At 55.6% G+C, this 128010-nt stretch overlaps 3 protein-coding genes across 7 annotated transcripts in view; 2 read left to right on the forward strand and 1 right to left on the reverse strand.

The window, feature by feature from the left end:
- The first annotated feature begins 28189 nt into the window (after window positions 1–28189).
- On the forward strand, window positions 28190–35545 carry ARSI (arylsulfatase family member I). The gene is made up of 2 exons (XM_002918145.4): window positions 28190–29110; window positions 32772–35545. The coding sequence occupies exons 1-2, from the start codon at window positions 28791–28793 to the stop codon at window positions 34177–34179; spliced, it is 1728 nt and encodes a 575-aa protein (XP_002918191.2). The 5' UTR covers window positions 28190–28790; the 3' UTR covers window positions 34180–35545.
- Window positions 35546–41668: 6123 nt separating this feature from the next.
- CAMK2A (calcium/calmodulin dependent protein kinase II alpha) lies at window positions 41669–103562 on the forward strand. Of its 5 annotated transcripts, none has more exons than XM_034656874.1 (19): window positions 41669–41900; window positions 56591–56685; window positions 63370–63429; window positions 69223–69277; window positions 70116–70181; window positions 70301–70373; window positions 73424–73526; window positions 74835–74918; window positions 75046–75140; window positions 76124–76279; window positions 76697–76780; window positions 78205–78247; window positions 80681–80721; window positions 85372–85404; window positions 86384–86432; window positions 93072–93147; window positions 95745–95839; window positions 99847–100075; window positions 100326–103562. In XM_034656874.1, the coding sequence occupies exons 1-19, from the start codon at window positions 41839–41841 to the stop codon at window positions 100327–100329; spliced, it is 1503 nt and encodes a 500-aa protein (XP_034512765.1). In that variant the 5' UTR covers window positions 41669–41838; the 3' UTR covers window positions 100330–103562. The 5 variants fall into 5 exon arrangements, with proteins under 5 accessions (XP_034512765.1, XP_002918206.3, XP_034512766.1 ...); XM_002918160.4 differs by having other exon boundaries at window positions 76157–76279; XM_034656875.1 differs by lacking the exon at window positions 85372–85404.
- Window positions 103563–110543: 6981 nt separating this feature from the next.
- The window catches only part of SLC6A7 (solute carrier family 6 member 7), a 22253-nt gene continuing 4786 nt past the window's right edge, over window positions 110544–128010 (reverse strand). Inside the window, exons 3-15 of the mRNA XM_019798481.2 lie at window positions 123254–123529; window positions 121529–121660; window positions 121114–121348; window positions 120523–120661; window positions 119673–119807; window positions 118524–118627; window positions 118269–118393; window positions 117474–117586; window positions 117147–117278; window positions 116586–116685; window positions 116297–116397; window positions 115607–115774; window positions 110544–112245 (exon numbers count right to left, since the gene is read on the reverse strand). Coding sequence (XP_019654040.2) covers window positions 112036–112245; window positions 115607–115774; window positions 116297–116397; window positions 116586–116685; window positions 117147–117278; window positions 117474–117586; window positions 118269–118393; window positions 118524–118627; window positions 119673–119807; window positions 120523–120661; window positions 121114–121348; window positions 121529–121660; window positions 123254–123529 — 1970 coding nt within the window. The 3' untranslated portion in view covers window positions 110544–112035. The remainder of the gene's footprint in view (window positions 112246–115606; window positions 115775–116296; window positions 116398–116585; window positions 116686–117146; window positions 117279–117473; window positions 117587–118268; window positions 118394–118523; window positions 118628–119672; window positions 119808–120522; window positions 120662–121113; window positions 121349–121528; window positions 121661–123253; window positions 123530–128010) is intronic.

Raw genomic sequence — 128010 nt, forward strand, 5'->3', positions numbered from 1 at the left:
GTTTTGAAATAAACAAATGAACATTGGGTGGGGTAAGGATGACTATAGTTGTCAAGTTTTCTCTAGTTAGTTAAAATAAGTTGATGGGATCTTGTTTTGTCCCCCCACCCCCACCCCCATAGATGTGAACAGACCAGGCTGATGCAGGTGTTAGAGCCTAAAGGAAAACACAAAGGTGGGGGGTCAGGGGGCCTCTCTCTTTGAAGCTTGAGGTTAAGGAGCCCTAGCTTGATTGTATCTGACTCCAACCTCAGCTTTACTAATAATATTTACCATACTGCTTTTCAAACATACATGCAACCATTTGCTAATTATTTATTGAGCAGCTTTGGCATTGAGCTCTGTGCTGGGCTGAGGATGTGAGGGCCAGGAAATGCAGGCCCAGCCCCGTCCTCTGATTGCCTGCAGTTTCTATGGTGATGGCTTTAAACCTTCACAGGCCATAGAGCCAGTTGTCCCCGCTCTCCTGACTGCAAGTCTGACAGGTCTTCAATGCGCCAAGGGAGGCCGAGTAGCCAGGATCACATCCTTCTTGCCGTGGGCACCACAGCATCTGCCATTTCCAATGCCAGGACTGGAAGGAACTTGGAGGACATGCGGTTCAATGCTTTATTTCCTATGGAAACTAAGGCCTGGAGCAGCCAGGGGACTTACCCAAAGTAACAAGAGAACCAGGGGTCCGGCCTGGACCGTCAGCTGGGTCTCAGAGGCTGGTCCTCAGGGGTGGCTCAGACAAGGCAGGGAGAGAAGGGCATCCCAGTGGAGGGCAAGAGCAAGGATAGAGGCCGAGAGGTGAGAACGCACATAAGGTGAAGGGAACACGGAGCGAGATGGCTCTGGCTTTTCATAAATTGCTCTGGAGTCAGACAGACAGAGGCTGCCTTGGATGTGGGGTCAAGGTCACTATCATGGAGAAGTCGTCATGTGGACAGCTCCAGAAAGTGACTTCAGTCTAGGGACCGATGCTGCTCTTAGGCCCCCGGCGGCCCGGCGGGAGGGAAATAGAATTGTTATCAAATTGATGAAGCATTTCTGTGACCAAAATGCTTAGATGTATTGACCCTGTCAATGAGAAAATTACTGCCCACCCTACCCTTCCCTGAAAAATCAGGAGGCTCAAATAATAATTATTACTGTTTTAACTTTAATAACAACAGCCATTTACTTGAGTGCAAACACATGCTTGAGATAGAGTGTGACCCAATAAGTACTCTGGTGTGAGAGAGCCAAGTATCCATCCCCATCTCACAGTGAGGAAGTGGCTGTGCAGAGGAAAAGGGATTTGCTCAGGGTCCCACACTGGGCCGGCAGTGGGAAGGGGCATTAGGACTTGGGTCTTCCTGCCCACGGGTCAGTGCCTATCCTGATGCCGCCCTAGCTCTGTAGCCAGCCCCAAAGAGGGCGAGCATGGCCTTGAACCTGCAGGGGTGTGCTGGGCCACACGAGATTCTTCCCACTGCCCCCACCCTCCCTAACCCTGGGGGTGCGGCATGGCCTGGGCCGTGCCTGCTCTTTCTGACCTGCAGGCAAAGGCATCACCTCAGGCCCAACTGTCACCAGATGGGCACTGAGTCCTGCTGGTGGCTCTGGAGACACTGTCTCCAACACTCTCCAAGTGGGAGGCTTCAAGGGTCACTCTAGCCAGAGGGAGATGAGCAGAGGAAAGCCTCAGGCCTGAATTCCAGAGCCTGATTTTGCAATAATGCAAAGAGGACCTGGCCCAAAGCTCAGAAGAGAAGAAACCAATTGGACAAAGTGTGGACAATTGTCTCTGGACAATGTGTGTGTGGCCTGGAAGGCAAGAACTCTAGGTTCCTTTACCTACGCGTAGTAGAGCGAGGTGATTTGCATGGTGAAGGGACGTACTTGGCAATGAACACAGGTGGTGTCCAGGGACAGCACCAAACACACCAACACCTAAGGAGAAGGAAATGAAAAGTTCAGTGATATTTTCAGCCCTTCTCACTATCCTGTTTTTAATTTGATGCTAACATGTCTTTAATACCTCTCCAAGCCTTGCCAGTGTGTGTGTGTGTCTGTATGTGTGTGTGTGCATGTGTGCTAAAAAAAAAAAGATTTTTTTTTAAGAGCAGGCCTTGGGCTCTGAGCCTTTGGCAGGCAACAGTATCTAGTTAGAATTTAATAACATTGTTTTTATTGTATTTATTTTTACTTTTAGGTCCTATTTATGGCAGGTGAGACTGGTTTTCCATTTGCCGTAGTGATATAAAGTTTCCATTTTAAAGACATTTATTTAAGTTAAAAAGAGTCTATTTAAAGAAAAATACTAAATGAATACTAATACAGGTGGTATGCAGACATAGCCTAGGTGGTAAAGGTGGTGCGGGGACGATAGAAACTTGGGCAACACTGACATATGCCATCATGGAACAAAAAAGTCATATATTCTCAGAACCAAAGGCCATTGAATTTTAGAAGCCAAAGAGTCTAGATCCCAGAATGTAGACTCTTAGCATCATAAATCCTAAAAAAACAATAAAATATATCAGATACCAGAAAACATAGTCTCTCACAAAATATTAGCATGGTGGGGGGAGAATGCTTTGAAGGTCCAATCCTCTCATTTCGATGGGAGGAAACTGAGGCCCCAAGGGATTCAGGGTAGAATGAAGTAACATACGTGGAAGAGCCTTGTCACACGTAATGGGTTCTTCAAATATTAGGGATATTTGAAAAAGCACCCCCTCAAAGTCACACAGCTTTCTAGCAAAGAAGTGGGACTGAAATCAGCTTTCTTGACTCCTGTCCCTGCATCTTTTGCTTTCCTACTTGTGAGCCCCACCCCAGAGCTCTGATGAGGTCCTTGAGACTCCCCTGACTCAAGCCCAGCCTCTGCTGGGAGCTGAGGGGCTCTGCACAGGCATGGCCTGCCGGGCCCTCTCCAGAGATGGGAGCAGAGGAAGGGAAGGTAAGGCCATGTTCGGGGGTCCTGGGCAGAAGGAATCATGCAGCACGGTGGTGTGGCAGGGGTCAGATGACCTCCAAAGGAAAATCCACTTTATGACTCCAATTCAGCTTTTTTCTGGGGCCTCAGGTTCTTCCTTCCCTAGTCAGAAACCTAAGCAACGCTTTTCCTGACCCCCAGGGCTTCACACTTAATTTCCAGGGTCTTATCTGTGTAGAGGAGGGCTCCATCCCACGGGGGTGTTGGAGACTATCAGTGGAACACAGGGCCTTAGGCAGGGCTAAGTCTTAAGACCTATCGATCTTCCCTATGATGAAGGGAAAAGAAATCCACCACTCTCTTGGGAAAGACCCTATCCCCCAGCTCCTACGATAGTGACCTTCATTTCTCCATGAACCTGGAATTTATAGGATCTCCATAGCCCAGGGCCAATTGCCCTGAAAACTGAAGCTCCAAGGTACAGTGACAGGCTGGGCCAGTGGGGTGGTCAGGTATGCTGCTCTGCTTGGTACTTCTGCGTATTGACTTTTAGAATTGCCCACTAGCCACAGGTGCAAAGCATGGTCCTGTCGGCACAGTGTAGGGAGAGAGGACCTCTGGCAGGGGTGCGGTGGTGCAGCACTTTCCTTCTGCCCCACAGCCGGGGTGCCCTTTCTCCCAGTGACCAGACCGAAGGGGACTCCTTCAGACTAGTCTCCAAGGCCACCGAGTTGCCCCCTTGTCATGGATGGTACTTCATCTACCAGGCTCAAATTTTCACACCCACTTCTTAAGTGTGTTCTCTCCCGTTCCCCAGGGGAAATGTTTCATGCAGCTTGTGGGAGGGGAAATACCACGGGCTTCCCTGTAGTTGCCGGGCTGGGGGCCGCAGCAGCCCCCCCTTCCTGAGGGAGCCAGGGCTGGGGGGGTGGCTGGGTGTTCAATGATGCAGATTCCTGAGCGAGTTCCAGGAGACCCCGCCGCAGACCCCACCAACACGGCTGACCCTTCCCAGCCCACCACCCTCCAGACCGACGCCGGAGGAGGAGGGAAAAAAGGACCACTTCTCCTCACCGCCGGCCCTCTAAAGCGTCTAAGCCATTCTCTCCACATTAATCATGGAAAAGCCAGCACGCCGAGCCTGGGAGGGAGAAAGCGCCTTTCTCATCTGTCTGGCTACATGGCTCTCAACTCACAAGTTCAGCCCTGGCTAAGCTCCTGCTCTTGACAGCTGTCCTGACCCATCTCAGCCTCTTCTGCCCACACCCGCAAAGGGTAACAGGATTAAGTCAATTTCACTTTTCTGAGAAAACGCTGCAGAGCCTGTCTTATCCACTGTGCCCTGGAGGCCGGCTCATGGCTCCTTGGCGCCCATCTGCGGGCTTCCCGCCCTCCCTGGCCGTTACCCTGGGCTGGGACTGTTAAGTATTTCCTCATTAAAGCCCTGGCAGCCCAGCTCAGGTCTGTGAGCCAACACCAATAGTTACAACCGCCCCGGAATGTTTGGACAGATTTCTGCAGTTACGAGTTTATGAAGTTGAAAGGTTTTATAGATGGGGACTATGTTGGTGTTAAGGGAGACCATTTCTCCAGGGGGCCTGAGTTTGCTATCTTAAGATCCCAGCGGCAGGAAGAGGAGGGGACAGGGCCAGGAGGAACCAGGGTGGCCAACCAAGGAGCAAGAATAATGGGCCCAGACTGCAAAGGGTCTGGGGAATTAGGGACAGGAGTAAGAGAGGGCACCGAGAGGCACCTTCGCCTCCAAATGAGGAAATGTGAAGTCCATGAAAGGGGAGTGTCAAATCCTGAGCACATTTTGCAGCCAAAGGAACAGCCCCTCGATCTCATTGTTTTCTGTTCCTAAATCTGAAAACCTCAGAGCAAGATCAGGGAGTCTGGGGTAGGCTTCAAAGGGGCTGGGGACGCCCTCTCCAAACTTGACATACAATGTTGTGTGTCTGGGGCGCCTAGGTGGTTCAGTTGTTTGAGGAGCCAACTCTTGATTTCGGCTCAGGTCATGATCTAGGGCCCGGGGATAGAGCCCTGCATCAGGCTCTGTGCTCAGTGGGGAGTGTCCTTGGGGATCCCCTCTCTCCCTCTGCCCCCACCCCAATCAATCAATCAATCAATCAATCTTTAAGAAAAATATCGTGTGTCTGTGCTTTCTCAGGGAGGGGATCCCTAAACTGTGTTATATTTGAAAAGGCATCTATGACCAGAGCTGAGTAACACCTACACTCCCACTGCATTGATAGGCAAACTGAGGTCCATGCTGGCCATTCATCCACACATTCATCAAATATGAATGTCTAAGCATTGCGGTCACAGTAGGGAACCAGGCAGAAGGTCCCTGCTGGTATGAATGCTGACTGTCACAGGGAGGGACAGGGCAGACACACAGAGACAATAAAACACACAAACAGGAAATGTTCAGGTGATTGAGAAGACCGTGGAGATGCAGACATGAGCTCACCGGATGGTTCTGGGGCTGGGGAAACCTCTCTGAGGAGTGACATTGTTGCTGGGGCTCCAAATGCAAGAAGGAGGCAGCTATGTGAAGGTTTGGGGAAGAGAGTTCTAGGCAGCGGGAACAGCCAGTGCAAAGGTCCTGAGGGCGAATGAGCTTGGAGGGAAGGCAGAAGGCTAGCATGGCAGGAGGAGTGTGAGCAAGAGGGAGAGATGGGAGCAGATGAGGCTGGCAAGATGGGTCATGTAGGGCCATGCTAAGGAGTTTGGGATTTATTTTGGGGGCAGTTGGAAGCCATGGAGAGTTTGGAACAGAGAAGACAGAGGTCCTAAGAGGGGCAGATACTACCCACCTAGAGTATGTCCAACTTAGAATTCCTGATGGCAGCTCAGTGCTCTGCCCACTATACTATACTGCCTCTTCCCCAGGCTGCCCTGCTTCACCCCCTCTCTGCTCTTTGTGGAAAAGGAGGACACTTAGAAAGGATCTTGGTGGCTGGGGTTGCCTCCTTGACCAAGACAGTAACTGAACTCTGTATGAAAGGGCTCTACGATAACGTCAGGCCCAGAGAGGGTAAGTGGCTTATCTAAGGCCACACAGTACATTTGTGGCAGAGCAGGAAGTAGACCTAGTTTCTCTCCAGGCCATGGTCTCTCCACATGCTCTGGTTTATCACAGCATACTCTGGTCCTGAGAGCTAGCCATAGGCCAGGGCCAGGCTGGGATCCTGACAGGGGTTGGGTAGGGGTCTAGAATCACAGGGGATCACAGAGAAGAACCAAGTGACCCTGAAAAGGAAGCTCAGAGGATGACCAGGAAACTCTGTATTTCTTCCTGTTCTACAGGTAAAACCACTAACATGACAAGGCAAGGCACCTCTTCATTTCTATTGTAACGAAATTCATACTGGTTTTTCAAAATTAATTATATCGAAAAGTAGAAAAAAATCCACCTATTGTCTTAACCCCGCACACATAGCCGTGGAGGAACAATGTGGTACAGTGTCGATTTGGGTTCCACTTAACTTAACTCTTCCATCTCATGGAAAACAGCAGCATATAAAGAGCTAGACTTCCGGGCCAGCTGGCCAGGCTCATGTCCTGGGTGTATGACCTATGCAGTCACACCGGGCCCTGCACCTAGGAGGGCCCTGTGCTTGGGTGAATGCCCTACTGCCACCATCTTGAAATTCTTAACAATGTTTGAACTCGCGGCCCCATGTTTTCACTATGTGCTGGGCTTGCAAATTCCGTAGCTGGTCAGCCAGGTGGCCGAGGTGAGAACCTAGCTCCGCCTCTGCTTGCTGTGTGACGCTGCCCGTGGCTTTGTTTCCTAGTGTGTCACGGGGATAACTGGGGTAGCTTCCTTGCAGGGTTGTCGTGGGAAGTACATGAGAGCAGCTTGAGGGGAGCTGTGGGCAAGTGTCCCCCTAGGGCCATCCTGCTTCTTCTCTGTGGCTTTGTCCATCTCCTTCCCTGTCCCTGGAGCTCCACCTTGGCCCCGGGGGCGGGGGTTGGGGGGGAGCAGGGATCCCTGCCCTTCCTGGCCTAATCTAGCGCCCCTTCCTCCGAGAATCCTTTCCCAGGATCTGTGTCTGGAGAGACCTTCCCTGACCCCTTGGGCGCTCGGGCGGAGTGTTAGGAGGCCCCTGTTTCTACTTCGGATTATGAGAACTTGGGTCCAGCCAGCTCTTCCTCCCCAACTGTGCTCTCAGACCTGAGATTTCGTAGACCAGATACATTCCAAAAAAATGAAAAATTAAAAACTGGGAAACCAAAACAGAATTGGCAACTATATTCTTTTGCTAAAGACACTTGAAGAAGGCTATCGTTGAACAGAGCCATGATTGCCTTAAAGAGAGTGCTTTTTGACATCAAGCAAACCAGGAAGGGCATAACCTCTGAGTGAAAGACAGTCCTTTAAACTGAGTGAATGGGGCTTTAGGAACAACTCGGTTGTTCTCACTCTCACTGCTACAGTCTATGGACTCTCCCCCTCGGAGCACACTTGGGGCTGTTCCTCAGAAGTCTCTGCCTGGCTCTGCTTATGGAGGCCCTTGGCACGCCTTCCCGCCCTCGCGGGCTTCTCCCCCCTAGACCCCGACAGCTGTGATTTTCAGGGGGTTATTTTTTTCACCTTGAAAAAGCAGCAGGGTCGGTGGATTCCAAAAAGTGTTATTAATCCTTAAAAAAAATTCCACGTTCCGACCAAAATGTGGACATGCTTTGAAATGTTTGTAGGGCCTCCCTTCCCTCTCAGCTTTCAAGAAGTGAGGACTTCAAAGGCCATTTCCTTGCCGAAATAAACACTGGGGCTAGAGGTAGGGGAGAGAAACATGGGCTTGTTGAGTGGAAAAGAAAATTGTATTTTTCTTCTAAAAGGCATCCAGACCCATCACTGTGCACGTGGCCTCTGGTCTGGAGGGCAAGGGCCAGGGGAGGATGTGGGCTGTGATGACGGGTCCCTTTGTCCTTGTGTGTTCCACGGGGGGGTGGGGGTGAGCCCGGGCGAGTCTGTGTGCAAGGGCCACGTCAGTAATCCTGAGTTGCTTTATCAGTTGAACTTAAGGGCTTGACTCCGGAGCCTACTGGCTTCCACCAAAGCACGGTCGCTCAGTAGCTGTGCGGGCGTCACTTCCTGCCTCGGTGTGCTCATCTGGAAAGTGGGGATAACAGTTTTTGTGAAGCTCGGCTACGAACGCATGTTTGCTTGTGTACAATAGCGCCCGGCGCGGGATGGTAAGCGCTTGCTAAAGGTAGCCATTGTAATTATGATCATTTATGGAAGTGCCCAGAGGGCAGGATGGCCATCTGATTCCCTTCTCCAAGGTTCTGCCCAACGTTGAAAAGATCCATGATTCTGACTGCCTCCCAACCTTATACCACCACTCACGAGGGAACACCGCTGGAGTTCCTGGAAAAAGAGCAGGCCCTTGGCTCACTCGCCGGCCCCAGCTAGCCCGGCCACGGGGGTGTAGATCGGACAGGCCCTGCTGTTCGGCAAGGCACAGAGGGCTTCGGTGTTGCAGCCCTGTGGCTGATCTCCTGCTCAACCACCTACTGAGACAAGTGTCAGAGGGAGGCACTTTATGATTGCTGTCCTTCCTGCTATTATTGTTGTGGTTATTATTGTTGTTACTATTATTGTTGTTGTTGTTGTTGCTGTTAAATGGAGCCTGCCTGACACTGGCCTTCTTGGACGTCTTCCAACACCACCTGGGGTCAGCCAGGTCCTAACTCAGCGGAGAAACGTGGGGTTGCGCCCCAGCCACAGGGGAAGGAGAGTCAGAGAGCCACAGCTGCAGGGGTAAGGCGAGAGAGAAGAGGGAGGCCGCTGCAAGCTGCGGCAGGGTAGAGATCAGGGAATACGTCCAGGGCCTGCCCCCTGTCAAAGGGAGACAGCAAGGGGGTGCCCTGTGGAGAGGTCAGGCAGCTGAGCCCACCACAAGGCAGGGACGGCTCGGAGAGCGAGCATCTGCCATTTCAGGGTGCAGAGAGCGGAGGGAGGTCCCGGCTTGGCTGGAGGAGGGTGTACAGCTGGGTTCTTGGAAAAGCAGGCCAGATCCTGGGGGCTGCCACGGTCCACACCAGGGAGCCAGTCTTCCCACCATGCCCCCAGACTGACCACTCGGGTCCCATCTCACTTCCTCAGAGAAGCCTTCCCTAACTCCTCCCCGCCCCCCAGCCTGTGACCTGTTCCAGGGTCACACAGTGTCCTGCTCTCCTTCACTGTACTGACCACAAGCCTGGTTTACCGTTTGGGTCAAATGTTAAATTGTCTCTTCCTTGGAGGATATAAGACCCAGAGGAGATGACCTCCCTATCCCTTGGGCTCAGCTCCATGCCTGGGGCAGAGCCAGCTGGCAATAAATATTGGTTGAGCAGATAAATACAAAAAGACATCACTTAGCAACAGCAGTGGTGAGAAAGAAAAGGCATTTTAGGTGATCTTGGCTAAATTCACAAATGTAGGTAATGTTTCCTTCTCTTCCTTCCTTCCTTCTTTCCTTCCTTCCTTCCTTCCTTCCTTCCTTCCTTCCTTCCTTCCTTCCTTTTCTTCTCCTTCTCTCCCTTCCACAATATATCTCAAGCACCTACTATGTGCCCAGTCCTATTTTGGGCACCGGAGTGCTGTGTTGAACAAGACAGAGAAGCCCTCTGATTAGAGGGCTTATATTCTAGTGGGGGAGGCTGGGAAAAAGTAAGCTACAAAGAAGTGTGCAGTATGATATCAGGTAATAAATGTTTTAAGGAGAAGCCGTCCCAGGGCTGCATGTATGTGTGTGGTTTCAGGTAGGCTGGAAAGGGGAGGCTTCTCTGAAAGCTAAAGAACAGAGTGAGGTAGACAAGAGCACTGTGTGGACAGGGGAGCGGGGACATGGGAGACGATGCTTCTGGAGGAGGGCACAGTAGACAGTAAGGCCAGGTGGTGAGGATGACTTTGACTTGTTCCAAAGGAGTGTTGGTTGTTGAACTATAGACAAGCAGACCGGAAGAGCTTTCATCCCGGCCAGCCTCTTTTGTGATGGAGAGAAGAGCCTGGAAGAGGGAAAGGAATTTCCCAGGCATGTCAGTAGCAGAGCAGGAAGGAGAACCAGGAGTCCTGGCCTTTGTCTGAACTCCTGGCGCCTTGCTCAGCTCCTCCAGGCCTGGGGCCCAAACTGCCCTAAAGGGCCCCTGCAGGCTAGAATCATACAGCAGGAAAGCTGCTGGGGCCCGCCAGAGATTGCCTGGGCTAATACCCTCATTGTACAGAGGAGGAGACTAAGGACTCAAGAGACAGGGGCCATTCCCAAGCCACACTGAGCAGAACCAGTGGGATCTCCCAACAAACCAGGCCCATGCTTTCTGAAGCCTGGCAGGGCACGAAGGAAGGGCTGAATCTAAGGCTGCGGGATGAAGGCATGAATGAAGGCCCACGAGCTAAGGGGAGACACAATGGCCGCAATGCATTGTATATCTATATGTTGTGGGGGCTATTTCCTTATGGCGATGATCAAATCAATATTAATGAATGTTTATTCAAGTTTACCGTGTGTCAGGCACTGTGCTGACTTAACTGCATTGCCTCTAAATTTAATCCTTGTAACGACCATATGTGGTGGCAACCTTGTCCCCACTCTAGAGGGAAGGAAGCAGACTTTCAGAGCCAAGTAACCGAACTGAGGAACAGGAGAAAGGATGGGTTCATGAGAAACACTGGGACAGGAGAGGGTGGGGGGCCTCAGGCCCAGCCTCGTGCATGTCTAATTAGCAGGGCTGGTGGAAAAACTACCATTTCAGTAACGTTGCCCAGCTCAGGTGAGAGGATGAGAGGGAAGTCAAAGGCCGAGGGCTAGTCTTCTCATCCGTGTATGGGTTTCCAGGCTGCAAAGCCCCTTCCCACCCTCTGCCTTATTTGGGTCTCATGAGAACCCAGTTGGGAGTGGGGCTTGCTTTTCCCCATCTTACCAAGAATAATATGGCCTAGAAAAGGGGAGTATCGGAAGTCACCCTGGAAGCTGCTGGCAGAGTCCAGAGGTCCCAGTACCTGGATCAGAGCTCCTGCCCATCTTCTCCCTCCCAGTTTCTATGCCCCCTTCCACCCACCAGGGAAAACCAGAGGCCAAAGGACCATGCCTTCTGACTCCTGGTGTTATGGTTGAATTGCGTTCCCTGCAAAAGGTATGTTGCAGTCCTAACACCAATACCTGTGAATGTGATCTTATTTGGAAATAGAGTCTTGCAGATGAACTTATTGCGGATTGGGGGTGGGCTGCTAATCCGGTATGACCGACCCGCAAGGAGAAGACCATGCGACGCGAGAGAGGCAGAGATTCGACACCTGTGTCTGCACGCCAAGGAACATCGAGGATGGATGGCCACTACCAGAAGCTAGGAAGAGGCAAGAAAGATTCTACCCAGTATCTCAGAAGGAGCACGGCCCTGACGACACCTGATTTTAGACATCTGACCTCCAGAACTGTGAGAGAATAAATTTCTGTTGTTTCAACCCACCCAGTTTTTGGTGCTTTGTTATGGAGCCCCTGGCAAACTAGTATGCTTGGTTTCCAATCTTTCCAGCCAGTATGCAAAGTGACCCTCAGAATCAGGGGAAGGGTCCCTGGTCTTCAATGCTCAGGCCAGGAGTAAGGCCAAGGCAGGATTTCAGGAAGCAAGGATCATGCTGATAGTTAAATGCTTATAAACATCTTACTATATGCCAGACACTGTTCTGTTGCTTTACAGATAGTAAGCCATTGAATCTTCCAAGGGCTCTGTGAGTCCTGTTGCTATCTCCACTTGAGTGCATTAATACTCCTATAAGTCCATTCCAGAGAGGCGAAGTGACTAACCTTGGATCACACAGCTAGTAATAAGCAGAGTCCAGATCCAAATCCAGGCAATAGGTCTCTACCACAACGTTGGTTTTGACCAATATGGAGGTGAGTGCCATTCCTGCCAGAGAGAAATGCATGAGCAAAGCCCCAGGAGGGGGCGAGTCAAGGGCAACTTTGGGGAAATGGCTCATTTTCCAAGGTAGTGAACTCAGGGAAGGAGACATGGCTTCTCCTTGTCTGGATAAGGAGTGGGCTCTGCAAAGGGGAATAAGGCTGTGGGCTCTGCGAAGGGGGCTGTATCTTCAGCATGATTCCGGGTGGTATGCCATGTTAGTCAGAATACTGTTACATATCCACTATAGCTCCTTCTCTCTGGGACCCTCACTCAGGAAAAGAGAGCTTTGGAGGGCCTCCCCCCAGCAGTGCAATGCCCCAGCTCATAATATGGTACGATTCGGAACCAGCACTGGTCATATGGTCCCACCCCGCCACCAAGGAACCGGGTGGCATCATCCTTCCTCATGCCTGGGAGGCAGAAACCCAGAAATGCACGGTGGACGGCACGTGTGAGGACCACACGACTAATGACAGGGAAGCACACAGTGGAGAGCTGTCTCCTTCAATCCCATTTTAGTTTTGAGATTCTTTCAAGGAGGAACCCTCCTTCGGTGCTAGCCTATCACTGACCCCTTGCTGACACGTGTTGGTCTCTCTCATGGATTGAGTGAGCCTCTCAGGTTCAGGTCTTTGAACAGCAACAGTATTTTTAGACTTTAGTTAGAATTTACTAACAGTACTTGGTTTTTGTTGCATTTATTTTTACCTTTGCCCAACATGGGTTTTTCATTAGTAGTAGTAATAACAGGTTTCCTTTGAGAACAAAATTTATTTAAATAAATAAAACACAACAAAAAATATTAGAGTGAGCTTTGGAGTCACCCAGAAGGCCTGGGTTCAAATCAGGATTCTTCCTCTTAGTAGTTCCTTGATCTTGGGCCTGTAAGTGAACTTCTCTCTGAGCCTCAGTTTCCCCAACTGGAAAATGGCAGTAACATGAGTGGCCACATCACAGGATTGCCGTGAAATGTTGGTCGAGCTCTTACCACACTCCTGACTCATGACAAGTTCTCAATGTTCAGGTATTTTCTAGCTGGGTGGCCCCTTCCCCTTCCTGGCCTCAGTTTCCCTGTCTCTGAAGTGGGTTCAGGATGTGATCTATGGTATGGCAGGCTGTCATCCTTGCTTAGAATAGGCAAGGAAGATGCCGGTCCTTGAATGCCAGTGTGAGTGAACTTTGGGAGATGGGGAGGCACCCAGCAAGCCTGGCAGCCCCCTCCCCTCTCCCGTCCAGATCCTTCCCTGCAGGTGTTGTGCTGGGCCTCTGGCTGACAGCTGTGTTTTCTCTGCTCAGCATAGGCCTTCACCATGAACAGCAGAAGTCGAGTGACCCCAGGGGCCTGGGTGGGAAAAAGCTCCTTGTGTCTCGGGTAGAGGTGGACTTTACATTCCTCAGGACCATCTATGGAGGCAGATTTGCTCCCGGAATGCAGCTGGAGGGCTCGGCCCCCCACCAGAAGTAGCCTCCAGGTGTGGTCTCCCTGCTCGAGGAGGGGCTTCCCTCCAAGGGCCCCGCAGGTGCTGGGAAGGCTGAGAGGAGCAGCAGCGGGGACAGAACACAGGCTGCCCCCTGGGGAAAATGGCAAAACTCTTGCCAGCTTTAGTCCTGGTTTAGGCATTGGGGGGATCTTGCCCTCCAGGGAACCCCAGCCTAAGAGGCATGGAATCGCATTTCAGAGAAAATGAACATGTTTTTACATGGCTTGAGGCCGTGACACTCCCTGTCCTCATCTCTAGCCGCTCCCCTTCTCAGGGCAGCGCCACGCACCTCCTTGCCGTGCCTTCCCCAGCAGACTGTCTCCTGGCACGGGTCCTCACCGTTGCTCTCGCCCTGGCCTGGAGGCCCTCCTCCTGCCTCCTCACAAGGCTGGCTTCTTCTCACAGTTCTGCCCTCACGTCTCAGCATAAACATCGCCCTCCCCAGAGAGGCCGCCTGGCCACTCCATCTACGTGGGCTCCCCCGGCCACCCTCAACCACGTATGTGTAGTTTTCTTCCTTATTAGCTATTTAACTTTGTGCGGTCTCTCTTCTCCCCACTAGAATGTAAGTTCCATGATGCAGAGACCGTGACGGTCAACATCTGTGTTTTCTCGGCTCAGCAGAGGCCTTGGCCGTGAACATCAGCGAGCGGGTGACCTCCGCTCCCCGGAAAGCCCCGTTCCCAGCTCTGTCCCCCGCTGGAGGTGCTCAGTAAATCCTGGTTAAATGAATGAATGAGTGACTGGGTGAATGCATGTAAGGGGAACGCCAGCAAAGACCGTGGATTATATTTACCCCCTTAATGATAGCTCCCCATTCTTGAGCGTCCTCTCTGTGTCCTGCCCTGTGCTAAGTGCATGACATACATCCTCTCACTTTGTCCTGCTGCGGCCTTGTGGGGTTTAGAAAATGGCCATGGTCACGTGTCATAGGAGGCCGAGTTGGGGCTCCCATCCCCGACCCAAGCTTGTCTCATGGCAAAGCCTATGCTCTTAACATCCCCCCCTCCCCCCCGCACACAGAAGTGGGGAGTGACTTGCCCAAATCGGGGCAGAGAGGGTATCAGAGAATCTTCTCCCTGCCTCCCCACAACCTCTCCCAGCCAGGACCCCGGCTGGTACCTCCCACCCCAGATTCCTTCCGAGAGAGCATGTGGGGTCCGTGTCCGGCTCCCGGGCTGCACAGAGGCAGCCAGGGTTTCTCTGAATCATCCGAATCCCCGAGGCCCCCACAGGTCAGTTCCCAGGCTGTCGGGCCATGACCCGAGGCCACTCATCTGGCTGACTCTCTCACATCTCGCCTCTCTGGAGAATGTGCCAGGCTCACAGAAGTACAAGGCAGGGCCTGCGGCTACGCTGCAGCGCTGTCAGCCCCCAAGAATGCTGCTGACTCACAGCAGGCAGGCTGGCCGACTGTGACTCACGGTGGTGCAGGCATGGCCCGCGGGAGGGGAGGAGAGGGTCCCCAGGTGGAATGCAAGCCAGGCCCCAGCTCATGGCCTGCCATGCGTCAGGGCTCTCTCCATGAGAGTGATGGTTAGCCTCTAGCTGGGTGACCCAGACAACTCTTCCCTCCGCGGGCCTCGATTTCCCGGTCGCTGCATGGAGCGGAAGCACAGCATGATTTGCGATGGGCTGTCATCTGCCATTAAGCCAATGAAAGGGAACAAGAACCAGGTGGTACAGGCCTCAGGTGCCTGTGGGGGCCTCTGGGCTTGACTTTGTGGGGGCTGATGCCCTGGATGAAGGATTGGGGTCCTGGGCTCAAGTCTCACCCTTAACGCCAACTCTCGTGTGAGCTCGTAGAATTACCTCCTGCCTCTGGCCCTCAATCCCCTCATCTACCGATGGCCAGCTTGGTGGACAGAGTGGACTGTCGCTGACTTGACTTTTGTCTACACTGCCCCCTCTGAGGATGCCCTGGCCACCGTCCACCCCCTGATCCTTCAAGGGCCTGGTCAGATGCCTCTTCACCAAGGAGCCTTGCAGAACCTTCTATTCAAAATTCAATTCTCACAGATGTTAAAATGATGACATGAATCTACATTTGATTACATTTTAAAAAATGTACAAAATATATTAAGCAAAAAAAGCAGGAGACAGAATCAAGTGTATAAAATGCATTTCGATCCATATATATGTGTCTATAATTGGAAATGCAGAGAAAAAAAAAAGGCCTAGAAGGATATATATAAAAACGTTAACCATGACAATCTCTGAGTCATGAAGATTATGGTGATATTTATTTTTCCTTAATATTTTGCGAAGCTTTCTAAGTTGCATGCAACGAGCATGTTGCTTTTATAAACAGAAAAACATTAGAGCCTCTTTCCAATTAAGAACTTCATCTCCACTTTCCCTACGTCCGTGTAGCCTTCCGCCAATCATCTTCTCCGCGGCTTACGCTGCTTTTCCCGGCGTGGCTGGGGGCTTGCCCCCCACCCCCAGCCTCTCAAGACTATCAGTAAGCAGAATCGAAGGGGCTGCCCTGTCGTTTCTTGTGGGCATGTCTCCTCTCCCATGAAACTGGAGCCCCCTGAGGAGGGACGGCACCCTACCGTGTGTGCACTGTGGGGAAAGCACATCATCTGAATAGAGGAGTCAAGGAGCCCAAGTACCGGTTCTGGCTATGGCCCTGTCATGCTGTGTGTATTTATGTAAGTTTCCTCCTCCTCCAGGTCTCATTTCCCTCACGTCCAAAATGAAGGGGTTGGGCGCTCCAATCACTAAATTAGTGCTATCCAATAGAACCTTCTGCAATGATGGAAAAGTTCTAGATCTCCGTTGTCCAATATGGTGGCCACTAGCTCTTGAAAGGTTCTCATGCCATTTAGAAACTGAATTAATTTAAATCTAAATGGCCACACTTGGGGTGCCTGGGTGGCTCAGTGGGTTAAGCATCTGCCTTCGACTCAGTCATGATCCCAGGGTCCTGGGATGGAGCTCCGGGATGGGCTCCTGGCTCAGCTGGGAGTCTGCTTCTCCCTCTGCCTTTCCCTCTGCCTCCCCCCCACCACGCTCATGCTCCTTCTCTCTGTTTCAAATGAATAAATAAAATATTTTTAAAAATAAATAAATGGCCATATTTAGCTAGTAGCCACCAAACAGATGGTGTAGTTCCAGATTCTCTTTTAGCCCTGTCGTTTGGCGATTCTTTTATTTATTAAAGTTTCATTGTCTCAGAGGAGTGCCCTGTCTCTCACCTCCTCGGGCACTGTAACCTCCCCCAACTGCAACCATGTGACTCCAAGGAGAGCTGCCATGTCTTTGTAGATCCCACCCCCAATCCCTGTGGATTGGCCGGGGTGGGCACGTGACCCGAGCTAGGCCAACCAGAGCTCTTCTCTGGGGCTTTTCCATTTTACTGTAGTGAAATGACCATAACCTAAAATTAACTTTCTAAACGTGAGTGAACAATTCAATTCAATGTTGGACAGCCACCACCTCGCGTTCGAAAACTTCTTCATCACCTCCAGAGGAAACACCACACCAATTAAGCAGTTGCTCTGCCTTTCCTCTTTCCAATTCCTCTGACAACCACCCATCTGCATTCTACGGACTTTCCTCTTCTAGCTCTTTCCCACAGATGGAATCATGCAACATGTGACCTTTGGTGTCTGGGGTCTCTCACTTAGCATACTGGTTTTGAGGCGCAGCCGCACTATAGCACGAATCGGTACTCCATTCCTTTTTATGGCGGAGTAATACTCCACTGCATGCGTTTACCCACGCATCCACTGAAAGACCTTTGGGCTATTTCCACCTTTTGGCTGTTGTGAATAGCGCTGTATGAATATTTGTGTTCAAGAATATGTTTGAGTCCTTGTTTTCAAGTCTTTGGGACATACTGTCAGAAGTGGAATTGCTGGGTCTTAAAGTAATTCTGTGTTGACTTTTCTTTCTCATGGTGGCTCCACCATTTTGAACATTCCCATCAGTAATGTGTGAGCCCTCTGGGACTTTTTAACTTGGGCCAAGAATGTGCCTCTGAGCATCTTCCTGGTGAGCCTGGAAGAATGAAAGTGACACCCACAGAGGGGCAAAGGTGAAAAATGGAAGAGTGTGAGTCATTCCAGCAGCCCTGCTCTTTCCCATCTCCTTCCTCATGGCTTCACCAGTCAAAAAACTCCCCCTTCTTGCCTTAAGCTGGCAAGGGTCTGTCACTCCAAGGGTCCTGATCAATCCCCTCTTCTCAGTGCTGAGCCCAGAATCTTGATGACTCAAGGTGTGTTCGAGGGTGCTCTAGATGGAACCCTGTGCGTTGTGAGCCAATCCCCGCCTGGCCCCTGCAGCCGAAACACCCTGTAGTTCCCTCTGCTTCTGCCCACATTCTTAGCCAGGAGCCTCACACAGACGCCTAAGAAAAACCACCGTGGCTAGTCATCTGATAAGAGAGAGGAGGCTGGTAGTAAGGGTGGGTGGAAGGTGGGTTGCAGGGGAAGAGAGGGCCGGGTTCCCCAGAGGACACTATGGGGCAGGGAATATGGAAGAGAGGTGGGAGGCCAGGCCAGGGGAAGGAGGAGGAAAAGGTGGAAAGAAAACCCCAGCAGAATCGCCAATGTTTAGACGGCCTTTCCAGCGTAATTGAGAATGCTCGCCTGGGGCCAAACACGAAGGCAACATTCCTTCAGGGTCTGAGAGGAAAGAACTCGGATTTGGATTTCTGGGCTGGGGGAAGGAATGGAAAGTGATGAGGAAGCGTGGTTTGGGGGATAGGGTTCAGGCCACTCTACCCTTTAAATCTCTAGAATCTCAAATCTGGGATCTGGGCCCATAGGAGCAGAGCCCAGCCGGTCGTTTGCTAAATAGGACATGGGGAGCACACACAGGTAACAGGAGGAGGCCCTGGAGGGTGGAGGTAGGGAAGTCTTAGCTGCGGACAATGAGAGAAAGTTCTAGATGGTGGGAGCTGTGTAGGTCTTGGAGGATGGGGGGAGGCCACAGGTATACTCTTGGAAAGAAAATGGAAAGATAATTGACTCTTCCTTCTTGCATGGTTAACTGGATTTTTCCTTTTGATTTGTGCTAGTTGGAATGCATGAAACATGGGACTTCACACATGGGTGTACTCACTGCGTGTGGTATTGCCCCAGCTTCATGGCCTACAGACACAGGTCTTCTGACAACTTCTATTTCCCGTGTGTATTTGTTTACTGGGACCACCATAACCAAGTGCCATGCTGGGTGGCTTAAGCCACAGCAATGTATTGTCTCCCAGTTTTAGAAGCTAGAAGTCTGCGATCAAGGTGTTGGCAGTATTGGTTCCTTCTGGGGGCTGTGAGAAAGAATCTGGTCCAGGCCCCTCGCATAGCTTCTGGGGGTTTGCTGGTAGTCTTTGGTGTTCTTTGCCTTGTAGAAGCATCACCCTGATTTTTGCCTTCATCTCTATCTGGGATTTCCCTGTGCGTCTGTCTCTGCGTCCAAACTTTCCTCCTTTACCAGTTATATGGGATTGGGGCCTGTTCAAAGGGTCTTGTTTTAATTTGATTACCTCCATAAAGACCCAATTTCCAACTAAGGTCCCATTCTGAGGTACCGGGAATTAGGACAACAACAGACCTTTTCAGAGGGACACAGTTCAACCATAAGCAACAAAAAAAGAAAGGAAGGGTTATCTGCTTACAATCGTAGAGACCTGATCATTGGAAGAACTGTCTACAGCCTAGCTTCCAGCTTCCTAGATTTCAAACGATCCCTCCTCTCCAGCACACACAAGTCTGTTGCCAGGTCCTGGAGGACATGTTCACGGCGCCGTGCAGCTCAGAGCCTTCATCTCTGTGTCTTTATCCCAGATGAGTGGGCTCAGGAGACAACAAGGGGGTCCTTCCAGATGTTTCTCTCCTGAAACAGCTGACTTAACTATGTACAAAACCTAGACAGCCACCAAATGCAAACTAAAGGTATCACTAATTCCACTTCCCCTTAGCCAGATCCCCAAAATGCCACGGCCATTCTAAAGCCATCTGACATTCGGAAGATCTGACAGTAAGGAGGACAGAATGGGAAAGTGAGTGATCTCAACTGATTACAGTTAAAATGACTTGCACAATTTTTAGAGAAGCACATGACCATGTGAACACATTGCTAGGGCCCCTCCCAGGGCTTAGAGAGCGGCCTGTGCCAGGGAAGGGTCCTGAAGCTTAAACTGTACTAGTTTCAAGGTCAGTTTGCCTCAGGAGTGGCACACTCTTTCCCTCTGAAAACCCCCCACAAGTGAAAAAATGAACAAACAAAAACCCACAAACATGCATTTGAGAACAACTTATTCATCTGCTCTGTGTCAGACTCTGTGCTTTATCCGGATGAGGCAGAGACAAACAAAGCAAGCCGAGGGCAAATCCAACTTCTAGACATCACAACCTCCCCCAGGGGCCCAGCCCTGGAGAGACTGGGCTCTCCCAGGGCATGAGTCATCAGATGCAGGAGAAAGACTCGCCTCAGCTTGGGCTGGAAAGTGGGCCTTTCCCTTTGAGAAGTGTAGTGAAAGATCTCAGGAGAAGAAGCCTCCTCCTAGGATAATCTTGATGCTGGAGAGCCTTTAATAATCAGAGTTATAGCCCAAGAGGAGAGCCTCTCCATTCAGCCAGGAGCATGGACTCAAATCCCCCCAATCAGACCTCAGAGCCACACAGTTCCCAGGGAAATGTCCCCAGTTGGGAGTCCTAGATCTGGGGGACTACAGCCTCTCTTGCTTTGGTCCAAAACCTTCCTGCTTTGACCTGGGATGAGCAGAAACTCATGAATGCCTCAACCAGTTCTTCCCGCCAGTGACTGACCAGTCCCAGCTGCCTGCCCCAGCTCCTGCCCAGCCTCATTCTGGACCATGGCACCCTGGATCATTTGAAGGACACGTACTTTGGGGGTGTCCCTCTCTCTGAGTCTCGGTCTCTTCCTATGTCAAGTGGGATGACAATAGACCATCAGCTCACGCAGAGGGCTGGGTGGTTTGTCTTGTCCATCCCTGCAGTCTCAGCCCGGGGAAGTAGATGGCACATAGTAAGTGCTCAGTTAAGTGTTTGTTGCGTGAGTGAATGGAATAGAGATCCTTGACCTCGGTGTGGAGGAGATAGTTTTTGCAATAGCTGGTACTTGTTCAGTTGCAGGGGGCAGACACCAACACAACCTGGCACGAGATGGAAAGACTATCCGTTCCCATTGCAAAGTCCATGGGTAGTTGTATGTTCGGGGTTCCTCGGCTCAACTGACAACATGATGAATCTGTCTTCACCTCTGCACTTGGCTTTCCTCTCTGTTAGAGTGAGCCCCTACAGTCAGCCTAGAGTTAGGCTTATGGTCCAGCAGCAAAGAGACATTCTTGTTCTCAGAAATTCAAACAAAAATCTCAGAAGTCAGTCTCATTGGATAGACTTGGATCCCCCTGCCCATCCCTGAACTAATCACCATGGTCAGGGACATCTGATGCTCTGATTAGCCAAGCCTGCCACGGAGTGGACCCACCAGGAGGAAGGAGTAGTTCTGCACAGGGAAATGCAGCTTGCATCACCAGGAAAGGGGAGACGGCTCCACGGCCGACAACAAGTGCCCACTGTAGCACTCGACTAAGGTCTGAACATTTCGGCCAACCTTCCCCTCTCCGAGCCTCAGCCTTCTTGGTGATAAGAACGACACTGACAAAAGCCCTGCCCTTCTTCTCATCCTAGAGCTTTGGTGGGGTCCAAATGAGACCATGAGTTATAATAACGACTAACATTTCACTGAGGCATCGCAAGCATCTGGCCCTGTGCTAAGCAAACTCTTTACACATTTATTTTAATATTTACAACAATCCATTTTACCGACGAGAAGCAAGCTGAGAGCAGTAGCAGGGCTCGTACACTGTCACAGAGCTAGCAAGGGTGGAGCTGGGGTTTAAAGCAGTGCCCTCAAGCATGAAGCTATATATAAACTGTAAATAATTTTACAAGCATAGGGATTATTAGTAATGGTCTGTACTGTTAATAATAGTAATTTTTTAAAACCCTGAAAGGGAAATTCAAATAAATTCAAACAAATGTTTGTTTAGCACCTACTATGGGCTGATCACTCACCAGGGGCTCAGAGGGAGACACGTAAATAACTGTGAAACAGGCAGACTGTGATCTAAGAGAGCCATAAACATGCCCCAGGGGAGTGTGGGAAGCAAGAGATTGACCTGGGGAGGAGTAAGGGAAGGGGATCCTGAAAGGTCTCTTAGAAGAGGTGGGATTTGAGCTGAGCTTTCAAGATAAAGGGACCTCGACAAAGGGGGGAAGAGAAAATCAACTTTATAAGCAATCTGGAAGGATCTAAAGACCCAGCGCAGAGTTCCTGGGTAAGAGTTAAGCATGTCTATGCAAAATAACTCTCACACCAGCAGGAGCTTCAAAAAGTGATTGACTAAGTGGAGCGCAGCAGTTGCCATAGGAACGGAGGCAAGCCTCTTCCCTGTCATTAGTGAGCATCCCTGGCTTGGAGCTGTCTAGCCAGGGCCAGGAGGCAGTGGGGGCTGGGCTGCACTGTCCCTCAGAAGAAAAGCCCGCAAGACTACTGCTGCCCTTGGAGACGGGCTCTTGTTTCACAGGGAGGCAGAACTGACAGGTGACATCTGTTTCCGAGGAGTCAGGCAGCCGGGGAAGCCTCTGCCTCAAAGGGCTTCGGGACCTCCCCAAGCTACTGGAGCAGGCCCTGGGATCTCAGGGAGGGAATGCAAAGGGCAGGGAGCAGGCCCGAGAGCCAGGGGTGGCCAAGGGGTGGAGCTCTACACAGGCTGCCTCCCAGGACCCCCGGGGAGTGCCAGGGGATTCCAATGCACTGAGAGAGTTGGCATCTAACCCCCAAGAGCACAGGGGGAACTGTAAGTGAAGACCCCAGTGACAGGCTGGGGTTCTCTAACAGGAGAGTGCATAGTGGCATGATCAATACGACAGACGTTCAATCCCAGACCTCCGTTCAAATCCTGGCTCTGATACTTTCTAGTGGTGTGAGCTTGGGCAAATTGCTTACCCTTCCTCTGCTTCTCAGTGTCTTTATCTGGAAGATGCAGATGATGGTAATAATTTTACCTGCATCCTAGGCCTGCGTGAGAATTCAGTGAGATAACGTAGTCACGCATGGCACGTGGCACATAGTGGGTGTTCACTAAATGCAAGCTATCATAGTACTATTATGACCTCCATGTTTCAGTTTGGTATTGAGTCAGCTTCTTCCTCCCCCAGGCAGGGTTGCCTGCTTCTATTGGTGCTAAAAGCCAGGTTCTCCAAATACAGTAGATGAGGAAAGTGACAACTGTGATGGTAGTGAGAGGACCCATGTACCTTCCACATTTCCGGTGACTGTTACCATGAAGGCAGGAGTCAAGGTTCTGTCCCCTGAGAGCCAAGCCAAAGAGCTTGAGCCCTTTACTACAGACAGGGGGTAGCTAGCCATTGAAATTTTGGGAGAGAAAAAGGACTTGATCAGGGGAATGCAGATGTTTGTCCCTGAGGCTATGCACTTGTAGGAACAGACTCTAAGTACAAGGGCAATAGAATCTAAATATAGTAACAATAATAACAACAGCTAGCATTTCACGAGAGCTTATCACGCACCAGGCTCCGTGCTAAGATCGTCACATGCCTTGTCTGTTGTAATCCTTATAACAACCTTATGAGGTAGCTACTGTAATTATTCCCGTTTTACAAACAAGAAAACCGGGGCACCGAGAGGTCGACGCAGGGAGCTAAGTCACACAGCTAGCAAATGGCAGAGCCGGGCCAGAACTCAGCCATTGGCTCCCGGGGTCTCACGGGGTGCTCTTTCCTTCCCCGAGCCTGGGAGGGGATGCTAGCAGGCAGCCTGGCAGCCTCACTTTCTGGAGCGCCTCTACTTATCTGGACCTCAGGGCCCCCCACTCTCGGTCTGACTCTCTGGGACTTCATCTCCTTCTCTGAAAGTCCCACCTGGTGTGTGTGTGCGTGAGAGACAGAAACCAGCTGACCAGTGAGGACGGAAACCTACGGACATCAAAGTGGGCAGAGCCCCGGATGGATGGGCTGGAGGCAGGCCTGGGTCCCGTTCGGCTAATTCCTCCCAAGGCTGGCAGAGGCCACGGCGCGGGAACTTCTGAGAAGGTGGAGAACAACTCCTTTCATACGGCCTCCCTTTGAGCCGGACTCGAGGTGGGGCCGGGGTCGGGTGGGTGGAGGGTGGGGAGTGTGCGGAGAGGCGAGGCCGCAGTCGAGCTGGGCAAACAGATTGGGCAGCGGCTGTGAGCACAGAGCGCCCATTGTGGACCCAGAGCTCTGCTTTCAATAATCTCCTCGGAAGAATGTTTCATTGAGCGCCAGAGAAAGGAGCCATTGACATGCCCAGCACTGGGGCCCCGTGAAGGGTTAAAGGCAAGGGACTACGGTGCCCTGGCTCTGGCCACTTGCGGTTCAGATGTCTGATACGGGGATCCTGACGCTAAAACTAGGGGGACTCGGGGAGACCACCGAGAGGGCCGGAAGCAAGGCTCACGAGTGTGTCCCCCCTCAGAAATGCAAAAGGAGGTGCACCAGCATCAAGGAGGAAAATGCTCTTCCTCGCAGAACCATTTTGCCCAAATAGTATCCAGTCAGGACCGGGCCTCAGATGCCCTCAGCTTGCCCGCTGGGGAGAAGAGCTCCTCTGGGCAGTCAATACAGCGTCTCTGACGCAGCCAGCGCGGCTTCCTTAAGCACCTCTGACCTTACCTGCGATCCTTCAGTCGTTGTAACTAATGACGCCAGGCGAGGGTGGGAGTGGACGTGAGGACCAATGGCCACTAAACAGGGAAACCTGTGGCACTTTCTCTCGGGGAGGCATTTTTCAGAGAGAAACTGCTCATGAGGAGGACACGGCCTCACGGCTGGAAAGGGTGCCAGGAGCAGAATTCTGTGCTCCCGCTCCGCGTGCTTCCTGCCTGGGTGCCACGGGCCATACGCCACATGCCCTTTCAAGCCACAGGGGCCTGCGGGGCTTGCAGTGCGGGCCACTAATGTGGGCACGTGTGGGCTCCGAGGAGAGGCCCGAGGCGGCTGGGCCGGGCCTGCGGCTGGGGAGCCCGGCCTCCAGCGCCAGGCGGGGCGGCATCCTTCTCGCTGCATCCTTCTGAGCCTGCGTCTTTGGGGAAGATGCCCTACAGCCCAAGCCGAGCTTTCACCTTGAACCTGTCAAAGTAGCCATTTTGGATGGAAACCTTAAAACGTTGCCGATGCCTTCTCCAGCTTTCTTAAAAAGAACCTGAACAGAATTTAAACCCTGAAGGGTGACCCCTCATTCCCTTCTGTGGCTTGGCTGTGATTTGGTGGTGCCCTCGGGCCTGTCCAGGAGGACACAGCCCTTTGCTTTTGCCCCAGATGGCCCCGAACTCCCAGGCTTTTGGAATTCATCAGTCTGATTTTTATGTGTATTCTTTTGTTCCTCCCTGATGTTTCCACAGTGAAACTGTATTACTGTGAAACCGGCAAGTGCCTCGAGCCACCTTCTTATCTCTTCTCTCTGAACTGCTTCCCTTATTCTGGGGCTGGGAAACCAAATCGCTAGCTTTGTTAAGAACGATGTAGGAAGCAGGAGTCCGTAGGCCTGAAGCGAGGAAGGCCCGGGGAGCTCTCCTCTGAGTTACGGGACTGAACTCTGTGACATGTTTGACTGGTCAGAAGCCTTTTGTGTTATGTTTCCAGTCCCTGACTTGGCCCCGCAACACAAATTGACCTCCAGAGGGCAAGAGCATGCGTGATCTGTGCAGAATACCTTTGCCAAGGTCAGTTAAGTCAGAAGAAAAGAATATCTGTACTGAGTTAATTTTAGCTCAAAGATGGCGAAACACACACACACACACACACACACACACACACACACCTACACCACACACACAGCAATGAAAGACAAAGCCACAAAACGGACTCCCCCACTTTTTCACTCTTATATCTCCCCAACCTAAAAAGTTCTCTATGGATAAACAATCCGAATTGTAACATTTTCAAGTTGGAAAGAACTTCCAAAGTCCTCAGTTTTGCTCCCCATTTTAGTTCGGAATCTCTCTCCCTCCTGGACAGACGGGCACTTTCTGCCCCTCCCACATTGTTCTAGTAACTCGGAGCTTGGTGCTTTTTGAAGTCCCGCAGGAAGTAACCACACTATACCCCTACCTTATCTGATCTGCATTTCGTGTGCTAATGTTAGGTTTCTGGTACTGTTTTAATGCGGCTGCTCTTTGGGGGTGATGGGGGAAGCGTGCACCTGCACGAACGAGGCGACCGATCTTCCCCAGCTATTCCTGCTGTCCTTCACCTGGGAAACACATGGGTGCTGAGACAGAAACTGCAAAGGCTAGCTTAGCTCAAAAGGGAACTTCTATTTCTCTGCCACTTACTTTTTGGGCCTGAACTTGCGACATTTTAGAGTTCTCGAGTCCATCTCTGGGTGGCAGTAGGGCTGATGGACATTGTCCCAGGGAAGAAGGCAGGTAGGCATCCCGTAGGGAACATGAAGGAAAGATGAGTGAGTCACATCCTAACAGCGATATGACCTGGATTCAGGTTATTCTTTGTTTATTTCCCCCTCGGCATCCCTGAGCCTTTGGAAATGTCCGGCCTAAATGTTCCAGCCTGGTCCTACTGTGTAATGGCATTAAGAGTTGCAGGCCACTGTTTATTTCCCTAGAATGTTAGAGGGGAACGATGCCCCTGGGGCCACCATGGGTTTGGGGGAGTACTGAGGGGCCCTTAAACATGAATACGGGGGAACACGAGTTGGGCCCCAGAGTTCCACCTACTCCTTTCCATGTGGTGATTCACTCATCACTGCCATCCTTTTATTAAGAAAGCCGCCAGATTTCCTACAAAAGTAATCCCTTAAATTGGCCTGAAATCTGCCTCCCAGTAACATTCAACCCACAGGACTCAGTCTTTGTTCCCTGAACCACAGAGAACATTCATCATAATCGTTCCCACTCATTGAGTACTTACTCTGTGCTGGGCACTTTACTGAACACTGTCTTGTGTCTCATTTATATTATCCCATTTTACAGAAGAAGAAATTGAGGCTGAGGGAGAACAAATAATCTGCCCAAGACCTGACCCCACATAGGCAGCAGGATTTGAACACAGGCGGTTTGATGTCAGAGCCCACGGTCATGAACTCTTAGAAATTCTACTCGTCTTGTCGCTTTGCTGCCCCCCACCCTCCCCAAGATTTGCAGCCTGTGAGCTTCCCTCCCCAGACCTCTTTTCTTCCAGGCTACATCCCCACCCCACCTCCCTTGCCATTTCTCCCCGTGCTGCTTCTCCTCGTCCTCCTGACCGAGGTCTGGGACAATGCAAAGGCTGCAAAACCCAAGCCCATCTGACCTCCTGTGACTTGTCCCACTTTGACCCCCAGGACAGCCTTCAGGCCGAAGCCTCCGGAAGTACCATTTTAGCAGCATTCCCCTCAGGAGGCTGTATTTTTCCTGTCTGTCCTCAACATTTCCTTTGCCAGAACAACAGGCTCAGTTTTCCCTTCTGATAAATCTGGTCACCCTAAATATGGGGCTTTGAGCAAACAGGAGCGGCCGGCCCCACGCAGCCCTCATTTCAAAATGTGGATTCACTCGGGCTGCTATTTTGGAGGTCTGGTTTCTTTCCCCACACACAGTGGTTTTAAGGAAGAGAGAAGGGATCCTGACAGAATACTGGCAGGGGAAAGATGCTAGCAGGGAAGACACACCTGGGCACTCTTCGTACCCTTAAGTTCCTCAAACACTGGCCCTTCTAGAAGCCCTGTGGAAAGGAGAGTCCTTGGCCACATAAAATTGGAAAATACAGCTTTACCAACTCCCCTCCTGGAGATCAGCATATCCAACATTCGAAGCGCTGGTAGTAAGGAAGCCTGACTGGTTTTGTTTAATTCAGTTTTCCCACTTAAAAAAATGCATCCTAGGAAAACTTCGGAGAGCAATGAAGCAGGGAGGAAGTTGCAAAAGGCACCCGATGGCCTGACATATTCCTCCGGTTTGAGTTGGCCTGTGCAGTGCTTAAATTTGCTTTAAATTAGTTGCTAGCACTTAACAGTTGGAATATTTCTCATAATAATCTGGATTTGGGTGTTCTTGGAAAATCAGAAGATCTGGAAACACTGGTCCACATTCTTGCGTGACAATGGTCAGCTGGACACAAGACTGGGTCTTGGGCTCACCACAGCCCCTGCCTTCCTCTGGCAAAAGAGCCACCCCCCTGCTTTACTCCTTTATGACACCTGCCTGGCCCAGGAGTCCCTCCGGCTTGCATTCTCTGCCATGGAGATTTCCTTGGGTGGGAGTTGGCCTGCACCCGTGCTGGAGGCCCATTCATCCATTCATTCATGCAACATGTGCTGATTGAGCTTCTGGACCCTGTGGATACAAGACGTATTCAACAGCCCTGGCCTTCTGCATTTTAGCGCTGGCCTTCTAGCCCTGGAGGGCAGAATGAAGAGGCGCAGGAGAGGGGTTGGGGAGAGGGAAGCTGGCAAAGGCCAGAACCTAGTTTCCTGATTTCCAGCCCCCAGATGCTTGCTAAAGGCATCCCTATTCTCCACTGCGGTCCCTACTGCCACTCTGGCAGGCACCGAGCCCCAGGGAAGAAGCTACGAACATGACTTACACGAGTTCCCACCTAGCTCAGAACCTCAGTTTCTCCCACTGTAGAACCAGAGGGTTGGAATAGAAAACTAGGTGCGTCCCTTCCAGGGCTGGCACGCAGAGGTGCTAAGACTCCAAGATCTTGGAATGTCTGACCGGCCCGTTCCGGAGCTGTTCCACGGAATTCCAAGCAGCCCCTCTCCCTCCTTTTCCCGGCCGGGGCCGGGAGGGGACCGGGAGGGGGCCGGAGCCAGAGGGCTGACCGGCCTGGGCTTCCCGCCCGGGGGCGGAGCCGCTGCTCCACGTCCCGCCCCTCCACCTGGGGCTTGGCCGGGCAGATGTTACAACTTTCTCGCATTCTCTCCGGCGGTGTCCCCCCAGGCCCGCCCAACCCGTGCCTCCCTCCCCTTCCCCGCTGGGGTCCTGCCCGCCTCCCTGCGGGGAGCCCAACTGTTCTCAGGACTCCGGGCGGGGCGAGAGGCCGGGCCGGGGGCTGGAGGGTCGGGAGGAGGAGGAAGGGAAAGCAGAGGCGAGAGAAATTAGGAGGCGGGAGAAATCGAGGGCTAGTAGGAAGGGGAGAGTCAGAGGATGGTGGAGAGCACTTTTTGGAAGCAGCCACGCCGCGTCCCAGGCTGGCCCGGCTGAGCTGGAGGAGAGGGAGCGAGGGCAGCGCAGGGCGGGCGCGCAGGCGGCGGGAGGCAGCTCGGCGCGGGCCTGACCTCCCCAGAGCGCCCCGCTGCGGCCGCGCAGGTCCGGCCGCCAGTCCTGGATCAACTCCTGGATCAACCCCTGGGTAGCCCCCGGGGCCGCTGAACGATCTCGCAGCGTCCAGGCCGGCCAGCCGGCGGGCGTGCGGGCCGTGCGCCCTGGGCGCGCGAGGCGGTGAGGCCCCGGGAACCCTGTGTGCCGGGACGCGCGGGCAGGCATGGCGATGCATGCCCTCACTGGCTTGTCGCTGGTCAGCCTGCTCAGCTTCGGCTACCTGTCCTGGGACCGGGCCAAGCCAAGCCTGGTGGCGGACGGGCCCGGGGAGGCCGGCGTGGAGCAGCCTTCGGCCGCTCCATCCCAGCCTCCCCATATCATCTTCATCCTCACCGACGACCAGGGCTACCACGACGTGGGCTACCATGGCTCAGATATCGAGACCCCTACACTGGACCGGCTGGCAGCCGAGGGTGTCAAGTTGGAGAATTATTATATCCAGCCCATCTGCACGCCTTCGCGGAGCCAACTTCTCACTGGCAGGTAGGCATTGACCCAGGCTGCTGGGGCTGGCCGGTGGAGCCCCAAATAAATCCCGGTCTGTAGATTTCCTCTGTATTCACAGACCCCCTACTCTGGGACCTGGAAAACCAGGACTTGCCCGATTCTGTCTCCAGTCGCCTGTGTGATCATTAGTTAAGTTCTTTGCCCTCTCTGGGCCTCAGTTTCTCCAACTGTACACTGAATGGATTGGATCATCTTTGAGGTCTCCTTCCTCCGAAGTTCTAGGACACACGCTATACACCATGTGAAGGAGACATCTGGTCATCCTCTTGTGAGAGGAACACAGCAGTCTCTGACACTTCGGTTTTAACGCTGCTTCTAATTACAGACCCTGAGGCCTTGAGCAAGCCATTTAACTTCTCTAAACCTCCGCTTTCTTGTCTGTCCATAAACAGAGTGGAGAGCCGTGTTTATCCTGAAAAAGAGTGGTGAGGATGGAATGAGTTGCATGTAACCCGCTTGGCTGTCGATCAATGGCAGCCCCTATGTCACCAGAGGGATTAGGGTCCCCAAATGGATGGCTGCATGGAAAGGAAACCAAGGAACATATCGTGGGGGCAGAAAGACACATACAGGATGTCAGGATGTCGTGACCTATGGAGCCTTAGGCTAGTTACTTCATTTCTCCAAACCTCTGTTTTTTCATTGCGAAATCCTTCTGAGGTGGCTGGCACCCCAAGGAGACGTGCTGCTTTCTCCGTAAGGAGTTGCCCATGGGCAAGGCGGCAGGATTACAGGATTAAAGAGCAGGGAAACAGGAGGTGAGGGTGTGGAAGGCAAACTCTGGCCACTTAGGAGAAAATCCTTTGGCAAGGCTGAAGCTAATCCTCCTTGGATGGGGTCCAAGGCATGCCTTCTCCCAAGTTCCACCCAAAAGCCATGAGTATGATCTCAGACACCAGAGCCTTGCTCTCCTTGTTTCCTGGGTGGGAGAAACTGAGTCCCGGAGTCAGGGAGGTCCCCCAACTCATGCCTCTGCTTAACTTCAGGGTCTGTGGGAGAGGGACCTGAGAGGCCAGGGAGTTGGCAGGGGTCCCAGAGCTGGGAGTCGAATAGGTGCCTTTTCTTGCTTCACTCTGGCATGCAGCATTCAGCTCCAGGAACAGAGAGAGAGAGAGAACTGGAGAAGTGTGGAAGAGGGGCTGGGGTATGTGTTGCGGCTGGGGGCGTAGCTAGTGGTGGTGAGGACCAAATGTTGACTAACCTCCAGAGGAGGGAGAAGAATCTGCATTCCCAGGAATTGGGCACAAGTTAGCATTTCTCTCTGGAGAGGTGACTTTTGGTTTAAGCAGGGGAATGAGCAGCCAGTGGGGCAGCGTTCCAACCCCCTGATCTGTGAGTTTCGCTGAGCGTGGCTGGGCAGCCTCTGCCCTCCGCCCCCTGCCGCTGGCTCCGTCTGACGGATGCTGACGACTCTTATTAGCGTCTGTTAATGCATCCAGCCGTGTTCGCTGAGGCTGGAGGGAGCCCGTGTTTCTCCGGTTACCCCCTTGCAGACGGGCTTCAGTCGGCCCACTGAAGCTGGCCCACCCACTTTACAAACCAGTGCTCCACGGTGCCCAGCCCTGTGAAGAGGCTGCACCGCTGCTCCGCCCTAGGGTGCTTCCTATATTAAATAGAACCATTCATTAGCTTGATTGAGGTCTGCAGAGCCAGTGTCGCTGGGAGGTTTTGAGTCCAAGTTGGATAGACCTGGGTGCAAAGCTCGGAGCCGCTGCTTGCTAGCTGTCTGCAGTGGGGCCTGTGCTGTAGAATGGGGATAGTAAGAGTCTTCCCTGTAGGTTTTCAATGAGGATTGAATGAAATAATATATGTGGCGTATAGACAAATATAAAAGCAGCAATAGTAGCTAATGATGGCTAACAACGGTAACAGCTTTAAGGAAACCAAAAACAGGAAAGCCCACCCTAGTGCCTGGGTTTCAAAGTGTCAGATAGTCAGGGCTTCGCTTCACCTGGATTCCCCTGGGGTGAGAAAAAGGTGTGGGATTCTAAGACCCTTGAGCAGTTCCAACCTTCTTATTTACTCTGGGCTTTTAAGACTTGAGTAAAGGCTGGACACCACAAGCAGATTGCATGGGGGCCTTGACCGCAGAAGGGATTAGAATGAATAGATGAGGAATGCAGAATTCTGCTAACCGTTTGCTTCTGCCTCAAAGCATTAGCCTGGGTAAGTGACCCAGATCCAGGGGCCACATGAATTTATAGGCAGGCACATGAGAACTGGTCTCATAAAATTTGGGAACTGGAAGGTTTTCAGAGATCTCCTGTTCTACCCAACTGCCCTGTCTATGTGAGCAAACTGAGGCCACATGGGGGAAGAGCCGTGGCAGCCTAGTTTGCTGGAAGAGAGTCTGTGCTTGGACTCTGCTTGGACTTATGTTCAAGTCCTGGTTTGCCCCTGACCACCGAGTGACCTTGAGCAAGGCCCTTCCCCTCCTCTGGACATGTGTTTTTCTTAATTTTTTAAAAGATTTAATTTATTTAATTTGAGAGAGAGAGCACGAGCAGGGGGAGGGGCAGAGGGAGAAGGAAAGGGACAAGCAGACTCCCCACTGAGTGCGGAGCCTGATCCAGGGCTCCACTCCAGGCTCAATTCCAGGACCCCGAGATCATGACCTGAGCCAAAGTCAGACGCTTAACTGACTGAGCCACCCATGCGCCCCTGGACCTGTGTTTTTAAGACAAGGTAAATATGCTAGAAATTGACTTGGGTCCCTTCTGCCTCTAAAATCCTCTGAGTTCGTTCGTTCGTTCGTTCCTTCCTTCCTTCCTTCCTTCCTCCCTCCCTCCCTTCCTTCTATAAGTTATTGAAGATCCTTTAAACATCGCCTGAATGCCAGGAATACAAAGTTGAGTAAAGGACAGCCCCATTACATGTCACTGGGCCCAAGAGCATGTACAACTGAGTAGAGCCCTGTGGCCAAGTAGGACAACGATCATGTGTACTGAATGTTAACCCAGAAGCAAAAGTGACTCATTCTTTGAGAGAGTTAGGAGAGACTTTACGGAGGGGGTAACATTGGGGCTGGGCTTTGAAGAGCGAGTAGGAGTTTGCCTGGGAGAACAGAACTTGCTCTAGGCCCCAGAGCAAGTTAGTAGCTTAGAACTTAGGGATTCTGAAGTCTCTGAAGACCCCCTGGGATGTAGATCCCAATTCCAGTTACTAATTGTTTGAATCACTGGGTAAGTGACGTAACTTATTGAGCCTCAGTTTCCTTATTTGGAAAATGGGCATAATAATGACATGCATGCACTCCTTAGGTTGGTGGTGAGTTGGTGAGATAATTCCTGTAAGGGGCTTGGCACAATGCTGAGCACACAGAGAGTACTTGGTGTTAACTATTATTATTTTGTTGTCATGATGAACCTGGGTTCGACTCCTAACTCCCCCATCTCCCTAGCTGCGTGATCCTGGATGAGTGGTTTAACCATTTCGAGCTTCAGTCTCCTCATCTGTAAAATGACAGTAAATATCTGCTTCCGTTGATCTTGATTCAGAGTGCTTCTCACATGCCAACTACTGTACGTTGGCTGGAAGTGCTGGGGCCCCCCCTCCAGGAGAGAATGGGGGCGTGGTTGGCCCGAGTGGTGGTTTGCAGCTCACCTGTGCCTTCCACACCCTCCGCTCTTCCCTCCAGGTACCAGATCCATACAGGACTCCAGCACTCCATCATCCGCCCTCGGCAGCCCAACTGCCTGCCCCTGGACCAGGTGACACTGCCCCAGAAGCTGCAGGAGGCGGGTTACTCCACCCACATGGTGGGCAAGTGGCACCTGGGCTTCTACCGGAAGGAGTGCCTGCCCACCCGCCGGGGCTTCGACACCTTCCTGGGCTCGCTCACGGGCAACGTGGACTACTACACCTACGACAATTGTGATGGCCCCGGGGTGTGCGGCTTTGACCTGCACGAGGGCGAGAGCGTGGCCTGGGGGCTTAGCGGCCAGTACTCCACCATGCTCTATGCCCAGCGGGTCAGCCACATCCTAGCGAGCCATAGCCCCCGGCGGCCCCTCTTCCTCTATGTGGCCTTCCAGGCGGTGCACACGCCCCTGCAGTCCCCTCGCGAGTACCTGTACCGCTACCGCGCCATGGGCAACGTGGCCCGGCGCAAGTACGCGGCCATGGTAACCTGCATGGACGAGGCCGTGCGCAACATCACCTGGGCCCTCAAGCGCTATGGTTTCTACAACAACAGCGTCATCATCTTCTCCAGTGACAATGGTGGCCAGACCTTCTCGGGGGGAAGCAACTGGCCGCTGCGAGGACGCAAGGGCACTTACTGGGAAGGTGGCGTGCGCGGCCTCGGCTTCGTCCACAGCCCCCTGCTCAAGCGAAAGCGCCGGACGAGCCGGGCGCTGGTGCACATCACTGACTGGTACCCGACCCTGGTAGGATTGGCAGGCGGCACTGCCTCGGCGGCCGACGGGCTAGATGGCTACGATGTGTGGCCAGCCATCAGCGAGGGCCGGGCCTCGCCGCGCACGGAGATCCTGCACAACATTGACCCCCTCTACAACCACGCCCGGCACGGCTCCCTGGAGGCTGGCTTTGGCATCTGGAACACTGCTGTGCAGGCCGCCATCCGCGTGGGTGAGTGGAAGCTGCTCACGGGCGACCCTGGCTATGGGGATTGGATCCCGCCGCAGACACTGGCCGCCTTTCCCGGCAGCTGGTGGAACCTCGAGCGCATGGCCAGTGCCCGTCAGGCCGTGTGGCTCTTCAATATCAGCGCGGACCCCTACGAGCGGGAGGACCTGGCTGGCCAGCGGCCCGACGTGGTCCGTGCCCTGCTGGCCCGTCTGGTGGACTATAACCGCACCGCCATCCCTGTGCGCTACCCAGCGGAGAACCCCCGGGCCCATCCCGACTTTAATGGGGGTGCTTGGGGGCCCTGGGCCAGTGATGAGGAAGAAGAGGAAGAGGAGGAAGAAGCAGGCAGGGCTCGAAGCTTCTCCCGAGGGCGCCGCAAGAAAAAGTGCAAGATTTGCAAGCTGCGATCCTTTTTTCGTAAACTCAACACCAGGCTGATGTCCCAGCAGATCTGATGGGGGGAAGGTGAGGATCTCTGTCCCCCTACTTCCCCCTTCAAAGCTGGCCCTGCCCCTCTGCACAGAGGGGCCTGAGGTCAAGTCCCCATCTGCAGGGAAATGGAGGGCATAGAGACCCTCAGTTGAAGGGTGGGGAGCTTGGCTTGGGGAAGAATAAACTAGACTGGGGTGCCTGGATTCCAGTCCTATCTCTCTACTGACTTGCTCTGTGACCTCAAGTGGACTGCGTGAGCCCTCAGGGCCTCCGTTTCCTGGTGGGTAAAGGAGCTCTAATGACTTGATGGCTCTGTGGTGTGGACCTGGCGCCTGGGGCCATGATGGAGTTCCCATTGACCTTGCCACCTCCAGCTCATTGAAGGTCTGGCCCTTGAAGCCTGCACCTCTGTGGTACTGCTTGGGTGAGGGGCCAGGTGGAGGCAACTCTAGGCCTGGACCCTAGCTGAGGCATGGTGGTCCAGCCAAGCTCTCTTAAAGGATCGTCTGCGTGCTGAGAGTGGAGGTGCAGGGATGGGGGCTGACCTTCCTGGTCCTTCCATGGCTTGGGCCTGTCCAGAGGCCAGACTAGTGCTGGGGGCTAGGGGAGAAAGCTCTCCTTCCGGTCCCTAGCACCCAGAGCATTGACCCAGCTGTTAGCTGCTGCAGGATCGGGGGTGGTGGGACAGCTGTGAAAGGAGGCTCCAAACCAACAATCAGGGCACTGGGTGCTGCTTTGACCTTGGACGCAATCCTTCCCCTTTGGGCCTCAATTTCCCCATCTGCAACTGGGGATGTTAGCCCTAGCGCTGCCTACCTCACAAGGCTGTAGAGACCAGGCCAACATAATGGTTGTGGAGGAGCCCATGAACTTGATTAAAATGCAGTCACACGGAGCCCCAGGGCTGCCCTGAGGTCTGTGAGCACAGGGGCGTGTCCTTGTGCGTCCTGAGGGCAAGCCGGAGCTCACCACTGACCCAGTGAGTGGGAGGAGGTGCGCAGCCTGGCCAGGGAGCAGAATGTATGGGCTCTGGTCCAGTCCCGCCACGGGTCCACTGGGTGACCTCTGGCAAATCCCGGACCCTCCCTGGGCCTCAGTGTCCCCCTGTGCACAATGGATGGTTTAAGAGCCCTTCTGACTTGGTCGTTCTGGGGACTCCTGTGTGTGTGTGTTGGGGGGGCACGGGCTGAGTGGCGGGAGGAGGGGCCTGGGGGGTTCCGAGCTAGCTGCACAGTGAGCTCCATCCGCACACTGCGTTCTCCATATCTCCCTTCAGGTTCCAGTCGGTGCAGCGTGTGTAGGCGAAAGCCCTGCTGTGAATTTTGAAAATAGTTATTTTTGTCACTGGCAAAGGAGGCCTGTTAGGACTCGTCAGCTTGTGGATGAGCAGGACGGGTGGGGTGGGTGCGGTGCGGTGTGGTGGAGGGGGTTTGGGTATGGGTTCCAGAGCTGCATCCCGTCTGCAGGGGTAGCTGAGCCCAGCAGTGAGGAGTCTGGCCTGGGGCTGCAGGGCGGAGGTGACTGACCATGTCATGGGCCCCTTCTCCCGCCCCTCAGCTGGAGCATTCTCTGTCTCCAGGATGTGGATGCCCGGGCTGTGTGGGGCAGGGTCCGGGACCGGCCGAGGCCTCTTGGTTCCGGCTACCCCCAGCACTTCTGCCTGCTCAGGAGGGAGATTCTGAAGAAGTCATCCACTGGGATGGTGTCTCAGGCCCAGCATATCCCACGGAGGGATTGTTCATAGTCTGCCTGTTCCCCAGGATGCTCCAGCTCTACTGGGTGCTTCTCCAGCTCTGCTGGGCTGTGCCCTTCCAGAATGGCATGGAGCCAGGGCTCCCCTGAAGTTCAGGCTTGCACCAGTTAGTGGAGGCTTCTCCCAAGACTGCTGAGTTGGACCTGCCTTCGGTGGCCTAACTTCGAGCTCCAGCCCTGCTTCTCTTCTCGGGCCCTGTAAAAGGCTCTTTCTGCTCTTCCGTAGACGCCAAGGCCTACCCACCGTGGCCAATCTGGCCCGAACAGAGAGAGTCCAGCTGGGGCCAGGGGCCATACCTGGGAGGAAGCTCGGTCGAATCTCAAACCCAGCCTAGAGCTTGCCTGGCTCAGAGTCCTATCTAACTCAGAACCCAGCAGACGGCCCAGGAGCCCCACTGAGGCTTCAGCCTGCAACCCGGTCCACAGTCTGGCCGTCCCCAAGCCTGCCTACCCCAGGTGCTGGGAGCTGGCCCAGGGCTGAGATGGGTGGAAGGGATTGGGGTAAGGGGCCACCGGGACTAGGGCATTGTGATGAGAGGTTCAACCTGCTTGCTGTGGTTTCTGTTCTGTCCGGCAGACAGCATGGCTCTTGCCCACCTCCTCCTGTCTCCTGTGGCCCCTGAGTTCCCCCCAGCCAGAGCACTGGCTCTGTCCTCTGCATCAGGCCCCTGACTGGTATTGCTGGACAAATGCTTATACCACCTACGGTGGGGAGGGCAGACCAGAGGCGAATCTGGCCCCTTGGGTCACAGATCTGGGGGAGTGGAGCCTAGAGATGCCAGACAGACCCTTGGTTTCCCCCTTGGCTGGCTCAGATGGCAGCAGATCTGCCAGCCAGCCAGGTTAGAGCCAGGGGTGGCCCTATCGAAGCTGGGCCCTGCCTGTGGAGTCCTGGGCAGGCATGACCAGTCCCCTAGGAACCAGGAGGGAGCCCTGGGCCTGGCTGGAGGGGCAGGGCTCTGAGCCCCACCCTGGGCCTTGGCAGTGTTTCTTCCTCTCACTTGGTACCCACTGGCTACCTTGGGACTTAGGCAAGCAGACCTGCAGTGCCAGCAAGAGGGTGGGCAGAGCAGGGTAAGGGAAGGAGCACTGTTCCGGGAGTCAGGAATTTGCCTTATGTCCTGACTTGTCCCTGACTTCTGCTACTGAGGGAGGGCAGCTTCCTCTCTCTGGGCCTTGGTCTCCATCTGTATGGGGCATGGGCTCTGGCAGGGCCCTTCCAGCCCTTACACAGGCTGAAGAACATAGGGTGGAGGTGCAGAAGTCACCCAGACCCTACATGGCTAAGTCTGGTCACATCTCTGTGCAATGACTGAACCCATCCCACAGATACGTGTGGTGAGGTATAAATTGTGCAGTATGCATAGCACAGGGCCTGGCTCTAAAGCAGAAATAACTATTTTTCATATTTTTGGAGTCAGTGAGAGAACATCTTGTTCCCCTATTTCTTAGGGGGAGGTGGAGGCCCCAGTGGAGAAAAGACCTGCCATAAGCCCTCCTAGCCAACAGCTGGACTCGAACCTGGGTCCTCTAACTGCAGGCTGGGCCCAGCAGCCATGGTCCTCTGTCCCCTGGCTCCCTGCTTCCCTCTGCTCTGCAAACAGTGCCTCCTGTGTGGGACTCCTCAGGAGACAGCGCTGCTCCCTGACCCCTGACTTCTCTCCCAAGTGTAAGCCTGGCGTTACTTATTGCCGTTGATTAACCAGATCACCCCTCCACCTAGACCCTCTGCAGGATCCTTTCTCTCTCGGCCCACTTTCTACTGATTCTGCCCCCCACGCTCACTGCCCTTAGTGGGACAGGCCTCGTGGGGACCCTTCCGATGGCACGTTTTCTACGGTAACTGCCCAGGCCCTGCAGGACCCTGAGGCTCTCGGGCATAACTGTGTGAGTGTGTGTGTGTGGGCTGTGCAAGGTGGGATAGGAGTGGGCTGGCTCTGGTCCCCCCCGCACACACCTCCACTGCTGCCATGGCCCAGGGACTTGGCCCTGGTCCCAGTTTTTCCCTCCCCCTTCCATCTACCTGGGGTGTAGCTTGTGTTCCCGTTCCCTATCTTAACATGTCTGTGCTCAGCGACCTCCTGGCTCCCGCCCCCGGCCACCAGCCTGTGGCCTGCAGGCCTGCTCTCAGGGACCACACGCGTGTTGCTGATGGGAGCACACGTGCTGGCTCGCATGCCTGCCATGGCCCTGGGGAGTGGGGAGTCTGGCAGGAACGGTCCCCCCATGCAATCATCGGCTCATTCTCTCTGCGTCCCAGAGGCAGGCCTGGCTCCTCAGTGCCCGCCACCACCAGGCACAGCTGCCAGCCTGGCGGGTACAGGGGAAGCAGTGACTTAGCTGTCGTGCGGGGCTGTAGTCCCATTCAGGATGGGGGGGGGCTGTCCGAGGCAGTGCCCACACCCCTGAGCTAAGCTCTCCAAGGTTCCAAGCGGCTGTGTGCGTAAGAGAGAGTTGCCAAGGAGACCTTTTGGTCTTCTCCCTCCTCTCCAGCCATCTCTCTGGCACTGGGTCCTGCATGTCGTGTCCCACCCCCGTGCACAGGGTCTGGCCCGGGGAGGGAGAGAAGAGGCAGGAGGGAGAGAGGGATTTCGAAATAAGAAAGGAAGCGAAAAGGCACAGGAAGGATAGGGAGGATTGAGAAGAAAGTGCTCAAGGGAAGGAAAGAAAGTGGGGAAAGGTGGGAAAGAGAAAAAGGAGAGGAGAAAGGGAAGCTGAAAGAGGAGACAGAGGTAGGGAAGGACGACCGACAGGGGTGGGTGGGGTGGGACGGAGTGGTGCGGGGCCAGGTTACCCTTGCTCCCTGAAGCCACAGAGGCCACCTCCATGTTCGCTGTCAGAGACAGGGAGAGAGCGGGCCATTAGCCTCTCTCTCTTCCAGCGACCTGAGGGCATGACCTCCCGCCCTCTCCCCTGGTGCTCTGCTTTCTACGTGCTTCTCTTCACCAGTTCACCAGTGGGGGCTGGGGATGGGGTAAGCCGGAACAGGGTGGTCAGGCCAGCTCCCAGCAGCAGGACTTTCACCTCCTTTGTTCAGAACTTCAGACTCCCATTCATACAGCCTCGGGGCACGTTTGTTTTTGTGTTAATTTCTAAAGCCTCCTGCGTCTGGGTGGCACAGTTGGTTAAGCATGTGCCTTACCCTAGGGCTAGGGTCATGACTGGGATCCCTGTTGGGTGGGGGCTGCTTCTCCCTCTGCCTCTCCCCCTGCTTGTGATCTCTCTTAAGCTCTCTCTCTCTCAAATAAATAAATGAAATCTTTAAAAAAAATTTTCTACAGCCGAGTTAAACGAGCTAGAGATCTTGTGAGCCCTCTCCTCCTAGCCCCTGCAGGCATTGCTGTTGACCTGGCTGGGGCCAGGTGATGCTCAAACCAGGAACTCAACTCCAACGCGGACTCAGAGAACGGCACCGCAAAGCGCTAGGAGCAAGCATGGTGGTGCGTGCTTCCAGCACTCAGACAAAGCAGTGTGAGGAGGGAAGGCTTCTTGAGTCTCTTCATAGTAATAATTTCCCATCTCTGAGCATTTACAGTGTGCCAGCTGCTGTGCTCATCGCTCATCTCATTTCATCCTTAAACAGCCCTGGAGGTAGGGAATATTAGAAACTCTATTTTGCTGATGAAGAAACTGAGGCACAGAGAGGTTAGGCTACTCATCCAAAGTCACACAGCCTATAGATGGTGGAGCCCCTCTACTCTCCCCTGGAAAGTGCCTCAGGTGGCCTCGGGGTCACTAAGGGCTGTTGCAGCACCATTGTGAGTGGACGCCATCTCCTGGGAAGGGCTAAAGGGTCTGGGCAGGGAGGGGGCCCTGTAGTCCTTCCCCCACTTCCCTGAATCTGGCTCTCACCTCTGGCAGCGGTGGCTTTCCGCTCTCCGCTCTCCGTGCCCAGCCCGCTCCCACCAGCTGGGCAGCCCCCCAGCAAAGGCCTCTCTTCTCTGCCTCTGAATTGCAACGTTGGCGGCAGGAGCGGGAAGCATATTGTGTGCAGAAACAAAACTGAGTGGTTTTTCCTTTTTCTGAAGGTGGTAATGGTGCAATTAGTGGCTAAGCCATTACCCCTCCTCCCTAGCTCGCCTCCCCTCCTTCCCCTTGGCCTCCCTCCCATTTCTCTCCTGGGAAGAAGTGGCTGCATCCTGCATTGGAGAGCCAACCCCATCATTCTTTCACACACCTGATGCCCAGGAAGAGGGGCAGAATTGTGGAAGAGGGTACCCAGATGTCTCCAGGGGCCCCTGGACCTAAGGTAGTGAGTCAGGGACCTGCTAGGGTTGGGAATTACCAACAAGCAGACAATGTGTCCAACAAGTGAGGTGACCAGTAAGGCAACTGGAAGGTTCAGAGGGGTGGGTTAGCAACTCAGAGGGTTGGGATCCTGGATCCTTTTATCCCACCTGGACTCCTTGTGGGCAAATGCTGGCATGAGACCTCAGCCTGGTGGGCTGTGAAATGAGCTTGAGTGGAGGAGGTGGGTGTGAAATTCTGAGTCCAAGGTAGGGTGATGGGGGTGGTCATGGTTCCGCTTTAGACCTTCCTTTCCTCTTCCAGAAACTAAAAAGAGGCCTCATGTTTACATACTTCCCAGAGGCTTCCACAGCCCTTAGCCCACTCCTTCACAGCCTTCCTCTGCAGTGGCAGCTTTGTTCTGTTTTGCAGAAAGGGCGCTGGAGGCTCAGAGAGGGGCAGTGACTTTCCCAGGGTCACACAGCTCATGCACGTCAGAGCTGGAGTTGAACTCAGATCCTTAAACTCCAGCACTTTTCCTTCTGAACCCCCCAGGGCTTGGGTGAGATCTTGGGGCCATGGATCTGCCTGCTGCCCTGAAGAGTTGAACTTGGCAGGGAAAATGGGAATGAGGAAGAGGGAATGAGGATTTCAGGGCAGGATGGCCACTCCCTCCATGCCAGGCCATGTTTCCCTTCCCACTGCCGCTTCCGCCTCTTTCACCTTGACTCGAAGCACAAGCAGAAACTGGGACATGAGCCCCAGGAGACCAGATCTCCATGGTCCCTCTGGGGGCACGGGATGGAGGAGAGGGGTGGGGTGAGCGGGCAGGCAGGGCCGTTCCCTCCAGAATCCTGGTGTCTCCTCTCCACTTGTCCCTCAAACTAGAGTGCCAGTGGGATGGACAAGGTGGCAGAGAACGAGAGCACAATAAGGAAGACAGAGGTAGAGGCAAAAACGAAATACAGAGGGGAGCAGAGAGACAGTTATAGACTACAGTGATCCACTGGGAGAGAGATCCCAATGAATTAGCCATCGCTTCCTGTAAACCTTAGAACCCAGCTGTTGCCAGGGCAACGGGGCAATACCTGTCTCTCCAGAGGAGATGAAGTTGCCAGGGTAACTGCATCCTGTCTTTCCTGGGGACCATCCCAGAATGTGGCACCCACTGGCCGTTACCATGGCAACTGCCTTTTTGCCCCATTTAATCCCATCCTGTCTGCTACAAGGGACCCACAGTTGGAGGTGGGGGAGGTGGGAAGAGAGATGATCACTTGTGGATTAAGTTTCTTCTTCTCCCCCTCCCCAGACCCCTCTGTCAGTCCAGTACCTCGGGGGTGCCAGGTCCACCTGTCCCTGGGCCCTCACAGGCCTGCAGTATTGTGTGTGGTTAGGGCCAGGGCGTCCGGGAGCAGGTTTCGCAGTGGAAGGCAGGCAGGTGTTGGGGAGGCAGTTACCCGGGCAACGGGAACAGGGCGTTTCGGAGGTGGTTGCCATGGGGACCTGGATGCTGACGAAGGCTCGGGAGGCTGTGAGCAGCCACAGTGCCCTGCTCAGAAGCCCCGGGCTCGTCAGTCAAGCTGGTTCTCGGTTCGCACTCGGCAGCACAGGCAGGCGAGTAGCCCCTAGTTCCGGGAGCAGAGCATCAGAGCCCCAGTCCTGGTCCTCCAGCCCCGAGCCTCGCCTGCCCACCCAGCGCCAGGATGGCCACCATCACCTGCACCCGCTTCACAGAAGAGTATCAGCTCTTCGAGGAACTGGGAAAGTGAGTTGCACCTCGGAGAGTTCTGGAGGGTGCAGGGGGTCAGCGTCACGGGCGGGCGGTGTGCACCTGCGTGCTTCCTGTGCACACACAGGGAGGAAGTCTGCATGTTTGGGGGGACACTCGCCTGTGCAGAGTGCCCAGAGCTGGGTGTAGGCATGTTCATGGATGCACAGATGTGCCAAGGCCAGCCGGGTGAGTGTGTGTGTAGGGGTGAAGGGTTGGTGGTGCATGCCAGTGCTCGCACACGCACACACACACACACACACCCTAGTGCACATGACTGGGCACACACAGATTTTTAGAAACTCAGGGTTAAAAAGGGATCTTCCTGGGCAGCCGAGTCCAGGGCCAGAACCCCTTGCCGACTTTCTCTTGAGGTGTTCATCTGGCCTCAACTTGGGCACCTCTGATGGGGGAGAGTTCACCATCTCCCAGGTAGTCAGTCCTTCCTGACTTTGGACACCACTGGTGACTGTGCGGAGTGGCCAACTTCTCCGTGAAAGCACATCTCCTCCCTTCTTCCCTCCCTCCCCCCAGCTCCTCTTGGAGGGAGGGCATCGGTACAGCAGGGGTGAATAACTGAGGGACTGGTGGGGCTCCCTGGGCATGAAGAGGCAGGGAGGGGCACTCAGGCAAGTTGGGGGGAGCGCTACCATTTCAGGGGCTAGTGGTATACCAGCTCTCATCCCTTGGCAAATTTGTCCGGCCCCAGAGCTCATTTTATGCCCCTGATGACTGGTGTGGAGAGAAGGGTGGGAGGATGGGGGAGAGGAAAGCCCCTTGGGGTCGTGGAGTGTTAGGAAAGCATGCTGGATGCCCCCAGCTAGGTCTGTGGAGGCTCTGGGGATGGCTCAGGGGAGGGGTACAGTTTGGAGGCAGAGTTCGCCCCTTGGGTAAAGCGGCTCCCCTGCCTGGGGTGGTCCTTGCTAGGGCAGCAGGAGCTCAGGGGAGAGGGGCCCTGGTGGCAGATACGTGCCGGTGTGAGGTCCGGATGCGCACACACAAGTGTGCATTTTGTATGTGCTGTGTGAGGACTGACTCTGGGGTACACTTGTGTGCTCTGAGAGAGTATGCGAGTGTTCCCATGTTTGCACCAGGAGGAGGTGCTGGTGTGGGCTTCATGTGGAAGGCCTGCAAGTGTGGATGCGTGCAAGGGGCCCAAGGGGTGTCACCGGCCAGTGTGCATGGGAGTGCAGGTGTGAATGTGCGTCACTGTGTGTGCACACTGTATGGCAGGTCAGGGCCGTGTGCACGTCAGCAGGAGAGTGTGTGTGAGGTCTGGGATGTGCAAATATATGTCTGCGTAAGGGTGCCTGTGTGGGACTTGGGCACGGTGGTAACCCTACGAGGTCCGGACATGCACATTTGGCGGGGGGCATGCACACGGGAAGGTTTATGTGCGTGCGTGTGAGGCCTGGGCCAAAGGCTCGGGTGGGAGTGTGGGTGTAGAAGGCATGTGTGAGCTCATGCTGGTGTCTGCATATGTGTGGGAGGTGGGCCTGTGGCTGTGTACAAGTAGGCTGCCTGCACGCACACACACACACACACTCACATACCAGGCTATCCCGACACTCACAGGTACACACCAGGTACCTTGTACAGACACACACCCATGTGCAGACGTGTGGTCACTCTTGTGTGCAGACTTCCTGTGCTTCTGAGAGTGTTTTGTGCTGGGGGCAGGAGTGGGCAGCGGGCACGAGGCTGCTCCAGAGGACTGAAGCTGTCTGCTCAAGTGTGCAGGGCCCCTGCTCAGCGGGGTTCCCGTGCCCCCTGGAATGCCAGCATTCCCCAGGAGCTGGGAGCTGCCTTTCAGGGGGTGACCAAGGCTCGGTGCTGGGAGGGCTGCGTCACAGAGGGCAGTGGAATGGAGTTGAGACGTGACTCAGGCTCTTCAAGTGAAAATAAAAGTGATGTTTTGCCCCAAGAGGAGATGGATATCATGAAGACTGGGTGCTAGAGGGTTGGGGGGTGACGTGGCGCAGAGAGCCTTCTCGAGCCTTCTCGACCCCACTGTCTGCCAGGACCGGGGCAGGGGCAGAATTCCAGGGGACGGGGAGCCCTGGTGTGGCCATGGCAGGCAAACCGAGGGTGGCAAGCACGGCCAGTCCGTGTCGGATTGACTTCAGACCTCTTCCTTCTACAGAACATATGGGCTCCTAACCTTTTTTAGGTCACGTATTCCTCCAGGAATCTGATGAAAGTCCAAGTCCACATTCTCCAGAGAAATGCGCAAATCTACAAAAGGTTGTGGGCAATGTCAGGAGCTTGTAGGACCTTAGGAAGGCTGTGGATGGCCCTAGGGTGAAAGATGCTTGTACCGGGAGAGAAGGAGCCTCCACGCCTCTGATGCAGGGGTTAAAAAGGCCAGGAAACGTCACGGAGCAGCCGGGGCTCCTGCTCTGCACGCCAGGCGCCCAGTGGGGCAGGTAGGGGCGGCGCCCAGGCCACAGCCCAGGCTCTGAAGCTTGCCTCCCATAGCTCTGTGACACTGGCCACATGACGGCACCCCTTTCGCCTGTCGTCTGGAGATAAAAGCAATTGCTATGGGGATGCAGTAAGATGGCACATGTGAAGACATAGTGACGAGCCTGGCGCACAGTGGGCCTTCAGCAGGGACTGCTGTTCTCCAAGGTGAGGCAGGCAGAAGCCTGCAGCTAGGATCTGCCACATGTTTACCTTTTGTCTGGAGTTGGCCCAGCTTGGGGGAGGGGCCTGACCAGGCTCCTCTCCTGCGGGGAGAAGCCGGGAAGACAACTGCAGGGCCCCAGCCTTCCACTGTGGACCCGCAGTCCCTGCCTGCTGGGACGCTGCAGTCTCCACCCAGAAGCTGAGCCCCCATTCCAGGAGCCCACTCTGGATCACTGTTAGGCTGACTTGCAGAGGCAGCTGGGGCGGTCCTGCAGGGGGCAGGGGAGCCTTGGGACATCCTTCTGCAGGGTCCGGGGCTACCCCGCTGGAGAGGAGGGCTTGTGCCTCTCGAGGGCTTCCTGGTGTCCTACTCAGTGAGGCCTTGTGACTTGTGACTTGTGGCCCTCTAGAAGCCCAGGGTCGGCTGGCTACAGATGTAAGAGCGGCTGCCCCTCTCCCACCTGGTGCACACCCAGCTGGGCGGGGTGTGCTCCTGAGCATCAGGGGCCCTGGGCAGGGGCTTCTGGGGCCCCTGGATGCTACTGGACATAAGTCCCCCTCAGCGTACAGTTCAGATAAGCCAGGATCTTGATTCCAGGTTCCCCAGAAGGTCGAGGTGGAACCCGGAGCCTAGCTCGTTCACTGCTGCCTGATGCCCACCCTCCCTCCTCCTAGGAGATTCGAGAAATAAAAGCCCAGACCGTGGGGGGTGGGTGCAGGAGCTTGTTTGGAAGCAGGCTGCAGAGACGGCGGCTTCGTGGCCAGAGCAGGTCTGCACAGCTGAGCAGGAGCTCCTGGCAGAGCCCACCTTCTCCGAGGACCAGGATGTGTGTGTGGGGGGGAAGGGGTCAGGTGCCAGGAGGCAGAGAAGGACCATGCCTCCTCCAGCCTTTGACATTCTCTGAGCTCTGGATCCCACTTCCAGGAGAGGTTAGGGAGGCGAGAATGGCCCTGCAGCCTGTGTAATCACTGCGTTATACAGAAAGAGCCTCCGAAGGAAATTTTACTTGAGGAAGAGAGACTGGATAGCGTGCAGCCCACTCTTTCTCTAGAAACGGGAATCCGAAATCCACTCAAGGGCAGTGTTGGGCTGGGGGAGGGGTTCGGGGGGCGAGCCAGGAGGGCAGAGTGATGGGCAGGAGCTGGCTCCAGAGCCTCCTGTCCCCTCTTACCCCCATGCTGTGTGTTAGGAACTGGGCCTGGGCAGGGGGCATGGGGCCCAGAGGCCGCTTCCCACACTGAGCTACCAGGGTCCTGGGTGCTGAGGTTCCCTCATGGGATACAAGCTGTAGCCTCCTGCAAGTGTGTTCAGCAATCCCGTCCTTCCCTGGCTGAGTTGTCAGGGGGCTCAGTGGGGTAATGTTGAGGAGAGAGAGCACCTGTGCACCCACACACCACCCAAAGATGGGGGTGTGCTTTCATTTTGCTCCTAATAACCTCTCCCATTCACAGAGTTCTGGGGCCAGTGAGACACTTCTCCATCCATTAGCTCTGAGGGAGGCAGAGGGCTTATGCATGCATCTGACGAAGCAGGCTGAGGCTGGAGAAGGTGGACGGGCCAGCGTGCAGGTGCCCAGCACCCTGCATATGGGGGGACAGTTCATGAGAGGGACCCCTCTTGCTGTGGTTTCTGAGGAATGCTACTAGGCAAGAGGGGCTGTGGCCTTCTGGGTCAGAGAATTCTGAGCTGAGGCTTATTTTCCAATCGTGACTCTGCTCTGATTGACTGGGTTGCCCATGGGGATCCCCGGTCCTTTGTGAACCCCAACTTTACCATCTGTGAACTGGGGATCAGAATAACTCCGCAGATGCTGAAATGCCCCAGAAGAGGGGCTACCCTGTTTAGCTTCCTTCTGTGGAAGGCACACTTGGGAAATTCCAGACTCCCAGAACATCAGAACTGGAAGGACCAATACATTGTCTATTTATAACCTAGATGGTGAAACCAAAGCCCAGAGAGAACTAGCCCCAGGCCATAGGCAGAGGCTGGGTTAAAGCTAACGTTGGGAGACCCGATCCTGTGCAGGGGCCAAAGGCCAAGGATGGGATGCTGGGGTGGGGGGGGGCAGGATGGCAGGAACAGGGAAGGGGGCACACTTCCCTTCCTCCCCCTCCAGGCCTTCCCGGCGAGCGGCAGGCGCGCACATGTTCTGGTGCACGCCGCGGCCCTCCGCCCCCACACACCGCCCCCACGCAGGCTGAGACACACTGACACTCCGCCGAGCCTCGCTCCTGCCCGCCCGCCTCCCCGCGCAACCACACGGTGAAACTGCTGCCAGCACCCTACCGTGCGGGACCCTGGCCTTCTCCGTGCGGTCAGGGCGGCAAAGCCTCGGAACCCCGCATCCTGTTGCACCCGCGTGCGTGCCCGCACGCGCATGCGCACACACACCGGCTCCAACAGAGCATCGGCCCAAGTGTACCTCCCAGTGTGGGGAGAGCAGGATGATGCTGGCTGGGTTCGGAGTGTCCCTCAGAGTGGGAACAGCACAGGAGCTGCCCGTACCCCTCTCTGCGCAGGTCCCCGTGCCACAGTCCACCCTCTCCTGTACGCATGGCACCCGTGGTGCCTTCTCTTCCGATCGTCTCTGAGGCACCGTGGGAAACCTGCACCCTAGGCCAGGCCGGTGCGGCCCCCAGAGCATGTCCCCACCGGCTGAGGCCCAGCCCAGGCCCTCCAGGTCCTGGCAGGGTGTGGCTGCCCCCACCCCCCGAGGCGCTGGTGCTGGAGAAGGTGGAGGGCCTTGGGGATCACGTGAAAGGAGGAACGTGTCCGTGCCTCTTGCATCCATGCAACAAGTATATCCTGAGCGCACGCTCTGTTCCCAGCCCTGGGCTGAGCCCAGGGGGTACCACAGGCAAGACTTATGTAGTCTCTGCCCCTTGGGGCTCACAGCCTAATGGGAAGTGGACATGAGCTGAGATGAAGGGTCGGACGCTTAACTGACTGAGCCACCCCGGGGCCCCCAGAAGTTATTATTTAAATGCAGCCAGATAAGAACTATGAGCACAAACATGGAGCTCTGAGATGCAGAGACCACAACTAGTTGGGATGAAGAAGGTATCAGGAAAGGCTCCCCCAAGGAGGTGACACTGGAGAGCTGGAGGTTGAATCAGAGTTAATCGAAAGAAGAGGATGGAAGAGTGTGCCTCAGAGTGGGAACTGCACAGGCAAAGGCTCTGAGGTGTGTACTTTGATGGGGCATGTCAGTCCTGGGGAGGTTGGTGTTCCTACTCTTCTTAGGCCTGCTCAATCTGCCCCCAACTTTTGATGCCTAGGGCCTAGAAGGAATTGTAAAAGCCTTTTCTAGATTATCCAGAAGAGGGAGGCGGGCAGGGTGGTGTGATTCTGGAAGCCAAGTCAAGTGAGAGAAAGCTGAGGAGCTGGAGGACTTGAGCAGGAAGAAGAGACCCCTCAGAGTGGAGGTGGGGGGTATCCTCTCCTCTCCTCTCCTCTCCTCTCCTCTCCTCTCCTCTCCTCTCCTCTGAGCAGGGGTGTCCTGAGCAGAGCCAAAGTGTAGAGGAACGCAGAGGTGGAGTTCAGCTCAGCACAGGCAGGACTTCCAAATTATCAGAACTGTTCCTCTCCCACCGCCACCCCCTACCCCAGGCCCCCAGATGGACACGGCCTCAGGATGTAGGGAGCACTCTGGCCCCTGCCATGCGCACACTCACAGCCCTCCCTCACCCCTTGCCTCCATCTTCCTCCTGCCTTCCCTGGTGAGATGACGCAAGCATGAAGTGGGAGATGGTTTAGGGGCCAGAATACCCTCAGTCCCACTCAGAATGCTGCAGTGAGGGGTGCTCCTTTGTCTTATGGATGGAGAACTAAGGCCAGAGAGGGCCAGGGCCATGCCGGAAGTCACACAAGCCTATGACACACAAGCGTAGGGCACTCCAGCCTCTTCCCAGTCTGGTGCTTGGCCCTCTTACCCCTTGGAGCCTCGCTCTCTGAACCTCTGAAAGCCTTCAGGGTGTGCAGGTGGATGGAGCCCGGGGAGAAACAGACCCTCCGTGTCCCCTCTGCTCTGTCTACTCTGGCCCTATCTCCAAGGTCTGCGAATATTTTTCGATTTCCCTTTTTGTAACCCATTCAAGAAAACCCATGCACAGCCAAAACAAGAAATATGTTGGGACTTCTGTTGGTTCAATGTTCCCCGCAGCAAACAGAATCTTCAGGTTCCCAGCCTTCTGTGTCCCCCACGAGACTTCTGCTGGGTTGGCATGGGGCAGGCCTGTGGGGTGGGGGACAGCTCGAAGACACTGAGTCCCTGCTGCATCTTCTGGAGCCTGGCCGTGGGTGGCTGCAGCCTGGGATGGGAGGAGGGAGATGTGTGGTTTCCGTAATCAGGTCCTAGAATTTTCTGCCTGTAAAATGCTGTAGTTTGTGGAGTTCTGGGCAGAGCTGCTGTGGTGAACTGGGGAGAAGAGAGAAAACCAAACAAATGGGGTCTCCAGCCCCCACAGTCCCTATCTCTTCTGATCTAGTTCCATTCAGGGACCCGCATAGCTGTGTTTTGTTTGTTAATTTAAAAGGGCATCGCTGCTTGAAAATAAATAAGAGAGAGCAAGTTTAAAAACGACCCACAGTTGATTTCACAGATGGGCAAACTGAGGCCCAAAAAGGTGAAGGCATTTGCTTAAAGAAGTCAAAGGTGGGTGTTATGGAAACAGGGTATCCCTTTTGGTTCTTGGCTAATCTGACCCCAGCTTTTTAACTCTTCTGGAAATCTAGGAGCCCTCAGAGAATCTCATATGATCCACAGGCACTTTTCCTAGAAAAATGCATACTCATGACAACCTACAGCATTATTATTTCCCATGGATCCCTCTGCCCTAAAGCCCACAGACCCCAGGTGAAGGCCCCCTCTGATCCGAGAGGATGGGTTATTGGAGAGAGCAATGGACAATGAGTCAGGAGTCCTAAGTCTTGGCCTCAGTTTCTTCATCTGTGAAATGGGGAAAGAGTGGACCTTAATGGGAAGATATTACTGGGCACAGCATCTCCTCATTCGTGCAGCCACACGTGGCCCACACCCTGGCCACTCAGTGGAGCTGCTCTGGCGGCCAGCCCCAGCTCCGTCCCTTCCCCCAGACATTCTGACTCCATGGGTCTGGCTTCCATACCCCCAGGCCTTGCTCTTTGCTGAGTGATCAGAATAGCTAACCTGGGTTGTGAGTTACTGACCACCAACAGGTTCAGGATGCTAATCCTCTCACAGATAATAGGTCTGCCTGCATTTGACCAGGAACTTTCTGGAATCACCCCAGCTCATCTCAGAGAGGTAGAATGCTTAGGTGTCTTAATTGACAGTGGGGAGACGTTCCTGGGGAGACAGGATTTTGATTATGAGCTGCCTGTCACATAGCATCCGGGCAAGATGGTGAGTGGCTCGAAACTCGGGACTGGAATTCTGGCGAGAGGAGGGGCTGTAGAGACGCAGGTTTCAATCTTGCATGACGGTCAGTGGCCTTTACCATTTGCAGGGGTGGTGGGGTCACAGAATTCTTTGTGAAGCTGATGGAAAGTAGGCGTCCTCTGCCCAGAATAATGCACAGACACAGAATCATTTTATTGAAATTTTAGGTGTGTTCACGACCACCCAGGGCCTGGGGGAGGGGATGGAGAGAAATGGTAAGAGGGCAGTGGAGAGAGAACGGGGGTAGTGATTTGGGAGGAGAGGAGGCAGGGTGCCAGGGAGAGTGGAGCCACCTAGAAATGAAAGGGAGGATGGACCTCAAAGCTTGAGGTCAGTGGGGCCAGATGCCGCCTGGTGTGAGGCAGGCAAAGTGGGTCAGGAGCACTGGGCTGCAGGGGCTGGGGGGGGGCATTGGGTGGGCAGGCCTGGCACAGCTTCCTTCCAGGGAGCCCGGGGGTGGGCACCAGATTGTGGTGGGTTCATGGAGTGTGGGAGGTGGAAAGAGGAGGCAGCGCATGTCGGACACTTGTTCTGGAAGTTTGGCAGCAAAGAGGGAGGAAGGAAGTGGCCCAAGCTGTTGGGTCGAGAGAAAGGTTCTTGGTTTTTAATTTAAAAAATTTAGGGGAGCAGGATGGTTATTTATTTTTTCCAGAATAAGGGAAACCTGTGTGTGTTTGAGGAAGCAGCCAGTGGAGAGAAGACCCTAATAATTGTCAGGACCCCTGACAATCAGCCCCTTAAGGAGTCCAGAGTGGAGGGGGGTTTTGTCTCCAGAAGGCCCCCAGAAACAGTCTTCTGCCGGCTGAGACCCAGGGGCCTGCCCTGGGCTCTGGGCAGATCAGAGTCAAGGTGGGGAGGTTTACTTTAGAGGAAATGGGCGGTAAGCAGTCTCGGGCAGTAGGAACCTCTCCGCGCCCCTATGTAGGAGAGACTTCTCACCAACGGCCCGGAAAGAGGTATGGCTGGGGGTCCTCATCCCCATCTTTCAAATGGGGGAAACGGAGGCCCAGAGGGTAAGCAAGCTGGTAGCCAAGCTGGGTGAGGACCCAGCTCTTTGATCTCCCCATCGAATGCTCCCATGCTCTCCTGGCTTCCATGTCAGCATTTTGGGCTGTTTCAGGCCAGAGAGAGCGGTGAGCCCCTGCGGGCTGACAGCCAGCATCTCCCAGGACACCGAGCCTGCCAGGCAGCCAGAAAGCAATTTCCCAGTGTGAATCTTGCTTTTCACGGCCCATTAGCACGTTCCTACATTCTCAGCCACGCTGGACCCACTCTCACCGCGCCCTCTCCATCTGTCTGTTGGAGAGCCGGGCAGGGCCTCCCTGCCTGCTGGTGCCCACCCATAGGGGCAGGGTGCTCTGCCCTGGGGAGCACCCCCTTCCCCTCCTCACCACAGCCCCCACAACCTCCTCTCCTGGCTTGCCTCTTCCCCAGGCTTGGCAAACAAGGTCCATTTTATTTCTGATGATGCCAGCTGTTCTCATCACTTCGTAGATAATGATGCCTATAAAAGGCCTTGTTTCTTGAGCATTTACTAGACTCCAGGGACTGTGCTAAACCCATTGCATACCTTATTATATCTCGCTGCATGGGGCGGGTACTCTTCTGATCTACACTTTACAGGGGAGGAAACAGGCCAACGGAGGTTAAGTAGCTTGCTCGTAAGTGGCTGCTCCACGGTTTGAACTCTGGTTGGCCTGGCTCAGGCGTCCCTGTCCTTATCCCCATAGAACTTCACACTCCAGTATGGCGGTCAGTAGCCACATATAGCTGCTCAAATGAAATAAAACTAAAGATGCAGTTCTTCAGTCCTACTAGCCAGATTTCAAGCGCTTCATAACCCATGAAGCTAGTGGCTGCCACATGGGGCCACACAGAGTGTTTCCACCATCACAGGACATTCTGGTACAGAATACTACAGGTGGAAAGGGTTCTATACCATTTAGCCTCGTTCCCACCCGAACCCCCATGTTGCAGATGAAAGAAGGTGAAGCCCATATTGGGCAGGCCTCTGTCCAAGACCTCCCAGCAGGGCAGAGAGCTGAGATTCTGTCCCTCGAGTGTCTGTCTGTCTCACACACACACACCTCCCTGGCCACATTCTGTGTATTTCACACCCAGGGTGATGCATGTGCGCCTTGCCGTACCCAGAGCCTCATGGGATCTCATGCACAGGGCACTGACGGGACTGCCCACACGCAGCTGTGGGCAGACATGCCCCCTTGACCCCTTGTCACCCAGGAACACCTTCGCAGACCCTCCCCGGACCCGTCCATGGACACTCACACTGGCTTCACACATGCAGGCCTCGTCCCTTCCTCTCAGGACCCCCGGTCACTCCCTTCCACCCCGAGCTCCCCACCTTGGCCTCCTCCCCTCTCTGCCCCGTGCTGTTGCCCAGCTACTGCCCTCCTGCCTGCTGCCCACCTGCTCAGCTCAGGGCCCGGGGAGGACTGGGCTGGCTTTTGTGTTGTTTGCCAAGGCTGCTGGGCTGTGGCCACTTGCTCCTGCAGGACAGCAGTGCAGAAATAGGCCTTTTTAAAGCAAAATATACCCAAGAGAGGAGGTTAGTCTCATTTCTGCTGCAGATACTCCTCTGCCCCTTGTCTCCCTGACCCCCAGCACCGTGGCGAGCGGGGCGGATGGAGACCTGAGGCTGCATAGGTAGGGGTGAAGTGCCAAGTTCAATATCACAGTTGAGGATAAGTCACGATCAGACCACAGAGCTTTGCGAGCCCAGAGCCCCTGCTCCTGAGGGTCCTACTTCCCTGCCTTGGGTGGAGTCAGAAGAGCCAGTTTCCCCATCAGTTAAATGGGGATCATATTTCCAACTCCGCAGCCCCGCTGTGGTCAAGAAGGATCTTAGCAGTGCACGTGCATTTAAAAGGAGGCTACCTTCTCGGGTACGTGAGAGGCTGGTGCCCTCCGGACTAGTAGCTCTGAACTGGTTTTGATAAACTCCTCCCTCTGAGCAGCTGCTCAAAGCTATGCATCCTTGCCCCAGAAAAAAATGCACATACCTACTTCCAGAGGCACGGGATGTCCTTCAGCGGGCACGTGGCCCCTGCAGCTGCCCTTCCCATGTTAGAACCTAGTTAGGACCCCCAGTTAGGGGCCCCTGGGTGGCTCAGTCGGTTAAGCAGCTGCCTTCCCCTTGGGTCATGATCTCAGGGTCCTGGGATCGAATCCTGAATTGGGCTCCCTACTCAGCGGGGAGTCTGCTTCTCCCTTTCCTTCTGTGCTCTCTCTCACGCGCTCCAAGCACATAAATAAAATCTTAAAAAAAAAAAAAAAAAGGACCCCTAGTTAGAAACTGGGATTTACACAAAAGCTTGGCACTGTGTTCCGAGAACGAAATTTAGCAAATGTACATTCTCTTATTTTATAGATGTGGCTCTTAGGTCCTCAGCTCCTAGGGCAGAGGCCAGGTTCGGGGGACTGCCAAGAATCCCTGCAGAGAGTTGCATGCGACAGCCCCGTCGGTGCTGATGTCAGGGCATCTAGCAGGACTCCCCCAGAGGGCAGGCAGGAGACAATCCCCAGGACCGCATGTTAAATGAAAATACAGATCCCTTGTACCCCCGCCCAGGGGTTCTGGTTTGGTTCAGTCTGCATAGGGCCTTGGCATACATACTTTAACAATATCCCCAGGGGGTTCCAAAGCAGCCAGTTTGATAACCACTGGTCTAAGGTCTTTGCTTGGAACGTAATTTTTTACTTAGTTTTTTTACTTTTTACTTAGAATTTGTTTCTTGGGGCACCTGTGTAGCTCAGTCCATTGAAGTCAGCTTTCGGCTTGGGTCATGATCTCGGGGTTCTGGGATCGAGCCCCATATTGGGCTCCCTGCTTGGCGGAGAGTCTGCTTCTCCCCCTCCCTCTGCCCCTCTCCCTGTTTGTGGTCTCTCTCTCTCTCTCTCTCAAATGAATAAATAAATTAAAAAAAAGAATTTGTTTCTTTAGTGGAGAAATTATACCGATTCCTCCTTCACTGCCTTCCTCCCCCTACCCCTCCATCCTTCCATCCCTCCATACCACATTAATTGACCTCCAGCTCTGGACCAAACATGGGCTAGATGCTGGTGAGTGAGGCAGGGCCCAGCCCCTGCACGCAGGAGCTTACAGCCCCTCTCCTCCCATGCCCCTGCTCTCACTGGAGCTCTCCAACCTTTCCCAGAAGGGGCCACTTTAAACACTCTCCCCCGGGGCCTTTGGGAATCGTGGCCACCAACTGGGCAGGGAACTGAAGGTCTTTGGGTCCATCCCCCTGTCTGGGTAGGGTGGGCACCTTCGAGAGACCAGTGGTGCCCTACCTTCTCCAGATGCCTGTTCCTATTCCTAACACCCTGACATAAAATCCACTCCCTCATCTCATTCAGTCTTTCTCACTGTGGGTTCAATCCACCTCCCGTTCCTACAAGTAACATCGACGGAGGCCCTGCTGGTAGCGGACGTTGGGTATCGGGGCACAGGGACGTGGACGTGACCTTCAGGAACTTACTGCCAGGTGGGAGGGACAAACAGGATGAGCAACCAAGCAACCGTGAACTTGGGCTAGATGGGGAGGGGCGAAGTGCTCCGGGAGCACGGGTGAGGGAGTCCTTAACAGGGAGGCTTCTCTGGGAAGGAGACGCAGGTCTTGCTGCTTTCCTGGGGCAGGAAGGGGGTGAGGGAAGGACAGCAAAGGTGCACACCCCAGGGAAAGTCCATTGCTGTGTGAGACGATCCACTTGCCCAGGAATTCTGGTGCAAGTGGATAGTCTAGTGCTTTCTAGTGCTTTCCTACAAGGTCACATTTCCTGGTTTCATGCCCCCTCCTGGCTCTTTCTTCCTCATCCCTCTCCAGTTTTCCATTCACTCCACTCGTGCTGCTCAGACATGAAACCAGAGACGCCATGCCCAGGGTGTGTGCAGAGAGGGCGTCTGGGCCCACCTGCAGGCTTCCTGGGGTTGGACCCGTCCTTATGTTGAGGATAGGGCATCCAAGTTTGGAGGATGTGATGAGGTGTGGCCATGTCAGGAACCTGGGTGTGGCAAGGTCCCTTGGTGGGGGTGCCAATACCTGAGCTCGAGGCCTGGCCCCGCCTGCGGCTAGCTACGTGATCCCTGAGCCGTCTACACTGAGCTGCACTGGAGCTCCGAGCCTTCAGCTTCACCGCTGATGCTGACGTAAGGAATCAGAATCTGCATTTTAATAAGATACCCTGGTGACTCATAGACACACTAGAATTGGGGAAACCTGCCCACAGACTTGCTTTTTGCCATTAGTCTGTGGTTAGGGTGTTCATGGCGGTGACTACGGTCAGTGTCTGGTTGCTTCAGGGCCTCCTCTGGGGTGCGAAGGAGCTGCACCGATGACCTTTGTGATAGGGGGTATGATATCGTTCCTAGATGCAAGATCAGACCCTCACACTGGGTTTATTGGGCCAGATACCATGTTTAGATTTTTTTTTTTAGAATAAGGTGCCAGTATTTAAAAATTGGGAAATTTCACATAAATATCCAGACTTCAGGCTTTTATCAAAAAATTGAACAATTTGGGAAATGGTCCACATTCCACATGGCGGTAATCAGTGTCCCCATGCAAAGCACTGACACAGCCCTCGCTCCAAATGTTTCCCAACCACTGATACTTTGAGGATCAAGTCCCAGGCGCCTCTTAAAACACGAAAACAGGGGTGCCTGGGTGGCTTAGTCAGTTAAGCGGCTGCCTTCGGCTCAGGTCACGATCTCAGCGTCCTGGGATCAAGTCCCGCATCGGGCTCTCCGCTCAGTCAGCGGTGAGTCTCCTTCTCCCTCTCTTTCTGTGATCTCTCTCGCTTTCTCTCTCTCAAATAAATAAATAAAATCTTTTTAAAAAATCAAATAAAACATGAAAAGATTCTCAGCCTCACTCAATATGAGAATTACAAATCAAGCCTACAGTCAGTCACCATTTCCCACATGTCTCACTAGCAAAGATAAGAAAGTTTGATGACACACTGTGAGCAAAGGTGGAGGAAAATGGTCCCCTCACATACTAGGGAAAGTAAGTTGGTACGATCTCTAAGCTGGATAATCTCCCATCATCCGTCATAATTACCAATAATACCTACCCTTTGACCAAATAATACCAGTTCTCGAAATTTATCCACAGACACTTGCACACATGGGAAATGTAATTCTAATGCACACAGAGAAGGTTAGTCATTGCAGTGCTGTTTGTAATATGGATGGAACTATGGATTGAACTAACCTAAATGCCCACTGATAGGGGACTGGCTGGGTACATCCTAGGACAGCCATATGATTAAATAATGAGGAGCTCTATATGTTACAATATGGAAGGAATATCTCCCAAATACTGACTGTGATTCTGACACTACATGATTCTAATGCTTTACAACCTGGTGAGCCCAACTTATTACAACTCTGGAAGGCTCACCTCTCCTGAGGCCAAGGTCCTCATAATCCGCTGGCAGGGGTGCTCCTGGGTCTCCAGCCCTGCCCTGTCCCTGAGTCAGGCCACGCAGCCCCCATGAGTTTGAGCAGCCCTGCAGGAGGGCTCCCCAGCCAGCACAGTACAGACGCGTGAACCTGGGCCTGTCCTAGCGATGCATCCGTTGGGCCTGTCCTTACCTCCGCCCCCTTCTCTGTCCTAGGGGAGCCTTCTCGGTGGTGCGCCGTTGCGTGAAGGTGCTGGCTGGCCAGGAGTATGCTGCCAAGATCATCAACACGAAGAAGCTCTCAGCCAGAGGTAGGTGGCAGGTCCACTTCTCGCCCGCCCTCCGGGGCTCTCCCTCCCTCGACGCCTTGGGTCAGGAGCCCGACCTGTGGTCTGTCCCCCGGGGGATGCTGCAGCAGGGAGATTCTTCTTCCTGTGGGTATTAGGAGAACAGACCCCTCCATTTTCCTTCCTTAGGGGATCTAGACTGGAGGCCACAGCCTCTCAGACGGGCCAGGCTCTCTGCCTCCCACCCAGGTGAAGTAAGGTGCCAGGTGGGACTTCCTTTCATGCCCTTCTGCCACTTGCTTCTTTGCTCATCTCCAGACCTGTGCACCCACCACTCCCTTCCCTGGCTCCTTACAAGGCTGGTCCTTTTTCACCTTCAGGTCTTGGCTCAGTGTCACATCCTTTGAGAGACTTCCCTGACCCTTACACCTGAGAGCGTCTCCCCCATTTTACATCTGTTATTACTGGTTACCTTCATGGTGGCTTGCCCCCAATTTGTATCCCATTCACTGGCTTGGTCCCTTGCTTAACACGCATCTTGGCTACAAGCTCCAAGAGAGAGGGACGGCAGGCTCTCATCCCCTGGTATTCCCAGTACCTAGGACAGCACCCAACTCGTTCCCGGGGCTCTACCAGTGTCCACTGAACTCCAGGTGCATTTGGCTTCAGCCACACAGGTCCGCCCTCTCCTCCCTGAATATATTCCCTAGAACAGGGGCTCCCAAACCAGTCCTCACCCTGGAACCCCTGGAGAGCTTCCAGAACTCCTGATGCCTGGGCCCCACCCCCAGCAGCTATGACTTCATCCATGTGGGGTGTGACCTGGTTTGGAAAACATCCCAGGTAATTCCAGTTGGGAAGTGGTCCTAGACCAGCAGCGTCAGCATCACCAGGAGATGGCTAGAAATGCACATTCTTGTTTCCAGACTTAAGGAATCAGGATCTGCCTTTTAACAAGGTACCCTGGTGATCCATGAGGATACTGGAACTTGGAAAGCCTGCCCAGGAGCCTTGCTTCTTGCCCTTAGCATGTGGTTAGAGCAGTAACAGTAGCGACCATGGTCAGTGCATTGGGGAAGGTTATCTTAAAAAATCCAGTGCCCGCTCTGAATGCTGTCTAAGCTGCCTTGGTGAGGCCTGGGGGCGGAGGGAATCCTGCTGGGTGCGGCGGGTACAGGTGCAGCACGGGACACATCATGGGAGGGGCTGGTGTAGTGGCCAGGTGTTCACCTGGCATAGCGGCAGCTGTGTTGGGGCTGGGGCCCAGCAGGGGTGGGGTTCGTAGACACTGGTACAGGATGTTCACATGGTCCCCCGCAGGCCTCCCAGCAGGCCCCGTGTTGGACCGCGTGTTGCTGCCTTTCATCTCTCTGGCTCAGTGCTGCTGGGAGCCCAGCACTTTCTCCTGGTTACTGAACTCCCCTATAGGTAGCCAGTGTCCTGCAGGGAGAAGAGGCTGGGCGCGTGGAGGGTGGTTCTCTGAGGGCCAGGGGCCGAGATGGCACACATTCAGCATGGAAGCTGGTGGGAAGGATGACATGGTGGAAAGTCTGGAGCTGGAGCTGGGGGCAGGGAGCCAGGGCAGGTAGGGTGGCCGCAGGAGTGTGGCCTCATGTCCAGATGCTGGGATCTGCCTTGCTTACTGTGTGACGAGGGGCAATCAGGTGGCTTCCTGTGCTTTAGGTCTCTCATGGTCAAAGGAGATGTCCCAATCCCTGAGATACAAGGGGGCAAGATTAGAGCCACGACTCGGGGTGACTGGTTGAGGTTGCTTCAAAATGAGAGAGGGTCAGGAGTCAGGGTCCTCCCTGGATGCCGGAGCACTTGGGTCAGTTCACGGCATTCTCAGAGCGACACCGCTCCCCGCCTCCTGGTTCTCTCTCTCTCTCTCTCTCTCTCTCACACACACACACACACACACACACACACACTCTGACAGGAGGAGACAGATGTGTATGGGGGACGATGGAAGGAGCACTGCCTCTTTTCTGGAAGGTGCCAAAGCATTCCTTGGGTAGTGAGGACTCTGGGCCGTGCCCGGAGGAAATCAGCAAGTCCCCTGTCTTTGGCAATTTCTTGAGCCTTTGACATCCTTACAGGAAGGTGGCCCAGGCCTAGGTGAGTGTGGAGGGTGGGGATGGGGAGGTTCTCAGGGGGAAAAAGAAGTCTGCCAACTGCCAATGCTTCTCTCCCCAGCGGGAGAGGAGGAAGCGAGCTGCTTCTAGCAAGTTCCTTTGGTTGCCACTGACGGTGCCTGGGGAGGGAGTGGTTTGCTGTTGAATATTTGGCAACATACCCTAAGCTTCTCCTGCTGGCACTCCCAGGGATTTGGCAGCTCCCGGCAGGGACCTGGCCCACCCGGGGCGTCCGTCGTCCTCCCCCTAACCCCAGGGAGCTGCGGCTTCTCCTTCCCCACCCAGGTCAGCCTCTTCTTCTGTTGAGTGGCTCCCCAACCCAGGAGATATTTTTCATATGTATTTTAAAACTACTCTTTTAGATAAAACGCTCATAGTGTAAACAATTTTAAGAAGTCACAAAGACATGGAATGGAAAGTGAAAATTTTGCCTGTCTCAGGCCCTGCCAGATCCCCTTGGGAGCCTTTAAAAAAATGCGGCTGCCTTAGTTCCACTCTGGAGGGCTGGAGTCAGCGGGTGAGGCCCCAGCTCCCGCAGTGACGATAGCTGGTGTGCTCAGGGGTAACTCCCTGCCAGGGGCTCTGTCGGCTTCCAGCCACAGCCTCACTCAGCGCACAGAAGACACTCATTACCATTCTAGGGGACTCTGGGCACATGGATGCGGCCGGTGCAGCCAGGAGTGACTGACGGGGGTACAGAGACCTCCATGGTAACCACTGTCCACCCGAGTGCTCAGGGGTCACTTCCTCAGCTCCCTGGCAACCAGTCCCAGGACATGGGGTGAGAAGCATGGCATGAGCTCATCCAGGCTGCCCCTGAGCCTCAGGTCCATGCTGTGAAGGAGGCAGTGAGACAGAGCCTTCCCGTCTTCCTCATCTTACTCCCCACCCCTGCCCGGCATTCTTGGCCCCTGGGATTATTCCGCCAACCTCCCAGGATCAGGGGCCCTGTTGAGGCCACTAGAGGGTCTGGGCATTTCCTCTTCCGAGACCTGGAAGTCTATTTTTTCCCTGGTTCCTGTGCCTCAGGCCAGAGTCACATCTGCCTGCTGGAGCACTCCCCCTACCCCCCCGCCCCCCGCCGGGCTCCACTTTGCCGGCGGAGCCTTCCAGGCTGCCCAGTTGTATTTCCCCCATGCTCTGCTCTGTCTTGCCCTGCCCTGCTGGCACTATCTGGCCCCAGGAACCTCACCCTGAACCTTACTTTCACTCATCCCTCCCTGCCAAGCTTTTGGGCAGGGTAGGGCCCCTCCGCCCCAACACCCCGGAGGCCTGCCCCTAGGGAGGGAGGGAGGAGGTTCACAAGGTATCAGAGTGAGCATTAGGGGCAATCCTGGGCGGGAGGCTTCCCTCAGGCCTTTCACCATTGTGAGACTGTATCCAGCTAAATGGATTGATTTATTAAGTAATTAATTATGAGAAGGGGAAGCAATATAGTAATTTTGAACATGGGTTGAAATCCCAGCTTTGCCATTTCTTAGTTATGGGTCCTTAGACAAGCTGTTTAGTGGCTCTGGGCCCTGGGGCATGGCCGTGACTGACAGACAAGGTCTTGCTCTCATTGCACCTGCTTTCTAGGGAGGAAGACTGTAAAGAACATTAAACATGTAAATACTCTAGCAACGAGTTATAAAAAAAAACGAGATAGGGTAGTGAGGAAGTGATGGACCGGGAGGGACCCTCAGAAAAGGCAGCCAGGGAACCTTTCTGAAGAGCTGATATTATGCTGGACCTGCCTGAGAAAAGGAGGCAGCTACAGGAAGACTGAGGGGAAAAGCATTCTAGGCAAAAGGCCCAGCAAGTGCAAAGGCCCTGGGGTGGGAAGGGGTTTGGTGTGCCCGAGGCCAGAAAGGTGGCCACTGTGGCCAAAGCTCCAAGGCCAAGATGAGGCAGGACCAGTGGGGTCTGGCTGGCTGTGGTGAGGAGTTTGGATTACAAGTACAATGGGAAGTTTGAAGGGTTGTTGGAGAGTTTGAAGACAGGGAGTGACAGCATCTAATTCATATTTTAATAAGAAGTCTGTGGCTGCCAAGGACAATTGGCGGGAGTGGGGAGAGCATCCAGGAGGGGTTCCTCAGAGCTGTGGGCTCTAATGAGGCTTGACCACCTTATTGAGTGACTTTGATAACGGGACAGCTCCTTATCACTGGGCCTCAGTTTCCTTACCTACAGAACAGAGTAAGGCCTCAGAGGTCAAGAGAAACACAGTCCCTAATTTCTTTGAGGAATGTTAGAAAATAAAAACATGTCAGAGTTACAAAAACTGTTGAAGAACATATATGTTTACATACATTCAACAAATAAATGCTTTTAGCATCGAAAGCTGCAATGTGGGCTGATTGCACTATGCATAAGACGATTAGTTAGCTGTTGGCGTTTCCGGCAGTGCGGGCTGGCCGTCAGGCCTGAGTCTGAGGCTGTGTGACCCACATGTCCTTTCAATGCTGTCAGTGTAACTCTGTTCCTGGGTAACCTCAGGTGGCGAGGAAACATCAGAATTCTGCTGAATGTGTAGCCTGGACCAGGCTCGTCCCCTGAACCCAGAGCCCCAGCCCCCTCTGATAGGCCCCACTTGACCGGCCCGATCTCTGGTTCTGCTGGGGATGACGGGGTGGGGGCAGGGTTGTAGCGCCAGGAAAGTATCCCGCTGTCCTCAGTCCACTGAGGGCCCCCAGCAGCCCTGGATGGACATGCCGCTCCTTTGTATGGGAATTGGCCTCCTGCCATCCTGGAGGATGTGGAAGGAAGCTGGGAGGCCGGGGGACCAAGGGGGATGTCCCCCAGTGTAGACAACCTCCTCTCCCCTAGCCTGTAGCCTTCAGCTGGGGAGTTGAACTATACTCTATGGAAACAGGAGCGGACTTCCTGCTTTGCTGACGAAAAAGCCACATTTCAGCATTGCTCTTGGCTTCTGCAGCCCAGAGAGGAAGGCCAGTGATTGCTCTAATAAAGGGGCAGGGGAAAGGGGAGCTGGCTGCCTGGGCACAAGGGCTGGGTCTTTCTCCGTTCTTATTGCCCTCCTTGGTGGCTGCCTGCTCTGAAGGGGCTAGTCAGAGACTGGAGTTCTAATCCTGGCTCTGCCTTGAGTGTCTGCGTGAGTTCCCTCCTATGCGCCCCAATTCCCATTCAGAAATTGGGGGCAGGTGGAGGTGGTGGTGATGAGTTAGGGCGTGGAGAGCAGTACGGCACAGTGAAGCTCACCCCTGCAGTCTGACTGCCTGGGGACCAAGTGTGGCTCCGCTGATGGCTGCAGGTCTGACTCTGAGCCTCTAGGAACCTCTGTTTCCTCCTCTGTGAAGTCAGAACGTGAAAGCCCCTCCCACAAAGGGCTGTGGTGAGAACAGGAGATGGATACAAAGGTGCTCTACACGGTGCCTGGCACAGAGTGAGTATTCTACTGGCTCCCTTTGTATAGTGCTGGTTTTTTAAATTAAGGCATTAGCTATGGAATTGTGAGAAAAGCACCAGAAAGGAAATTGAGAAGTGCATAAAATGGGGCAGTGATGCCCACAGTGCAGGGTGGTTGGGAAGACTGAAGGGAGTCACGGGTAGGATTGTCCCCAGCAGCCTCAGAGTGGGAGACCACGGGGGCAGATCCTGAGCAAGGCCTCTCTTCCTGGGGGTGTGGACAAAAGTCCTGGAAAGCAGGTGGGAGAGCTCCGGGTAAAGCCCCCAGGCAGCCACATACGGGTTCTAGTCTGTAGATTCTTTGGGGCTCTCTCTGCCTCTGGCCCGGAGTCCCCTATAAGGGAAGTGGCCTCTGTGAATTAATACGGCTCTTCTCCTGCAGAGAAATATACACTCCCCTAAAAAGGGTCATCTTTCAATGGTTTAGTCTTTAATTCAATTATTTCTTGAGCACTGACTATGTGCCAGGCATGTGAGTAGATGCCAGGTGTATAACAGAGACAAAGTTCTTGCCCTTAACGGTGAAGGTGTCCATGAGACAAAGTGAGATGTGTAGCCCCGGGGCCCTGAGAACACAGAGGAGCACCCCTACCAGCCTGGCAGTCAGGACAGGCTGCCAGGAGAGGGTATATCTGAGGATAGGTTGGAGTGAAGGAGTGGTGGCCAGTGAAGGGCTGGTGGGAAGTTGAGAGGGAAAGTTCCAAGCCGAGAGAACCGCATGGGTGGGTGAAGACCCCTAAGCCCGAGCGGGAGGTCTGAGCATGGTCTGGAGAGATGCCATTTAGCAGTTCAGTCTGGCTGCAGTGCCGTGCGAGGGGCAAGGCTGGTGGCAGGGTGGTGGGAGCCAGCCCTGGTGGAGGGGGTGCATTCCAGGCTCTGCGGATGGGGCTCAGGGATGCACTTCATTTGAGAGCCCTGGAAACCACGGCCCAGAGAGAGGAAGGGACTTCTGAGGGGCTGCAACCCTGCCCCCGCCACCCCACGTCTGCTGCATCCTATCGCCTTCCTGGAGACCCCGGGCCCCTGCCAGAAAGGCCGGCTTATCCCGGTGGGGCCCAGGGGCTGCCCCGGAAGGTGCCGATCCGAAGAGGCCATGAAGGGGCCGACATGGAGTGGGCGAAGTTTCCTCCCTCACCTGGGACTCAGCTGGGCATCTGTGTTTCAGACCATCAGAAGCTGGAGCGCGAAGCCCGCATCTGTCGCCTGCTGAAGCACCCCAACATCGGTGAGCTGTGGGGCACGAGCGAGGGGTGTGGGTGGAGCCTGGCCCTGCTCCCCTGCCTGAGCTGGTGGGTGTTCTGGGCTGGGAGGGCAGCTGCTCTCTTCTCTGGGGATGGCGGCAGCAGTGATGGGAAAGGGGGTGCCTTTGATGGTCTCCACATTTCTCAGAGACCAGCTTGGTTGGGGGGAAGGTGAAGAAGGGGCCCTTCCTCCTAGCCCACGCTGCCGGCAGCCTCCTTCAGAAAAGCTGTTTCAGGAAAACTCCTGAAGCTCCGAGAAAGATGAAAATAGGCCAGGCTTGGCCTTGACCGTAACGGCCCACTCCCCAAACCTACCCCGAGCTGCGTCAGCCTGGCACTGCGGCCTGCCCACCTACCTAGAGCAGCAGCCTGCCTGCCCCCCTACCTAGAGCAGCAGCCTGCCTGCCCCCCAGAGGCAGGCACCACGGTGGCCCCTGCCCCAGGGGTAGACTGAGCACAGGCTGCAGGGGAGAGGCTGGGCCTAGACCACGCATCCCTGCCTGAGCTCCCCTCTTCCCCCATGCATGACTGGGGGTCTGCATCCTTGCCCATCAGGGTTCTGAGTTGGGATGGTATGGTGGGGGGCGGGGATTGGAGAGGGGAGGAAGAGCAGATTCCAGATATAGTTCTGTCAGGGAATTGCTGTGTGACCCTGGGGAGGAGCCCTGCCCTCTCTGAGCCACTTTCCCCCATCTTCACAAGGAAACACCCTCTGTATCATCTGAGCATCCTGTTAAAAGGTAGATTCTGGTTCAGTGGCTTTGGGTGGGGCCCAAGATTTTGCACTTCTGACGTGCTCCAAGGTGATGCCAGGGCTGCAGGTTCACAGACCTCACTGGGGGACAAGGCCTAGGGGCTCTCTAAGCAATATCCCGACTTTGACAGCCACCACGCCTTTGTCCTTGGGGAGGAAGCATCTCTGTGCCCAGAGCTGCGAGGGTTAACTCCTGCTGGAGAGAAGCATCTCCATCTGCTATTTATACCCCCAAAGGCGCCTCCCCTTCCGTGTGCCCGGGGAAGGGGAGCAGAACTGTGCAAACAGCAGCCAGAGGCTCCAGGACCAGAATCCGAGGAGGGGCGGCAGGGCTGCTGGTGGGGAGCAGCCCCGCCTCTGCCCCGACCCCTGACCTGCTTGCGGACTCACTGTGGGGCCTAGGCGGCTCCTGCCCTGCTCAGGGCCTCCGGCCGCCCAGCAGTATGATGGAGGGGCTGCGAGGGAGCTCTGACTACAAAGTCCCATGGTTCTTAGAAAGGCTGGCAGCCCCAGAGGAAGGAGGCGGGGAGCGCGTGTGCGTAAGTGTGCACATCGCAGCTGTCTCAGGTCAACGCTGCCTCCTCCCCCTCTCAGCACCTCCCCCCTTGCCCCGCTATACATGGGGAGCAGTACCTTATGGGCTCTGGGGCTGACAGACTGCAGCTCAAATCCTGGGTTTGCTGCTTCATTGCTTTGTGACCCTGGACATGTTGCCAAACCACTCTGAGGCTGTTTCCTCTTCTGGAAAATGGCAATGATACCGCCTCATTGGGTTGTGATGAGTAATTAAAGCGTAACCCCATGACGGTCCCGAGATAAGTGCTGCTCCCCTTTTTCCTCAGTCTGCGCCTTCCCACAAAACAACTTTAGCCGAAAACATAACCTCCATACGAAATCTCATTCGTCCGAGCCATCACGGTGTTTGGGGGACTGTGTTTCACGGGGTGGTTAAGAGAATGGGGTTTGCCCCTGGGGGCCCAGTCCCAGCTCTGCTGTTCACTAGGTGATGGAGGTGATGGAGCGCGCACGGGCCCAGGAGGGTCATCGGGGGGCCACCCTTTACAACAGCTGGGCGGGTTAAATGAGAAATCGCAAGGGAAGCACTTAGCACAAGCCGGGTCTGTGGTAAAGTCGCAGAAATGACACTTCATCATCGTCATCATGATCAAGACCTTTATTCCTTCCTTCCTTCCTTCCTTCCTTCCTTCCTTCCTTCCTTCCTTCCCCCGGCCGCAAGGGTAGCTGGGGCCCCACCACGTGCCAGGGCCTCTGCTGGGGGCTGAGGCGGGCACGGCTAAGGCACAGGGACGTGGAGGGCAGAGCTGAGCCCCAGACCAGGAGGATGTGGGGAAGGTCCCCCACACTATCTCAGGGCTGCGAGGGCCCTGGAAGGAGCTGCTTCCTGAGCCTCGAAGCATCTCACTTCTAAGTGATTATAATCCCCGAAGAAGTGCAGAGAGGTGCAGCTGTGGATGCAGGACCCGAGAGGCAAGGCTGTGCCTGGAGGAGCTAGACTGAGTCCTAGTCAGCCTGCTCGGTGACTCCAGCCACACTAACTGGCTACTCCCTGTGTGTGGCCCCAGCCCCGAGGGGACCAGGTCAGGGAGGCCCTGGCTCAGCACAGGGTGGGGTCCAAATGTGCTTGTGCATGCAGGACAGGGACCGTGCCCCACACTCTGTACCATCACCACCTGCTGATGGGGCTGACCCCAAAAGCCACTGCAGGGAGCAGGGGACACCCTGAGAGTTTAGCAGGAGATTGGGGTCAGCAAGAGAAGTGAGGCTGGTCGATGAGGAAGACGACAGTGTCTTCCTTTGTCAAGTTATTCCCGGTGCCAGGGAAGAACTGTGTTGAGGGCTTTGCGAGCGTCATCGATTAACCCCCCACAGCAGGCCAGTGGTGTTACCACCAGGGGTAGAAAAGGAGGCTCAGAGAGGCTACCTAATGTGCCCAAAGTTACCCAGCTTATAGGAGGCCGAGCTGGGAGGTGAGCCCAGCAAGACAGACTCCAGAGCCCAGGTTCCCAGCCATCATTGAGCTTCCCAAGTGGACATCAGGCGTGTGCCATCAGGGGGCAGTGGGTAGGGGAGCAAGCACTGCCCTTCAGTTTCCAAGAAAAAGGCTAATCGCTGCTGGAAATATGAAAGGAATGTCAGAAATTCGTGAGTCCAGCTGTATAAATGAAAACTAGGTTACAGATTTGTTGGATCTATGGCAATATTTTAAAAAGTCAAAAACTGGCAACATAGCTCAATGACCACAGACATGTCAGTCTCTACGAGGTGGTGAGACCCTTTCATACCCCATGGAGGCTCTTGAATCTTTCTTTTCCTCTTCGGCTTTGGACTGCTCTTTCTCAGGGCAGCCATCCCTGGTGGGAAGGGAGGTTTCATGGGTCCTGTCTCCTGGGTTCTGAGCTGTGATGGTGCCGCACCTCAGGGACGAAAGCCCACCCCAGTGCCCTTATGCAGGTGGGGGCTGGAATCCAGCTTGGGCCTGCCTTGCCTGGCTGCTTAGAGGGGCAACCTTTTTTTTTTTTTTTAAGATTTATTTATTTATTTGAGAGAGAGAGAGCACAAGCAGGGGGGAGGGGTAGAGGGAGAGGGAGAAGCAGGCTCCGCAGGGAGCCTGATGCAGGACTCGATCCCAGGACCCTGGGATTATGACCTGAGCTGAAGGTAGCCACTTAACCAACGGAGCCACCCAGGCACTCAGAAAGAGTCTTTTTAAAAACTTCATCTTGATACACTAATAATGCAAGTTTATTGTAGATCAAAGAGAAGACAATTTTTAAAGTATCCTCTATAAACTTGGTACTTAGAGCTAATACTGTATGATACATCTTTCCATATGATATATGATGTCTGTACCTTCTCAGGTGTTTCTATACATGTTGTCTCAGGTCAGGTTTCTTAGAAGCAGAGCCTGAGGCAGGGATTCAGGTGCTTGCGATCTACTGTGGGAGTGCTCCCAGGGGAGACCTGCAAGGGACAGGGTGAAGCAGGATGGAAAAAGGGAAGGAATTGACCAAAGATGTGGCCTCAGGTCAAGTCTAACTTTGACCTGATTCCAGGTGTGTGTACAGGGTGCAGTGGGGAGGCCTCTGGAACATAAATCTTGTTTTGGGCTTGTCCCTCCCTAAGGCAAGGAGATTGGCCCTTTGCACTGACCCTGCCTTCCCATATTAGTCAGTCATTGGCTGCAGGCTGCAAGTAACCTTGTGCACCAGGCGGCTCCATCCGTGGTGGGCAATTCGCCAGTGAAGGGGAGTAAACGTGGGCTGTCAGCAGCCACCTCTCCCAGAGGCTGCAGGCTGGCCGTCCCATCTTACAGAAGGGGACCTGGCCAGGGCACACAGAATCTACAGAATGCTCGTCTCAATACACATGTACATGTCAAAACCCAAGCCTACCTTTGCGTTGAAATGTATTAAAAAATTGAAATAGGTGAATAGATAGAGGAATGGTTAGAAATGTAGTAAAACAAGTGTAAGAAAGGGTTAATGATAGAATCTAAGTGGTGGGTCCATGGGTGTTCACTGGAGTGTATGTGTGAATTTTTTTATAATAAAATGTTGATTAAAAAATTAAAGCAGGAATATATAATATGCACTCTTAGGCAACCTGCTTTTTAGTTTTGCTTTACAAAATATTTAAAACAGGGGCGCCTGGCTGGCTCAGTCGGTAGAGCATGTGACTCTTAATCTCAGGGTCCTAAGTTCCAGCCCCACATTGAGTATAGAGCTTACTTAAGAATAAAATAAAATATATTTAGGGGCGCCTGGGTGGCTCAGTCGGTTAAGCGTCTGCCTTCAGCTCAGGGTGTGATCCCAGCGCTATGGGATCGAGCCCCACATCAGGCTTCTCCACTGAGAGCCTACTTCTTCCTCTCCCACTCCCCCTGCTTGTGTTCCCTCTCTCGCTGGCTGTCTCTATCACTGTCGAATAAATAAATAAAATCTTAAAAAAAAAAAAAAGAAAGAAAGAAACCATAATGTCACCCACCTACTGCTCCTACTCTCCCAATTCCCCTCCCCAAGGTCCTCCAATGCCCACTTTTTGGTATCCTTGCAGAGAGGCTAATGCCATTAACAGGCTGAAATACATCTTTTTAAAAAGTACCACGCACTGTTTTGCACTTTGCTTTTGTGCCAAACAACATAATTTGGAGATGCTTCTGAACCAGGGGATACGTAACTGTCGTATGATTTTAACAGCTGTGTAATCTTCCGTTGTGCGACATCTCCTCATTCTCTGAGCACACACCCCACTCTGTGGACGTTTTTAGGCTGTGGCTCAGAGAAGGATGTGAAGCTGTCCCGGGAGAAAATGAGGTTGGCTGGCAGGGTACAGCCCCCCAGAGTCAGCCCTGGGCCTTGGGCCCTTCCTTCCAGAATCTTAGGGGGTAATTTTGGAAGCTCTGGGCTCCTGGGAGTCTTGCCCCTGTCCTTGGTAAGTGAGGTATGAAGAGAAGGCAGTTTCTCAGTGTGCCTAACTCAGGGACCGCTGTCCTCCCAACAACAGTGGCTCTCTTATCCACACCTGGATCAGGGCTTTTCCCCCAGGGCCGCCACTGGATGAACACCGACTGTGTGCCTCATGGAATTCTCACAACGAGTCTGCAGGGCCAGGAGTTTCATTCTCATTGTCCAGGCAAGAAAAGAGAGGCTCAGAAAGGTGTAGCAACTTGCCTGAAATCACACAGCAAGCAAGGAGCAGAGATCTGAGCTATTTCCATGATGCTGGCCTGCCCAGCAAGGAAGCTGAGCGTTGGAGGAAGGAAGAGGCCAAACTTTGACCAAAGCAGAGAGGGGTCTTCCATCTTTAAACCCAGGCCTCTTTTGACGAGGCCCGAGGTCAGTGAGCCATCCTTCACTTGCGTTTGTCAAAGCACCTGTTACCTGGCTTGTGCTCAGTGACTGAGAAATTGTCATGTTGGCCATTGGAGGGGTGAGGTGAGAGGGCAGGAGGGGGTGGGAAGCAGTGCTTCCGGGTTAACTGGCTGCCTGGGCCCCTCCCACAGTCCGGCTCCACGACAGCATCTCCGAGGAGGGACATCATTACCTGATCTTCGACCTGTGAGTTTGCGCCCACCCCGGGATGTACAAGGGCTCTAGGGGCAGCCTGAGCAGGGATGACCTAGCTGGGCCCCTTGGCCTCATTCCCAAATGCCCCCAGGCTGGGCTGAATTCCCTCTTCCGAGACAAAAGTTTCCCGAATGTGGTACGCCTGCCACCCAGACAGTGCAGGTGGGTCTCCCTGAAACGCCAACACACACTTGTTACTTTCATCGTCTTATTGTTTTGTTTCTATTTGTGGCCGGTGATGCTGGCTTTCCATGTCTAGTGGCAATATCAAGTTTCCTTTTGGAGTAATTTAAGTTTTGAAAGCCAGTCAATTGAGTGAAAAACAATAATAAAATGATAGATTCTTGGGTTGGCAGAGAAACTCAGTGAAGACACTGGTCCCATCTGCAAAAAGCAGTTAATCATGGGGAAGGCTCTGGCTGTGTGGGTACATGGGAACTCTCTGTGCCTTCTGCTCAGTGTTGCTGTGTGCCTCAAGTTACTCTAAAAAATAAAGTTTATGAAACCAACAAACAACCAACCACAACAATCCCAGCCCTTGGGCTTCCTAATGAACCTGAAAGATATGCTCCGAGTGTCCCACCCCATGTCCTAACTCCAGCCTGGACCCAGTGGCAGAGAAGGGCAGGTGATGGATGGGAGGGAAGTCAGTGGAAGGGTGGGCCGGGAGGCTTGCCCCAGGAGGCATCCCTGGGGCCCCTGGGGTTCCTGCCTGTGGGCTGAGATTCTGAGGTGCCTGGCTCCCACCCTTAGCTTCCTGGAGACTCTTCCAGAAGAGGCAACACCAGGGGACCTCTGTGGGAAGGTGACTCTGTGCCTGTTTCCCCAGGGTTACCGGTGGGGAGCTGTTTGAGGACATCGTGGCCCGGGAGTATTACAGTGAGGCTGATGCCAGGTGAGCGCCAGGTGCAGCCTGGCGATGGTGCCTGGGGGCAGGGCGTCTCCCCCGCTGGCTTCCCAGCTGCCCAGGGGACATCTGCCTTCACACAGGGACCCTCTCCTCTCTCTCCCCAGTCACTGTATCCAGCAGATCCTGGAGGCCGTGCTGCACTGTCATCAGATGGGCGTGGTGCACCGGGACCTGAAGGTGAGTGACCCACCCGAGGGGGCGGCTCCCCTGGGAGATTATCAGAATCCCTTGAATCCCCCTGAGTTGGGCTGGGGGGGTGACATCTAGCCCACTGCTCAGATGAGGAAACTGGACACAGGAAGGAGTATCTAGGCTTAGGATGTAGTCTCCTGAGTCCCAGGCCCACGACATGCTTCGGGCCAGACCAGGTAAGCTGTCCAGACTGGCTCTGGAGGGGTCCAAGTCCCAGCCAGGCCACTCTCCAGCTGCAGGGTCTCAGCTTGCTGACAGTGGGGTTGCCATGGCAACCTCAGCTGGGGTTGCTGATTCTGTCAAAGGAGACAGCACAGTGCCTGGTGCACAGAAACACTGGGATTCTTATTTCTGGGTCCATGGCAGGTGCAGGGAGAAGAAACACAGGCCTTGGGGCCCCCGGAGTCCTTCCTCTTGCCACCTGAAGGAGCAGAAGGACAGGCCTAGGCAGATGTGTGATCTAGGGTTGGCGCCAGCCCCGCAGCCTTGCCCGATCAGCACAGACTCCTAGATCTCCTCTGCTAGCCTCAAGGCATCGAGGCTGGCAGCTCATAACATTCCCCCGACTTTCAGAGCAGCACACAGAGGCCTACAGAGTCTAAGGGACTTGCCCAAGAATATGCCGGTCAGTTGTGCCTGAGCTAAGACTGGAGCCCTGGCCTTCTGACCCCAGCCCCTGGGCCTGAGGGGGTCCAGGCCAAAAAGCCACTCAGGGTGGTTCCTGTTCCCGCAGTAGCTCCTTCGAGGTGCCTTTGAACCTCTGCTCTTTGCCCTTCAGTGACTCTCGACTCACTTCTTACGGGGCAGCCCCTTGCACCACTGGGAAAGTCTCCTTCCATTTTTCTTGCTGTGGCCTGTGAGCCCCAGTCCTGCCCTTTGGGGCCACACAGATCAAGATCGAGCCTCCAGCTCAGGCCCCAGAGGCACGTGGGCAGCTTTGTGGTACCTGCTCGGTCTTCCGCAGGCTGTTCTTCTCCGTCCCACCCAGGACAGGCCCTCCAGGCCCTCCTCAGCTCGGACACCTTCTCTGGGGACACCCCCTGGGCATCGTGCAGTAGGTCCAGGTCCCCCTCTGGGGTGCAGTGCTCCGCCCAGAAGCCCTGCCCACCTCTGCCTCTCACAGGGGAGCTCCCTATGGCTCGGTGTAGACCCACAGGCAAGCGTGCATTCCAAGAGGGTCCTGGCCAGATGGCGGGGCAGTTCTCCCAGAGGGCCTGTTCCCATTATAGCTACAGCCCCTGCATGGGAGGAGAAAGGAGGAGAGGCAGCGAAATTTAGGCCACTCTGGATAGATTAATTAGTGGCATATTCATCAAATCAGGGCAGGACGGCTACCGAGACCCAGGACACGTTGGGAACACAGTCCCCAGAGGATAAAAGAGGACTTCGAGAGGGGCAGACGGAGCTATATTTGTTTGGGTCCCGCCTAGCTTTGTGCAGTGAAAGGTCAGAGGTGGGACCCTGTCGGAAGTCCAGTGGGGAAGGGGGTCAGAGGACACCAGTGTCTCGAGGGCTGCGGAGCCCATGCCCCACCCCACCCCAAGCAGAGAATCTGAGTGCCAATGCCCATGGAGCGTGTGCTGCGGGCCGCCGCCAAGTGCTCTACATGGATCATCACGACTAATCCGTGCTCCAGCCCCTGACGTGGGCTCCATCCACTTTCGAGAGAAGTGAAATGGCTTGCCCAAGTTCCACAGCACAGAAGTGGCGGAGCTGGGTCAGAGGCTAGGACTACCCAACGGCAGAATTCGTTTCAAGCCCCCTCTGGCCCGTGCAGGGGGATTTCCTGTTCTCCGCACCCAGCAGAAACCAGCAGCCTCGGGGCCGCTGAGGCCCGGCAGCACATTCGAGGCCCCCTGTCTCTCAGCCCAGCGTGGTTGAGAACATGGCTCTTGAGCCAGACTTTGCCTCAATTCTTTTTTTTTTTTTTTTAAAGATTTTATTTATTTATTTGACAGAGATAGAGACAGCCAGCAAGAGAGAGAACACAAGCAGGGGGAGCGGGAGAGGAAGAAGCAGGCTCATAGCAGAGGAGCCTGATGTGGGGCTCGATCCCATAACGCCGGGATCACGCCCTGAGCCGAAGGCAGACGCCCAACCGCTGTGCCACCCAGGCGCCCCTGCCTCAATTCTGGTTCTATGTCTTATCAGCTGTGTGACCTTCGTCAAGTCACTTAACTTCTCTGAGCCTTGGCTTCCTCATCTTTCTACGTATGACAAATACTGACGAAGTGCCTGCCTTAGGTGCTGGCGAGATAGTGGTGGACAGACAGATAAGGAGCATCCTGTCCATAGAAGTGACAGATAATGAATAGGCACACAGATGGGGAAAAATTACAAATCGTGATATCTATGAAGGTAGCAAGCTGCTAAGACAGAGGATACCTGGGGGCTCCTCCTTTAGATAGTCATGGAGTGATTGTTTGAGGGGCGACATGAAGGGGAGAGTGGATGGAGAGAAGAGGCCTGCTCTGTGAAGCTTGGAGAAAGAGCGAATCAGACAGGGGCAACAGGAAGTGCAAAGGCCCTGAGGTGGGAACAAGCAAGACTGTCTCAGGGAATGCAGGAAGGCCACTGTGGGACAAGGGAATAATAATGCCCACCCCAAAGGTTGTTGAGGTGGTAAGTGATAAGTGAGATGATACATGCGAAACACCTAGCCTGGTGGCTGGCACGTAGTAGGGGCACAATAAATGTCGTTCCTTTTTCCTTATTGTGGCGACAGCTGTTCCCCCATCTCCCTGCCCCCACATCAGCCTCAGCCCCAAACCCTGAGGAGAGGCGAACGAGGGGACGGGTGGTGGACAAAGGCTCCTCTGTTGTGGAAGACAGAGGTCTTGGCCGCAGGCAGTCCCCTCTCTGGGGCCTGGAGCTCGGGGCGCTGGGGCTGGCACTGGAGCTGGGGGCAGGGCACCTCTGGATTGTCCAGCCACTCCTTCTGTAGGCTCAGGCCCCCCGAGGTGAGGTTCTGAATCCGCTCACTGTCCTCTGGCTCTTTCTTCCCCCGTTTCACTCTTCTCCCTGGTCCTGGGAAGCCGGAGAATCTGCTGTTGGCCTCCAAGCTCAAGGGGGCCGCGGTGAAGCTGGCGGACTTTGGCTTGGCCATCGAGGTGGAGGGAGAGCAGCAGGCTTGGTTCGGTGAGTGGGGGCAGTGGCTGGCAGGGGTTTGGGGGGCCAGCCTTGTGTTGACACACTGGCCTCTAGGAGCCCCCTGCCCAAGCGGGGGCAGGCGGGAGATGGCTGTTGCCCGAGCCAGAGCTCCGGGAGCAGAGGTCCCGCCGCACTTGGCCTCCGGTCAGCGGGCATTGCCCATCCTGTCTCCATGGGGTCAGGTGCAGGGACGTGGCTACCCTTAAAACAGTACACGGCTTCTCCACGTGCACACATACCACCACTGTTGGCTGGGGGCTTCTGTGTGTTCCCCTAACGGCCTGGGTGCCAGAGCTAATTATCCTGATCTTACGAACGAGGGACAGAGGCTAAGGAACTTGGAAGAGTTCATGGGAGGTTACAAGGGGCAGAGCCAGGATTTAAGCTCAGATGATCCAGCGTACTCAGAGGTTTGGGCATAACTGAGTCCTGTCAGCTGGCTGGGGAAAATTTCAGTGGGCGCTACAGATCCGTGGTTAAGAGCCTGAGTTCAGGTTCCGCTCGGGCACTTTGGAGGTGTGTGCCTTTGGCTGAGTCATTTCACCTTGCTGAGCCTTCGTTTCCTCATCTGTAAAATGGGGGTGATGATAGCATGGTCCTCAGGGCTGTGTGAGGAGGAAGTGAGACCAGGCACGGAAGCGCCCGGCCCAGTGCTGAGCACACAGAGCAAATAGTCATAACTGTTCTTGGGATTCCTTATTCGAGTCCTGGGGGTGCCTGTGTATTTCAAGCAATCCTCCCGACACTGCTGGGAGGTAGTAAAGGGAGGAATCCTTAATCTCTCATTTGACAGATGAGGGAACTGAGGCCTTGAAGGAAGAGAGACCCGTCAGGGGGCTTAGGGCAAAACCAGAGTTGGGGGCAGGCCTCCTGCTAGCCCAGGACCAGCTCCTAGAAGGGTGGGGAGTGGGCAAGGGTTCAGCTCAGACTTCAGAGGACATGGCAAGGACACTTTGTCTAGAGTGCCACCAGCACTCGATAGTGGCCATGGGAGGGCTGTTAGCAGTGTAAGAGGCAGGACCCCACGGGAAGGACTCTGGGATTGACCGATGACTTCTGCCGTAGGCTCTGGAGTAGGGGTGGTGACAGGGGCCCTGTGCACTTGTCAACCCTGGTCTAGAGGCTTTGCTGCCTTGCCAGGCCAGAGCTTCCTGCCCTCGACCCACTCTTGGGGGCAGAGAGTGTGGTCCCCATCTCCAGGGCAACCTCATCCCTCTTCCAGCAGGACCTTGCCCTGGGTTGCTTACGCGACAACCTCTGTGTGTATGTCTGCCTGTCTGTGTGTCTGGGGAGCAGGGTTCGCAGGCACGCCGGGATACCTCTCCCCAGAAGTGCTGCGGAAGGACCCATACGGGAAGCCCGTGGACCTGTGGGCCTGTGGTGAGTGATCCCAAAGCCCTCTCACCCCCGGGCGCCTGCCCCTTGGGTGCCCTCTCCTTTCCCACCCCTCCCCTCTTCATCGCTCCTCCTCACAGGGGGGTGAGGCTTCTTCTGGTCCTCTCCCCAGGCGTCATCCTCTACATCCTGCTGGTTGGGTACCCCCCATTCTGGGACGAGGACCAGCACCGCCTGTATCAGCAGATCAAAGCCGGCGCCTATGATGTGAGTGTCCCTCCTCTGTCCAGCCTCCCTGCCAGCCCCTGCGTCCCTTCTGGTGCAAGCCAGCACCCAGTGAGGTCAGAGACCTGAGGTGCCTCCCTCCCGCCCCCCAACCCCCTTAGGCCCCCTGCCACTGTCTAGCTGTGGGCGGGAGGAGCTTGAGGACTGACCGCTCATGGCCCCGGCCTCACGGCTGGGCCTCTGCATGATGGCATTTAGCCTGGGGCCCCAGGGACAGGAGCAGCACCAAGTGGGCTGAGAGATGGAGAGTAGGCCCCAGAAGCCAGACTCCCACTCTCTCTCTCTCACAGATAATAACGCACACTGATAATAATAATAATAGCTTACACAACACTCTCTTAAGTGCTTTATCTATTATTAGAGCTCAATCTCATACCCATCTATGACATAGGTACAAGTACTATCCCCATTGTACGGATAGGGAAGCTGAGGCACAGAGAGGTTAAATAACTGCCCGCACTGCACAGCTAAGAAATGGTAGAGCTGGGATTTGAACCCAGGCAGTTTGGCTCTAGCGTCCGTGTTTCTAATGACCAAGCTCTCCTGCTTTTCAATAAGGCTGATTCTGTCAAGCCAGTTGTCATGTGTTTGTATCATATTTAAGCCTCACAACGTCTCTAGGGGCAGCTGGAGGGTCACAGGTCTTGTCCAAAGTCACACAGCCCGGGAGGCAGAGCCAGGTTTGGACCCAGCCTATAATAACCACCATAACCTATAACCTATAGCCACTGGCCTCCTGCTCCCCACATAAGACCCAGCTTCAGAAAAACAGAGGAAGCCCTGCTTTCCCCTTGGCCCCGCTCTGGTTTGTCCTGGGGACGAAGGCCCCTGCCCCCCCCCACTGGTTCCAGAGGGGTCCCCGCATTGAGGATCCCAGCTCCTCCTGGTCGTGGATGGGCAGTAGCACCCCTGCCTGCTCCCCTGCCAGTCAGGGGCTGGGGGATCGCAGGGGTGGCCTGGGGTAGGCTGGGCAAACCTGGCCCCTCTGCCCCTTCCAGTTCCCATCACCGGAATGGGACACCGTCACCCCGGAAGCCAAGGACCTGATCAATAAGATGCTGACCATCAACCCGTCCAAACGCATCACGGCCGCCGAGGCGCTCAAGCACCCCTGGATCTCGGTGAGCCTTCCTCCGCAGGCCCTTTCCGGGAGCCCCCCCTGACCTCAGAGGCCAGACCCCCGTGGGATCCTGGCCCTGCCCCTGGTCCTTCAGGCCCAGCATAGGGTCCAGGCGTCTTCAGCCAGAGACGCTGCCCCGCTGTGGTTCTCAGGGGGAAGTGGCGATGGGAGGTGTTCCGTGTTGGCCTCACGACGAGGGGTGCCACTGGCATGAGATATCTGGTGCCGGGGTGCTTAGCCGCAGCGTTTACAGAGTCCCCGGGACAAGGATTTGTTCCCCGTAAGATGCCACCCTCATCTCCATAAGACACCCCCGCCTCCATAAGACGTCCCCTGTAAGATGCCACCCTCATCTCCATAAGACGCCTCCTTGGACGGGCCTGCCTCCCACTCACAGCCCTCTCCCCGCTTCCTCTAGCACCGGTCCACTGTGGCCTCCTGCATGCACAGACAGGAGACCGTGGACTGCCTGAAGAAGTTCAATGCCAGGAGAAAACTGAAGGTAACAGGTCCTCGCCCTCCGTAGCTCCCGGATGTGGAGTAGCTTGGTTGGGTCTCCGCAGAGGCCAAGAGACTCACTCACCAGTTCTTTCCTTCACTGAGTCAACAAGCACGTCCTGAAGGCCTGCTGTCTGGGCTGGGGAGTGAGCGGGTAGAAAGGATAGACTAGGACCCTCGAGGCCGGGGTGACCATAGCAGGGCCGAGAGCCAAGTCTGGAAGGAACGAGGAAACATCCCAGGAAGCCTTGGCAAGTGACAGTTAGGCGGACACCCCAGGGGATAAGCAGGTATTAGCTGTGTCATCAGAATGGACAGATGTTCCAGCCAGACAGAAAACTCGTGTGCAGAAGTCTGGAAGCCTGAGCTTGATCCTGTAGGGGGACTGTCAGTGTTTCGGCGTGGCTGGCGAGAGGTTCTAGGGGTCGAGATGGAACGGGGCAGGAGGCCAGGGTGGGGGAGAGGCCCTGCTGCCAAGCATTGGAGAGGACAAGCCAAGAGACGTGGATAGGGGTCACGGCCCAGAGGAAGCCACAGTGGGACCCAGGTGGGCCGGGGGCTGCCAGCCTCTCAAGCAAGCGGTGTGTGCTCCCAGGCTGTGCTAGCTCCTGGCCTAGAACTTGCCAGGGGCCCCATGAACAGGCAGAAAGAGTAACCGTGGAGTCCCGGCCTGCTGGAGCAGAGAAGCCATCAGAACGCTGAGTGACAGATGCGGAGGCCCCAGCTCCTTCGGAACCTCCTCGCCTACGGCTCCCAGGCCTGACGTGGTGGCCCAGGAAGGCGCATGGGCCAAGCGGGTGGTGGCCAGCATGGTGCCCAGAGAACTAAGTCCACCCCCCCCCCACTGGGAGTGGTCACAGAGGAAATGTCAAACTGTCTTCAAGTCACCAACTGTCAGACTCAGAGAGTGTCCAAATCAGATAGCGTCAGAACCAGGAGGGCCATCCCCTAGGCCCCTTGTGGAGACAAGAGAGTTTCTCTATGTCAACCCTCCATGGCTGTGAGCCCAGGAGCCCTGGGAAAGACGAACTAGTGATGAAGTAAGGTACTGAGCACCTGGGGGAGGGTTAAGGGGGCCCAGGAGGGCAGGGTCTATCGTCCTTGGCCTTTAGGAGTCCTCACCAACAGGTGTCCCCGAGCCCTTCCACCATCTTTGGCCAGAACAGTGGAACCTATTAATATCTGCTGCTAGGATGGCCCTGTTCTAGGAGCTGTGCCAGCCAAGGCCCAGCTCGCCCCGACCTCCCCGGGGAGGCAGGCATGGTCTCCTGGCTGTGGGGTGAGGGCAAATGGAGGGACAGGGCAGAAGGCTTTGGCTTTGTGTCTGAAGGCAGCACCTGCCTCCCCCCTCCCCTCCCATTTCTGTGTCTCTCCTCTCCCCCTCACCTCCAACCTCCTGTCCCCCGCACCCCCTCCTTGTCTTTGCAGGGAGCTATCCTCACCACGATGCTGGCTACCAGGAACTTCTCTGGTAGGTGGTGGGACTCGAAGTCCCAACTATACCCTGCACAGGTCTGTCGGGAGAATTGTTGGCTACCCGTGGGGCCTCAGGCCAGGGGCCTGGGGAGAGTGAGGGCTACAAAGGACCCCAAGATTGGGACTTAGGTCACCTGCACCCAGAAGTGCCGAACCTAAAAGGTCAGCAAGCCAAAGGCCTATGAGGAAGGGTTAGAGGTTGAGGCTGGCCCCCCAATCTCACAGCAGTGCTGGAATTCTCAGGTTGGGCCGGCCCGAGTGGGAGGCCTCCCGAATATCGGGGTATAGGTCCAGTTACTCGGACACCGAATCGGGGTATAGGGAGTAACAATACTCCTTTTCCCCGCCGGTACCGAGCCCCGCGCTAAGCAGTCCCCATACTTTCGCTCAGGTGGCCTTTGTGACAAGGCAGTGGGGACCATTGCTAGGCAGAGGGAGGCAGAGCCGCTTTTAGTGCAGCTTTGAGTCACCCCAGAGCAAGTGCCCTTAACCAAGATGGGTCACCAGAGAGCCAGAGTAGCAGCCTTTGGCTTGGGCAGGAGCCAGCTGGTGAAGGCAGGGCGTGCCCAGCGACCTGCAGTATGTCGCCCCAAAGAGAAAAGGAAGGGATTAACGTCCGGGCTTAGCCAGAAGCTCCCCTTGGCACATTGGAGAGCGCCCAGGCCAGCGCCTGCCAGAGGCTTCTCTCTGGGGAGACCGGACAGCTGACGGGGCAGCCAAGCAGATATAGCAAAGCTCACCCGAGGGGCCCTCTGACGGCCTGGGCCAGCCAGACAGGGCTGCTGGGGACACGTGACCAGCTCCACAGCCAGGACTCGGCGCCAGGAAGCTACGGCTCTGACTTTGCAGAGCGCCCACCTGCCCGTTTAACCGGCCAGAGGAAGGAGACCCAGAGGTGGGAAAACATGGGAACTTCAGAGGTGGGCTTGGCCCACTGCAGGGACCCGCCTCCCCACCTCCCCAGACAAGGATCCTGCAGTTCCTTAACCTGAAAGATGAGCCGCCCAGACAGTCAGAGTCTTTTTTTAACCTCTGAAGTGCCTCTAGAAACTCTAGTCCAGAGGTCACAAAATGGTGCCCGTGGGTCAGTTCCCGTCTCTGGACAGGCTTGTGGGACCAGTGGTGTTTTAAACACAGTGATGTTTTTGAAAAGTTTCCAGCCATTAAAAATTAGGAGATTTCACAGAAACACCCAGATTTCTGTCTTTTCTTGAAAATTAGAACATGTGACCTCACGGGACCCGCAGTCCTACAGTCGAGGGCTGGAGCTGAGAAAGCCCCCTTGAAGCTGGAGGGGTGACCATTCCCCCTGTCCCACTGCACTCCCCAGCCCAGCCCATGAAGCTCGTAGAGGATGGACCGCCATTCCTCTCAGCTTCGGGATCCAGAGACACCCACCCCTGCATTTACTCTGCAAGAGGGACTTGTCTGCAAGGGTCGCAGGTGGACTTAAGGGAGGGACTGGGAGGCTGGGCCAGCATGAGCCTGTCCCTCTGAGCCCCTGGGGCGTCCATGTCTCATGCCGCCCCCTCTCCCCAGGCTCGCCATCCCCAGGCCACCGGGAGAAGGACTTACAGTGGCTACCATTTACTGAGGAGCTACTGAATGGTCAAGGGCTGGGCTAAGCCCCTCCGACATCTCCTGTCTCCTTTAACATGAGATGTCTGAGGTCCGAAGCAGCCAGATGCCAGGCTGGGCAGGGCTGGGCATTCATGCCAATTCCTGGCTGCGGCCCTCACCAAGGGCTCTGGCCAGGAGGCAAGGAGGGAGGGAAAGAGGAATGACAGAGGTGGGGCCTCCCTGAGAGCCGTTGCTCTGCTTTACCAGCCACCACGGACACCGCCCGCCCTAGCGCGGGGCTCTGCAGTTGGAGGGTAGGGAACGTCTGAAAGGGATGGGCGCTCTGGCAGGGGTGGGCCCCGGAGTGGGGCATCTGCTTCTTCTCACCGGCAAAACAAGGCTCGCAGCTGTCCGGAGCGAGTAGGCAGGGCTGACACATGACCTCGGCAGCAGCATGGGGCTAAAATTAGAGCGGGCCGGAGCGGGGAGGGAGCGGCCAGCCCCGGGCCAGGCAGCCAGGCCTCTGGGTTGGCCACCACCAGCACGGGTGGTGACCGGGATCCAGAGGGAATCCCCAGGCTGCAACAGCAACCCCACGGGCCTGGGACACGTTGGTCACCCCCTGGCAACCCATGCGGCCAGAGGGGCGCACTCGAGATTGCTGAGGACGGGGAAGCCCAGGCCCACCTCGCGGGCCACCGGCAGTCCAGGCCCCAAGGAGGAAGGAGGAGAAGAAGGAGGAGGTGTCCCCCTGATCACTGAGCTGGCTCCGTGCTCTCCGCCTGCCCACCGATGCTGCTGTTCCTCACCCTGTGGGCCTTGGTGCCCTGCCTGGTGTTGGTAACTCTCTACTTTTTCTCCTCCGCAGGAGGGAAGAGTGGAGGAAACAAGAAGAACGATGGTGTGAAGGTAAGCCCCCGGGAGCCTGGCAGGGCCTGCATCTGGCAGCCTTTCCGCCGACAGGGCCTGGCTTTCAGGGCTGGGGTGAGACCCAGGCCTTGCTGATGGTGTTCTGGGCAGATGTGGTCGCTCGTGCAATTGGGCTGTCCCTAGGATTGGGGGGGGGGGCCAGGTGGGGGGGAGGGCTGAAAGTCAATGGGAGAGACAGGTGGCCTGGGGTTGGGGCGGGCACAAGGAAAGGGGCAGGTCTGAAGGAGATTTCTGTGGTTCTCTGGGATGGGAGGACTGGAAAGTGAGAGGGTACAAAGAAGAGACAGAGCTGATCATGAGGGGTGACCTCCTCCTTCCCGAGTGTGGGCTGGCTGGAATGGGCCCCCAACCCAGTGTGCACCCCAGTCCAACCCACAAAGCCCATGGAGGATGGATAGCCATCCCTTGTGGCTTTGGGATCCAGAGGCACCCACCCCTGTCAAGGCCTGCCAGTTCGGTGCCAAGAAGCCCCTCCTCCCTGACCCAGGCCTGTCCTCTGTCCCCACCCCTGATGCCCGAGCTACTTCCTTCCACACCCCGCTGACCCCTCCTTCCCTCCTTCCCTCCTCTCTCTTCTCCCTCTGCTCTCTGGGGCCTGCCCCCGCTCTCTGCAGCTCCCTTCTCCCCTGCCACTGGCTTGCCTTGTGGGTTCTCCTCTCTTGAGACCCTGCCTTTTTCTGGGCTCAGAGCCCTGCCTGGCCAGGACCCCAGGGCTGGGCTATGCCCAGGATGCTGGAAGGTGTGGGATGCTGTCCAAACACAGCCACCCAGGTGGGCTGGTGGCTTCATGGCTTCATTGTAGCAGTATTTATGGTCTCAGGCCACTGGCTTTGGTTTGGGGGTTGCATGGGAGGGGATCTGGGCTGGCTGGCTGAGGCCAGGATTTGGGCCTCCCTGCTGCTTTGAGCCCTCTGGGGGCTTGAGTTTCCTTACAGGTACAATGGGTAAGGTGGGAGGGGTGTGGACTTCACGCTTTCCAAGATTTAAGCTTTAAAAACAGAAGGGAAAAAAGAAAAGAAAAGAGAAAAGAAAAAGGCCACTCAACCCTATCTAATCACTTTTCGTTCTCATCTTGGGTACTTGAGGAATACAGAATTATTTGGTTATCAGCCAAAGTCAGTGGTTTCAAACGGAACTCTTGGAGCCTGAAGGTTTTGGGGAGGCATCCTTAGCAGCAAAAGGGGTACAGTGGGATAGTAAGGGGGAGGCTGAGCAGAGAAGGTTCTGGGCTTCTCACACCCTCTACAGCCAGAACAGCTCCGGGTAACAGACATCGTAGTGGTTAGGGAGCCAGGCTGGACTTAGCAGCTGGGAACCTCGGCTGGTTATCTGAACCCCTTGAGCCTGTGTTTCCTCATCCGGGCCACGGGGGTAAAAGGGATTCCCACCTCCCAGGGCTGCTTGTGCAGATGAAGGAAGATAATGCGCGCTGAGGATTTGGCAGGGGTTGCTGGCATGGGATACACGCTCCTGAGATGCTAGCCAGTATTGTCTGTTGTGTTCTCTAGATTGGACTTCCAAGTAAGGTTTCTTTGAAAACAAAGTTTGATCAAGGAAGTATTTGGAAACACAGATCTAAAGCCATCCCAATTTATAAAGTTAACACACGCTTATCCCAAGGCCTAGGACAGAATCCAGAATTGAGTTCTGGCTTACTTGCTGTTTTGGGTTACCCATGAATCAGACTCTCTCCCCGCTCTAAATGGAAAGGGTAATGGGGGGATGTGCAATTTTGGGGTGGTCCAGTTTGGAGCAGCTGGGGCCCTCTCGGCCATAGCGTGTTGACACTGGGGATGCTGGGCTCCCTGGGAAAAATCATAGTTGGGCGATATAGTGCAGAAGGCACAGGGGCTGTGGTCCAGGTCCGTGGATGAGGAGGGAGCAGACGGAGGGCTATCCCGTCTGCGTGGCTCTTAGGCTGGCCCTGGCAAAGCGCTGCCACAGAGCCACGGGTGTGAGCTCAGGGCTTCCCTCAGGCTGGGCCTTGGGACGAAGCTCTCTTCTGGCTCGTCTCCAGGCAAGGCCAGGAGGCAGAGGCTGTCTGAGGGCAAGGACATCGCAGAGCATGGTGGGACTCTGGCTAAGTCACTGCAGGGCTGACCAGTGGGCACAGCTGAAGAAAAAGCCACTCCTTCCCGTAGCAGCAGGACAGACCCTGAGTGACTTCTCAGGGTGGCTCAGGGGTGGATGATGAAGAGAAACGCAAAGGCCATTCCTGGCCAGACTGTCTCTTTGTAGCTCAGCTTCCTGCCCCGTTTTGGGGGTGGAAAAGGAGAGAAGTCCAGCAGGAAGATGAGAGTAACCAGGGACCTGCCCGGGATTTGGGGAGCCCGGCATACAATATGTTGCTCTGGGGGTCCAGTCATGTGTTTCACTACAAGTGATGCTGGACCCCAAGTCAAGGAGCCGTGGGCATGCTGGGCCCCATCGTCCCCTCCTTTGGAGACCTGGGTCAGCAGTCCTACCGTCTGTGCAAGGGGAGAAGGGCAAGTGTTTGCTGGGGCCAGTGAGAGGCTCACACTGGAGTGGGCCTTGGGGAGTCACACCATGAGCCCCCTTAACCAACACGCGTTCAGCCCCAGTGGGGAAGTACGTATTCTTCTCTCAGCTGGTCCCTGCAGAGCCCCCCACCTTCGCTGGAGGGAAGATGGGCTTCGGAGAGCAGAGATACAGGGTACTGTACTTTATGGGCTTGTAGGGGCTTCGCGAGGCTAATTTTGGCCCTACTTAATTTCTAACATCTTTGCTGACCCTAGAACCATGCTTCTACACGTGGTTCTGAGAGATGTGACTCCACTTGTGGTGAAAGACCCTGGTCAGTATGGGGTTATTATTAGTATCATCATCATTTGTGATCCAGGGAAATCGAGTCTCTCTGTTCCCGAGGAGCGCTGACCCCCTCCCAGCCGCCTCCTAGCCTCTACTTCTATGAGGAGCGGCCGACTGCTCCCACCCCTCAACCCCACTCACTGCCCCCTGTTGGTGTCCCATCCGTGCCATCGTGACTCCTCTCCCCCATGTCCCATCCTGTCACTGTATGTCCGACTCTGATGCAGTCTCTGCTCTGTGTTCCCTCTTCGTGTCCCGCCTGGAATCCTAGCCCCCATGTTCCTCAGGTTTCTGCTGACAGCAAGCTGAGGGCCTGTCCCCTCCCATGTCCACGGTGCCTGGCCGGGCTCCGGCCAGAAGTGAGGCCCACCCTAGGGGCTGGCTGCAGGCTGCAGGCTGCTGGCTGTGGGGGTCCCACCATCTACCCAGCTGGGGCAGAGGCAGGGGCCGTGAGCCTTAACGCCGGGAGATGCCCGGTGAGCCACTTCTGTCACGTCTGTGGGGGCCCTGGAAGGAGAGTACAGGATCTTGGGCTCCTGGCCCTCAGAGGTTCCTGGATCTTGGAGTAAGAAAGCCCAGGATTAGACCTAAGGATCCTCAGAGAATAGCCAGTGCCTCCCCCAGGGCAAAGGCCCACCCTGAGGGCATCTCCAGTCCTTCCCCCCTCCCCTCCGCAGTACAGCAGGGAGAACAGCCTCCAGGCCCCTCCGATGGAAGGATGAGCCGTGCAGAGCAGTCAGGCCATGATGTCTGGAGTCCTGGACAGAGGAGAAAGCCTGCACTCAGGGGTTCCAGCCCCCGCTCTGCTACCAGCTAGCTGAGAGGCCTCAGGCGTCACGGCCCATCTCTGGGCCCCCGCTCCCCATCTGTGCGATGCGAGTGTCAGTCTTAGACCTGCAGCCTTCCCTGAAAGCGAGTCTTTATGACTCCTAGCCTAGAGTGAGAGAACGAGAAGACAATGTGTCCTCTCTCTTTCACCCCTTTCCTTGGTTCCACAGCCAATAATACGAGTGAAGCTGGAAATTCTCCAAAAGCTGGACTAGAAGGGCTCAGCTGTGCGTCTGGCTGTGCCTCAGTTTCTCTGTCAGCCTAAGGGAGCTGAACAGGCCTGTCGCTGGGATGCTGGGACCACAAGGAGGATTTCAAAGGCCACTTAGAGGACTGGTTTCCACACCCGGGGCCTGCTTTGAAGTCACCTGGGGTTACTGTTTAAAATGCAGATGCCCCACCCCAGACCTAGTTACCGAACTCCTTGAGGGGGTCTGGTTATGTCTCTTTTCGACAGGTTTCCCAAGTGACTATGACAGTCAAGCAAACCAGGAGCGGGGTTCATTTAGTAGAGACGCATGGGGAAGCTGGGAGGAGGCACTGGGCCTCATCTCCAGACCTGAGCATGCTTTAGGCCTGCAAGAGCTTTGGCTTCCAGAGGCCTCAGGCAACTGGCGTCCAAGACCCAGGATTTGTTGCCCCCCTCAGAGCTTGGTGTAGAGGGAGCCCTGGTCCAAGGGAGGCTTGGCCTGGAGCTTGCTGGTCGAAGGGTGAGCCACAGGCGGCTGTGCACGAGGCCCCCAAGAGCTTCAGGCGGAGAGAGGACTGGCCCTGCTAGGGCGGCCCTTGCTCGTGGCCCTGACTTCTTGCCCCAGTGCACGCTGGCAAGGGACCATAGAGGGTGACCCCGAGGCCCATCACCCTTCCAATCCTCCCCTGTCGTTCGTTTCTCTGCTCCCTGCCGTTTCTCTGCTCCCTGCCGTTTTCACGCTGTGTCTTTTCCTGTCCCATCTCTTCTCCTTGTTTTTCCAGAAAAGAAAGTCCAGTTCCAGCGTTCAGTTAATGGTGAGTGTCTGCCGTCTCCCAAACGCCGGTAAATGCTGGGCCTCGAACCCTCGCTCCTGCCTGCCTCCTGCAGGCTGCACTGGGACCCGGGGCGGGCAGAGGGTGCTCAGGGCGTGCTTGGTACGTGTGCCTCGTGTGACAATCTGTGTGTTGTGTGTGTGTGTTGTTTGCGTGTTTCTGTTGACACCTCCAACTCCATGGCCCAGACCAGCCGCCTGGCTGCAGACCTGAGAACCCCCTCAGGTATGAAGGTTGATTTGAACCCCATCCCACGTCCAGCCCTTGGCTTCTTGCTGCTCCCCGCCCTCTGCTCTGGAACTCATCTCAGGGCTCGGTTTGTGCCAGTGGCGGCGCGGGGGGCTTGGTTTGGCCAAAGGAGTGGGCGCCAGAGAGGCCTTTCTTGAGCTTCTCGACGCTCCCCAGGGCCCGCCGGTGGCAGAGGGGCCACCAGCCCCTGCCTCTGTCTCGGGGTTCCAGTGGCGGCATGGTGGCCCACATCCCTCTTCTTCTGACTCCATGGCTGTCTCCCCCGGTTGTGTGGTTTTTCTCCCCCTGAAAAGCCCAGCCTCTCTCACGCTGGGCCTTCCCACCTCTCTCTCTCCCTCTCCTGCCAGTGTGTGTATTCCTTCCCCATTCTGTGGCCACCATGAGCCTCTCTGCTCTTCCACACCCCCTCTTTGCTCCCTCAAGCAGACAGGGCCAGGGAGCCCTCCCAGCCCTTCCAGAAAGGCCAGGGTTCTCCTCACATCCATCCCTTCATCCGCGCCCCCCGCCACCAGCCACCTGCTTAGCTGGGCCCTTCCCCTCCTTAGGCTCGGAAGTCTGGCAGGGTTTTCAGGGAAGCATCTGGATGGCAGAGCCGGTGAGGCTTACAGAAACCGGGCCGCAGCATCAGGCAGCCGGGGGGCAGCCCCCAACAGGCCGTGCCTCTTCCCGCTTGCCAGCTAGGCCTTACCGCCCCCCGTGTTCTCTTCGGCAGGAATCTTCAGAGAGTACCAACACCACCATCGAGGATGAAGACACCAAAGGTAGGGGGGGCCTTGCCTTCAGCGTCTGGGCCCCCCGGGCCTCCCGGCAGGCCCCCTTCACCGACAGCCCCAGCCTGAAAGGGCCCCGGGGCCAAGCTTGGGTCCCACTCCTCCGCACAGCACCTGGCTGTAGGGCCTGGCAGCCTGGGCAGTGCCACCGCACGGCACTGTTTCCCACGTGAGGTCCTCGGTCCACGGCGGTAGGCAGACGGACTTTGCTTACTGTAGGGCTGTGTGCGTACTTCAGTACCTTTTCGGGAAAACCATTAACCTATTCAAGTCACAAATGTATCATAGTGGCATACATTTTCTTTTTGAATTTGTAAAAAAGGAGTTGGTTTTAGGGGCGCCTGGCCGGCTCCGTGGGTGGAGTGTGTGACTTGAGCTCGGGGTCATGAGTTCAAGCTCCACGTTGGGCATAGAGCTTACTTTATTTTATTTTATTATTTTTTTTAAAGATCCTATTCATTTATTTGACAGACAGAGACAGCGAGAGAGGGAACACAAGCAAGGGGAGTGTGAGAGGGAGAAGCAGGCCTCCCGCTGAGCGGGAAGCCCAGTGCGGGGCTCAATCCCATGACCCCGGCATCATGACCTGAGCCGAAGGGAGATGCCCAATGGCTGAGCCTCCCAGGCTCCCCTAGAGCTTATCTTAAAAATAAATAAATAATAAACACGAGTTGATTCTAAGAACATGAAGCGATAAGGGGAAGGGAAGGGAACGCAAAAATTCAGAAAATTCAGTTGACTAGAGTACAAGAAACATTGACTAAGACCAACCTCCAAATGCAGGGGTTACTGTAGCCAGTGGCTGACAGTCCCCACAAGCCTTCAGATGGCGAAAGGAGCAAAACCCCAGATAACTGTGACCTGCTTAGTAAGAGGGGAGCTAATAAAGGACAGTAACGGGAATCGTGGCTGCCCTTTGGGGGCACTTGCTGTGTGCTGGACTCAGTCCAAGTGCTTTCCATTGACCTGAGCTGCGAGGTAGGTACTGTGATCAAGCCCATTCTGCAGTCTGGGAAACAGAGGTTGAGTAAATTGGCCCAAGGTCCCTTAGCTCCTAAGGGTGGAATTAGGATTTGAACCCCCGGGCATTGTGGCTCCAGGGCCCCGCCTCGTAACCGTGGCTCAAAGGCTTTGGTGCATGGCCAGAGGAGAAAGGAATAGTGTGTCCTTCTGCTCAGGGGACACCACACCCTTGGACGAGTTAACGATGTCCTGATGCCCTGCTGTCCTGCCCGCACCCGCCGTCCTCATCCCCCAGGACCTGGACACTAGCCAGGGCGGGGGTTCTCACAGTGCATGTCGGAGACCCCTAGGGCATCTCTGCAACTTAGAAAAACACCACTGACCTGGAGAGATTGCAGCTGGACCAGCGTAGACATTTTTCCATTTAGATACTGGCCCGTAAAAGAATACAATGAAGGGGCAAAGGACATTTTATTATGTAACGAATACTCTTGCACGGTTCCACATCCTACCTCTAAAGGCAGTTTGGCACACCGACCACCATGACGACCGTCCCAACTCTGCCCGGATGGAGGCCTTGGAAGATCGGCCCCACCCTGTATGTGTCCCTGTGTGGTCACTGCCAGCCGGGCCATGGGGGACAGTCACGCCATCACCACCGCCTTGCACTAGAGCAGATCAGTCTTCCATGATGGCACTAGGGACGGCCTTTAAAAACCGATGATCCGGAAGAAGAACTCCCCATTGGGGTCAAGTGTGCATTCTAAATCCCTCAGGTGTGGTTTTCCAACCACATTCCCAGCCCCTGTGGACTCTGAGTCCATCGGTTTGTGGTGGGCCAAGACATGGCATTTCCAAGACTTTCCCCACCTTCGAGGCTCGCTGTCCTAATGATAAGAGGCACTGGGATTTTGAAAAGACCCATTATGGCCTCATAATGCTGGTCTCAAAGCAGACAGGGGTTGTAGAGGTGAACTGGCTCTGTGTTTCTTCACTGCAGTCCATTTGCTGGGTGACTTTGGACAACTTACTCAACCTCTCTGAGCTTCAGTTTTCCTTCAGTAAAGAGTTGATGATAATAGTATCAATCTCAGAGGACTGCTATGCGGATGAAATGAGTGTCTGCGTATAACGTGGTTTCACAGCGTTTGGCGCTGGTAATGGTTTAATAAATTTCAATTTCTTTTTTTCAAACTGGAGCTTATGGCTGAATGACAGGAAGCCACATGAAATTTTCTTGGAGCATCAGTTTTACTCAAAGATTATTTTAACACAGATATTTATAAGTTAGAAATATTTGGAAAGGAATGCAAAATTTGTATGCACCGTAAATGTAAATGTGACCCATTGAAGACATTTCCACCTGGAGTAATGGCTCTGGGTGGCATCCCTGAGGCCCCACATTTGCTGTCATTAGCCTCTGCTCTAGAGCGATCAGGATGGGAAAATTTGTGGAATCTTAAATTTTAGTTCACCTGTGCCGCTTTTACAGAGGGGCGTCTGAGGCCCAGAGAGAAAGGGCACATCCAGGTTATTAATGGCAGAACTGGGGCCCCGTTCCCTGCCTCAGTTTCCTGCAGGTAAAAGGCCATGTCTGATAGAAGAGACGCTGGCTCCGCCAGGAGCTGCTTCTTGTGTTTGGCAGGAGAGGAGCCCTGTGCCTCTCCCAGCTTCTTCAGGCCTCAGAGAAAGTTTCAGAAAAAAACATTTTCTGGTGTTAATTTGTTAAGTCTTTGCACTAAGCGAGAATAGCAGCTGGTGGGGTAGATTCTGACCTAACATTAAAGTTAATCAGAAATGTCATCCTCCAGGGAACATTTTCCCCCGAACAAAGAAAAAGACATTAATATTTCAGAGCATCTCAGGCTAAATGCACAGGCCTCTGGCCCTCAGAGCTGCAAGGACGGGGCTTGGCCAGGCTTCCTTCCCACTTCCCTACTTCCGACTGGTCAGCTCCATAAAAAATTAATTTCCTCCCCAGCCCAAAGAGCTGCCTCAGAATCTAGACAGAGACCTTCTGGGAAATACCAGCCAGGAATGCTGATCCCATCTTGGCCTCAGCCCACCGTGTGACCTTCAGAGAGTTCCTTAACCTCTTTGGGGCCTCAGCTTTCCCATTTGTATGGGAGTACTCCTAGATTGAATGGGTGAACACCTGGCAGATGAAAAATGCCAGAGGTTGCTGCTGAGAAGCTGCTGAATGAATCTCTCACACACAACAGGACTGCTGAGGACATGGAAGGGACCCAAAACCAGAGTGAGTTTCTCCAGATCTAAGGAGCACCAGATTCCCAGATCTTCTGTCCTAGAGATGAAGCTACTAGGGAGATTTCTGCCCACTAGACTTCTGCTGCTGGCAAACTTAATGTCCTGAGTGGCTAGAGGCACAGCCAAGTTGGGCATTGTCTCTGGATGCATTAATAGAGGTATAGTGTCCAGAATTGGGGAGGGGATAGAGAGTTCTACCCCAGACCCAATATTCTGCAATATTCAAGCCACATTGAGGATTGTGTGCTAACACTCAGAGAGGCATTTAAACAGCTCAAGGACCCTCAAACAGTGGATGGCCAGCTTAAGTCAGATCCTGCAAACCCTATCCTGGAGGCTTTCAGCCCTAGAAAGAGAAGACTAGTAGAGGGAGAGCGCATAGGGTCTGGGGAAGCGGGTGCACACTTTGGGGCCACAGAAGGCAGAAAGGGGAAGAGAACTATAACAAGGTGCTTTCGGTGGGGAGAGTCTGACTTAGAAGAAGAAGGAGGTGGGTGCAAAGGGAAAGATGCCTAGCAGTGTGTCAGGCCGCCTGGCAGGCTGCAAGCCCCAACGTTCCAACCAAGACGGAACCATCGCGTCTCAGGCTGCTGGGAAGCATCCCTGCCCTGGCTAGAGACCAGGGGCTGTCCTCAGGGAGAACTTCCAATTCAGAGATTTCCAGATGATAATAATCATATTATTCACGGACTGCCAGGCATTGCTCTAAATGCTTTATATTATGCATCATTACTGACATAAATCAGTTGATAGAAAGGGCTTGGAACAGTAGCTGGTTCTTAGTGAGAACCATGTATGTGTTCATTAGTTCTACTGATGCACCCTTAACTCAGTCCTCAGAACCACCCGGGGAGGTAAGTACTGTTAGAATCCCTGTTATGCATATGGGGAAACTGAGGCACCGGGAGGTACCTCGCCCAAGGTCACAGTTACTACGTAGCAGAGTCGGGATCCAAACCCAGGGAGTCTGGCTCCAGAATCCATGCCCCTGACCACTTTCCTAGCCTCCCTGGGATGGCAGCGAGAAGCAGCCCATGGGAGTTAGGGCATGCATTAAGCACAGGCTGGTGGAATGTCAGGCCAGAAGGAATCTTCAAGTCTGTGCAGAGAAAGCTGGGAGGCTGCACAGGCCTGCCAGGAGTGTGTGGAACCACCCTGGGTCATCCCGCTGATTCTGTGCGAAAGTGGGGTGAGGCGTCTCCCAGCAGGGGTGGGTGTCTCCCTGCCCTCTGTCTCCATGAAGGAAGGCAGAGTTGGGCAACAGGCCAGGCTCTTGGGCTCCAAGGGACAGAGACCCCCTGGCGCCTTGGTAGATCCCAGCACACAGGGTGAAGACAGCAGCCGCAGGCCCTGGTTCGGTCCACCCCGTGATTCATTCACTCCTGCCTCCTCTGCCCCCGCCCCAGACAAGGCCGCAGAGTGAGTCCGCAGAGCTCACGGTCCAGGACAGGCTCATTCCCAGCCCCGCAACTCTTAGCAGAGCCGGGAGAGAAAGAGTTAGCCCTGCGCTGTGCTACCGACCCTGGAGACAGAGACTGTTACGTCTAAGGAGCGTCCATCGTGTGCCAAGAGCCATGCTGGGCACAGGGCGCCTGCCCTGAGGACAGTGTGACGGGCGTTGGAGCTGCAAACTCTGGTGGGCCTGGTGGGGGCGGTCGGCCCACCACAGCAGACCCGCCAACCCCTCTCACCTGCGGTTTGCTCACCTCTGATGTGGAAGTGACAGCCGCATGAAGTCGCACCGTGAGGTTTCCAGACGCTGCAGGCTGAGCACACGGCATAATGCCTGGTGGGCTTGCTCGTGCAGTGATGAAGGCCTGTGGGGCCAGGTCTGTTCCAGGGCCAGGCGTCTAGTGCGGCAAGGGCAGCCACGGCCCAGCTTCCATGGAGCTCGGATCTGAGCTAGGAGATAGACACGCGGACGGGCCTAACCCGTCAGGGAGCATGGGGGGTGTGGAGGTTCTGTGGAAAAGGCCCCGGGCTGGGAGCCAGACTCTGTACCCAGGTGTTCTACGTCCTTGGGCAAGTCAGCCCCTTCCTGGGCCTCCATTTCCCCCATAGTTTGCAAAGGAGGCCGAGTCCCTGGTCCCTGCGGGTTCTTTCAGCCTGGATGTTGTAGGATTCTGTGTCCTCTGGGCCTGAGGTGAGCAACCCGGCATCAGCCGGGGTGGGGTGGCACGGGCAGCGGTGAGGAAAGGGGCAGGGGCAGGGCCTCAGCCAGGCGTGCTCCCCTCCCTCCGTCCCAGACTGAGACAGGGCAACGTGACCCTGCACCTCACCAGACCCGCTCCGCAGGCCGGCTGACGGGTTGCAAGTGAAGCTTGGGCCTGTGGTGGGGAGAGCCCGCCCCGGGGAACCACGCCAGGCTTCTGGTGGGACAGTCCCGCCGGGAGCCGGGACGCCCGGCTCCGAATTCCTCTGCCCCCGAGGCTCAGTCTCCGCGTGCATCAGGTCACCTGTGTCGGAGGAGACAGGAAGTGGCGGCGCTTAAAATGTGTACCTACTGTGTGCCAGGTGCTTCTGCCCACCACCTCCTCCCCCCTCATTACCTCATCACGGCGGGGGTGGGGGGGCCCTGTCACCTCCGTCGGGCAGCCCAGGAAACAGCCTTGTGGCCTTGTGGCTCAGCTTGGGAGGACCTGCACCGGGATTGACGTGAAGTCCATCTGGTACTCAAGTCTGGGTTGGGCCCTGAAGGGGTGAGAGGTAGTTGTTTCCATTTCACGGCTGGGAAAACTGGGGCTCAGAGCAGCACACATCTAATGTGAAAGCTGATGCCTAAGCCTCTATCAGAAAGACCAGCGATTCATCCTGTTCCAGGGTTGGACAGCGGAGGCCAGGTCTCAGCAACTGGGATTCGTTATGCCTAGAAAGTTCTGAACCCCTCAGTGCCTGATTCCTACAGGCCCGCAAATGGAGCAAAAAGCTCACCCAGACCTAAGGGATGAGTAAGCCCTAAGACGTGCCTTCAGGGCCCCAGTTTGGCTGCTAGGGACAACCGCCGCTGTTGGCCCGGTTTTGATTCAGGCAGCAAAGCAAGGGGACAGAAGGAGAAGCGTATTTTGCAGTCAGCCTGGCTTCCCCTCAGGCCTAACGTCAGAATGTCCGCCAGGCGTGCTTCACCGAGACAGAGGCTGCCAACCGGGACTCTGGCTCTGCCCTTTGCAGCTGAGGGAACTTTCCCACCTTTCTCCACCTTTCTGGGCCTCAGTTTCTGCTTCTGTGAAATGGGAGTAATGATACCTCTCTCCCAGCGATAATGGGAGGTTAATGAGACCGTCTCCACGAGGCCCTCAGGTCCTAGCGCAGGGTCTGGCACACAACAGGGACGCAGAAAGTGGTAGCTTGGGGCTTCGTTACTATTACTATCACTTCTCTGTGTCTCCTCCTGCCTTACAGTGCGGAAACAGGAGATTATTAAAGTGACAGAGCAGCTGATTGAAGCCATAAGCAATGGAGATTTTGAGTCCTACACGTGAGTCGGCTGGGTTCGTCCTGCATGTCCTGCCTGGATCGCTGTTCAGGGGGCGCTGATGGCTAACTTGGGGGTCCTTGTCTCTGACCCTCATTCACTCACTCTGCATGTGCCGTGAACCAGACTGAACTCATATTTCTGTTTTGCATTTAGACTTTGTGCTTTAATGAAGCTTTCTGTTCACAATACTCTATCTCGGTCCTCCCTCTCCTCCTCCTCCCACCCTCCTCATCTCTGTTCCCCAGAAGAAACTCCAACAAAACTCCTTTGCTTCCCCCCACAGCATGGGCCTCCTCAGGAGATGAGCGGGGAAGGAGGGGAGGGAGGCAGGCCTCTCCTCAGACCTGCTGCATGGGCCTGCTCCTCGCCCTGGACCTCCTCAGGCCTCTGACCTCAGGCGGGCAGGGGCAGGCAGGAATCCATAGGGTGCGTCCTTCCGTGAGCAGGGGTGAGCAAAAGAACCTCAAAACAGAACCTTCAGTCCTCTGGGGAATAAGGCGGAGTGTCCAAAAATAACAGAAAATGAAACAGATGGTAGGAGATGTCCCCTACCCACCTCCACCAGCCTTTCATGGGGCGGCTGTGTGCAAAGGCTGGGCTGGAGCGCCCCCTAGTGGCCACCCACACCCTGCCTGGTCTGGCCTGGAAGCAGGCCCCGGCCTGTCCTCAGTCCACCCCAGGGAGAGGGAGGATTCTGGGCTGAGGCCTCAACAGCTCAGCTAGGGCCGACAAAACCCCACATACGCTTTTTGGTGGACAAAAGCTGCCAACTCAGGCCGAATAACCCTTGCCTGTTGGGTTCAGGTGAGGTCGAATAACCGAACTGGGATTTGGGTCTTGGGCAGGTGGTTCCCGGTTCCCACCGGACCCAGGAGCTTAAGTTTGTCTCCCAAAGGCTTGGCAGGCCAGGTGCGTTTTAATTGTGGGAGGGTTTCAGCAGCAGCAGCAGGTGGCAAAGCCCCAGCAATCTACTGCCTCTGTCGGAGGATCAAGGACGCTGCAAGGTGCAGGTGTGAGAATGAGGCTGCATGGACGCGTGTGTGCATGCACTTGTCCACACGTGCACGTTTGTGACTGTGTGCATCGGGGCGTGCGCAGGCGTGTGTGCACACGTGCATCTGGGTAAAGCCGAAAAGCACAGGAACATGCCGTTGAACGGGTCTTGCCGCCAGCCCTCAAGACAGCTAAATCAGCCACGGAGGAGCCCGAGACTATCTCTAGAAGGATACAGCCAGGGAGGGAGGGAAAGAGAGGCGGTTTCTGTGGACCCCCCCCCATTCTGGGGGGCCATTTCTGGGACTCCCCTCCCACCTCTGTGATGTTGCTTTCTCTGGCACCTACAGCCTACTCTAGATTCTGACCCTGTGCCTTGACCTCTGGAGACTGTGGTCCCCTGAGTCTGGCCCTGTGTGTAACCCTCACTCACTGAGCCTCAGTATCCCTAGGTGTATAATGGAGTTGGCACAGGTGGTCTCTGAGTCCCTTCGGAGTCAGGGACCCCAGAGACCTCCTGGAGAGAGACTTCTCCAGTGAGGGTGCTCAGTCTCCCTGACACTCAGAGCTCAGTCCCCCAACTTTGAAGGCAACTGATGAGTCCTGAGCATCTCATATGGTCTGAGCAGAGCCCCCGGCCCCTGGCTAATCCCTTTGGAGAATCTGAGGTGCTGAGTGGAGAAGTGAGCTGTCGGGGTCATAGGGACAGGACAGTCAGGGAAAAGCAGGGTTGGAGTGCCCTGCACTCACCCACCACAGTGTCCAGCTCAAACAACCCTGGGCCCAGTACCTGTCCTCCAGTGTCTCCGGTTCCTCCCCGGCTTGGGAATCCGGGCTTGTCCTGAGGTACTTCCTGTCCTTGGCTGCATTGTCGTTGTGATGGGGGTCTGTGTTGTGCCACAGATTCCAGAGGCCTGGGGGTAGAGGAGATGGTTTTTTCATTCCTCCACCTGGCTGTCAGGGTTACCCAGAAGGCTGAGACCAGGAAGGGAGCTCTGAGCTGAAAATACATGCCTTCCTTCCAGGCATGACTTCTGGAAGGCTATTTTCCTCATGTTACAGAAGAGGAAACTGAGGTTCACACTGAGAGCAAAAGGGGCACCTTTAGAAGCAAAACCCACCCTGCAAAATGCACCTGCTCTGCGAGCAGAAGTGACTTTCATGTGAAGGAAAAGGTCCTCCTCCCAAGGAAGGCAAACTGGGAAAAGCCCCTCTGGCCCTGCGGCCCTGGGTGGGGAGATGAGATTTGGAGGGGAGCATACAGGCTGAGTTACCCGGCCAGCACCTGGGTGCTGCGCACGGCGCTTCGCGGCTCTTCCTTGGTCATGTTAAGCCACTTGCTGGGGGTCTTATAACAGGTGAGTGGCAAGATCAGGACCCGAACGCAGGCTTCCCAGTTCTAAGTGGTGCCCCCTGGTCGGCGGTGGTTGCCTCATGGTACAGTTCGCAAGCCCGTTCCCATCCACCAATTCCACTGATCCGTGACATGAGCACAATCACTCCAATGTCACAGGCCCACCCTCCTCCAGTGCAGGCCCCTGGAGTTAGAGGGTGGCCCCAAGAGGCCACCCCAACCCCTCTTTCCTCTGACTTCCTCCCCCTAGGAAGATGTGTGACCCCGGGATGACGGCCTTCGAACCTGAGGCCCTGGGGAACCTGGTCGAGGGCCTGGACTTCCATCGATTCTATTTTGAAAACCGTGAGCAATCCCTTCTCTCTGGGGTGCCTGTTGTCTGCTCTCGTTCCATGTCCTGCCGGATGGCACAGCAGGGTGACGGGCAGGGCCCCCGGGGCGGCTCAGGAGCCAGCGAAGAGGAAGATCCCGTGTGGACAGGGGTTGGTACCATCTTGGTTCCCTCTCATAACCCGGGCCCATCCCACTGCCAGCTGTCCCTCCTGTGGCTGAGGATGGGGACCCGGGACAAGTGTGGCAAGCCCCCCAGCCCTCTCCTGCCCCTGCCCCTGCCCCTGGGAGGGCGTGGGCAGGGCCTTTATTCTCAGTTTACAGAGGAGGGAGCCCTTCCTGCCTGGACATGTACCCGTGTTACAGCCATCTAGATGCCTGGGGCCACCCCCACTGTCCCTCTGGTCACAAGCGGGCCGGTGGGCTATTATGCCTGTGGGTGGGCTGTCCGGGGAAGAGGAGGGGACCCGAGCTCACACTGCTGTGCCCCTGCCTGTCTGTCTAGGTCTCTGTCCGCATGTCCGTCCTTCCTGGGCCTCTCCTCTGCGGGAGAGACCCTGGCAGCTTTGCAACCAGGGGCTGTCTGCAGGCTGAGGCTGGGCCTGACCTAGGGCGCTTTCTGCCTGTGTCCATGTCTCACCTTGGCCAGGGGTCAGACAGGGACGAACCAAAGCACGTGCAGGTTAGACTCTTGTAGCTCAGGACCTAGAGGAAGGCCCTGAGAGGTGGCATACCCAGGGCACCCCAAAAGGAAGGCATATACCATTGAGGCTCCGCAAGATGGCTTCCGGTGCCTGTGGGCACTCCTTGAAACAGCACTGGTCGCACAGTGAGAAAGCCGGTCCCTTCCTAAATTCTCTTTCAATACGTCCGGCTTCATCAGGGGGAAAGGCTCGGCTGGATGCTAGTTAAACACTTCTCTCGCACTGCCTCATTTACCTCCTCATCCAAGAGAGAAGTCTCAGACTCGGATCCCTTGCAGGCAAGAGCATGGAGCTAGGGTGACAGCTTTATTTCGTATACACCGGACTTATGATTAAAGTTGTATTCTGTGATAATGGTTGCTCATTACTGATTGTGCTAGAAAGTTTTCTTTTAAAATAATTTACATAAATTAATAAAGTGTATTGATTCAAGGAAGTATTTTAATAAAGTACAGGTAGACGGCAAAAACAAAGGTGGCGTTTAAGTGACCGAAATAGGGTCTAGTCCCGCTCTACCTCACCCAGAAGGGGAAACTGAGGCCCAGAGAGAGGAAGTGACTCTTCCGCAGGAACCCAGAAAGTCAGTGGCAGAACCCAGTCCTGACTCATTCCGTCCCATCCCTGCCCCAGGTGGCCCCCTCTCATCTGAGTGTTAGCAGTCCCTAGCTGTCCACTCCTCTCCTGCCTGCACCCAATTGGACTGTCCTGATAGGCTAGAGGGACCCAAGAGCACCCCAACAAGCTGACAAGAAGGAAACTGTCTTTACCCTTAATCAAACTCTGATGCCCCAAGGCTAGCAGTGGAGGTTAAATTTTCATGTGAAGAGAGATGGCTGGACCCCAAGTTTTCCCCATCACCCTGGAGCTCCGTGGCTGGTCACCATGGCCACCTCTCTACAGGTCTGTCTCCTGGAGGTGCTGGTTTTCCAGAGAGAACTCCCCAACCCCCACTGAGCAGAGCAGAGACCAGACTGAGCTGGCTCTCAAGGCTCAGACATGGCAAAAGGAAACTAAACACAAAGGGAAACCTGCACTAGCTCTGGGCCTGCGTCCAGGCCACGGGCCCCCTCCCAACGCCAGCCCCTTGGACTCCAGGTTTGAATGCCAAAGGGCCCATGAGTGCAGGACCCAGAGCAGCTCCCTGCCCTGGGCCAAGTCCCACCATCCTGCCTGTTTTCTCTGCTGGAACATCTGGCCCTTTCTCCCACGCTCCCTGTAAGGGTGGATGTCTATTCAGAGACACTGCATTAGGGTGGCGTTTCTTTACAAATGTCCCCCAGGACCCAGCCCTCGCCAACAACAGCAAAGGCCCAGGGCAGGAAGACCCTCGGCAATGCTGAGCTTGTTTGTCTCTTCTGCGATTATTCTTTTTCTAAATAATAACTTTTATTATATTATGTTAGTCACCATACAGTACATCCCTAGTTTTTGATGTAAAGTTCCATGACTTCTGAGATTGTTCTAGATTGTCCTAATTCAGTCCCATCTGGAGATTGACTTCTTTTAGGTTCTATTGCATTTCTTTCAGGAAGCGGCCCAGCTTGGGACAAGTCAGATTGCTTCTCTGGACCTCAGTTTCCAGATGTGTTTCATGGATGCGTTGAACTAGACGGTCTTGAGTGCCTCCAGCCCTGGTTGCTGTCGAGGATGCTTGCGGAGGCCTCCTTGAATTTTGTAGGAGGGCCGCTGGGTGACCTCCCTCTGAGGTCACTGCCAAGCCTATGATGCAAAAGCTCCACATTCTCTCTGAGAACCCCAAATTGTAACAGTCTGTTCGTCTACACATGTAAGGCTCCATGACTTGGTGCTCCGTAGCCGAAGCCCAGGGACAGTGTGATGATAATATTAGGGCTGCTTTCAGTAGTCCTGGAAAAAAAAAAGACATTTTACATTGTCCAGGAAACCCATGGCTCACAAACCTGGCTGGTCATCAGAATCAGAGGGTGGGGAAGGGGAAGGAGGCTTTTGAACAGTACAGATTTTTGAATTGTCATCTTCAAGAGAGGAGACGGGCAGTGTGTATTTTAAACTGGTTCTCTGTGGGATTTGGATCTGTATTTAGGCTACACTAAGAGAAAGCATGAGGGTTCCCCTGAAGCCTGGGACCCTGGTGACCCCTGTCCAGCCCCTCCCTGGGTCATTGTCTTTCTGTGCTTTTGTTTCCTATCTTGCTGAAAAAATGGAGAGTTCCTAGAACCAAAGTAATTAATAATAATAATTAATAATAATAATAATAACAGTGGCTCATATTTTGCATAGATAAAGCTGGCTTCAGGTACTTTTCTTGGTTTTGTCATGGTTACAAGAGCTATGCATTCCTGCCTGACTCTGGAAAGCTCCATGACCTCACCCCATGACCACCAATTCCATCCTTACAATTCCAAGATCCTAGGAGTCTACAATATGACTCAGGCTTCCATAATTCCGTATGTTCAGCTGACCCTTGAACAACACAGGTTAAAACTGTGCAGGTCCACGTATACACACATTTTCCCCAATAAATACAGGACAGCCCTGTCAATGTACTTTCTCTTCCTTGTGATTTTCTTAATAACATTTTCTCTCCTCTAGCTTACTTTATTTTAAGAATATAGCACACAATACAAGTAACATACAAAATATGGGTTAATTGACTGTTGATGTTATCGGTGAGGCTTCCAGTCAACAGAAGGTTATTAGCAGTTAAGTTTTGGGGAAGTCAAAATTTATACGTGGACTTTCAAGTGTGTGGGGGTGGGGGTGGGGGGGCTAACTCCCCCCCCCCACCGCCCATGGTTCAGGGGTCAGCTACTCAGAGAGCAGCCACCAGGGAAGCTGTGGACAGGGTGCCCTCTGTAGGTGGGACAGGGTGAGCTCTTCACCACAGTCTCCGCCACTCCCTATCGCTTGCTCCCTGACCCAGAGGCAAAGGGTCCGCTGCCAATTTAGCATCCTATACCCCGCTCATCGCCCTTGTTTATGTACTTGCTTGGCCTCTGTAGGAACCTGGGCTTGAGACTCTGGTCTAAGTTCATCTGACTCTGCAGTCATAGCCCTATAGCTCTGTGTGTCTGAGAGACTGATTCTAAAATCCCATTCCCCTGTGTTTAAAGAATTGGCATGTCTGAAATTCATTGTCTCTCAGCTGGGATCTGCTCTAGCCATCTAGAGGTTCTGCCTTGACTCCTAGCTGAGCCCTGTCACAGACAACCTCCTGTGGAAATGAGGCCGGTGGGGGTGCCTCTGCTGAGAGGGTCGCTGGGAGATGGGGAAGTGAAGGAAGGGACGCAGGAGGCCCCCAGTTGCATCTCCTCTGCCCCCTCCCGTCCCCTTCTCCAGTGTGGTCTCGGAACAGCAAGCCCGTGCACACCACCATCCTGAACCCCCATATCCATCTGATGGGCGACGAGTCGGCCTGCATCGCCTACATCCGCATCACGCAGTACCTGGATGCGGGCGGCATCCCCCGCACGGCCCAGTCGGAGGAGACCCGCGTCTGGCACCGCCGGGATGGCAAATGGCAGATCGTCCACTTCCACAGATCTGGGGCGCCCTCCGTCCTGCCCCAGTAAGAGCCCCTTCTTCCTGCCCTCTGTCATCTGGGACGGTCTAAAGGAACGGGGTGGCGTCAGTCTGGAGGGGGCCTTGCTGGGGAACTTGGCTGCTGGAAGGCCATGGGGTGGGGGCTGGAGGACCACAGGGAGCAGACCAGACCTGTAGGTTCCCTGGGGGGTGCAGGGAAGCTAGGTGGGACCCGAGGAAAGCAGGATGCCCTCAGAAGCAGCCGCATCACCCACCGCACATACCATTTCTTACAGTTGAAGGACCAGTCTGGGGGCCCTGTACCGCAGAGATTTACTCTTCGTTCATGGAATGTGGCTGCTGGTTCTCCCACTTGGATTTTGCTGGAACTCCCCCAATCACGTCACCCCACTACCACCATCATCACCATCACCGTCACACCTGCGTCAAGAAAACCTGCCTGCTCACAAAAGCTATCACGACTTCCGAGCAAATGGCACATCTCCCTGCCACCACCTGTCACTCTTGCTCTGCGTTCCCTGCCAGGGTGGGGTTTCCTGAGTCCTGGGTGCCCTGGATGCCCTGGCTGCTGGCTCTGAGGACTCCCCCTCCTGGCTATCGTCGGCCTGGTCTTGCCTTGGCTGTAGGCCAGAATGCCCAGCTCTGTGTCCCCCAGGGGCCGAGGAGAGCGAGGCATGGAATCAGGAGGAACGTGGCACCCGCCCCCCATCTCCCTGTCTCTCCCTTCCAGGGTCCCCCCAGCCTCGTGAGCCAGCCTCCCCTGTGGGAGAGGGTGAGAGAGGAGCAGATGCCAGGAGCCCCCACTTAACACTGCCTCCCTAGCTCTTCTCCCATCCTGCCCCGTCCTCCTGTCCTTGCGGACCCTTCCCCCTCGGTGCGTGGAGCTCGATCCTCTCAGGGTGCCCCCACTCTTTCCTTCCGCCTTCAGCTGATGTTTACCTCCAACAGTAACGCCCATTCCACCCTTCCATCCGTCCTGGGGAATTCCGGCTTCATCACATCGGAGGGAGAGAATCGGATTGCTTTTTGGGGGCAAAGAAGGCAACGTTTAGGTACCACTTCTCCTTGGACCGCATGCCTTTTTATAGCCAAACTTCTGTGTGTTTCGTAAATGGATTTTGCGTTCCTGGATATTTATGTAATAACTAAACCTCTCAAATTATTGTGAGGAGGGTCGGGTCAGGTTGGGAAGGGAGGTGGGAAGAGGGGTGAGGGGTAGGTTTTTTCTGTTCTAGGTCTTTTTTTTTCTTTTTTTTTTTTAATGTCATCTCTGAGATGCACTCTGTCACCTGTGGTTATCTGGGGCCGAGATGGACTCAGCCCTGGGTTGGGGAAGAGCCTCGCTGACATTTTGGTCCCAAGGTTCCTTTCAGGACTGTAGAAACACCAGATGTTAGTGCTAAGAGACAGCAAATCAGGGCAGAGAGAGTGGGGGAGGTTGTCAGGACAGAAATATCTTTTTTTTTTTTTTTTTGCTTGCCTCCCGAACTGAGGTTCCTACTAGGATGCTTCCCAGCTTCCCAGGATTTCATCCCACCACATCTGTGTGTGCCCCCCCAGACCCCCCCCAGTCTTTGGGGGTTCACGAGCATGTGTCTTCATTGCCTCTCCCCTCCACCAACTGCTGGTGCAAGCAGAGCCCTGGGATTTCTCCTCTTCACGCCTCATCCTGCAGCCGTGGGTTCGAATCTCTCTTCCCCTCTCCTTCCCTCCTCCCTGATTGACTCGGGCGTGGAATGCTTTGGCACACCACTAGGATCTACTGTCTGCACTGTTTTCTTGCATGACTTTATATGCAGTAAGTATGTTCAAAAAAAAAAAAGAAAAGAAGAAAAACACTCAACAAAACCAATCTACATGTTTTGGACAAAAAAAAAATAGAGGTTGTATTCTCAGTGTCCGACTCGGAATTATGTTGCCGCCTCTCTGTGCTTTTTGGCCTCTGTGTGGCCGTGTTCTGCCAGCATGAGACACTGTCCCCTCTGGAGGATTTTAGGGGAGGAAGAGCCATATCCCCAGGGATTTGGAGGAGGCTCCGGTTCCCCGGGACTTCTGGGGAGTCCTGGGTGTTGGCTGGAGGACTGGTGGGGATGTTCGATCCAGGACTTCTGAGTTTTCCCTGATCATGAGAGGTCTGCTGGACCCTTTTCTCAACAGCTGCTGTCCTGGGGACAGGCGAGGCAGGCTGGGCTGGGGCTGCAGGCCAGGAAAGAGGCTGCCTGGGCTTCCTGCTCTCCAAATTGGTTGATCGCTGGCCTCTATCCTTGGCAGACACCCTGCTGCCGAGGCCCAGGGGGCAGGCACTTGGCCCGCCCCAGGCCCAGAGGGCTTCCCAGTAAGGCCCAGTGATCCCAGAGTCCCAGCGGCAAAACCGCCTGCCTCCCTTGTGAGCTGCCGGCTCACACAGCAATCCCCAAGCCCCAGGTGAGGGTGCGGCCTTCACAGGGGATGCCGCATTACCAAGACCAAGTCTGGTCCCTTTCTCAGCCTCAGTTTCCCCATCAGTTAAAAGGTTAAATATTCCCGCCCAGTCTATGTTGCAGGGCTGATGGGGGATCCAACGGGACGGTGACGTGAAGCCCAATATACCTGTGAGAACTGACAGGGTTAGTCACTGGCTGGACTCCTGCTTCGTTCTGGGACTGGCCAGCCCCCCTCCATGCCCCCACCTGCCCCTCATTCCCCTCTTTGGTGCCTGTCAACTGCTTATTAGCAGTGGACTGCGGGGAAAGAGCCATGCTTTGGGGGTTAGTAGGATTCCATTCCCAGTCCTGACCAGACTTGCTGTGTGACCTCGGGCAAGTCCTTTCCCTGCTCTGGCCTTGGGTTTCTCCACCAGGCGGAACTGAGCTGAAGGACCCCAATGTCCTGATTCTTATTTGCTGACATGCTTCATGCCTTCTATCCACTGTGTCCCATTCCAAGTGCCAGAGAAATGGAGGCAGGGCCCCACCCCGGGAGGAAACGGCCCCCACGAGGAAGGCCACTCCTGTGGGTGGGTAGTCAGCCAGTGTGGACCACAGGGCACCAGCGTGATCCTGAAGCAGCACACAGGGGAGGCTGGCAGGCAAAGTGGCCCAGAGCCCACCCCTACCCGACAGTGAGACTCTGTTCCTCCAGATCATCCTGTAGATGCAAAAAAAAAAATCCAGACGTCAGACCAGACCTAGGCTCCAGCATGCAAACCCCTCTGTAGGAAAGCATTCCCCAGGACCGCGCGCACCGTGGCGCTGATCCTGGCCGCCTGTCTTCCAAGGGGAGACCCTTTGGGGATGTGTTTGCCAGACTCCCCGTGCTGGTTTCTCTGTTACTATTTGTTTGGGGATTTGTTTCAGTTCTTTCTTTTCTTTTCTTTCTTTCTCTCTTTTTATTTCTTCTTCTTTTTTTTTTTTTAACATGTGGCTGTGAACTTGAATGACCACCGCTCAAAACTTCTGCTATTGGGTGGGAGGGGGGAAGAAGGGGTGTCTGTTTTACCGGTGTTTTCAGTGCAATAAATAGCTACCAACTTCTGCGCACTTGCTTCTGTCTCCTCTCAGTCAAGCACCGGCGCTGGGTGGGTTTTGTTTCTTTGTTTCCTGTTCAAGAACTCGCCATTTGCAAAATAAAAGCCAAGGTCTCCATTCTGATTGGGCCAACTTGGTCTCATGCTCAAGGCTGAGCCAATTAAAGTGGGATTATGTCTGCATCCTGGGCCCCAGCCTTAGAACGGGGTTGAGGCCGGCTTTATCTCAGGCATATGAGGGGCCCTTATCCAAAGCAAGGGTGGGGGGAGTGGGGGGGGTGGACATGGGTTGCCACAACCAGCCAGCAACAAAGTCTCCCTCAGGGGCCCGGGGCAACGCTCATCTCCCCTAGGCCTTGGTTTTCCTGTAAAATGAGAACTTGTTCCAGAAGTCCCTCCACACCTATTCTCTTCCCCTAGCCCAGCCTCCGAGACAAGCCACCAGGCCTCAGGACTCCTGGAGACTGGTTCGGAGAAAGGGGTAAGGGGAGAAAGCCCTCAGTACCCACACATTATCTGTGGACTGGGACACGGGCCTTGGGGCCAGAGAGAAGGATGCCTCCTCCATTGAGGAGGCAGGGAGGCCCCTGCCGCAGTAGAGGCCAGTTTGGTTCTCTGCGTCCAGGCTGTCCAGGCGGAGCCAACATGGTGATGCAGAGGCTTTGGCCCTCGGGCCACGACAGGGTGACCACCTGTCCTGGTTTGCTGACACAGGATTTTCAGTACTAAACCTGGGACAGTCCCAGGCAAACCAGGTGAGCTGGTCACTCAGCCATGCTGCGGCTTGTTACCTCAATTCCACAGGGGGGATGTGCCTGCTGGAGCCCACAGTCCCCTCTAGACCGTGCTCGGGGTGCCTGGGACTCCAGAGTTCCTGCACCAGCCACATCCAGAGTCCATCCTCATTGTTGGTGTGCAGAGGGGCCACGAGGTGTGTGCCCCTTGCACACACATGAGGACCTTCACAGTGAGAGCAGAGGCCAAGGCTGTAGAAGGGCCGTGAGCACGCGCCTGGGGGCTCGTGCTGCCATTGCAGATACTCGCCAGCAGGTGGCAGCACAGGAACAGGTTACAGGCAGCACCCAGGCCCTGAGCCTGGAGCTCCCAATCGACTTCCAAGGCCTACCCTTTAACTCTCAGAAAGTACCAACTCCACCCAAAACACTACTATTACCTGCCAGGAGCAAGACCCTTCAGAGTTCACAGAGGGCTTTCACAATACCTCTCGTGTCAGAACAGCCCTATCCTGAAGAGGAAGACAGTGAGATCTAGAGGCAAAGAGGCTTGCAGCCAGACGGAACCAGGGCCTCTGGGGTCCCAATCCGTGTTTTCCTGTCTCTGAACGGCCAGCAAACTGTGACTGGGGTCTTAGGAATCTCCTCTCTTTGACCCTCCGTCCCTTCCAGCGACCGCCTGCAGTCCCTACCTCCCCACTGCCCATTTACTACGAAACCCACTGGCTCCCTCCTTCTCTTGCTCAGTGCACAGCAATGCTCCCTCAGCCTTTGGGACACAGCTCCCCTTGGGGAAGCCTCCCCCACACTCTCCCAGCACATGCTGAGTTAGGGCCCTGGGTGGGCTGACCCAAGCCCTGTACCCATCTCACCAGAGCACTCTGGGCTGAAGGCACATAAGCAGGAGTCTGCAAAACAGAGCGCTCCTTGAAGGCGGAACAGCATCTCGCCCTGCTCCCCACGTGTGCAGGGACTAGCAGCGCGCTGGCACGGAGTAAACTCCTGGCGGATGAGGGCTGCAGGGTTGAAGGAGGATGGAGAGTGCAGGGGTTGAGCCACTGGGCAATAACAGCGGCTGACTCTTGCTGCACACCACGGACCTGGCACGCCCTACTCTCTGGCGCCTGCTCGCGCCATCCTCAGGTCACCCCTCCACCAGCCACTGCTTTTCTCTTCCTTTCATTCCATGAGCAAAGACGTTGTAGAGCAGAGGGAGGGAACCTGACCGGGATGGCCCAGGGTGTGAGGGAGGGGGGTGTTTTTTGGAATTTCAGCCCCTCCAAACACCTGCCAGGTCCTGCTGCAGCCAACTGGGCTCTGAATAGGGCCCAGTGATGAGCTGGACCTGTCTCCTGTCCCCAGAGAAGCCACCCCAGAGAGGGAGAGCCATGCGGTGAACCAGAGTGCAGGGTGGGCTGGGGCCGGCGCTGGCCGGCGCTGGACCTGGAGGTGTGAAATGTATTGGAGCCAGAGGAAGGACCAGGAACTGGGGGTGCTGGAAAGACTTTGTGCCCATGCTCAACAGAGTGAAACGGGGGGGGGGTGTGGGTGGAGGCAAAGCAAAGGCTGAGAGCCCAGAACAGTGGCTCAGGTAGGGGTGGGGAGAGACGAGGCTAGAGAGGAGGCTGTGGGAGGCCAGAGTGTCAGAGGGTATTCCAAATCTCCTCTGTGGTGGATGTGCTTTTCCGGGGTACAGGTGGGTCCCCAGCAATGGAAATGGCCCTCCGGACTGGGCCACAGTAAATCTTTTAGGAAGGTGCTGGGAGTGTTTGCACAGGGCAGGGTGGGGCAGGTCCAGTCCTGTGGGAATGGCCCCTGCTCCTTGTCCTTCCTCCTGGGACGAGCTCCACCCTCCCTTCTCTATCTGCACCTACCAAGTTCTCAGAAGCCACTTCCCTCTGGGCATCCTGGCCCCACCATCCTTTCCTGAGCTTTGGGCCACAGCTAGGGGGTGGATGGAGCTATCTGGAAGTAGACTCCCTTTCACCCAAGAAAAAGGGGAGAATGATATCCGTCTCTCCCAGTGTGACCTTGAGTGAGTCACTTTCCCTCTCTGGACCTCAGATTTCTCATTGTTACAATAAGGGGTCTGAGCCTGTGGTCCCCAAATATGGGAACTGTGCTGACGGCTGCAGAATCACCCAGGGAGTAGGCTAAAAATATGGATGTGTAGACCCCACCGTCAGAGGACAGGACGCAAGAAGCCTGGGCAGGCCTCCCGGAAGCTGTAGGCTCAGTGAGCAGTCGGTTTGGGAATTCTGCACCAGGCGCCCCATTCCCCAGTTCCCACAGCTGCACCGGGAGCTGCAAGAGCAGTTATGAGCCAGCCCCACCCCAGGCTTCCCGCTTCCCCATCCACTCCCCTGACGTAGCTAGATCAATATTGACCATTGGCCCCTCCCCGGCCCCTGCCTCCTGCCACCCCAATTCCTAAAACTCTGTGAGACCCTGGCCCTGGGTCAGCAGAGTCAGGGTCAAAGCCAGCCTTGGGGCCCCGCTCTGCCAGTGTATCCGGACATCCTGCTGCTTTGGCAGGACCTCCCCGCCCACTGGAGAAGACATCCGAGCTCTTAATCGTTAACTCCATCCAGCAAGAGGGGGCCAATCCCAGAGCCCAGCTCTGAAGAATGGGCACTGCTCCCCTCTCTGGCTCTCCAACCCATCCATTTTACAGATGGGGACACTGAGGCCCAGGCTCCAAGGCGCCCTGCCATGGAGCTGGAAGTTACCAGCTCCCCTCGGGCTGCCATCGTTGCCCCACCCTGGCTCCAAGCACACCCATCCCCACCCTCCTCCTCCTTTTGCTGGTTGGCGGCAGTAGCTGGGCCTCAGTTTCTTCATCTGCACTAGGGACAGCAGGCTCGTGAGAACCATCCCACCTGCAGGGCTTCTTCCTGCCACAGTTTGCAGTAAGCACTGACGGTGTTGTTTTTTAAATTATGCACTGAGAACCTGTATTATCCCATTTCATTTCCTGCCGGGGAAGCCATTGTCCACATCTTCCATCTGAGGACACCGGGGGTCAGAGATGAAGCAGCAGAGCCAGCTGGGGTGCCCAGCCAGTGGACAGTGAAGCCAAGACTGGGCTCCGACTGGCAGAGTTCAAGCTCGCCTCGGCTCCTGTTGGCTATCGTTCTCGAAGGGAGGCTGCTCACAGATGCTGTGGACATCAGGAGAAGAGGCTTTCTTTCCCTCCAAGAGAAAGTGATCCTGGATGGGGCGTTAGGAGGAGGCCTCAGCGTGGCCAAGGGGGGGCGGGCTGCTACCCTGTCCTGGGGGAGAAGGTCAGGCCGCAGGAAGTCAGGCAGAGACGGAAGGGGAGTGGGGGGGTGGAATGCTGGCCAAGGATCCACGGGCGGGCAGGCAGCCCTGGACGCCCTTCCAGGGCAGGACCAGCGTCAGCAAGGCCTCAAGCCCCAGAGGGAGTGGCCTGGAGCTCAAGGAGCCAAACTTTCCATGAGCCACGGGCAAAAAATGAGTCTGGAGAAGAGTGTCCACCGCAAAACCGTAGGCTCAGCAACCCAGGGTCACATGAAATTCAGAGGGGCTGGGGCTGTTTTAACTCTTTGCTGGCTGTCCCTAGACCCCCAACACGTTGCTTTCGGTTGCTGCTGTGCTGTGCAAAATCGTGAACGAGCACCGCGGGTCCCCAAGGCCACACAGCCAGGGAGGGGCTGAGCTGGGAATGAACCCAGGTCTGTGTGGCTGAGCAGCGCTGGGCCCCCACCACCATGCCCCGCCGTGGCCCCAGGTGCCCTGGGGTCCGGGGAGAGTGCTGGAAGTGTCTTAACTACACAGAAAGGAAGGGGGTTGTCTCGGGAGGCCATGAGCATCCCATGCAGGCTGAGCTGGGCTGTCACAACTCACCAGCTGTAGGGCTGAGCCAGGCTCCCTGAAGACCCCAGGAGCCCACACCTGGTGGGGAATGGAGGGCGTGTGGAGGATGGATAGGAGTCCCATGGGTGAATGGTGAAGACACTGGAACCTGGGCCTGCTCAGGGCACCATACAAGGTGAACTTGGCTGGGGGGTAAAGGGGACCACAGGGGGCAGGGCCTACTGAGAACCAAACACAAAGTAACCGTGTGACCCCAGCGTTATCTGTTGACCCTGACTTGACCTTGGGAATATGGCTGACTGATGGTTTAGAGCCCTCTCCCCTGCCCGCTCCTGCTCTCCTTCCTCCCTCGGCCTCTCAGATATTTACTCTCACAGATCATAGGCTAGAAGTGGCTGCGGGTGGTCAGTGCCCCATCTCAGCGCTTCCCAGTGCCCCCCAAGAGAGCACCATCTCTGATGAGTCCTAGAACATTCCTAGAACAGGAGTGAAGGGCCCCAGGGCACCCTCTCCACACTGGAGCCAAGCACAGATGCTGCCCCCCAGCTCTTCCCTGCCAGCCTCCCCAGGTCAGGGGGCCATGGACACAGAGATCAGCTGAGAAGCGGAGCAGGGGGTGGGGACTCCGGGCCTGGCCTCAGCTCCTGTACGTTCTGAGCATGGGCCAGGGCCCTGCTAACGCCCAGCCTCTGCAGAGCCGTGGGCCTGCCAGCTACCCTAACCGAGCCAAGCTTGTCAATCAGCTGCTCATGTTTAAATGGGGAATGTCTCACAAAAATCCAGACTTCCAACTTCTCTTAAAAAGCCGGGGTGTCTGGCCAGCTGAGCCCATCCTTGTGAGGGGCAGCATCCCCTGGAGAGAGGCATGCTTCCTTCTCTAGCGCCCCAGCTCGCCCGGCTGACCTTGCCTGACTCTCCGCCACACCCGCTGGGGGCCAGCCACCACTCCCCTGCTCACACCTTACAGCTTCGCTCACCGGGCCGCTCCACTTGGCTCTGCCGGCACTGCGGTTGTCACCTGCTAGGGCATTCTAGGGTTCCAGGCTGGGATTCTACTCCTAACAGGGCTGATGTCTCCCTTGAGCTGCCCTCTATGCTGCCATGGGTTCCTCCAGCCGGGGGGTCCCTGGTCCCCAATCAGTTCCCACTGCCATCGGCCAGGCTGGGTCTGTTCTGAGCCAGGGTGACTTGAAGTCAATAAAGGGACGGGGATGGGGGCCGTTGGGAGGTAACGCTGGTGGCAGAGGCAGGAGAAAGGTGAGGTGGCAGGACGGGTTGTCTGGGAGCAGTGGAAATGGGAAAAGCAGGACAGACAGGAAGATGGGGCCAGGGAGGACAGACCAGGAACCTCAGGCCCCAGGTGCTGGGGCGGTGAGCGAGGGCAAGAGCAGCCAGAGAAAGCAAGGCAGGGGCACGGGAAGTGAGGTAGGGGTAGGGTGTGAAGCCGGTGGGCTCCCTAGACTCTTGGAATCCTCCGATCGCAGACTGGAGATATGGGAGAAGAGAAGCCCAGACTTCTAGGATGCCCATTCTGGACGCCCAGGACGGTGGGCTGTAGCCAAGAGGCTGGGCGAGGAGTCTTCATAGGACCATAGCCATCCTGGGGCCCGGGGCTTGTCCTAGAGGGAGCCGAGAGGGCCTGGAGGGGGCTTCCTCCTGGGATGGGGCCACGGAGCTGGCTCCGGGCTCTATGAGCGAGGCTGGAGCCTGCCCCCAAGGTGTGGGAAGAGGCATCTTGAATCCTGAAGGCCATTCTTGTGCCCTCAGCAAATTAGCAAACCCATGCTCTTCCACCATCTAAAGCCCCAAACAAAGAGGGGCAGGAGGGGGCCTGGCCCCTTGTTAGGGGAAATTAATTAATATCCGAAATATGCAGCAGCCCTTCCTCTCCCCCCCTCCCCCCCAATCAAAGCCTTCGCAAACACCTGGGCCTCGCATTTGAAAGGCCCTGGGGCTCTTTTATGTGGCCAGGTCCCACCAGGAGGGGGTGGGTAGCACCAGGAAATTCTTCCAGCCTGGGAAACTCGGGGCTCCTCCCAACCCTGGTCTTCCAGCTCCAGCTACACTTGCTGGTGAGGCCAGGGAGCAGCTGGAGCTGGGAAGGGGAATGCCAGCCGCCCAGGTGTGTCTCCTGCTCTGCCTGCCTCAGCTGGGTAACCCTGAGCAAGTCTTGCCCTTTGAAGGGCCTCAGTTTGTCCACACGTGTAACAGGGGCTAAGTGGCTTCCTCATCTTCGGCGCCCTTCCTCAACCCCATCCCGCCAGCACTGCCACAGAAAAATGGGACAGCAAGTGTCAGAAGCCAGGAGAGCCAGGAAAGCGAACAACTGAGCCTCAGATCCCGCATCCGTCCAACAGAAGCCGGAAAGCCCTGTGCTGCCCACCCTTGTTCTCAGCAGTAAGAAGGGGAAAGAAGGATGACCTCAGTGGTGTTTATTAACAATAAACCAACAGAACATGGATGGGTTGGGGAGACGGCAGGAGAGAAAGAGGGCGCACAGGCCGGCCCAGTTGCATGAGGGTGCCCTGCCCCCTGGGGCATGTTTTCATGATCCACCCTCCTCTCTCAGGGAAAGAGGGACCCCAGGGCAGCCCCTCCTGTGCCTGGGACTGAAGATGCTGAGGCCTCTGGCCACAGGCCTGAGGTGCTGGCTGCCCTTGGCTCCCTGCCTCCAACCTCATGCCTGGGCCCAGAGTGGGCAGCATCAGGACAGACAGCCATGTGTGTGGACCACCTCCAAGTCTCTTAGTTGCCTTGGTTGTCCACAGCCAGGGCCAATGTCCCAGCAGGGCTGGGAGCTGGAGGAGACAGTGAGGGCCACCAGAACAGCGAGAAGAGAATGGAGGGGCTTTGGGTCCTGACTCTGAGCCCTCACTCCCACCTCTTCACTTGTGCCCTCTGTCCTCATCATGCCCACGGCTGCCTACACTGGAGGGCACGGGGTCCAGTGAGGGAAGCTGCGGACCCTTCTCAGAAATGTGGGGTCAAAAGAAAATATATGAGTTTCTCTGGCGGGAAAAGAAGTGTAGGGACCTCATCCTTTCCCCACCCCCACCCCCTCACTTAGGCCAGCAGTCCCTCGCCTGCCCTCCACAGGCTTCCCACCTCCACCCTGGCCCCTCTAATTCGCCCTGCACGCTGACCCTGAAAGAGAGTCTACCTAAAGCACAACCAGGTCATGCAAACCCCGCCCACCCCTCGTCCCCTGTTCCCTCCCCCCAAGTTGTCCTTCCCATCTGGACCCTGCCGTAAGCTGGTAACACCTAGGTCTCTGCCCTTTTCTCTGGGAGGGGGGCACTGGAGCTACATTGGGGCCTCCGCACCCAGCCCCCCTCCTCCTCTCTCCCTCCCACCCTGTCCATCCTCCAGGGCCCTCAGACCCCACCTCCTTCAGGAAACCTGGCCCCGGGCACAAGAGCCCACAGGGCTTTTCTCCCACTTCACTTGCTAACCCTCGAGGCCTGGGGCCTTGTGGGCCTCACTGCACCAGGAGTGTCCCTGCCTAGCTCAAGATTCTGCCTGTTCGAAGTGTGTGGGGGCAGGCTCCCCTAGAAAAGAGAGGAGTCTGGCTCTGAACAGAGGAGAGAATGATGCCGGCTGCCACAGAAGACAGGGAACTGGTTGGCCAGGAGGCCTGGGGTTCGGTGTCCTCCGCCATGTGACCTTGGGCAAGTCTCTCCTCCCTGGCCTCAGTTCACCCACCTGCAGGATGAGGACTGAGCTTTGAGTGAGTGGGTGTGCATGTGGGGAGAAGGTAGACAGAGGAGAGGCAGAGGCCACGAGAAAGGACTTGCACTGGGGACCAGCATCGCCGTGGCGACCTCCCATGGCCTCGGGCCTCTCGGAACCCCGCAGGGCATGTCTACCCTTTGCAGCTGGGCAGGGCCTCCCGGCCACCTGCCTCCCGTCTCACATCATAGACTCCTCCTCCTCGGCGATCTCGCGGTCCACCTCGATGGCAGTGTTCTCAAAGCTGGTGATGCCCCCGTACTTGCGCATGTGCACCATCAGGGGCTTGGGCGACTGGCTCCCTGCTAGCGTGGCCACGTACATGCCAGTCCGGTTCTCCTCCAGCGACGGGCCCCAGTCCATGGCCGGTCGGCTGGCCTGCTGGAGCCGCTGTGGCAGAGCAAGGACAGCAGTGAAAACGGTGGGCGGCTGGTGCTCGTGGAGTGCCTCCTGGGGCCGGGCACCCGCAAAGCCCTCACCACGTCACCTGTGTCAGCCCTTGCACCAATCCCGGGGAGGGGGCGCTGAGGGCAGTGCACTTCCCCAGGGGAATGAGTCATATGCCCAGACAAGAGTCCTGCTCGGCTACTCACAAGCTGGGTGGCCTTTGGGCATGGGATTTAAGCTTTCCACGCTCGGTTTTCCCCTCTGTCACCTGGGGATCGTGATGCCTTCACAGGGTCGTCAGCAGGCACTGAGAGCACCGGCAGGGGTGCTGGCAACAGGCTATGATTACCTGCCAGCCAATCCAGGAGCCCACTCTGGGTCCCTTCCCCTAAATGCTGAGTCCTAAGCAGCTGGGAGCTTTGGCGAAGAGCCAGGAGCCAGGAGCACTGAGGCAGGATTGTCACTGACCCTCCAAGTGTCTCCTAGTTGGCCTCGTTCTGACGCTGATGTCTGACCTTTCCCTCCAAGCCCCAGTTTCCATGGAAGGAGGGAGGTGACTAAGATCATGACTAAGTCTGGACGTTCTAGGGTTCCTCCCTTCCCAAACCACATTCCCAAAGCCCTCTGCGCGCCCTGCGGGGAGAAGAGCCCCAGAGCCTTGGAGGAGGAGAGACAACCAATGTTAAGTGGAGCCTCCTGGGTACAGATTCAGGGAGGATAACGTGTGCAGTGCCCTTAGCCCGGGGCCCAGCACGGCCCCACACGCAGAGCATGGTGACCCTTACTGAACTGTTGTAGAGGTGACCCCCTGCTCAGAAACCTGCCCGCGGCTGGTCATTTCACTTGAAAGAAGACCCAAAGTGCCCACCACGGCCTCCATGGCCTGGCCACTGTCTACCTCCCTGACCTCAACTCCTGACACTCTCCCTCCACCCGCACCTGCTCTGATCCAGCCTTGCCGACCTCCTTGCTGCCTTCAGACATGCCAGCCCCTCCTGCCCCAGGGCCTTTGAGCTGATTGTCCTTCTGCCCGGATGCTCTTCCCTTAGATATCTATATAGATCACCTTGTCGGCTGGGTCAGCTGTCACCCCCTCACAGAGGTCTCCCCAGCCACCCTGGCCAAAATACTTTCCCATCATTCTCTGTTCCTAAACTTGGCTTTTGTTTCATTTTTTATTATTTTTTAAAATATAGTACTTACTACTACCTTTATGTATTTGTTTATTGTCTGTCTCCCACATTAAAATCCAAGCTCCCCTAAAGCAAGGACTTAGAGTTTCCAACTGAACAGTGGAGGCTAGACCAGTGCTTCTCGACCTGAGTACTCTGGACATTTTGGCTGGAGAGTCCCTGTGTAAGAGCTCTCTGCACACCGAGGGGTGCTTAACAGCATCCCTGCTCTCTTCCCCCTGGAAGCCAGTAGCATCCCCTGTGCACACTACCCTCTTAAGACAAGCAAAATGCCTCCAGATGCTACCAAATGGCCTCTGAGAGCAAAATCACCCCCATGAGAATCCCTGATGTGGAACAAAACATTCACTGCGTTCCAGCTCTATGCTAAGTTGGGCTTCTTCAATCCTTACAGTATCCCTGTGAGAGGGACATTAGGACTTTCACCCTCCACCCCCACAGATATTATCTGGAAGTAAAGTTCGGCAAGGTTCGTCAACTTGGCCAAGGTCACGCGGGTGACAAGTGATGATGCTGGGATTTGAACCCACGCAGTCTGACTCCATCCTAAACTTAAAAGATTCTGTTTTTCTGCCCTTCACAGATCTGACAACATCGATGAGCTTCTTTTCTTCTCACAGCAACCCTTAGGGAGGGATCACTGTCCTCACTTTCAGGACAGAGAAAAGCAGCATTCAGAGAGGTGCATTAACTCGCTTAGGGTCACACAGCTGGCCAAAGGCAGACCCCGGATTCCACCTAGTGTGTCAGTGCCGGAAGCCCTGGTCTCTGAAGGTGGTACTCGGGAGCTGGGCAAGGACTCATCTGCAGTACCCCGCACCCAACAACACGGCCCTTTGCTTGGCTGTTAGCGGTTGCAGCAGCAGGGCAAGAGGGAAGTGTATCAAGGCTTGGGAACCATGAACTTCCAGGGGGCTGGAGCCCTCTACCCTGAGCAACACCCCTCTCCTCCTTTCCTTTGCGGACACCTTCGCTCTCAAGCAAGGAGACGAGTTTCCTCGAGCCGTACAGGTGGGGCTCCCGAGGTTGAGAGAAGGCCAGGGCTTTGCCCGTAGTCACACAGCAGCTGGAACCAGAGCAGCGGCTGGACTCCAGGATGGCCCTGTGGTCTGGGTGCTGTGGCCACAACCCCTGTCTGCTCTGAGCCTCTCTCCAGGTGCAGGTATGAAGGGGGACACCTGAGGGCACAGGGGAGCTGTGTGGGGAGTGGGAGCAGTAAGGTGCAGTAAGGTGCTGGCAAACAGATTGAGGGGGTGCAGGAGGCTTGATTTGTAGCCAATTCCAGTGGTATAAACGTTCCCATCAAGGTCGATTTCAAGTTATCAATGATTTAAGAACCAGCTCACAACATCCCTGAATATTTAACGATTAGCTCTCATGAGCCAGTAGCAGCTGGCTCCGGCATTATCCCTGATGGGATATATGGGGTATGTGTCAGGGTCCCTAGGTTCTCTCCAGGGGACCTAGCAGTCTCACTCAGCTCTGCTCACTGTGACAGCCTCTTCCCACCAGAGGGACTCCACACCCATGGCCTCAGAAGTACAGAGAGTGCGGTGAGGCTCAGAGAGGGGCCAAACATTGCAGTGGTCACACAGCCTCACCGCACACCCACTGGCCCACTCCCCTCTTCTGAGACTGCGGCTCCCACGCTCAAAGAGCTTGCAGTCTCTGCTTTCTGGATCTCTTCACAAAGCCTGGCGTGGGCACGGCTCCCACCATCAGCCCATTCCCAGGTCACCCATGGGCTGCAGCCCACCCTCTGGGGTCCCTCAATCTTGCCTTCTGACCCTGAGTTCCCACAGGGAAACTTCGGGCTGGTGACCAGAGTTAAGTCCTGACCCCTGCCCGACTCACAGTAGGACCCTGGGCCATTCCCTTGTCCTCTCCCCAGGACATGTGGGCACTGGCCGACACCAGGGGTCTTTGGGTTGTGCGCCCCCCCTCAGATGCCTCCCATAGTGCTAGGGGCCACAGGGCAGGACCCGAAGCCCCCTGAGCCTGCCTCACCGCAAGCAGGTCTGAGAGGAGTCATAGCCCAGGCTACTGGTTGGAAAAGGCTGTGAGGCCCTGGGTAAGGTGCTGGGGCAGATGTTTTCTGGTCTAGTAAGTGGGCCCAGGGCAGGGCTCGGGGTCAGGAAGGCCGGGGGCAGATGAGGGCGGGCCAGACTTACCTCCCAGAGCGAGCCCTCCTCCCGAAGCACAGCCACCAGCATGCCGGCGGGGATCATGAGGCAGGACAGCAGGCCCATCAGGATGCCCAGCAGCTCGGCCCAGGCCGGGAACCGGTAGCTGCCATACTCGGAGGGCTGGTACTTGGCGATGCTGTACACCAGCAGGGCCTGCAGGTGGCGGCCCCAGCATCACAGTGGGCTTTGGGCAGGCCCCAGGGCTTAGGCCAGCCCAGGTCTGAGCTCCCCGGAGGCCTGAGAGAGCTCAGCCCAGAGCAACCCAGAGTCAGGAGAACCCAGTCCTAAGCCATGTAGAACTGGGACGGCTCACCCTCGGAGCCTTTGTGAGGCCTGAGACAGCCCAGCTCGGAAGCACCCAGTTCCTGAGACAGCCTGTACCTGAATGCCAATTCCAAGGCTGAGAAAACACAGCCATGTACCAACATACCAGCCTAAAGTCCCAGCCCTAAGGCCCTGAGGCCTGGAAAGCCCCACTCATTTTGCTAACCACACTTGGGACTACAGAAGCTGGGGGCATCGGGGCGCAGGGGAGTAGGCCCAGATCCTGGTGCCCGCCCCGCCCTCAGCTCTGGCACTGGTCCACTCTGGGCCGGGGCAGCCCTGCCGGACTGCATGCTCAGAGGGGGATGCTACTCTCAGCCCTGGACCCCAGCCCTCCTTCCCACCGGTTACCAGGAGTGTGGCCGGGGACAGGAACAGCCAGCAGGCCCTGAAGTACAGGCCCGGCTTGAAGCCCAGCATCATGTGGATGTCCCGGCAGAACCGCTGGATGCCTGCACAGGGGAGGGGAGGAGAGTGGCCACGCCAGCACCTCCCACAAGCACCAGCAGCCCCCCCCCCACTGCCCCCACTGGAGACCCTGGCCCTTGGGACCAGGGACCCAGGGCAGGGGGGCTCGAGAGTAGACGCCCATCCTCCCCCTGTGGGGAACGTCAGGTCCCTCTCCCACGGCCCCTCTCACCATACACCCTGGTGACGGCGAGGCACGTGGTCACCACCACCACCATGAGCCCGAAGCTGGCACTGTAGTCGTCCAGAAGCACCAGCCAGTACATGCCTCCCTGGAACACAAGTCACGGTGCCGGGATTCCCTCACCGCAGTCTTGCTCCCCGGTGCCACCCCCCTCTCCAGGCAGGAGGCGGGCAGGAAGCAGCCAGGCCGGCGGTGACAGCAGGATGATGACCGTGTGACTGCTGCCTACCTGCCGAGCCCTTTACGCACATCATCCTATTGGAGCCTCACGTTTTATTGGTGGGAAAACAGGCTGGGGAAGGCGAAGCCACTTGTCCTGAGGTCATCCCGTAAGTGCAGGAGCCAGGCTTGAAGCCAGGTCTTCTCTACTTTGAAGCCAGGATTCTGGGTCATAGGCCAAGCTGCCCTTGGGTAGAGGGCCTGGGGTGGGCTGGCTTCCTTCCAACAAGGAAGCAGTAGGTAGCCCAGGGAATAGTCACAGATATTGGGGCAGGCACCTGGCCTGGCCTCCCCACCCCGGTGGCCCTCCGTCCCTGCAGCAGCACTCACGTCGGTGGTGAGGACCAGCCCCATCAGGTACATGGCCACGCAGATGAGCCCCGAGAACACAGCCTTCTTGGGCCGCAGGTAGTATGGGAACTCGTCTGTCACAGCTGTCACAATGGTCTCCAGGAAGGCAAACTGGGGGGAGCGGGGGGGGTCAGAATTCACACACACATATGCACAGACACACAAACTCACCCAGAGATACACCACACACAGACACGCAGCTATGCCATACACACAGATGCACAGACACACAGACACACATCACACATGGACACACACACGCACGCACACATCCCGCAGGGGCCCACTGGCTCAGACAAGGCTTACCTGGCTATCCAAGCCAAGAGTCAGGAGCATAAAGAAGAAAAGGAAGGACCAGAAAGGCGACAGAGGCAGCATGGTCATGGCCTGTGGGTAGACGACAAAGGCCAGGCCGGGGCCTGGGCCGAGGGCACAAAGGGTCAGCAGCCTGGGGCACGAGGTCGGCCCCCACAGGCACCCTCAAACACACACAGTCACTTCCACCCACGTAGGCACACTAGTTCAGACAAACCCAGAGATGTACCCTGACTGCACACTTCCCACACTTAACTCCTAGGACCCAGGCCAGTATGCTGTCGGTGCTCAATGAACACAGGGTGACAAAATCGGTGAGTTGATCACGAGCACAGGAAGAAACATAAGACAATCTAAAACCTCATTTGCATACACTTAGGTATACCATCACTTACACGAACAATCCCACTAACACACGTACTTGGACACGTCCACTGGCACAAGCCCCTGATTCACATCACCATCTGAACCCTCGGTTCACTTGCACAAGACATCCTGACATGGGAAATGACTCGCATGGACAAGCAAGGCAAGTTACTAAGATGCGACAGAACAGAAGACAATGTCGTGTATTCACGTATCTGCAGACACAGGTTAACACACACTCCTTTGCCCTCCCACCCCCTTTGCCCTTGGACACCCAGAGACCAGCTATGATACGATCATTTGTGTGTGCACACATCCACACACGCACTGGACGAAGCCACCCATGACCTGGCTGGTGCACACGCATGCTCCCTCGCCCAACACACACCCACACCCCGCAGGACTGGCCGGCCTGCCCACCTGCTTTGGCTACTTGGTCCACAGGCACACCCAGCTCCTGAGACATGTAGCCCAGCACAGAGAAGATGGCGAAGCCAGCCAGGATGCTGGTGATGGCATTGCCCAGAGTGACGATAAAGGTGTCCCTGCCGGGGGAAGTCCGGGCACACAGGTCCAGGCCAGAGCAAGCTGGCCCCGCCCTCACCCCACAGGGCCTTCCCTGGCTGGCCACTCTCATCCCTGCTCCGGCCCCGGGGTCTGGGAGGCTGCACTGACCTGTAGATGTTCTGGTGAAACGTGTTATAGGAGGCAAAGGTGAGGAGACCCCCGAAGCCCACACCCAGGGAGTAGAAGATCTGAAGAGCGGCTTCGACCCACACCTGTGGCAGGGAAGGACGCAGGTGGAGAGCAAAGACAAGGGGCTGGCACACCACGGCCCTGTCCAGGGGGCCAAGGAAAGAGGAGGGAGGAGGTGGGGCGGGAGCTAGTCCACAGGTCCAGGGACAGCGTGGTGGAGAGCCTCGCTCAAAGTGACATGGCGGGGGGCCAAACCCTGTTCGAGCACTTACGCGGTGGGACTCGGGTAAGTCCCTTTCCCTCTCAGTTTCCCTATCCAGGATCTAGAGAATGGCTAAGCTTCTCCGATTCTGAAGGAAGTAGTGTCTTATATAAATTTCCAGTAGATCCTTATTGACAACAAGCCCGTGGAACCCCTTTACTTCCTCCCTGGAGTTTGGAGGGACCTGGATTTGATTCCAGCTCCCCCACTTTGTGGCTGTATGGCCTAGGCAAGCCACATCACCTCTCTGATCCTCGGGTCCCTCCTCTGCAGTGCAGGGATAGGAACTGTAGCTCCCTTGCAGGGTGGTGGTAAGGATTAACGACTACCTACGTGCCAAGCGCTGGGGCAGAGTCAGGCAGTCAGCAGCTAATAAGAAATTTAGCTGTCGGCACCACTGTTTCTGTCATACTAATGCCCTCCTTGGGGTCTGGAGTTGGACAGATCTGGGTTGGGATTCCAGCTCTGCTGCCGCCTAGCCATGTGATCTTAAGCTTATCACTCTTTCGGGCCTCAGTTTCTTCATCTGTAAAATGGGAGAATAATGTCTACCTTTTTTTAAGGTTTATTTTTCTTAGTAAATTCTACACCCAATGTGGGGCTCAAACTCATGGCCTCGAGATCAGAAGTCGCACACTCCTCTGACTGAGCCAGCCAGGCACCTCAGAATAATGTCTACTGTGTAGGACGGTGAAGAATAAGAAATGAAAAAGACTTAGAGTGTTGAGCACAGGATCCGGTACAGGAGGCCCACCACAGGGAGGATTCCTACCCAGTGCCCTTCTTGTCCCCAGGGAGCCCTCCTCCTTCTATTCCCTGGCTCAGGCCTGACCCCTTCCTCTGCACCTCAGCCCTGAGGGCCTCACCTTGGAAGACAACAGATGGTGGAACTGGGGGGTGAGATAGAACTGGATGCCCTTCCAGGCCCCCGGGAGGGTGACTCCTCGGACCAGCAGCATGAGTAGGATGACGTAGGGGAACGTGGCCGTGAAATACACCACCTGCGACGTGATAAGTGGGGATGGAAGGCAGGGGTGACCTTCCTTCCACCCGGCTCCTCTTCCAGAAGTCCCCATCTTACCTAACTCGCCTCCCCAACTTTTGGGGAGGCCAAGCTGAGAACACCCATCATCTATGATACTTCTCTTTCCCTCCCCGCCTCCCTTCCTCCGCACATGGATCCCTCATTAAATTCCCGTCACTGCTTCCCAAGGCGCCCCCAGCCCATCCACCCCTCCAGCTCCGCTGCGCCCCGCTCCGGGCCACCCTCGGCCCCTGCCTGGAGGCCCTGCCTAGGGTTGATGAGTCTCCCCCTCCCTGGGTCCACTCCCCTCTCCCCCAGCCCATGCAACCCACCCTGCGTGGTCACCCGCCACTGCGCATTCCCAGAGCCCCCTCCATCCTGACTCACAGACCCACCTTCCAAGCATTCAACAAACACTCACGGAGCCTCCTCAAAGCACCAAGTACTGGGCCAGGATACAAACTTGAGTAACAGAGAGGTCCTGTCCTTGGCCAGTTTCCGGTCTGGTGAACCAGCCTGCCCACCGTCCATCCTTACCTCCACCTCTTTCTTCAGGCGGTGCCTCCGGCTCCCACCCCCACTCCTACCCCCAACCTCCTCCCCACTGACATCTTTTCATCCTCTCAGGCTCAGGCCCTGCCCTGCCGCCTCCTCCAGGAAGCCCTCACCCCTCCCAGCCCCTCAGGCCTCACCTTGCCCGAGGACTTCACGCCCTTGAGGATACAGAGGAACACGATGACCCAGGCCAGCAGCAGGCAGAGGCACAGGTTCCAGCGGATCCCCCCAGGGCTGCCAATGCCCTGGCTGCCTTGGATGTGAAGGACGTAGCGGCTGTGGGCGATGAAGAGTTGAGTGTCCTCCGGTCCCCCTGCCACGCTCCGCGGGCAGGGCGTAAAGCTGTGGCCAGCCAGGTTACGATTACTGGTGGCGTCAGCATCACGATTACCGGCTGGCATTCACTGAGCTTGATTCTGCAATAGGCTGGTGGCACGATTGACACCTTCCTTCCCTTAAACCCCGCAATGACCCTCCGAATACTATTACCACGCCCACTTTGAAGAGAAAGCACCAGAAGCCCAGTGCATTGTGTAAGGTCACACAGCGGGTCAGTGAAGAGCTGGGATTAGAACCCGGGGTCCACCTGACACCAGCCCCTGGACTCAGCCTTCCGGGTGCGCGCTGAGCCCTCTGGGGACGCCGGCCCATTCCTGTCCCCTGCCTCCTCCCGTCCCCAGCAGCTCGGGGGCCCTCCCAGACGGCCGCTGGGCCACCGGTGGCCTGACCTCCAGTACTCCTCGCTGGGGCTGACGGTGCTGGTGAGGTTGAGGGGCAGGGCCCCGTTGCCATCCTTGGAGCCTCTGTGCTCAAGGCAGAGGTCCGTGTTCCACCAGTTGCCACAGTGCTCCCAGGGCAGGGCGCTGGTGAGGGAGGCGAAGAGGTAGAAGAGGACGTAGGCGATGATCGCGTTGTAGTAGATGGCCACCAGGCCCACGATGAGCAGCGTGGCCGCGCCGGCCCCTGGGCGTGGGGAGAGGCGGCGCCCTCAGCTCAAGCCTTCCTGTGGGCCAGGCTGCGCCGCCTCCGGAAGCCATCCCCTCTCCGGGCTTCACTTCCCTCTCTGCCCAGAGGCTGGGGCATGCGGGGCAACCTCCCTGCCTCCCCTGGGCCCAGGCCCCTGCCGGGACTAGGAGACCTCACCTTTGAAGAGGGGGCTGATTTTCCAGACGGCCAGGGGTCCCAGGCTGGAGAACTGGCCCAGAGAGAGCTCGAGGAAGAAGAGGGGGATGCCACAGATGGCCAGCATGAGGAAGTAGGGCACGAGGAAGGCGCCTGCGCGGAGGAGGAGGGCGGTCGGTCAGGGAAGGTCGCAGGTGGGTCGGCTCCCCTAAGGCCCAGCTCCAGCCCCGCCCCTCTCCTGATGGCAGACACCTGCGACCCCACGGAGCACTTCACCTGCGGATTGGGATGGCCTTTTACACCAGACCACGGAGGGCTACGGGGGCTGGTGGGCTTTACCCTCCTGTGCAGCCCCAGTCCCCAGAGCAGGGCTGGGCTCAGAGCAAACGCTGAGTGAATGAAGGAATAGATGAGTGAATTCCCGGAGAAAGTGGAAACTCCTCGAACGCCCTCAGGATCTGGCCCCAATCCACCTCCCTGTGTGGTCTCTGCTACCTCAGGTGCTTCTGGCTGCCACCAGCGGTCCCATGTGCCCAATACCCCTCCCCATTTGCTTCCCCTATTGACAGCCAGCTCCTTTAGAAGACTGCCCACCCCTGCAGGCTCTGGAAGGGCTGTCAGTCACACCAGCCGCCTACCCCCTTGCGGCACAGCTCCTGAGGCAGGCCAGGTAGAGGCCCTCCCTGCGGTCCTCTACAGCCACACCCAGAGGGAACAGCTCTGAGGCTCAAGTCACCATAGAGCTGTCTGTGGCCACCCCCCACCCAACTGCAAGGAGGGAGCCGGTCACAGGAGAAAATGAGGTCAGCACCCAGAGAGAAACACAATTGGGAGCCAGGGAAAGAGAGAGCCGACGGAACCGTGGCCATTATGGAGTTCCTAGAGCATCAAAGGCCAGCTCCAGTCCCACACTTCCCGGCCAGGGCAATTCATGTTATCCTCGCCTCATCCCCTCCTGTTTGGATTTCTGCCACTCTGCCAATAGGTGCCTCTTGCACGAGCTTGGCAGAGACAGAAGGAGGCTTCGAGGGTGGTTGGGGGCACACTAGCTCTAGAGAAGGTAGTCCTGGAGGTGGAATGTTGGGTCGGCCACCAGGTGACCTTGGACAAGGAACCTGGCCTCTCCGAGCCCTGGCTGTCACATCAGGACAACCGTGCCCACCCAGGAGGGCTGTCATCAGGGTTAAAGGCCTGGGGCTGGCAGGTGGCCAGTGCTCAACCCCAGCTATTGTTAATGAGACTCAGAACAGTCACTTGATGGCGAAGCAGGGACAACAGAGGATTTGCTGAAGATGGGACAGGCTTCGTGTTTGTAGTTTGAATGGAAGGATCCAGGAGAGGAGGACAGATCGAAGATTCACAAGTGGGAAGGACTGGTGGGGCGAGGTCCTGGAGGGGGTGGGGAGGAGGGGGGATGGGAGAACTTGGAGAGCACGGTGATCACTGTCAGGCAGGTACAGCCTGCTGTCATGAAGCAGAGACAGCTTCTCTGCCCATCACTCAGGGCCCGGGAAGTGCCTAGGCTCCAGCAGACAGGTGAGGAGGTATCCACACTGGGCACGAGAGAGAGGAAGGAAGGGTTTGGGTGAGGAAAAAAGACAAGGCAAAGAGAGTTCACTTCTCCCGGCCCCATGTCACTGCTTTCAGTGAATCCTGCTCAAGGCCACATAGGACATGGTGGCCAAGTCCTCTCCAAGCCTTGGCCTACTAGCCTACGCGCCCCTCCAACAGGCCCCCGGCCCCTACCTCCGCCGTTGGTGTAGGCCCGGTAGGGGAAACGCCAGACGTTGCCCAGGCCCACGCAGTAGCCAATGCAGGACAGCAGGAAGTCTAGCTTGCCCGTCCAGTTCCCCCGGTCTGCGGCAAAATCCACGTCCAGGTCGACATCGCCCTGGTCACTGGGGGTCATCAGCAGGTCTGGGGTAATGGGCTGCCGATAAAAGAGACTAAGAGGTGAGGCCAGGTTGGAACTGTGATACAGCCCACCCCACCCCCAAAATAAGAAGATGAAATGCAACAGGGCTGAATGCAAAGATACTCTATGGGTTGAGAAAAATCAACTGCCCTTACCTGGGCTGACATGACATATGCAGGAGCTCCTTGGGGTGGCTGGTCACTCCAAACTTAGGAGGCCAGCAGGGTGGCTCAGGAGCTAAGAAAGCCACCTTGGCCTTAGTTTGGTTAACACAGAGGTCAAATCAAGGGGTGGTCTTAGATTGATGACGATGACCTTAATAATAGTTACCATGTCTTGAGTTCTTACTATGTGCTCAGTGCACTAAACATTTTACCTGATTTCATTCTCAAACAACCCTATGAGCTAAGTACTTGTCTAAGCGCTGTTTCAATCACGAGGACCACTGAGGCTCAGAGAGGAGTCAGGACATACCCAAGGTTTTATAAGGTTAGCTGGTGGAGAGCTAGGTCTCACGCCCAGAGCTTCCCAGCACGGAAGCCCGAGTCTTCAACCTCCAGTGCTGGCCTTTTGCTACTCTGTTCCGGGCACCGTATTTTAAGAAAGACACAGATAGCTTGGAGCATGTCTACGGGGCAGATGGCCAGATAGGAGGGTGTCTGGGAGAAGCAGTCACAGGAGGACAGGGGGAGGAGTAGGGGCCCCCAGCACAGAAAGAAGAGGGCTTGGAGGGAACATGGCCTCCCCCGAGGGAGGAATTCGATTTACGCTCTGGTGGCTCAAGGAGGTCTATGGAGGGCTGCGAATGTTTGCTTATGAGCAGGAAGAGGCTACTGAGTCCGGATCTGTCTCACAGAGGTCATCATCTTCTTGTCACTGCAGGAGAGATGCAGGCAGAGAGGGGAACGGAAGCCAGCTGTCCCCAAGATCCCTGCCTGGGATTCAAGGAGGCTGGGGAAGTCCACTTGGCCTTCTCCCTCCAGACTGGGGCTGGGAAATGGAGGCCCTCCTCCAGCTGCTTGAAATGCTGGCTAGGGGATGAGTTAGCACGTCTGTGAGCTGCCCAAGCTGAGGGCCTGCAAGGAAGCCCAAAGATACCAGGGTAACTTTCTAAAATTCAGACAGCAGTTCCCCCAGTGTGTCTCCTGGAATGGGTCAGAAGAAAGGGACAGCCATGCCCTTCCCGCTTGCCTCTGAAATTCACACCAATGGCAGAGAAGGATGGAGCTGCGAAGAGGGCCAACTGTCCGATAACATCAGAGTTCTGAGACAGGAAAAAGGACCCTCTGCTGAGGAATGGTTGTGAGGTAACAGTGATATCTCTGGACTGGAAGTCAGGAGTCTACAGTTCTAGTCCCAGGTCTGTGCCACTTCACGGTGTGACCCGAAAGAATTTTCTGAGCCTCAGTTTCCCCATCTCGACACTGAGGGGATTGAATAAATCAGTGTTTCCAAAAATACATTCTTTGGGATGTTCATACATGCTCAGTGTAAGAAAAGGATTCTTGAGTCAAAGAAGTTTGGGGAACACTGGGTTAACACAAAGCAAAATAGTTTGCTGCAGGACTTGTCAGATCATTTAATGCACCAATACCCACTGCGACTGACTAGAATAGACAGTATTCTGCAACTCTATTTAAGAAAAGGATTTAAAAAACTAGCATGCTGAGATTTACTCGGAGAAATGTAGGTCTATCTGTTAGTCTTCTGGCTCTGCTGGTCTGTGAGGCAAGCTTCACCAGAGACTCTGTTGGAGACACTTGTGGTGGTTGAAGACCAGATCAGATTCTAGCACGGGGACTCGGTAATCGACTGCTGGTCAGATATTTTCCCCCCTAAAATTGCCCTCCCTGGCACTAGCCAAGTAGGTGTCTACACACAAATTGGGTGGTGACAGAGGAGGCTTTGCAGGGATTTTGTCCTACGAGCATTGCCGGGATAAAGACGGCGAAAGGAGAAGAGTGCAGGTGTCATAGGATGGAGGTGTCCAGGCGCAGTGACAGGGTCGGGGCAATGGGTTTTGGGGGGTTGGAGTGGGGGCGACAGTCTTGGGTTGGCTCTCAGGGACAGTGGCGACCACAGTAACGATCCTGCCTGAGGCTGGCTATTGGCCAGAGGGGCAGTGGTAACAAGGACAGCCTGGCATAATTATGGGTGATGGCGATGCTGGCGATAACGTGAACAAGCCGCTTTTCCAGTAATTGGGCTTGCGGTGATCTCAGACATGCTGGGCTGAGGGTAGCAGCAGCCCCCAGACCTATCTTAAATCTGCCCCTGCCCTCTGATGCCCCTTTCCACAAGGTTCCTCCCTAGCTGGGTGAGTATCGGCCCTCTGGAATCACTCCCTGCCAGGTGAGCTCCAGGTGAGCTCCAGCTGACGCTGGCCCCTGATATGGGGTAGTGTGGTAGGCTGGTCACCCTGTGAGCCCCCCAGCCCTGTTCAGGCCAACTGGCAGGAGGGCCCAGTAATGAGGTTCCTCTGATCCCTCCTGAGAAGCTGCTGCCCTTTCTCTGCTCACAGAGCAGTCCCGGCTCTCTGTTTCCATGGTGACAAGAGTTCCAAGAGCAGGATGCTGCCAGCTCTCCTGTCCCCCACCTCCCCCAATCAAAGGGAAGCCTGCTTCTGCTCCAGGGACAGAGGATTGGGTCCTCCAAAGATGAGCCAATCCCAAGACCACCTGGAGCCCCCAACCCCACCATGGGGTGAATCTCAGGAGGCTGGCACAGAAAGGATGCAACTGGCAGGGAGACAAGTAACCAAATCAATGGGGCAGGGTTGGAAGCTTAATGAGTCGCTTCACACTTCCGCCTGGGTGTGAAGATCCCACCCCCGATTCCCCCATTGCTTATCCCGAGTCACGCAGGAGCATAATCCTGAGTTTGTCAGACCTGCACCCCCTCTTTTAGGGACCAAGAGATGTAGGTCACCAGCAGCGGCAGGTGCTGGAAGAGGTTAGCCTGCCCCAGGCCAAGGCTCTCATACCTTCTTCAGGATGTGAGAGACAATAGAAATCTGGAGTCCAACTTCATCATTGTGCTGATGAGGAAACTGAATTTCAGGGAGGGGAAGGGATGAGCCCAAGGTCAAACAGCAAGTTAAGGGCAGAGCAAGACCAGAATCCACAGCCCTGACTTTCAGCCCAGTGCTCATCTCCAAACAACGCTGCCCCTTTGCTGATACCTGGCATTTTCTCCCTCCCTGCCCCTTCACCTTGAGACCAAGGGAGAGGACACTGAGGCCAGGTGGCCCCACCCCTGCCTGGTGGTCCTAGGTCCCTCAGCCTATCTTTAGGAAAGCAGCAAGCTGCATCCCCCATGTCTGTTTTCTTTCTCCTTGTCTATACAGCGGGGATAACAAGACCTAGCCCCTAGAATTTTTGGAGGATTACATGAGATAAGGGTTTATAGAACACAGCCATTTACACACTTGTGTGGCCCTGTGGCAGTGAGGGGTGGGAGCTCTTGTGGGGAGGGAGAGGAAAGAGGAGAGAGGAGGAGAGTGGAAAAGAACGGCAGGCAGGACCCAAGAAGACCCAAGAGACCCACAAATGGCCTCAAGAAGTCATTCATGTCAGTGAATAAAAAAGACCCACTTATCACAGCGGTTCCACACCCAGCTGCACGGGGGCAGAAGGCTTGAATGGGGGGGCAGGCGGAGGGGTCAGTAACACCAGCCCCTGGGAGTTCTCGCTCCCATCTGCATCTACCAGCCTCTGTGGGGTCACCACATCCTCCCACCCCACTTAGGGGCAGCGGGGCCTGCTTTGGTGTCTTGATAATGGAGCTGGATCAGCAAATGATAGTCCCCGTTAGAGAATGGACTTGCCCAAAGTCACAGGGGAAGTGACATCTGCAGATATAGTGCCCAGGAGTTCTGACTCCTTGGCTAGGACTCGTACTTTTAAGCCAAAAGCAAGAAAACTTGACCCAATACCCTCCCTCCCTGCCCCCCCCCAGGGTACTTGGCTGGGAGATCTAACCCCACAGGAGAAATGGGGAGGGGCTACAGTCTCAGCCCAGGGCTCCAGAAGCACAGATATGGCCCCCTCTCTCATGCCAGCTTCCACCCCACCCCCCATATCCCTCGGGTCTCCCTATTTCCTTCCTCCCTGCCTTTGCCTCCTGTCAGCCCTGCGGATGGGCAGCCTGGGGTCTTAGCAAGAAAGCTAAAGCTGGTGGGAGGAAGCAGGTGGTGCCCTCCCGCAGGGCACGGGCAGGAAAGACAGCGTCCCCCTGCTGGTTCTCAGAGGTTGCTTCAGTGCAGAGCGCGAGGGTGAGGACCAGGGCGGCTCCCCACCCCCACCCCCGAAATTAGTCCAGCTCAAGGCTGGCGCTCAGCTATTCTAACACCCCCAGCCCCAATCAGCCCCTGGGGGAAATGGGTGGGGGACTGGGAGGGGGCGGGCGCCTGGCCCCTGCCACCCCTACCCCATGCCTCCTGGGGATGCAGACACCTGTTCGAAGGACCTGGCCCAATGAACCCCAGCCCCATCACACAACACCCCGACCCCCAGATTTGAAAGGCCTTGTCGCCACCATCCACCCCCTGCGGGCCGTGACCCCGCCCCTCCTTGCAACCTAGCTCGGC

The sequence above is a fragment of the Ailuropoda melanoleuca genome, chromosome 3 (assembly GCF_002007445.2).
Source record: "Ailuropoda melanoleuca isolate Jingjing chromosome 3, ASM200744v2, whole genome shotgun sequence".
NCBI lineage: Eukaryota > Metazoa > Chordata > Mammalia > Carnivora > Ursidae > Ailuropoda > Ailuropoda melanoleuca.

Bases quoted from the DNA above. Each gene is read 5' to 3' on its own strand.
- ARSI (XM_002918145.4), top strand. From the start codon at position 28,791: ATGGCGATGCATGCCCTCACTGGCTTGTCGCTGGTCAGCCTGCTCAGC. The intron at 29,111-32,771 runs GTAGGCATTGAC...TCTTCCCTCCAG, and splicing joins AGCCAACTTCTCACTGGCAG to GTACCAGATCCATACAGGAC.
- CAMK2A (XM_034656874.1), top strand. From the start codon at position 41,839: ATGGCCACCATCACCTGCACCCGCTTCACAGAAGAGTATCAGCTCTTC. The intron at 85,405-86,383 runs GTGAGTGTCTGC...TCTCTTCGGCAG, and splicing joins GTTCCAGCGTTCAGTTAATG to GAATCTTCAGAGAGTACCAA. The intron at 95,840-99,846 runs GTGAGCAATCCC...CCCCTTCTCCAG, and splicing joins TCGATTCTATTTTGAAAACC to TGTGGTCTCGGAACAGCAAG.